The 119,763-nt window shown below is 52.7% G+C and overlaps 5 protein-coding genes across 19 annotated transcripts; 1 reads left to right on the top strand and 4 right to left on the bottom strand.

Moving 5' to 3' along the window:
- The first annotated feature begins 3,853 nt into the window (after positions 1 to 3,853).
- Positions 3,854 to 21,160, top strand: SH3D21 (SH3 domain containing 21). Of its 5 annotated transcripts, none has more exons than XM_050932112.1 (17): positions 3,854 to 3,907; positions 4,988 to 5,148; positions 6,109 to 6,169; positions 7,604 to 7,719; positions 8,676 to 8,766; positions 9,082 to 9,176; positions 9,566 to 9,639; positions 10,009 to 10,174; positions 10,989 to 11,087; positions 11,802 to 11,838; positions 14,472 to 14,540; positions 15,356 to 15,473; positions 15,851 to 15,936; positions 16,971 to 17,086; positions 18,245 to 18,417; positions 19,041 to 19,104; positions 19,607 to 21,160. In XM_050932112.1, exons 1-17 carry the CDS (start codon positions 3,904 to 3,906, stop codon positions 19,700 to 19,702), a joined length of 1,626 nt encoding a protein of 541 aa, XP_050788069.1. In that variant the 5' UTR covers positions 3,854 to 3,903; the 3' UTR covers positions 19,703 to 21,160. The 5 variants fall into 5 exon arrangements, with proteins under 5 accessions (XP_050788069.1, XP_050788070.1, XP_050788066.1 ...); XM_050932113.1 differs by having other exon boundaries at positions 9,566 to 9,641; positions 10,074 to 10,174; XM_050932109.1 differs by having other exon boundaries at positions 15,872 to 15,936; positions 19,041 to 19,697.
- A 3,906-nt stretch (positions 21,161 to 25,066) lies between these two features.
- Positions 25,067 to 37,354, bottom strand: EVA1B (eva-1 homolog B). 4 transcript variants are annotated; one of them, XM_050932157.1, is made up of 4 exons: positions 35,321 to 37,354; positions 28,864 to 29,042; positions 27,433 to 27,551; positions 25,067 to 27,196 (listed from the first exon to the last, which is right to left on the bottom strand). In XM_050932157.1, the coding sequence occupies exons 3-4, from the start codon at positions 27,497 to 27,499 to the stop codon at positions 26,787 to 26,789; spliced, it is 477 nt and encodes a 158-aa protein (XP_050788114.1). In that variant the 5' UTR covers positions 27,500 to 27,551; positions 28,864 to 29,042; positions 35,321 to 37,354; the 3' UTR covers positions 25,067 to 26,786. The 4 variants fall into 4 exon arrangements, with proteins under 4 accessions (XP_050788114.1, XP_050788112.1, XP_050788111.1 ...); XM_050932155.1 differs by lacking the exon at positions 28,864 to 29,042; XM_050932154.1 differs by lacking the exons at positions 28,864 to 29,042; positions 35,321 to 37,354 and adding an exon at positions 33,297 to 34,745.
- Positions 37,355 to 42,741: 5,387 nt separating this feature from the next.
- STK40 (serine/threonine kinase 40) lies at positions 42,742 to 84,806 on the bottom strand. Of its 6 annotated transcripts, none has more exons than XM_050932119.1 (13): positions 84,685 to 84,806; positions 83,037 to 83,159; positions 68,662 to 68,777; positions 66,311 to 66,430; positions 64,536 to 64,621; positions 63,836 to 63,979; positions 61,990 to 62,217; positions 60,757 to 60,809; positions 54,580 to 54,695; positions 50,636 to 50,780; positions 50,108 to 50,227; positions 47,000 to 47,084; positions 42,742 to 45,689 (listed from the first exon to the last, which is right to left on the bottom strand). In XM_050932119.1, the coding sequence occupies exons 3-13, from the start codon at positions 68,681 to 68,683 to the stop codon at positions 45,471 to 45,473; spliced, it is 1,338 nt and encodes a 445-aa protein (XP_050788076.1). In that variant the 5' UTR covers positions 68,684 to 68,777; positions 83,037 to 83,159; positions 84,685 to 84,806; the 3' UTR covers positions 42,742 to 45,470. The 6 variants fall into 6 exon arrangements, with proteins under 6 accessions (XP_050788076.1, XP_050788074.1, XP_050788078.1 ...); XM_050932117.1 differs by having other exon boundaries at positions 84,715 to 84,806; XM_050932121.1 differs by having other exon boundaries at positions 83,108 to 83,159; positions 84,715 to 84,806.
- Positions 84,807 to 94,885: 10,079 nt separating this feature from the next.
- On the bottom strand, positions 94,886 to 96,844 carry LSM10 (LSM10, U7 small nuclear RNA associated). The gene is made up of 2 exons (XM_050932158.1): positions 96,788 to 96,844; positions 94,886 to 95,699 (listed from the first exon to the last, which is right to left on the bottom strand). The coding sequence occupies exon 2, from the start codon at positions 95,680 to 95,682 to the stop codon at positions 95,311 to 95,313; it is 372 nt and encodes a 123-aa protein (XP_050788115.1). The 5' UTR covers positions 95,683 to 95,699; positions 96,788 to 96,844; the 3' UTR covers positions 94,886 to 95,310.
- Positions 96,845 to 99,115: 2,271 nt separating this feature from the next.
- OSCP1 (organic solute carrier partner 1) lies at positions 99,116 to 117,747 on the bottom strand. 3 transcript variants are annotated; one of them, XM_050932127.1, is made up of 11 exons: positions 117,585 to 117,747; positions 111,312 to 111,341; positions 105,957 to 106,111; positions 105,135 to 105,302; positions 104,421 to 104,501; positions 103,617 to 103,720; positions 103,046 to 103,174; positions 102,297 to 102,366; positions 101,383 to 101,522; positions 100,587 to 100,650; positions 99,116 to 99,553 (listed from the first exon to the last, which is right to left on the bottom strand). In XM_050932127.1, the coding sequence occupies exons 1-11, from the start codon at positions 117,694 to 117,696 to the stop codon at positions 99,437 to 99,439; spliced, it is 1,170 nt and encodes a 389-aa protein (XP_050788084.1). In that variant the 5' UTR covers positions 117,697 to 117,747; the 3' UTR covers positions 99,116 to 99,436. The 3 variants fall into 3 exon arrangements, with proteins under 3 accessions (XP_050788084.1, XP_050788085.1, XP_050788086.1); XM_050932128.1 differs by lacking the exon at positions 111,312 to 111,341; XM_050932129.1 differs by lacking the exons at positions 111,312 to 111,341; positions 117,585 to 117,747 and adding an exon at positions 114,173 to 114,487.
- Between the last annotated feature and the right edge of the window lie 2,016 nt (positions 117,748 to 119,763).

Below are 119,763 nucleotides of genomic sequence, written 5' to 3'. Positions count from 1 at the left end.
AAGCTATAATTGGCCCCCACAGTCACCAATCCAGTTTGCCATCAATAAAACAAACAGCTCCGTAAATTGGCAGAGAATGAATTGGTAATTCCATTTCGCTGGTGTCAAAGCTGAACTATTGTCTCACTGAGGTCACTACTCCTTGGTACTTGAATCAGAGGGGTGTGGTGATAGTTCTGCTCAACAGCAGTACTCGTGGTTAATTTAGAACTGTAACTCTGAAAATTACATATTTAAACATGAAAATGTGGTCTCCTTCCCCCCCCCCCCCCCCCCAATATGGGGTGCAGTCATGTAAAAAGCTGTTAGAAGTGCTCACAAAACCCAGATTGGAAACCTGTCACCTTGCAGAACCTGGGCATTGTAACACCTAAATAGGGAAGTATCGATTTTCATCCCAGATCAACTATTGGCCCAGTGTTCTCTTACTGCGGCTGGCCAGTACCAGCTGCTTCAGAGGAAGGTGCCAGAAACCTAATGTACAACTATCAAATTACCTTTATGTGCAAACAAATATATATAAATTTGTTTGCACAGAAAGGTAATTTGATATACATACACACACACGGTGCTTTAAAGGGCCAATTTCACAAAGCTGAAAACAATTGAGCCAACCCAGCTGGGAAAAACTGAAGAAAAATGGGTCAAAGGCTGGTTAACTGAAAGCTCTCAAGGTGCAATTGTAAATGAGGAATTGCCAAGTGAAACTGCCTCCTGGATCTTCTGTCACAGTTGAAGTCCGTTGCTGCCACTCCTGGTCCGACATCACCGTGCAATAAATCAATACACATTGCGTGCACACCTTTTACAGCTGCTCTATGCCAGGTAGATTCCAGCATGGCAGTAGTGATAGCAACCCCAAGGGGAGCCAGGGCAGTGACGTTGGGGGAGAACTGGAATGAATTGCTCTGGTTATCTGCTCACAGCCCATAGAGGGAGCTTTAGGGCTAGAGGCTAATTGCTCTTTGGTAATTCTGGACAGTTCCGCTGTTAGGACAGGCCAGTGGCCAAAGCTCTGGAGAGGAGCATAGGGACTGTGACTGCACAGACCTAGGTTGCTTACCCAGCAAGTGGGGGAGAGGGCTCAACCAGCGTAATCCAGAGTTGCTGAAGAGCAGCTTGAAGGTACAAGCTCTAGTTTCAACCTGCAGCCAATGGGCCGTGTCCCCTGAGCCAGCAGCACAGGTCAATTGCAAAGGCCAGGTCAGTCTGAATCCTCAGTCCGAGGCACCTGCCTGTGGGGAGAGGGTTCTGTCTGAGCTGACATCTTGGAACTTCCCAAAGACAGTGGGAAAGGCAATTAGGTGATCTTGGGCAGAGGAGGGGACCAACTCCTCCTCTGCCACTTGTCCCGTAGGTCACGCAAATGGGGTAAGATGCAGGTGTTAGGCAGGGCGCAGAGATGGTGGACAAGGAGCTCTCCTGTTCCTTGACCCTTTGCCAGACTGAGGTTTAATCAACCCAGGGATGTATGTCATCAGGTGCTGTTTATGTTCCTGTATTTCCTTCCAGCCTTTGCGGTTTGCTCTGCTACTCCTATCCAAAGCAAATGTCTCCTTTGCTGATAGGCGGGTGCTTACTGCTCCATCGTCTCCAGCTATACTCACCCCTGACTTGAGGAACCACCTGGTGGGGAGATAAATGCGGAGGGGAGATGGGTTCATATAGTTTCTTTAAAAAACAAACCAACAAAAATAAATTAATGTAACTAGCCCTGCCAACAGTGTGGTGACATGGTGCGTGAGTGACCTGGCCTAGCCCCAGCCCTCTGTGATTGCGAGGGGGCTGATGCCCCACGGGGGCTTTTCAGACTAAACCACAGAGCAGAGCCAAGGGCTACAGCCCCAAAGTCCCAGCTCGGCACTCTGTGAGCAGCAGCCTCTGACTGTCAGCCACATGCCCCCTCGAGGGACAGAATCCAAGGCTCGGCACCCAAGGGGCTGGGCTCGTCTGAGGGGCTGGGCACGTCTTTTGGTGCCTAAATGGGCAGCAGAGATCTAGAGGCAAGTGGAGTTCTCTCATTCCCCCCGACCCCTGACTCCATTTCCAAGGGCAATGGCAGAGGGACAGGAAACAGGAGGTCTTGGGCTGCAGATGCAGGAGCAAAGCAGACATCCCTGGCGGCTCTCGCCAGTGACCTCTGTCAGGGCCTCCTACAGTAGGCAACTCCCCCCATCTTTGAAGCTGTATTGATCCCCTCTGGGCTCTTGGCAGGACTCAGCCAAGGGGTGGGGGTGGGGAGCAGCTCTTGCTTGGGAACAAACCCCAGCCCTGCTCCATGAGGCTGCAGGTGCCTGGCCTGAAACGGTCTCACCTTAGCTGAGGTCACACTCCTGCTAACTCTGTTAGGCAGCTGAGCCCAGCCCTGCAGCTGGAGAGGGTCTTACAGCGTGCTCCTCCCCACGAGCCAAGCGCCTTCCACCAGCGCACAACCAACCTGTCTGGCGGGGCCTTTCCCTCCCCAGGAGGAGACAGGTGCAGCAGCGTCCTTTGGGATGCCCCTGTAGTCCCAATGTATTGGATCAAACTCTCTGACTGCAGCCTTGGGACTAACCCGAGTGAGCTCGGTGCACAGGTGTTCGGCAGGGCTCCCTGCCCAGCACAGCAGGGAGGAGAAAGACTAATCACTAGCTCGCCTGGTGTCAGCTGAAGTCCTCAAGTTGTTCCCAAGACAGAGCCCCTAAGTCCTGCCCTGTCAGCGCACCTCCTCCGCCCTTCCCTGGACCAGCCAGCCACAGTGCTGGAGGGTATTTCCTCACATGCCATCCCAGAGGCCTGGCCCCTCCCACCTAGCCCTGCCCGGGGACTTCTCACAAAATACACCCTGTGCTGTTGGACAAAGTGCCCCTGGGACGCTGCCACCAGAGCCACTGGGGGAATTACAGGGCCAGGCTGACACCCATGCCATGGCTGGACCCCAGTGGGAGAAGCAAGAAGGGGCTCCGGGCTTTGCTCCAGAGCCAGTCACAGGGGCTGCCCGCCACAGCTCCAGTGGCCCAGTGATGGGTGCTGTTAACCCACACACAGCAGAACACCGTGCCCTGACGCAGCAGGCGGCTGTCTGCCTGGAGCACAGCATGCTGGGATCCCCACACAGTGGCTGGGCTGCCCGTCTGCCCTAACCGTAGCCAGATCTAACAGGCTCCTCCCAGCCACGTCTCTGGGCTGCTCTAACGCTCACCCAGAGGCTGCTTTGGGTGCTGGGGCCTGCAGCCTGTCAGGCCCTGCTGGGCATCTGTTTGCACCTAGCAGATGCAGAGGCGCTGGGGCAGCAGCTGGCACAATGGAGAGGAGCTGCGGGGCCAGGGGCTCCTGGGTTCTGTTCCCTGCTCTGTGCCACCCTGGGCAAGTTCCTTTCCCCTCTAACCTGGGGCTGAGCTCAGGGGGGCATGGTGGCTCTGTTCTGTGTCTAAGCCTGGGAGGTACAGGGCAACATTGGACACTTCCCTGCTGCTCCCCCCAAGCCCCTGGATACCCACACACCTGGCCCGGCTGGGAGCCCCTGTCCCTCGCCTTCTTGCTGTGGTGTTTGGGCTTCTTTCCCAGGGCCAGGGCACAGCCCCCTTAGCCTGTCCTGCATGCTGGAGACTCCCGCCGGTCACTGCTGCAGCCTGGGCTGGGACCCTGGAGAGTGAGAGCTGCCTGGCCCACAGCTCTGGCAGAGCCAGTCCTGCCGTGCTGCTGCCTTTCTCCCAGTTCCTGCAGCTCCAGCTCCTCCAGGCTGTAAAAGGCCCTGTCACCTGCACTTATCAGAACTGGCCTCGCCTGTTTGCCTCCCGGAGCCCGGCCCCCACGCCAGGCTTGTCATAACTGGCATTCCCCTCCCAGCTCCACGAGTCGCTTCTCCCTGCACCGCGCTGGAGCTGCCAACACGCTCTCTAGCAGGAGGCTGCAGGAACCACCATGGGTACGTAGCCCAGAGCGCCTGGGCTGGTCTGCCCAGGGCGGGGTTCGCGGGGACCTTCTGGTCAGGGGTAGGGGGCAGGAGATGTGCCTGGGGACATTGGGCGCTGCCCATCTCACCCCAGAGACACTCGGCAATCCATGGATGTCACCTTCACCCTTGGTCAGGACAGACGGGAGTGAGCCATGCTGCCTGTGACCCCACGGAGCGACACTGAACTATACGGGCTCAGGGCTGGGCCTCGGCTGAGCAGCCCCTTCAGCAGAGGGGCCTCTGATCCCACGCCCACGTGTCACTGGGGCTAGCCAGCTCCCTGAGCTTTAAGGCTTTGGCGTCTGTAGGGCCCCCTTGCAGGGCTTGCTCTGAAGAGCTCACTCCCCGTCCACATGCTGAGAGGGGAGAAGCCAGGAGCCTGCCCGCAAATGCTCAGTAGCCTCCCAGCCTGGAGAGTGCACCCCCCTCCAGGGACCACATCCCCACCCCACCCCGGGGCCCAGGGACCGCATTCCCCCCTCACCTGCCCTGGGGCCTAGGGACCACGTCTCCTCCTCCCCTCTGGGGCCTGGGGACTGTGCTGCCCCCACCCCGGAGCCTGGGGAGCATGTCACCTCCTCCCCTCTGGGGCCCAGGGACCGCGCCGCCCCTCTCCCCCCGGGGCCTGCGCGAGTTGTCCCCACCTGCAGCGCCAGGCCCTTGGCGTTGCTCTGCGGCTCGAGGCCCTGCCCCACTGAGCACCTGGGCGCCAGCCCCGCTAGCGTAACTGTTGGCTGTAGAAGTGCCCAGGGCCCCTCTGGCGGGTGCGGCCCAGACACAGCCAGTCCCGGCCCCAACGGGCTCACAGTCTAACCAAGGGGGGGAAGGCACCATTCAGCCCTGACGCTCGCGCCCCCATGGGCAGCACAGAGAGATGGCTCCAGGCCCTGCGCCCTGGCACCAGGCTGGGCAAAGAGGGCAGCTCATGGGCTCAGGCTCCTGCACTCGCCCAGCCTTGTTCAGGGAGCTCCGCTCCTGCCCCCATGGGTGTGGGGTGGTGGCTCTGCCGAGCTGAACCCCACTCTCAGCCTCACTCTGTCGCGGTGCTAGGGGAGGTCCTGGTGCTGGTGGATTTTTCTGGGCAGCGGGATGATGAGCTGCCGCTGAAAGCTGGGGACATCGTGCAGAAGGTGGAGTCGTGCCCGGAGGAGGGGTGGCTGCAGGGGGAGCTGGCTGGCAAGACGGGGCTCTTTCCCCGGCAGTTTGTGCAGGTGAGTGGGGTGGGGGATCCTGTCGGGTTACGGAGGGACACGCTGCCAAGCAGAAGTGGGAGCATTTCCCCTGCCCTGCCTGGGGGACGGGACCATCTTCCACATGCTCCTGCCCACAGCACAGGCCCATCTCACGGCTGAATCTACTGCTTGCCTGACCTACCCACACAGCCTGGCGGGCCGGGCTTTGGAGGTGGCTTGGCAGCTTCCCAAAGCAAACCTGACCTGGGCAGGGGACCATGTGCATCAACCCCCACAGGTGCGCATGCCCACGCCCTGCAGCCATCTGGAAGGCGTGCACATCAATACACACCTGCAGGACTCCAGAGCCACCTACAGCCTGAAGTTCAGGGGTGCTGAGCAATCAGTGTGCAGCTACAAATCATGCCATGCAAAACAGGCCCCAGATCCTCCAGTGTCCCAGCATTCCCCTAGGCCTCTCTGGGGGCAGGGCAAAGGGGCGGGGTCCTGGGCCACACCCTCCCAAGTCTCCTATATAAGCAGGACAGGCAGCTGCTGCCCAGATGCTTGCTGTGGGTGGGGGCTGCTGTGCAAGACGGGTGAGCTAGTGGGAGCTGGCTCCTTCTGCAGCCCAGGGCTAGAGGTTGCCTCAGGCACAGCACTGAGCACCCCCCCCCCCTTCCCTTGGGCAGGGCCTTCTGTGGCATTTCCTCTCTGGACAATCCCGGTGGGGTGCACCTGGAAATGAGCAAGGGCTGATGCTGGTATTGGCCCTGCCTGGGGTGGGGCTGGGTCCCGCTGCACTGGCTGCTTTCTGCAGATTATAGCACCTCGTGAACCCTGAGCTTCCGCCATTACCTGGGAGCAGATCTCCAAGGTTGCTACGTCCCTGTGGCTGCGAAAGTTTCACTTCCAAAGGGTGACAAGCTGCAGTGGGTTTCACATCCCCCTGGCCCAGCACGTCAGCTCCTTACCTGGCCTGTGCTCTGTCTGCCCCAGGAAATCCCAGCATCTCTCATGGCTGACGGAGGTCGGAGGTGCCCCCGCTCGACCCGCATTGGTGAGTGGCTGGTGCAGTGTGCTGCGGGGCCCTTCGGGCAGGGCGTGCGAGAGACCCAGGGCCTGGGGTGCTGCTGCATCTCTGCTGCACTAGGGCTGGGGAGGGAAGGTGCCATGCCACTGACCCCTGCCCTGCCTGGGCTCCCTGCGGTGCTGCCCACCACAGATCGGCAGTGGGGCACGTTGGCTGCCTTCCCTGTAAGGGCCCGTGCCTGCGCCTACTGCCGTTGGCTCAGGACCCACTTGCTGATCTGCCTCCTGCGGCTGGGGGCAGGAGGGGGAGTCACTAGGGAGCACCATACTGGGGGGTGTTGCTGGCTCCTGACTTGGGGGGTGCTACTGCTTCCTGCCCTGCCACTGCAGTGTGCCAGGGCCTGACAGGACCCACTGCTTGGGCCAGGAACCAGCGTGGGGGAGCAGCGTGGAGCCCATGGGGGTTCGGGACAGGCTGTGAGAGGAAGAGAAGTGGGGGGGTGGCCGGGGGGGAGGGCTCTTCCAGCAGTAGGGAGGCAGCCAGGTTTCCTGCTGGGGAGAGGTGGGAAATGGGCTTCCTGCCTCTTACCCCCGAAGGCTCCATGTTTGCTGGCCGGGCCACAGTGGGTGTTGAGCTGACAGGAATCTGCCTGGGGTGTGGGGGCAGTGTGTAGGGGGAGCGAGTTGGGCCTGGCCATGCCAGACAGTGACAACTCTCTTTCTCCCAGCCCCACAGCCAGGCCTCCTGCCAGCAAGACTAGCCCAGGAGGTACCTGCCCCACACTAGCAAAGCAGCACATTGTGGACCGAGCCATCTCCTGTCGAGGGCAGAGCTCGAACTAGGGTGGGAGGTGGAAGCAGTGGGAGTCTCCTAAGCTCCACCTACAAACCAAGCTCCATCTCCACAAAGCAGCAAAATGAGGTTCCTGCTCACCACACCATCACCCTTCGTTGTCCTCTGCTTTGATCAGCAGCGAAATGGTTATCAGGGTCGAGACCAGAAATGCCCTCATTAAGTTTCAGAGTCAACCTCCCTTCTAGTTGCACAGGGCAGTTCTCCGCCTCTGAGTTCTTGTTTTTTGCTGCCTCGCTTCCCTCTTGTTTCAGGTTTTCAAGCTTTCCTTCACCCCTGTAAGGGCTGGAGCCCTGACTGTTTAGTGAGAGCTGAGATTGTGGAGCACAGGTGGCAGCCTCTGCGGGAGAAGGGCTGGTTTGACACCCTGCTGGGAGTCAGCCCCGTTCCTGGGGTTACCAGGGTTTGCAGTGGGGTAGTCAGAGGAGGGAGGGAATCCCAGTGTAGGTTAAGTCTGGGGGGGGGGCCTTATAAGCTGAGCTGTGAAGCTGGGACCCCAGCTTGCCCCTAGTGCATCAGTCTCTGAGCTCTTCCCCCAGCAGGCAGGGTGCAGCCCATCCCCCAGCCTCCCCTCCCTGAGTGATGTGTGTCGTGCTGTTCCCACGCCAGCGAAGAAGCCGCCGGTGCAAGGGCAGCGCTGGTGCAAGGTGAACTTCAGCTATACCCCAGAGAAGGCAGATGAGCTGCAGCTGAAAGCTGGGGAGCTGGTGCAGATCCTGCAGGAGGTGAGCAGGGCTGGGGGGGCAGCTGCTGGAGCCAGGAGCCTGGGACCAGAGACCAAGGCCAATGTGCCTGGGAATGACTTGGGGGGGTGGGGTGCAGGTGCATTGTTCCTTCCTGGGGGGCAGGGAGCAGTGGGAGGTGGCTGGAGGGCTCTTTCCAACTCCCTGTGCCTGGGTCGCTGTGCTGGCTGCAGGCACTGCTGGGCAGGGAGGCCAGACCCCAGCGGGAGCAGGGACCAGGCTTCACTTAGCTACAGCCCAGCAGCACAGGGCCAAGGCCAACTTGTGTGCTGCCAAAGCCTGCTCCATTCCAGCCTCCCTTTCCCTCTGTGCCATGCGGGTAGCACCGAGGCCAAGCTGGCAGGACAAGATCTGCTTCCCAACTCCACCAGAGAGGTGTGCACAGCTCCCACCCCTCCATGCAGCAGGGAGCCAGGGGCAGGCAAGTGCCCCGAAGTCTGCTCTAATGTCTGCTTTGGGAGGGGCATGGGAAGGCCAAGCAGGGTGGGGAAAGGCAGGTGGGCAGCTGGGCAGGTGACGGGAGACCTCAGGAGGGGCAGCCTGGCCCCATTCTAGCCCCTCTGGATCTCATGTTCGAGCTACAAGGGCTATGTCACCTGGCATTGAAATGAGCAGCCATGTCTGGGGTGGGGTCTGGCCGTGGCGTAACAGCACACACAACGCAGTGGGTCAGGACCAAGGGAGGAGAGGCAGTCTGTGTCCAATGGACGTTACAGGGAGTTCTTTAGGGAGGCTGGGGTTTGGCTGAGACACCCGTACTGTCTCCCAATGCCCTAGGGAAATGCTATGGGAGGGGGGGCGCGGGCCAGGGCTCAGTCCCCCCGGTGGCAGGGGTGGGTACAATGGCACCCTCCGAGCCCTGGCTGCTGGAGAGGCTCTGGGCGCACTGGGTCAGCGGCTGGTGGGGCTCAGCTCTGAGCCATTCTCTTCCCCGGCAGATTGAGGATGGCTGGTGGCTGGGCAGGAAGAACGGCCAGGTTGGTGCTTTCCCCTCCAACTTCGTCCAGGAGCTGGACCGGCTGCCCCCAGGTAGGGGGGAGCGGCAATGGGGCTGGGTAGCTGGGCCTGGCTCTCTTCTCTTCTGCTGCCCTGATCCTCCCTGCAGGAAAGACCCCAGGCTGCAGCCTGTGGCATGTGGAGGGGCTGAGTTGGGAAGACCCCAAGGTGCAAAGTGTGAGCTTCCCCAGTGCTGTGTCCCCACCAGTGGGGGGTGGGCAGGGCCCCTGTGCCCTGAGAGCTGGCAGGTTGCTGGCACTCTGGGTCAGAGCAGCGTCTGTGCCCACCCCAGAGGGGCTGTCCCATCACAGGTGCCCTGAGATAACCCGTCCCCCGTGGTGTGTGCAGGGCTGGTGGCCCCGGAGGCCGTCCCAAAGAATGGGGCTAGGAAGCAGAGGCCAAAGCTGACTGATGAGACCTTCATCATAAAGGAGGCAGCGAAGGTGAGTGTGTGTTCATTGGGGGGCAGCCCCTGGCACTGTGGGCAGAGGGACGGGGGGGGACAGTCCTGGGATTCACCTTCCACCCCCTGCTCCCTGGAGACAGGCTAGTGGGTGGCCTGACCCAACAGGTGAACCTGTCTGGCTGCTCCTGGGCCCAGGCCATAAAGCCGCACCCAGGGGTGGCTGGTTGGGCTGGTGGGTGCTTGCCCAGGCCCTTCCAGGCACTGCTGGCTACCCCAGGCTCACCTGGGCCCAGGTTCCTCCGGCTCTAGGAGGAGGGTCAGTGGGAGCGTCAGCCCCCATTCTGGGGTGGTCATGGAGGGGGGGTTGAAGCTCAGTGCTCTGAGCACCCACTCCCTGAGCGCTAATGAGCCTTGTCTCCTCCACAGCCAGAGCCCCCCAAGAAGTTGGAGAAGCCCATCCCCGCAGCCCAGAGCCCCCCGCCAAGCCAGCCCCTGCAGCCGTGTGAGTGAGACCTGCCTGCGCTTCCCCCCGCCCCATGGAGCCTGCTGCCTCTGCTGAGCAGCCGTGTCCCCTGTGGGTCCCTAGCTGGGGTGGGGGCCGTCCCTGGGGCTGTAGTGGATGGGAAGGGAGAACCATGCCCCCAATAGGCCTCAAGGAGCAATTCCCAGCCACTGCCCCAGAGCAGGATGGGTCCCCCCATCCCAGGGAAGCCGCTTGCCCCTGGGCCTCTGACCTAGGCAGTGATGGGGCCAGGATCTGGGATTGGAGTCCAGGCCCCCAGGCCTGTGCTCCCGCTGCATATGCAAGGCAGGAGCATGGACCCTCCCCTGCCCCCACTCGAGCAGGGTCTGATTCCTTTCCCTCTGAGCAGCACAGCGCCCCCCTCTGGCGACCGTGTGGGGCTTTCCTCTGACTCCCTCCCCTCCCGCCCAGACTGCGAGGCCGAGTACTGCAAGGCCATGTTCGACTACGAGCCGGAGCTCCAGGACGAGCTGCAGCTGAAGAGAGGAGATGTCGTTTTGGTTCTTTGCAAGGTGGGAGCCTGGGGACCGGGGGACGGTGGTGGGGCTGCCAGGGCAAGCTGTGAACCCCCCTGGAGGGGGTGCTGATCTGCCCATCTCACTGGTGGGGAAGCCAGCCTCCTTGCAGCTGCCTGCCCCCCAGCCAGCTCAGTAGTGTGTCATTGGCCCATCACTGTGGCCTCTGGGCGTGATACAGGGGACACAGCCGACAGCCCTGGCCCCTTTGCTCCACCAACCAGACGGGGAAACCCAAATGGTGGAGCCTGGTACTGGAGGGCGTGAGTCTCTGGGTCTCAGCCCCACATCTTCACCGCGCTCTGTTCCCTCAACACCCTGTCCTGTCTCAGAAGGGCTCCAGAGTCCCCCGCTGGCTTCCCGGCTCCAGGAGTCCAGCTGAGCTGCTCTTGCTGCTGGTCCATTGGCACTGCTGGCTGCAGCTTCTGGGGGAAGGTTCCCGTGCCAGCCGTCGTGCCCTGAAGGGGCCCCCAGCAATGCACCATGCCCGTGGGCCAGGGAGGCGTTGGGCACAGGGCTGCGATCCTCTCCTTCATGGCGGGAACTGTGGGCATCACAATGCCCCCCGCAGTGCCTTTGCTGCCAGGGACCTGCTGGAGCCAGGGCGTTCGGGACACTCTGAGCCCCTCCTGCTAAAGGGGTCTGACTCTGGATGGGCTCTGCTGGCAGTGCTGTGAGGGACCCGGCTGGAGTGGGTGCTACCCCCTTGGGCTTTGGCCTGGTGCTTCGTGATGTCTGAGCCGTGGCTGGGGTGCTTGGCCATGGGGGTAGCACCCTGGCCTGAGCTGGGCACTCCCTGCTTGCCTTGCAGGAGACAGAGGATGAGGGCTGGTGGGAAGGGGAATGTGATGGCAAGAGAGGCCTCTTCCCCGATAACTTTGTGATGCTGCTGCAGCCCCTGATGCCAAAGGTGAGTGCCTCGGGCTGGCTGGCGTGGGGGGCCCAGCGAGTGGCCCTGTGGGGGGCAAGGGGGCGCAGACCTCGGGACAGGGGCTCTGACACCGGGACAGCCAGTCACTTGGGCAAATGGCTCCTGGCCCCATTCCAGGGGGGAGGGAACTGCCACGCTCCAGGTTCTGTGTTCCCCCAGCAGGTGGCGCAGTGACCCCGAGGGAACAACCAGGGGTGGCCCATGCCCGTCCCTTCGCTCAGCTGGTGAGACGCGGGCAGGGGCCAGGGACTGGGCAGGGGCCAGGTGTCCCTCTCCTTCCTGGGCCGGCTGGGCACGCAGGCTCTGGGGCTGGGCGAGGAAATCAGCAGGGCAAGCTCGCAATTGTAGTAATAAATCCCTAGCTCAGCTCTGCCCTCCTAGCCTGGTACCCTGCTCCTGCTCAGCCGCTGGGCTCACCTCCGCCGGGCCAGCGGCTTGCCCCGGCCAGCACCCGTCCCTGGAGCTGCTGAAATGGAAGAGCCCAGGATGCATCTGGCTGGGGGTGAGCTGGGCTGGGGGGAGAGAGAGAGAGAGAATCCTTCCCAGCTGCAGGGTCGCCGACGGCCCCTCTTCCTGCCCTGTGCGGTGCTGGCCTCACCTGGCTCAGAGACGCTCTGAACATGGGGCAAAGAGTGGCCAGGAACCACCGCAGGATGTGCCCCCTCCTGCTCATCGTCCTCTGCTCTGTTGCAGATCAAGGCGGTGGTGCCCGTGCGGAGCCAAGAGTCGAGTAAGTAAGGAGCCCATGGCGGGAGGGTCGGAGCTGGCGGGGGGCCTGGCTGCAAGCCCTTCCCTAGTGAAGCAGACCCAGTGGAGGTCATGGACTGGAGCTGCCAAGGCGGGGGGCAGCCAGCCTGGCTACTTGGGGGTCCTGCCAGCCCCAGAGGCTGGCCTGGACATGGGCTTATCAACAGAGCAGCTGTGGGTCCAAGTGCAGCTCAGAGCAGTCTGTGCATGGCCCGTGCTGCAGGGTCACCAAGACTCCCCCTGCTAGGCTGGCTGGCTTCTGGGTAGCGCTGCCGGGCAGCCAGCAGGGGAGCTGGCAGGGCCCAGGTGATGGCAGAGGCTCCTGAGCTGCAAAGCCCTGGGTGCTCTGCATCTGTGACTTCCTTTCCCGCGAGGTGCTAGTTTCCTCTGCGTCACGTGCCCAGGGTACGGGGGCTGAGCAGCATCCTGGGGAAGGCTGGCTCGGAGCAGAGCTCTGGGGCGCCGCAGGCAGGTCCCTGCTGACGGCCGGTGAGCGCAGCCGACGGCTGGAGGCCGGAGCCTGGGCCCCAGACTCCTTCATCCTGCAAACAGCTTGTGAAGGCCCCATCTGTGGCTGTGGTGGCAGGTACCCACATCCCCTCTGCTTTCTGTGCTGTCCATGGCATGCGTGTGGTGCAGAGTGGTATGGAGGGGAGCGGTCCCCCCTGCGAGCGACCACTCGCTGTGCCAACCCTGTGCCCTCCCGCTCTAGCACCTGGGAGGATCCCAACGTGCTGGGTGTACGGGAGCCGTCCTGGGGTGGGAACACAGCAGCTGCACCCTGGGGCTGGCTGGTTGGGGATCGGGGCTGGATTCAGTTGGTCTGGCGGTCTGCACCATGGAGGCCCTTGCTGGGCCAGGGGCTTTGTAGGCTCCAGAAGTGTTGTCGTCTTTCAGCTTTCAGCCTCCACCCCCCTCCCCAGCCCATTTCTCAGCCCCACTCAGTGTCCCCTGACGACTGGTTATTGCTGGGGAGTGCAGGGGGCTATTAGGAAGTGGCAGACTGAACCCACTGGAATGGTTCTGGCCCCAGGACGGGCACAGCTTCCATCACCAGGGCTCTCCCCTTGGGTCTGCCTGGAGGGGTTCGTGCCCACCCCTGCCTGGGCCCCACCCTGCCTGGGCGTGGGGCCCAGGCAGGGTGGGTGCTGTGGGAAGGGGTGTGGGGGCTGTGAGGAGGGGCGTGGGTGCTGTGGGGAGGGGTGTGGAGCTCAGGTGGGGGTGCTGTGGGGTGGGGCACGGGTGCTGTGGGGAGGGGCGTGAGACCCAGGTGGGGGTGCTGTGGGGAGGGGTGCCCCAGCCTCGGGGCTTGGCAAAGGGACAAAACCAGTGAGTGGCTTTGGTTTGTGTGAACCCTCAGGGGTCAGGGCTTGGTTAGCAGAGGCAGTGCTGCTCCGGTGAGCTAGCAGGGCTGCGGTGGGGCTGAGCTGCCCTGGTGTTATGTGGTGTAACCTGTCCCCAGGGCCCAGTTGCCCCAGAGCTCGGGGCTGGGGCTGGCTTCCCAGATGGGCCCTCAGCAGGACTGCGGCGCCGGGGCGGGAGGGAGGCGGCTGGGGCAGAGGCTGTTGGCCAGAGGGCTGCGTTCCCTGCAGTGGGGGGCCGATCTCTACGCGGGCCGGCACGGGGAGTGAGCTGGTGCAGCAGCCGGCAGAGGAAGTGCAGGCTGCAGACTCCAGCTCTGGCTGGGGACCGTGGGCTGCATGTGGCAGCGAGCGGAGCGGGGTTTGTAGCTGCTGTGGGGAGGTGCTCAGCGCTGTCTGGGGGATGGGCCGGCTCTGAGCTCATCCCACCATGGGGGTCAGACTCTTGGTGTATTTTGGGGGCACCCTGTGATCTGAGATCCCAGCTGCTGTGAGCACCCCCAGGGACAGTGCCCAGCTCCCCCTCCTGGTGCCCTTGGCGCAGGGGCAGTGAGGCTGGCAGTGCAGGCAGAGTCCAAGCCAGTGTGAAGCCAACCAAAAGCCCTGCTCTGAGCTGTCCCCTGGGGCAGCTCGGCCCCCTCTGACTGTTCTCCCCCCCCTCCCGTGCGCATTCACACACATGTGCTGGGTGTTGCTGTAGCTCCCCGGATGCACCAGGCTGGGCTGCGTGGGTGTCAGCCCCATGCCGCTGACTCACTCGCCTCCTGGGAGCGTCTGATAACCCTGGGCGAGCACCTCTGCTCCCCTTGCCGGGCCTGGGCAGGGCAGGTTCTCCCCTCCCCTGGGCAACCGAGGAGGAGTCTCTGGTGTAAGCAAAACTACATCGACCTCCCTGTGGTGTCTGCTGAGGTGCACCCAAGCCAGGTGAATGGGTGGAGGTGGCCCGGTTTGACCCCAGCCCAGGCCCAGCTGCAGGTGATGGCCCCTGAGGGGCGGTGAGACTCCCGGGTGGATGGAGCCGGTCCCAGCGCAGGAGGGAGCAGGGCTGGCTGCCCTCACAGGGCCCTGGCGGCCACTTGGGCCAGGTGGTTCCAAGCCCAGCCTCCTCTTCTCCCCCCCCGCAAAAGAAGGACCTGGGGCAGATGGGGATGGGGGCTATTGGGGCTGAGGGAGCAGGGACAGTGCCAGGGGGAGCATGTTGCCCCCAACCCAAGTCAGCCAGTGCATCACTCTTCCTCTTGCTCCTCTCTGCCAGTCTTCAGGCCAGAGAAGAAAGTCTCCAGCGCCAGCAAAGCGGAGCTGCGGCCCCCCCACGAGCCCAAAGGTAAATGAGGGCAGGGGGCTGCCCACTGGGCTGGGCTGGCCATGGGCACTGGGGGAAGCGTCAAGTCTCCATCCTGGTAGCGGGGTGCATGGCATGTGCCAGTGAGTTCAGTGAGTGCGCCTGAGGGCACATGCCGTGGGCACCCAGCTGACTAAAAAGGAGCCGGCTGGTAGAGGTGGGGTGTGAGGGGCTAGTCCTGCCTCAGCCGGGTCTGCCTCCTTCCCCGTGGGCGACAGGCCGTAGTTTTCCCTCCCCTCAGCCCAGAGAGGCCGCTCAGGATCCCTGGTCAGGAGGGGAGCTGAGGGGGAGGGCATGGCTAGGACAGCAGCTCGTCGCAGTCCGCTTCCTGCGTTAGGCTATAGCCCGCCTACCCCCTCCTGCTTCGGTCCGTGCCCCCTGGGGCCAGCCAGGCTCGAGGCAGCTGGGGAAGAGACGAAAGCGCAGCAGGCAGGGCTTCCTGCCTTGTGTGACTCCCTGGTGTGCGCAGAGGTGTCCCCTTAGCGCACTGCCAATCTGCCAGCCGGGCCCAGAGGCTGAAACACTTGGTAGTTGCTGGCCCAGGCCAGGGCAAACGTTCAAACACCAGTAAAACACCAGCACTTCCATGGCCCCTGGGGCAAACTCCCCTGACTCCTGGCCAAGAATGTGCCTCTGAAGGGGACCCGGCCATGATGGGGTCTCGGCTGCGGGCCCTTGTCTGCTGGCTGGGGACTGTCCTGGGACCCAGGCCGCAGCCCGTGGCCAGTCGTGGGCTGGGAGGGTAAGTCCTGGGGAACAGCCAGTCTCCTGCTGCTCACCCCTCCCTCTGCCCCCAGAGCCCAAGGTGCAGAAGAAGATGGACCTGCCCAAGATGAACCTCCCTGCTAGCAAGAAAGCAGCTCCAGCCCCTCCCGTCCCTGCCAAGACCAAACTGGCCTCCAGCCTTGCCGGCAGGTGAGGAGCCCCTGCCCCCTTCCCTTGGGCAGAGGGCAGGCGCTAGCTGGAGGAGAGGCCTAGGCACGAGCTAGCCATTGTTGCAGGCTGCTGGGGGGTGGGGATGTTAACCCCCCTCCTTGTGGGGTGGGGGCCTCTTCTCTCAAACCTCCCAGGGGTTAATCTTGGTATTGGGGGCGGACGCCTGCCTCTGGCACCGCTAATGCCATCGCCGGCTGTTACCTCTGCAAGGGGTGGAGCAACTGAGTTAGGCTCCTTCCTCTGGCCTGGCCCCCCAGGTGGGCAGGGAAGTGGCAGGAGTGGGATGGACACAGCATGTGGTCGAAGGTGGGGGGAAGAGGCACGAGGGGGCAGAACTGCAGCCCCCTAATGTGCAGGAATGTCTCTGCCGTTGGCAGGCCCCCCTGCACTCCGACGAACTGTGCCCCAGCCAGTGCGGAGAAGAGCAAGCCCAAGGACCCGGGTAAGCCTGTTGCCATCTGGCACGTTCTGACCCCTCCCTTCACTGGGTGGGCGAGTAGCATCACTCCCTCCGGTGTCCACCAGCAGAGCCCTGGGCCAAGCAGGAGCTGCCCATCGGTAGCGGTGACTGGAGCCAGGCCTGCACGGGTGGAGTCTCTGCCCCGGGCAGGACTGAGGGCATTGGGGCAGGGCTGGCACCTCCAGACTTCGCCCTGCCCTGGGTTCTGAGCACCCCCGCGCCGCTCTGGCCTGGGCTGCTCCTGGGCTAGGAAAGTGAGGAAATTGCTGCTGTTTGCATGTGAGGAGCCCACACGATGCAACAGGCCTCCAGGTGCTGGCTCACCCAGCTAATCCACTCGGTGTGTAACCCAGGAGTCCTGCTGGCCGGTCCCCTGCTGCAGCTGCCCAAATCTCTCCCTCTCTTCGGGAGCAGAAAGGGGGCCTTGCCTTGGGAGGGCAGGAAGCAGTCAGTCCCCTTACAGCCCCGTGCTGTGCCCAGCCCAAGGCGCGGGCGTTCCAAAGAGCTCAGTGCCTCGGGTGGGTGAGCTCTGTGGATGCCTCGCTGGCCAATCTTTGGGCCACCTGGCCGGGGCCGGCTCCAGGCACCAGCCTAGCAAGCAGCTGCTTGGGGCAGCATGTCTGGGTCTTCGGCGGCTGGTCCCTCACCCCCTCTCGGAGTGAAGAACCAGCTGCCGAATTGCCGCTGAAGCGGCGGCAGTAGAGCTGCAGATCGCGATCGTGGCTTGCTGCCCTTTTTTTTTTTCTGCTTGGGGCAGCAAAAACCCTGGAGCTGGCCTTGCACCTGGCTGCCTTGTCTGGCTATAAGAGTGTGGGTCGCCCTGGCCCAAGGGTGCATGGGCAGGGTGTGGTTGGTCTGGATGCAGAGCTCTTCAGCCTGACAGCACAGCTTGGAACTGGTGGAGTCCTTGTGCCCAGGGCTCCCCCAGCCCCTGGAGCTCAGGGCCTGCCCTGGAGTCTGGCACCAGCCGCATTTGCTGATGGGGAGAGGGCTGCTGGTGCCTCTTGATTCTGCAGATGCAAATGGCTTCGATGCCGTCCTGATCTCCAATGCCAAACTGAGCCACCCGACGACGACTCGTCCCAAAATGCCAGGCAGGAAGCTGCCCAGCCAGCCACCCGCTAGCTCTCCGGTGAGTGCCTGGACAGCACCCATTGCTGGGGGTGGATGGGAAAGGGTTGGATTTGCTGGGCTGCGTGGTCAAGCTCCTTGTGCTACATTTGCTGCCCATAGCTTCTCTGCTGCAGTTGCCTTGTCCGGAGGGTGAGTGGCTCTAACCGCTCTGTGCCACTCCCCTAGCCGCAGAGTCCCTGTGGTGGGGAGGAATGTCAAGCAGGGGCTGGTGTGCGCTCAGCACCAGGGCAGGGACCCTGGCCTTGGCACCAACTGGTTTTAAAGGTGCTGGATAGTTTGGACCTGAAATAATGGGCCAGTGCCAGGCTTGGCCTACGGGAGCAGGGTCTGGTGAAGCGAGCGAGTGTAAACTGCAGGGTGTAGACCCAACTCCATGCACAGGCAGAGCAGCATAAACCCACCTAGGAGCTCCACACAGCAGCAGAGTGGCACAGTGGGCAGCAGGAGTCACTGTCTCCTGGTATCAGCCACCGTGCAGGCTACTCACCTGGCCCTGCTGTGCCCTGGGGCTGGGCTCCCAGAGGGGCGGGTCCCAGCGCTCAGCCCCAGGAGCCCTGTAGGATGGGTCAGCAGCACCAGAGCTCTCTGGAGCTCCCGTAGGAGGAACGGGGGAGGGGAGGGGAGGGGTGCCGCACCTGGGTGCAGGGGGTGAGGAGAAGCAGAAGAGCAGGGTGCCACAGCAGGGATGGGAGTGTGTGTGTGGGGCAGCCAGGGCAGGGGCCACTTCCCTGGTTCTGCACTCAGGTCAGGGGAGCTGCACCTGCACCACCTTTCTGACCCCATACCGGCCCCTCTCCTCCCATCTGGGGAGCCGGCACCCGGGCTGGGTGCTCTGAGAGCTGGGGAGAAGCTGCAGCATGGGCAGTGCCAGGGCCAGCTCCATGCACCTGGCAAGGCTTTGCACGTCTGGCCCTGCCCAGCAAGGAGCATCCAAGGGGGAGCCTGGCTGCCAGGACCCATTCTGTCCTTGGCCTGTCAGCTGATGGAGCCAGGTAGCATCAGTGGGGAGGTGGGTGCTGGAGACCTGCATTCCCTGAGGTGCTGCTCTTAGGGGAATGCCTGCCTGGTGCCCGCAGCTCTGGGACTGACAGGTGGGGGTGCTCAGCTGTGGGATTCCCCAGTTGCAAAGAGTGACTGGCTTTCCCTGCTTCTGCAGCATGTGCAGGCACCTCTGGTCCCAGCCAAGAGCAGCATCCAGGCCAGGGAGCTGCAGCCCCCAGAGAGCCTGGGGGACCCCCCCAAGGCAGAGGAGAAGCTGTCTCTTGAGGAACTGGTGGCCGAGCTCCGGTCCCTGCGGATTCTGATGGACCTGATGAGGGTGCAGCACCAGTGAGTGGGGCTGGGTGTAGGGGTGGTGGGGGCTGTTGGAGCCCTGGCAGGGGCTGACCCCAGAAGCTGACGGCCAGCCAGAGCACCCCAAGTCACCTGCTGCATGCAGCATTCCCCATCCCCAAGGGCAGCATGAGATTCTGCTTCCTAGCCGTGCTTGGAGCTGCCTCTCTCCTGGGCTGGGGGCGACTGCCTACAGCAGCCTCATGCACAGGGGCTGGCAGGCCAGGGCTGTCTGCCCTGGTGGGCAGTGTCCCATCCAGGGCTGGTGAGCCCCGGGGGGGGCAGGCCTGGTGCCAGCCTTGGCTGAGAGCCCTGTGGCCAGCGTCTTGGAGCAGCACGGGCCGGTGGTGTCAGTGGGACCGGAAGAGCGGTGAATCGGCCCAAGGCACTGTGGCTGGAGGGGGAATGAGGTCTGAGTGCCTGCCATGTTTGTAGTCAGGTGATGGCCTGGGGTGATCGAGGTTTGGCACTGAACTTCATGGGAGGCCCTGCATGAGAAGCAGTGGCCTGCAGAGCTGGGTGCTCCTAGGGCCCATGTGCCTGGGGTGACTTCTTGGAGCTGGCTGAGGTTCTGGCCCTGAGCCCCAGCCCCGGCCAGCTCTGTGCACTGCCCTTTGCAGGAAGGACATGGAGGAGCTCAAGATGGAAATGAAGGAGGAGCAGGCCAAGCGCATGGTGCTGCAGGTGAGAGCCACTGGGGATGCAGCGCTGCATGGAAAATTCAGGGGTGGGGGTTACCCCAGCCTCTCCCTCACTGGAATCTCTCAAACCCAAAGCTTGTCATCAGGGTGCTACCCCCCCCGAACCCCAGCTCGCATGCTGCTGCTGCAGGGAGTTCTGTGTCTGTCAGTGAAAGCCCCCTGGCCTCCACCCATGGGGCGGGGAGTGGGTCGGACTGAGAGCTGGCACTTGGAGTTGGATCTAGAAGGATTAACAGCTGAGCCTGTGGATGGGGGGTAACTGAGTCTTCGTTGTGTGGTGCCTGAATGCCACACGAGTGGGCACTGACCCTGTCTCCTGCGCTTTTCCCATCGGTAACCTGGGGCCTGGGTGTCTTGCTGCTCTCCACCCAGTGCTCAGGGATGCCCGTTCTGAGCGACAGGCAGGTGCCCTGCCTGGACAGCGCAGGGAGTGGGGCTGGGGTTTACCCTGGTTCCCTTCGCTCCCCCTCGTCTCTCCTTTGCAGGTGGAAATTGAGAGCATGAAGCGGATGTCTGCCCTCGAAGGAGCAGGAGCAGCTGTGCAGGGCAGTGAATCGGCAGAACTGCTGGCCATGCTGTGATGTCCACTGTGCAGAGGCCTCGCTCTGCAAACTCTGACGGGAGCTGTTAAACTTGCAAGAGAATCACTGGCCACTGATTCCCCTTGGTGTCTCTTCACCCCAAGGCCAGATCCCTGCCCCGGGGAGTGAGGAGAAGGCCCAGAGCCCCTCCAGCTCATCTGCTGCGTCTGCTCCCTGAGCCCTCGGGGGGAGCACTGTGGTGGGGCGCAGTCCTGCTGGGCTGACCCTCTGGGGGATGGGCAGCACGGGGCACCTGCCTGCTGGGAAAGAATCAGGGCTGGGGGCTGCCAGGAGAGTTAGTGATGCCCTAGCAGGACCAGAGAGCTAATGCCGGCAGTGCGTAGGCCTGGCCTGGGGTGACTGGCTGCTGCCTGGATTTAGCCAGCGCTGGGCAGTCATCACCCCCCGTCACCTGCTCAGCTCTGAATTTCCTGCATCTAGGCCAAAAGAGGCCCTCCATACCCCTGCCCCGGGAGAGGCCACCCATGTCCCAGCAGCATGTGTCCCTCTCTGGAGACTGGTCCTGAGCCCCTGGCTCTCCTCTTTCCCCTCGCCCCCGACCTGTCCCAGCCTTGGGCTGTGCTCATCTCTGTGCTGTTCCCAGCCACTCTGTTGGTGTGGGGGGGTGTTTGGGGGGGGGGAGGGGGAAATAACCATCTTTTAGCCCAGCACAACTCTCAAAGCCCAACTTTGACCCTAGCCTTAAAACCTCCTGGGGGCTGCTGATGCTGACCCCTCCCAGACAAAAATCCCTGTGCTGACTGCCCCCAGCCCTGTCTGCTGTGCATCAGCCCTGGGATCACCTGGCCCCAGGCTCTGACTAGACCAGGATAATGGTTTGGAACAGCTTCGCCCTAGTGCAGACAACCATCTGCATTGTCCTGGTCAGCTGGCCCCGTGGAGTGAGCTGCTTCCTCCCAGCTAACATGTTACATCCTGCCCTGTCCACACTAGGGCGCTCGGATGTGTTGGCTAAGCTGTCCCTGGATCAGACGTAGGTGCGGGAATCCTCATCCTAGTTAAGCTGTGATCACTCGTGCAGGCTGGACCCCCACGGCCCTAGGGTCCCCCACAAGTCAGAGCCAGTGCTGGTGTTCTGTCTGCACTAGAATCAAGTTGTGTTGGTGAGCATGTGTTCAAACATGACAGAGCATTGGTGTCTGTAGAGTGACCCGGTTCTCTGCCAGCCCCCTCCCTGTCAGGAGCCCTGTCTGACCTCTCTGGTGCTTCCACTGCCCTTTCATCCTGAGAACTGGGCGTTTCTCCCTGGCTCTGGGAGCAGCTCACTGCCGTGCCCACCGGTTCCACTCCGGCTATCCGTGTCTGACGGGGTGGGGCTGGGACAGCTGTGAGTGTCCCTCGCCCCCAGTAACTGTCCCACTGCCGAGAGCCTGAGGTTTTAAAAACTATTTTATAAATGTGTAAAATTTTTAATAAACTATTTTTATACAAATCTTAGCTGCTGCCTGGCTGCTGTAGTGTCGACAGCATCTGCGACGTGCAAGGCCCTGTACAAACTTGAGGGGCGAGCCGGTCCCTGACCTGATGAGTTGGAACAGTCCAGCCATAGGCAAAGTGCTGGGGAGAGGGGTCAGCCTGAAAGCCAGGAGCTCGCTGCTGATCAGCAGGCCAGGTTAGCTCCACACAGTGTGTTTCTCAGTCTGGGGTAGGGGGGGAGGCGAGAAAAACTGAGGCAAGGCCAGTTTGGGTTTTCTTTGCCTGGTTAAATAGCAGTCTGTGTCCTAGTGCTTTCCCAGCTCCCTCCAGCCCCTCCTGGCTGGGCAGTTACATCAGCTCAGATCAAGGAATCAGCCTATTGAGGTCCAGGGACAGATAGCAAGCCCCTCGCTGCACAGGGGGAGATGACTGGCGCATACCCACTCCCAGCGCCAGCAGGGAGATCAGAATCTGTCCCTGTGTAAGCAGGTGATTCCCCCAGTCCCTGTCTGGGCAGTAGGGCAGGGCAAAGGCTCCTGAGATGAGCCAGTGGGGCACAGCCAAGCCAAGGGGCATCATGCACAGCTGCCCCAGGCTGGCATGGGAGGGCAGCTGGCTTGCTCTGGGCTCCTGTCCCCTCCCCCCACAAAGGCTCCAGGCATCCCTTCTACACCCTGCAGTGTCCCCAGGAAGCTGCTTACTGGATCCTGGCCAGGCAAAGCCCGTCTCCTCCGTGCTGTCAGCCTGGTGCCCCTACCCCCCCGAGGCCTCAGTCCCGGAGGGTCCTACCTGGCACCCAGCCCCCTGCCATTGTTTATCAGCTTGGTGCAGGTCGACACAAACCTCTCTCTGCATTCTTGGCAGCCTGCTCACCCTGGGGCTAGGAGGGCACATCTGGAAAACATCTGGGTCCTGTTACAGCTGGCGGCAGGGGGCCCAGCCCTGGTGGGAACCAGCTATTTTTGTACATTGGGCTGGGACAGAGTGGGGCTGTGGCCTCAGGCGTGGGAAGGTCTCGTTCTTCTCCCACACAAAGGCAGGGAGGGGCTGCCCTAGGACTGGTTAGCGCAGCCACGGCCTGGCAGAGGCAGCCCTGGGCTGGACCGGGCTCAGCTCAGCTCGGGCTGTTGGGCCCTTCACTACCCAGGAGCCAGCAGGCTGAGTAGCCGGCCCCTTGGTGCCATGTGGCACTGCACCATCATAGGCAGGTGGCTCTGGGCTGCCATGGGCTCAGTGCCAACTCCTGGAGATGAGAGGCACAGGGGGGGTCCTTCATGCTAGTCGAGGGGCTAAGGGGGGCTGGCCAGGGGGGCACCTTGCCAGCTCCAGCAAGCACATCCCCATGTGCCCTGGGGCGTGTTTACACAAGGCCCTGAACAAACAGCAGAGCTGGCTGGGGTGCAGAGCGACTGGCAGCCCCTGGCTCGAGGGGCTGGGGATGGGGGGGGGGGGTGGTAGCTTGCCATGGACTCTGAAAGCAGCCCAAACCCCAGCGAGCTGGGAGCCGCCCCATAGCCCTGGTTTGCGGCTGGCTGCACTAACCGCAGGCCGCTGGGCTACCCTGCTGGCAGCCAGCCCAGAACCGGCAGTACTCTCCCTCCCTCCCCCAACATCCAGGAAGCAGGAGTGACTGATGGGGCAAGTCAGATGCTGCCGGAAAGGGACAGCAGCTAATTTTAGCAGGAATGCTGGGGCCAGGGGAGGGGAAGGAGCCTGGGAAGGTTTCTCCAGACAGCAGCTCCTGCAAGGCAGGGGGAGGCTTGGGCTCAGGACCAAGGGGATGGGGGCTGGAGGCAGGCACAGCTGCTGGGTTGGGGCTCCTAGGTGCCCTGGGGCATCTGCCTGCCAAGGGTGCAGGTTCTAATGCCTGGAACCTCACTGCTCCTTGCACCAACTGCCCTGGCAGCTGCTCAAAAGGGTTCTCACCCCCAGGCTCCAGCCAGGAAAACTGAGGTGCAGAGGGGAGGGGATGTTGACCCAACTGCACAGCAACTAGGGTGCAGGGCCAGGGCTGGAGACCGGCCAGGGCTGGCCTTACCATGAGGTGAACTGAGGCGGTTGCCCCAGGTACCAGACTCTGTATGTGTGTGGAGGGAGCGGAGGGCACTACTAGGAGTGTGTGGAGGGAGCGGGGGGCACTACTAGGACCCAGAATTGAGACCTTTCAATGTTTTGGCCCAAGCAAGGGTGGAAGGGGGCATCACTTGAGCTCCCCGCCTCACGTGACAAAATGTTATAGGCCGGCCCCTTGGCCCTGCTGTGGGCTGGCCCTGCCTGGTTCCACCTTGCCATCAGCCAGGTCTCAAGCATGCTGCATCCACTCCCCCAGGGCTCCCTCCCACAAGCTCTGGGTGCTGCCCTGCATTCACTCTGTGCTGGGTGAATCCTTGGGCAGGGGCAGGCACAGCCCTCGGGGGACTGGAGTCTGTCTCTGGAGCATGGGGCTCCTTGTGCTCGTCTGGTGTGCTCACGGGACCAGGCTGCTCCCAGCAGGCAGAGCTGAGCGCCAGGATGGGGCACTGCCCTGAGGAGAATAGCTGGGGCTGGAAGGGGGGCTAGCCCCAGATGCCATGAGAGACAACGCAGCTTCAGGGAAGGGTTCATGCTGTTTATAAAAGCACATTTCAGGGCCAGACGGCTCTGACCTGGTAGCCATGAGCTCTGCCTATGTTGTGCCACTCACGCTGTCCTGGGGGCACTCCCGAGAAGGGCCCCATGCCGGTGAGACCATCCTTTGGCCGGAGCCGGGCACTGTATGCTGCTGTGGGGCTCCCCCATGCTCCTGGGCACAAGCCCCAGTGCCCCTGGCCCAAGCAGAGATGGCCAAATGCCCTGGCCATGTTGCCACAATTAACGTCCTGTGCAAACCCCAAAGTGAGAAGTCAGGCTTGGTCTAACTCCCCATGGGCCCTGCGCTCTGGGACCATGCTCCAGGGGCAGGCTGGCCGGGCACCTACCAAGCTGGCTGCAATGGCAGCATGGGCCTTGCAGTCAGACCAGGGAGCTGTGGCGGTGCTGCCTGGGGAAGCACCAGTGACTGACCTCACCCACCCTGCTGAGTAGCCAAGGGGCTGGTTTGGGGCCAGGCTCCAACCTGGAGCAGGCGGGGGCAGCACTGCTCCGACTTCCCTTTCCGGAGCTCCCCAGGGAGTGGCTATGGGGGCGGCGGAGGGAATCATACCAACTGCTCAAGGTGCAGAAATGTCCCTGCACTGCACAGTCCCACCCCAGTGTCCAAGAGCAACACTGCACCCCGGTCCTTGCCCCTCGGGTGGAGGGGAGACCCAGCCCATGGAGAGGCTCCCTGCTGCCCCGGTCCGGGGAGCAGGAGGGTCTCTCTCTTTCTCTCTCTGCAGGCAGATGTGGGGAGGGAGACAGGGCGTCATGGAGTGTGGGGGGGTGGTGGTCCTGCACCCCTCTTCCTGGGACCCCCAGTGACTCTCAGCCAGCCCGTAAAACAGAAGGTTTATTGGACAACAGGAACGCAGGTTACAGCAGAGCTTGCAGGCACAGTCAGGACCCCTCCACCGAGTCCTTCTGGAGTTTCAGGGCGCTTGGGTCCAGCATAGGATCCCCTGAATTCCCCTCATCCAGCCCAAAACCGAAACTGAACTGCCCCTCCTCCAGCCAGCCGCTTCCTTTTTCCAGCTTCCCAGCCCAAGGTGCTAACCCCCTCTCCCCTCCCTGGCTCAGGTTACAGGCGTAAAGATCCTGTCCCTCCCCTAAAGACATCCCCGGCTCTCCCATCCCCCATGCAGACAGCCCCTACTCCATCACACAGGGGCCTTGCGTAGCCGTGATGTCCCAGCTGGAGTTGGTCTCAGAGATGCTGGGGAATGGGAAGCTCTTCCTGTGACAGAGACACCCAGCAGCTTCGTCTGCCTCTAGCAGCCCCAACCCCCTGTCACGGCCCCAAGAAAGCCCAGCAGCCCGCTGCATTCCTAGGGCCTGGCACAGACAGGGTGCCCAGAGTGCAAGATTCACGGTCCTGGGCCCAAACCCCTGCCCATTTCTCTCCCTTCCTAGAGCACCAGCAGCAGCTCATCACCATCCTCCCTGCAGCTGCTGGGCCCCGGCTCCTTTCACGCCCTCAACCACCCTCAGCCAGGAGTCCAAGCTGAGCCAGTGGCCAAGAGGAGTGGCTGGGATCCTGGGCTGCTGGGGATTGGTGAGCTCTGGGGCTTGCCTGCCGGAGGGGTTGGCAGTGGCTGGACAGCCACATGCCCATGGGGTCAGCAGGGTTCCCTTCTCCTGCAAGGGCTGGGGGTGCCCCCATGGACACGATGCAGGACCATGCTGCCCTAAGCCCCCTGCAGTGCCACCCGCTCATGCAGGAATGCAAACCCAGTCACTGCACAGACAGCGGGCAGCCCGGCCCCATGCCTGCCTCCTGAGCCATGGGCATGGCTAGGCAGCTGAACTGAGCTGGGAGGGAGCAGGGAGGATTAATATGGGAGTTTTGCTAGTTTACTCTCTGCATTAATACTAGATGGGGATGGGAAATCGGGGTGACTTCACTGAGTGATGATACCGGCTGGCCAGCATGTAAAGGCTGGTGACTGCCCTCTGTAACCTGAACCCAGGAGGGTGTTGTCAGTTCCCTGCCTGGGACTCTGGACGAAGGCTAGAGGAGGAGCCGGGTGGGGGGTAGACACTGCTGGAGGGAGTTTCAGTTTGGAGCTGGCTGGGGAGATGGGGGAGGCTTTGAACCTGGGTCTAGGCTACCCACACCCCAAGATGGACCTGACTGAGGGATCCTGTTCTCTGTACCTACAAGCTCTGTTCCTGTCAGCTAATAAACCTTCTGTTTCACTGGCTGGCTGAGAGTCACAGTGGATCACAGGATGTTGGGGGTGCAGGGCTCTGACTCCCCCACACTCTGTGACATGAGCACCCCAGGAACTACTGCTAACTGCCCAGTAACTATCGCGCTGCCGCTAGCCTCTAAGCTCTACCTTACCTAGCACTTTGCAGTACGTGGGGGCCTGGCTGGGGGGTGACCCGTTAGCCTGGCATTGTCCCTCCAACACCAGCCAGTACCAAGTGTTTCAGAGGAAGGGACAAAGCCACCTATGGTGGCCAGTTCTGGGAGTTTCCGTCCATGCATCCCAGTCCATCCATGCCCCAGCAGGACCCTTCCAGGTGCTGGGCTGGCCGGGCACTCAGTTCTCTCCTTGCTGCAGTCTTATGCACTTGGTTCACTGAGGGTGGGAAGACAGCCTGGCAGGACCTGCATGGTGTCCCTGATCTGGTGGGGGCAGGGAGCTCCTGCAGGAAGAGCAGGGGGATTCCCATCACCAGCAGTGAGAGGGGCCCTGAGCAGTCAGTTAACGAGAGCAGCTCCTCAGGGAGCTTGGTGCTCGGCAGAGCTTGGCTCCATTCGCTCCACCGGTAACAAACACCATGTGCAGCTTGTGCAGGCTAACGGGGCATTTCAGGGGGCCAAGCCCCGCCCAGCTCGCACACAGTCACAATGTCCAGGGCTGTGCAAAGGGCTAGGGAACATCTCCAGACTCATGGGCACCCTTTCTGGGAGTGCCTAAGAGCAGCGCGTGCAGTGGGCCCTCCTACCAGAGCCCCATGTGGCTGGGGGGCTGCCATCACAGTCCAGCTCAGGGAGCTGGGCAGCCAGGCCCCGTGCCCACAGTCAGTAGTAGTGCACTCTGCCCACGGTGCCCGTGCCCAGGATGTCCGGCTGGCCGTTGCGCCAGATCTCCCGGATGATGCGCTCCCGTTCCTCCAGCCGCTGCGCCCGCTCTAGCTCCTCCGCCGAGGCAAAGACGTTGACAGTCAAGGTGCCATCTGCCGGGCTGTGGTTCTCCAGGGGGATCTCGGTGATGGGCAGCGGGGACTCCGTCACCACGTTGTCAACCGTGTCCTCCTCCTCCTCCTCCTCCTCGTCTTCCTCGCTGACATCCCGCAGGCTCCTCCTGGGCTTGGCAGGGAGGCTGCGGGTGCGTGGCTGGCAGGAGATGCGGATCACCAGCAAGCAGAGGGTTAACACCAGGCCGAAGCAGACGCCCAGGACAAAATAGAGGCCAAAGCTCTCAGGATTGTCTGGCACAGAAACAAAGGGGAGGGGCTTGAGTGAAGGGACCTGTCGTGCTGGGTACCACACGCCTGGGCACCCACGCACAGCCTGAGGGCAGCCAGCCAGTGGGCTCGCCCTCGGAGGCTGGTGTCTGCCAAGCCCTTAGTTCCCAAACTGGGGGGCGGCTAAACACCTGCCCTGCTCCCCCCACCCATCTGCCCCAGGAGCAAAGTGGTCAGCACCCCCTCTACAAGACACCCACCTCGGATGTGGGCGTAGGCGGCCATGCTGTTGCTCAGTAGCTCCATCTCACGCTTGCGTGTCTCCATGGTGGCAACACTGGGGCTCTCGCCAGGCCGAAGGGCGACGTGCTCGCGGCACCTAGGAGACGGGGGCTTGAAATGGGCTGCCCAGGCACCACTGCCCCCTGACCCCTTTGCCCCTGCTCCAGCCCCTCAGCCCTCCCTGCTCTGGCTGGGGAGGGCCACGGCTGTCTCTGAGGGGCAGATCTGCCCAAGGTCTGGGCCTGGTGAGGCCGGCCAACGGCACTGGCTTAATCGCCCCCCACCCGCGAGGGACAGGCACTGTAATGCCAGCAGCCCGGTGCCCTCAGGAGGTCCTGTGATCGCTCCGGCAGGTGGCCGGCCCAGCTCAGAGGCATCTCTCGCCAGTCATGCCCCTGCCAAGCCAGAGCTATTGGCGTGTAGGTGCCAGGCCATGCCAGGAACCAGCTCACTGCTGCATTTATAGCCCAGCGAACAGCTGCAGGGAGGCTCTGGGTTTTTAACATGATTCCACACACACCACCTCCACGGCAGGAGTTTGGGTCATGTCCCAGCCTGGGGCTGAGAGCTGCCACACAGCAGCTGCCCACCTGTTAGCTGGGTGCTGGCTCCCTGACCCCAGCCCACTGCCCCCTGCAGCCAGTTGCTTTGGTTGGGGCTGGGGGGCCTTGCATTTCTCTCTTGATTTCAAGTGGAGCCTCCAGCCCCACAACCCGTAGCCTCAGGGAACAAGCAAAGGGAGCGCACTGCTGGGGCTGAGCTGGCCCCAGGGTTCGCTCACAGGAGCTGTTGAACTAATCAGCACCAGAACCAGCCAGCCCAGCTCTTCCCACCAGGCGTGAGCAGACATCCACAGGGACTCCTTTCCCCACAACACTGCCCAGGGCTCTGGGTAAAGGCCTCTCCCTATAGGTCGTGCCAGGGGGACACTGTCCACAGAGACGTGTAACCAGTGCTGTCCTGGGACATATGCCAACAGGGCCACTAAATAACCCTCACACAGCACTTCACAGCTGCCCAGGGCCCTCCCTGAACCCTGGTCCAACAATGGGAAAACCGAGGCACGGAAGGGGAAAGTGACTAGCTCGATCATAGCGCCAGGAAATGGACCCCAGCAGCTCCCTGCTTTGTGCTCAGGCCACTGGCTGGCCTAGTTTCCCAGGGCCTGCAGACGCGGGGCTGGTTGGTGTCCTTTGTGAAGCAGCGGATGGGGAGCGGGTGGGATTCTGCACAGCATGGGGGCTCAAGCAGCACCCCAAAGATTACCAGGGCGACTTAGCCAGCCCACCACTGCAGGCACCCAAAGGCCCCAATAGTTGGAGGCATCGGGTGCCCACACGGCTCCTTGGCACACACAGGAATGGGGGGGGCAGTGAGGCGCGGGCATGGGGGGGAGGGGCAGTCCTTACCGGCTCGGGATGCCAGGCCCTGCAGGAGGAGCTGCAGCAGATTTCGGAGTCTTGCCACCTTTTTATTGCCTGTGGGAGGTGGGGGGGTGGGGGGGTGGAGCTGAGCTGCCCATTATGTCCATGCAGCTGCACACCAGGCATCTGGAGCAGCACGCTGGGCAGAGGGCTTAGCCAGGATGCTGTGCCGTGAACAGGGCCCCCCGTGACCAGGCAGCACGGCCTCTCCCGGATTCTGGGCCCAGGGAGCAGGTCCCCTGCAGATTCTGCCCCTGGCACAGCCCCACCAGCAGCCGGCCCCTGGTGCGAGGGACAACCATGCCCCAGCTTTGGTCTGGAGCAGCAGTGCCGGCTGGGGAGCCGAGCAGGGGCTCCCTCGCTGGTGAGCTGGGTGGCGGCAGGACACACCGACAAGCCGGGAGCATATGGGGGACATGGGAAGCCAGGGCCCCAGTTAGCACAGGAGCTCCCTGGCTCACCCAGGTCCCTGCCCATCTCTTCCAAGCGGCTGAGCTCAGCTGTCAGCAGCAGCACGACCCCCCCCCCCCCGCCCACCATCCCGGGTGCAGGTTTGGAGCTGAAGCACCTGGCTCCATGCATGACCCTGAGGGCACCGTCGTGCCATTCCCGCCCCTGCCCCTTGGGCCATGAGGCGCAGCTCCCGGAACAAAGGCCCCAAAGGGCAGGTGGTGTCAAGGAAGAGGCAGGCGCCAAAGCCAAACCCATTGCAGCTGGAGGGGGAGCGAGCGGGCGGGACTGGAGATCCAGCGCAGACACTGGGCCCAGAGGCTGCAGGGCTTCTGACTGCAGAGGGAGGGGAACGCCCAGCAGCTGCCTTTGCCAGCCATTGGAGGCTTTCCCATGGGGTCCAGAGGCCAACCACAGCTACTGGTCAGGGCCCAGGGTCCCAGTTGAGGAACCGCTCGGTGCACCTCTTCCCCAGGGGAAATACTACAGAACCCCCAGCAATCCCCCACCCCCTCAGCACAGTGAGAGCATAAGCCAGCCCCGACCCCCGGGCCCATCGTCTCCAGGACTGCGGCCCTGCCAGAGGAGGTGGCTAATGGGCACACACCCAAGGGGAAACAGAGAGAGGTAGAGGGTGTGTGTGTGCGTGCGTGCGCGCGCCTCATGCAGAGATGGCTCCAGCCCAGTGCCCCCCCCACCCTGGGAGTGTGCCAGGCAGGAGCTGAGCTCAGCCCCAGGATGTGAAAGGACAGCACCCAGCCTGGGAAGCCCCTCTGGGGGATTGCTATGCAAGGAAAACACTCTGTGACATGCTCACCTAAGAAGGGATCAGCTCCATGCCCGTGTAAGGCGCCTGCAAATAGCCCCTTTGCCCTAGGCCGGTGAGTGCATGCTCCCAGGTCACACAGGGGACAGTGAGGCACAGAGCACAGCGGTGATATGACCAAAGTCAATGGCAGAAACAGAACAGAGTAAGCCTGGCTCCCAGCCCCATCTGCGCTCACTGCTCGACACCACTTCACCTTCAGAACCAGGGAAAGAACCCAGGCACCCTGGTTCCCAGCTCCCCGCCCCCTAACCACTCGACCCCCACTCCCCTCCCAGAACTGGAGGGTAAGACCCAGGAGTTCTGACTTCCAGCACGCCCCTGCCCACACACTCTAACCACTAGGCTCCCCTCCCCTCCCAGAACTGGGGATAGGACCCAGGAGTTCCGACTCCCAGCTCCCCCACCCCCCAACACACACACTCTAACCACTAGACTCCACTACCCTCCCAGAACTTGGGAGGGGGGTAGGACCCAGGCGTTAACTCCCAGGCCCATCCCACTCTAACCACTAGACCCCACTCCCCTCCCAGAGCTGCGGGTGGGACCCAGGAGGCCCAGCCACCACGCCCGCACTCTAGACCATCCAGCTCCATTTCTCTTCTGGCAGATGTGCTGCTCCCCTCCTCGCCCCAACTAGGGCCCAGCCTGTCGTGACCTGTCCGGTGCATGAGCCGATGCTGCTGTGCCCAACCCCTCCCTGGCTCACTGCACTCGGCTGGTGACTGTGCTGCAGGGACCGAGCACTCGCCCCACTCGGCCAGGCTGGTGTCTGGGGACGATTCCCCCCCCCCCGCCCTCCGGGGCAGAGAGGACATGCCGTTGTCATGACAACCCAGGGCCCGCTCATGGCACGAATTGTTTGCACATGGAGCTCCGAGCCTGCTACCAGGAGACGGAGCTGGGCGTGGAGGAGCTGGGGGCGCCTCTGGCCAAGAGCAGGGAGGCCCTAGCCCAGGGCAGCCTCGGCTCCTCCACAGGGTGCCAGGACATCGTAGCCCACGTCAGGCATCGCCCACTCAGTGCCAGGGCTGTGTGCTGGGCAGAGCAGCTCCTGGGGCAGGAGTGACCCGTCACTCCCCAGCTGCACAACGCTAACCTTTGACCAGGCCCGGGGTCCGGGCAGCCCTGGCCCCGGCTCTCATTGGGTGAGCCAGCTCCTTCTGCAGGCTACAACTGAGGGGTGGGGCCTTGTCCCACTGCCCCCATCATCAGCAGGGGCCAGAGGGGTACGGTGGAGCCATGTTCTGCTTCTGCCCAGCCTGCAGTGGTGCAAGGTCGCCCTACTCTGCTCCCAGCTGCCCCCGAGAATCCAGGCCCTTGGGTGCCTAGGGCACTGCCGGGCTCCAGGGGCTCCACGTCCTGCTGTCGGCTCTTTGGGGCAGGGGCCTGGTCGTGCTTTGCAGAGTCCGGTGCAGCCACCTCTCTGCTGACAGGGCCGGGGATTGCACTCTCTGTGTGCAGGCAGCGGGCGTGTTCCCCCAGGCTGGTGCACAGGGACCCCTCTCATGCTGAGCTGTGGCCTCTCTCAGTCCCAAGCCAGAGCTCTGCCAACATCCCTTCCTGCAGCTCATGTGCCATTAGTGCCCAGGGCAGGAAGTGGGCTGGGAGCATGGGGGCCCATGTCCCTGTGGGATCCCACCCTGCTGCCGCTATCAGGTACGGGAGTGAACCCAGGCTCCTCTCTTGTTCACCACCTGGCCCTAGACACCAGGCAGTGGCCAGGGCACTGGCTGGGGGCACAGGGCTGGGCTGGCTGCCCGCTGCGGGGGAGCACTGCTGTCCTCCCTTAACGATGTGTGTCACAGCTCAGAGGAGCCTGGCTCAGGAGGTCCCACTCCTGCAGGAGCCGTCATTCCCCTGCCCTCCTCATCTGATGGGCTATCTCACCGCAGCCACCAGCCCTCAGCCTGGCACTAGCAGACGGGGGGAGAACAGCAGTGGAAATCAGGCAGCTGGCCCTGACTGCAGCCCTTGCTGGCCTCTCAGTGGCGAAGCCAGGGAGCGATGGGCTGTCCGCAGGGGCTGAGCTGCCCTCGCCCGGCTGGAGGGGCTTGTGCTGAGAGCTGAGCAGAGGGAGAGCAGAGCCAAACAACCCAGTCTTCCCTTCCCAGCATCCCCAGGACAATGAAGGAGAGGGTCACTCCTGTGGCAGGAAGGCAGCGCTGGCGATGCCCCATGCTGGGACTCCTCCAGCACCAGGCGTCCCGAGGGCTCCCAGAGCAAGTTACACAGCTCGGCAGAGACCGCCATGCCTGCCAGCAGGCAACATGCAGCCACCTCAGGGGTGAGAGCACAACTGTTTCCCTGTGCTATGACCCCACTAACTAGTGAATCCCAGCAGCCCAGGTGTTCCTTCTGGGCCTCCCCAGCCAGCTGCAGGCCTGCTTAGCTTCCAAGAGCCGACATGAGCACAGCATCGGGCTGCGTTTTCCAATGCACCTAGCTCTGGGTGCCTGCTGCCCATCCCCCAGCCATGAAATAACACCACATGGCCAGTCTGCTGCATGCATCCCTGGCCTGGGCAGGCTGGCAGCCGGACAGATATTAAGAAGCCACTGTCCCAAGTGTGGCTCTGCCAGGCCCCCTGCGGCTGTCCCCGGGATACTCCAGCAGGCTGCAGCTCTCAAAGCTCAGCCCCGCCACCGCCGTTCCGCTGCCCAGATCTGCCCCAGACCGTTTCTGGCTTGCGCTGAGTAAATAGGATGATCCCAACAATGTGTGGAATGGCAGTAAATCTGCAGACGCCGGTCTCCTGACCACACGCTCTTGGCTGGGGGCTCTAGAGCTGCAGATGCAGAAACCAGCCGCAGCCGAGCACAGAAACGCCTCTATTCTTTTCCCTGAACGTTTTGGATGAATTTAGCACTTGAGCAATTAAAGGGATAGGAACATGGGCTAGAGCCAGGCACAGAGCCGGCAGGGAGGGAGCCAGCCCATGCCCCTCTGCCAGCGTGACCCCCCCTCCGAGGCCCCCCAGCTCTGCGGATGGCCCCTCAGTTCTGATCTCCAGCCCCCCGAGCTGTCGCTGCCCTGGATTCTCCCCCACCACTCTGCTCCAATCTCTACCCACAGCCCCCTGCTCCCCCAGCCCTGGGCCTGAGGGAACCCAGAGCCCGGGAGTGGGAGAACTGACACTTACTCCATGCGCTTTGGACGATCCCCCTCTCAGCACCAAGCTGCCATGAATCCGCTCTCTCCTCCAGGCCTGCCTTTAACATGCATGGCTTCCTTCAACCTGATCGTCCCGCCAGCCCTCTGACCGCCTGCCCAACACACACTTCAAACAAATGGGAGAACTAACCAGACACTGCCCCTTACTTTGCAGTTCAGGTGTGTGGCTTTCTATTGCCTTCTGTCCATCTGACTGCCCTGGTCTGGTGCCTGCCTACCTTCAACTCTTTGGGGGCAGGGACCGGGTCTTATTGCCCTTCCTAAGAGCCGGGCATGTGGTTGATGCTGTTCTGACAATCCTGTGCCTTAGCAGCTGTGAGGGGCGGGCTGCCCGCAGAAGGAGGAAGGCTCAGAGCTCTCATTCCCTGGACCATGGGAAGTTTAGTGCTTTAATAACCATTTGTTTCAAAGGAACCAAATCTGTGGGAAACTCTGATTAGTGCCTTTGGCAGGTTTCTAAGTACAACTAGAAGGGACCAGTTTACTCCCCCCGCATCTTTTAAATTAAAACCATAGCGCTTTATCTGCAGGCCATGTGTTTACTTAGCACTCTGGGGGCAGGGGGGAGCAGATAAAGGAGCGCCGGGGGTTAGGAACCTGGGTGGCAGGGGCAGAGGAGAAGAGGCAGAGGGAGGGGGGAAGTGGAACCAGGAGTCCGAGGGTGGCTGGCCAGCTGGCCCGGGGAGGGTGGGGGGATGGACTCTATTCACCTCTTCCCGAGCTGCTTGTTTTGGGGCAGCCTGGGCTTGTTTTTGAAAGGCACATTTATCTCACGAGACTTGGCAACTTTGGCTTCCTCCCCGGACAGGCCAGTGGTGGCTTTGTGGGGTGGAGTAATGGCACCGGTTTGCAGGGGCCCTTCCTGCGCCCGGGAGCAAGGATTACACCTGAGGCTCGGTGTCCCATGCTGGGCAGTGACTCTGCCAGTGCAGGCGGGGATGGGGCAGACGGGCAGCATGGCAGGACAGGACAGGGGTGCATGGACGGTACATGAGGCTGCCAGGGCCACAGCAGCTGCTCCACCAGCCGTGTGCCTGCAGAATCGACCCCCCTCCCCTGCTTTAAGGTATTGGTATTGGCCTGGCTTCAGCCCTGATGGCTCTGCTCCCTGCCCCTCGCTCCCTTCCCTTCCACCGTGGGGGGAATTCAGACACCTCGGGATCTCCCTGCTGCTGGGGTGGCTGGGCTGGGGGCGCCTCTTGGCTGTTGTGGGGCTGGATCAGCCATGGCCCCACTTCCCACCCCACCCCATCGCTCCCGGAGCGGGGGAGGCACAAGGTGGGGATGACAGCGCGAATCACCGGGACTAGCTGTGTGGTGGGAGGGTCCCACCTGCCTGGGGGCTGCAGTGAGATCCCCACCGCAGGGCAGGAGGCAGCTCCTGGCAGCACTCGCTGGCTCCTGGCTGGGGGCGCTGGCAGAATCCACATAGCTGCCTGCAGAGAGTGGCGCTGGGCCTGGCCCCTGGCTGCACATGAGAACCCCGGGGGGACATGGCTGGCGGATTTGAGGGAGACGCCCAGTTCGTGCAGGCTCCAGGAGCACGGCCCCATGTGCTGCCCAGTTCTAGGGCCCCTGGAGGAGGGGGAAGGGTGGTCCAGGTGCTCCATATTGTGAGTGATCCCAGCCACGGGGGTCACTCAGCCAGAGGCCAGATCCCTGGGGGGTACTGGGGCAGCAAGAGCAGCATGCAGCCTGATGGGCGTCCTGCACAGCACCCCGCGGAGCGACCAGCCTTGCCGCCACCGCCAGCCGCCAGAGAGCCAGACACGGAGGGCGGCCGAGGGCGCGGGCGTCCGGCTGACAGAGCCCGGCTGCCCAGCCCTGGCAAAAGCTGACCAGTGTCGCTTCACTGAAGGAGTGGGCAAGGGTTAATGCTGAAGTGCCTGGGACTGTGAGAGTCTCCCCACAACCAAAGCCCACACCAGCCCCTCACCCCCTGCTGCGCTAGGCCAGGGAAAGGAGGGGCGCACCTCGCGGGCACCAGCTTACCCCTTGTGCTGCCACCTTCACAGCAGGGGCCTTGCAGCTCTGGGGCTCCCGGCTCCCCCCATGTCCGTCCGCAGGCGCAGACTCTGGAGCAGCCCGTTCTGGAGTTCCCCGGGCCCTCTGCAGCTGGGGCGGGACAGGAGCTGGCTGCCAGTCCCCCCTGATGCAGGCGGCCAGTGGAAAGAGCCGCTCACTTCCTTCCAGATGTGAGCACAGGCAATAATTGTTAGACTCCAGGCTGCAGCGCTCACAGGAAAAGTCGCTGTTGGAGAGTGGGGGGGAGGGCAAGCCTGCCCATCCCCTGGCCGTCCCCTCCCCTCCCCTCCCCCTTGGCAGGAAGCTCCACAGGGGGAGATTTAAAGGCAATGGGAAAAGGGGGCGCTGGGCCCCTATGAACCCTCTGTCCCTCTGCTCCTCAAACTGCCCCATGGATCCCCAGGGCCTTTCGGAGGTAGGGGAGTCACAGCAGGGACGAGCTAATCCCCTGGCACCGTGTTGGGGAGCACAGGGGACCCCTGGGGCCCAGCACTGGTCAACGAGCCTAAAAACCTCAAAGAAATGCTCAGGCCAGGCTGAGGTATTTGCTCAATTTCCATCTCAAGCTCCCTTGGAACGTGGCTCGAACACATCCCAAACGCACCCAGCACGGGGCCCCAGACACGGCCCAGTCTCCCCAACATGACCCCCCCCAGGCATGGCCCAGGGTAGCATGTAACCCTCCCAACCCTCTGAAGCCTCAGGCCAGTCTACGGCCAGGACGAGGTTTTGCACCGAGAACTGGTGCGGTCTGACGCGTGGGGGAAAGAGTCGGGGTGGATTGCAAGGAGCGTGGGTAGGAGACGCCCCCAGAGCTCCCGTGACTCTCCCTGCACTCGGGCCCTGGCAGGGGTGAGCTGATTTCCCAGAATCTACACAGGGAGGAATGAGGAAAAAAAAGCAGCAAATATGTGACACATCAGCAGAATTGTCCCTGGACAGGCCATTCCTAGCACTCCCTGCAGGCAGCTGGGCCCCTCCAAATGCACAACAGCCCTGGCATGGGGCAGGGCTCTGAGAGCCCCCAGGGAACCCCGACCCGCAATGCGGAACCTGCCTCTGGCCCCACAGGAGCTCAGTGGGACAGTGAGCCCCTTGGAGTCTCTGGAGGGGTTCCAGCAGCCGAGGTGACTGAGGCGTGCACTTGGCATGCCCTTGCAGTGGGTGCTCCAAGGTGACCAAGGTGCTTTTGGAAACCCCAACCTGGGTCCCTGATGCATTCGATGCCCCTGGGGTGGGACGTGAAGTCTAGTTCAATCCCAGCAGCTGCAAGGGGTTCCCTAGATTGGGAGCCAATCCTGCTGCAGGACTCCCCAAAGCCCACACTCCTGTGCACCCAGGCCAAGCCCTGCTGGCAAACAGCTCGTCCAGCATGGGCCTGCCGCAGGGGCCCCACCAGGAGGAGCAGCGCCTGGTTAATGATTGATGCTGAGTTGGAGTGTGCAATGCAGGAAGGACAGCAGGGCAGGGGAAGCCAGGCTGATACGGGGCACAGGGGGCTAGATGTCCATGGTAAGGGAGAACCACGCTGGGTGCAGTGTCAGGGCAGAGGCAAGACCTTCCCTCCTGCCCCCTAGAGCTGGGCACGAGCCTCCCCCCTGCGCCATTTGATACCAGGCGGTGAAAAGCGAAGCAGGCAGCATTCGGGGCACCCGGACTGCCTGGGCACCAACGTCTTTGGGGAATTCTGGTTCCTGGCTCTTCTCCTTGTCACGGCCCAAGGAAGGGCCTGTTTCTTGTACCCCATTGCGCTGGGGGCTGGGGGCCATAGGAGGGAGTGCCAGGCTGGGGAATCCAGCCGGCCAGGCAGGGTGTGGGCAGCGCACAGGAGTACCCCGAAATGTGACACCTTCTCATAGTGGGAAGTTCCCCATATCATGGCCCAGAGCATGGGATGGGTCAGGGGCATGCCCAGGCCTTCCCACTGCCCTGCCCCTGCCCAGGGAGGGAGCGCGTGTGCAGACGGACGCAGACTGAAGATGGGGGCCTGTGATGCTGTAGGTGAGTGGCCTGGGGCATCCGCTCCCATCATGTCAGCGGTCGCTAGGATAGAGGAGGCCATGTCCTGAGCTGGCACGTCACCTGGCCCCAGCTCTGACCCACTGGGGGCCATGCCTCCCCCTGCGCTGGGACAGGAAGGCTCCCTCCCAAATGCCTTTTCTAGCCCCTGCAGCTTCCTTTGCAAAGGACTGAGGCCAGAGTAGGAGCGACCAAAAGGGAGACCGAGCAGGCGGCTGTTGGTGGGGCTGGTACTCACCGGGCCGAGGGGTGCTGGGGGGCACGGGGCGGCCTGGCTGATGCGGGATCTGGGGCAGCGCGGCGGCAGCAGGAGCCGGCTGCACTTTGGCTGAGAAGTGGGAGAGAAAGGTCTGGTTAGCATTAACGCTGCAGCAACAGGAAATAGTTTGGAGGAGCCTGGCGGTCAGTGCTCCCCAGAGCAGCCCGTGGCAGCCCCCTCCTGCAAGCTGGGATGGGGGAGGGGGTAGCCAGTTAAACCTGGCTCCCTGGGGGCGGTGGGAGCTGGGGGCAGGGCCCTGAGGAAAACACTTTGCAAAGGCAGCACTTGGTGCATCGCCCTGTACAGGAGACAGGCCTGCCCCAGCCCCTGACTCAACACCCTGCCATCCCCCACACCCCCCAGAGCCCAACCGGTGTCCCCACCAGCTCTGATACTTAACCCCCCAGCCCTCCACCCCCATCTTTCCTGCTGACTGCTGCAGGGGGCACCCCAGGTTATCCACAGCCCAGGCCAGATGCCCCAGGACCCAGCACCCCAGGGCCGTGCTGGGAGCTAGGAACCTTGGTCACATGTGACTGGGCCTGAGTCACACGGGCTGCTGAGACTCAAACCCAGATCCCTGGTGTTGCAATCCCCCATCCCCTCACCACGCTGGCAGAGACCCTGGCGTCAGGGAGCATTTGGAGCAGGGAGCAAACCTCGCACTCAGCCCCGAGCTCCGTGTGCTGGTTGGGCAGGGGGGACGACACTTACCATCCCCCCCTTATTGCTCTGCCTGGACTCACCCCATCACACCCTGTGAGTGGGGAGGGGTTTGCATAGAGTCAACTCACCAGCCTGTGAGCCCTGGGCTCGGTGCAGCTGGCCCTGGCAGAGGGAGCTGGACCCTCCACGTGCCACTCTGCATGGACCAGCGGGGCTCTGGCTGTGCCCAGTGCTGGGACGGGGGGCTGTGTGGGCCTCAACCCCCGTTCCCCACAGGCCCCAGCCCACGCGACTCTGTCTGAGGGAAGCAGCCCTGCCGGCCCCCTCTCCCACGCAGCGAGTGGCTGCTTGTGGCCCCATCCTCCTTGGCTCAGGAGCTCGCAGCCCAGGCCCAGCCCTGCCGCAGGAGGCGAAAGCAGAGCCGGCTGCTCCACAGCTCGGCCCACCTGCCCTGCTCCTCGCGTGAGCTTTGCCCTGACTTCTATCAGCAACAGTGCCAGGGCCACCAGTCTGGCACCGCTCCTGCGGGGGAGCACAGCCAGCACCCGCCTCTCTCCAGGGCACGTGTCTGCAGGGCTGGGAGAGGGCGAGCGAGGCAGGAGCTGGCCTGGCACTGCTGGCTGGGACAGCAGCTGCACTAGTCCACCGTCACTGGGCCTGAGCCAAGGCGTGGGGGTCACTGGCCTCCGCCCTTCTCTGCACACTGGCCACAGCTCGGCTCCGGGGCCTCGGCTCAGCTCCAGCCTCTAACCCTGGACAAGGAAGGCTGCAGCATCTGTCGCCTTCCAGGATGTGTGGGAGGGTGGGGCAGGCGAGTGCGGGGGGAGCGTGGGAAGTTTGACCATCTGGACCCTGGAGCCGGGGCCCCAGCCACTTAGACACGTCCTCCTTTCCCCCTCCAGGCCACCTGCCCGGGGTCACGCGGCATGTTCTTGCTCCCCTGAAAGGGTTAACTGGAGAACGGGTGCAGCAAAGGGATCTCCTAGCCAGACACTTTACTCTTCGATGGCACAGCGAGGCACAGAGCTTGGGCAAATGAGGGCTGAACGCCCCCTCCCGAAGCTGAGCTCACCCCTCCTTCGAGTCCCAGGGCTGGTCAGCGTCCATATACAGGGCAGCCCTTCCTGCAGCTCCCTCCTTCAGCTCGTCCTCCTGCCATGTGGCCATGGGCTGGCCCCTTGCTCAGAGAACCAGCCACCCTTTAAAACAGTCTCCGTCCCTCCTGCTGCCCACCTGGATCTGCTGGGGAACCTCTGGGCTCCAGCCCCCTTAGTTCTGTACAGAGAATCGGCTCGTCACAGGAAACCCTCATGTTCCGGGGGAGTCAGCACCAACAGCTCTGCTAGCATTTCTGAGAGCATCAGCCCCTCCACTCACTGGCATGCAGAGAAGACCAGCAAGGAACAGCACGACCAGACCTCAGGCGAGCAGGACACCAATGCAGACAAGCCTGCATCTGGCCACCCAGGGAGTCCTGTGTATCCCCGTGGCCCTCAGAGAGGGGAGTGGCATCAGAGCACATGGGGGCAGGGGTCTGGCACAGCGCACCCACCCCATCTCCCTGCTAGAGCCAAGACCTTGGAGGGGTGAGGCTGATTCTGCCCCCTTTGCCTGGTCTGTGCAGCACCCAGCAGGCCAGGGCCTTGCTCTCAGCTGAGGCCTTGTGAGGAAGTGGGAATGTTCTGGCTGTGTTATGTGAATGCTGAGTGGGGAGTATTGACCTGGGACGGTTGCAGGGGAGTTGGGACGGCCTGGGCCTGCCTTGGGGAAGGGAGGATACCTGAGCATGTAACCTGAGAACCCAGGAGAGGGGTTGGAGGCCAGTGGACACCTCAGGACGCTGAACAAAGGACTCAAAGGCTGGGGGAGTTTCAGCTGGAGCTGGCTTGGAAAAGGAGAGGGGTGCCCCGATGGGGCTTGGGCTTCCTAAAGGAGTTATGGCCTCCCTGGGGCCCCCAGATGGACCTAACTACAGAGGGTCGAGGGTCCTGTTGTCTGTACCGGCAAGACCCGTTTTGGACTGTGCTCCTGTCATCTAAATAAACCTCTGTTTTACTGGCTGGCTGAGAGTCACGTCTGACTGCAAAGTGGGGGGTGCAGGACCCTCTGGGTTCTATGGCCCCCGCCAGGGCAGGCTCGCTGTGGGAAGCACATGGAGGGGCATATGCTGAGTGCTCCAAGGGACAGGAGGCTCCCCAAAGTCCTGGCAGGCTTTGCGGGAGGACCAGTTGCAGAGCATCACCCAGGAACTCCGTGACAGGCCTCTATGCGGGACCATGACACAGAGAATAAGTAGGCGGCGGCTCCTGGGAGCAGCTTGAAATCTAGGCACCAAGGGGGCCTGGCCCGGTGTCCAGCTTGGGGGGCGGTCTGGCTCTGCTAGCCATCCAGCAATGGGGTCTTTGTATGCCACCACCGCTGTGAGGGGCAGGGCTGTGTGCACCCCCCCATCCCAGCACCACACGGCCTGACCCCAATAACTGCAGGAGTGTGTGGGGAGGGGCAGAGGGCCAGGGGAGCTTGCTTCCAGGGGAACATGGGGCCCTTAACCCTTGTGGCATCCCCAGGCCCTTTCTTCCATCCCATCATGCACCAGGCACTGGGAGTTGCCAGCTGGGACAGCTCCCCTCAGGGCAGCTGGGTGGGGTGGACCTCCTGAAACCAGCACCATGGTCCCCTCCAAGGCCCAGAGACCCAGTTTGAGGTGGATGAAGGGGCTAGGATTTGGGGTGAAGGGTACTAGGGTGGGCTCTGAGGGGAGCATTGGGGAGGAGCAGGGACAGACTTGGGGTCACATTGCTCTGTTTGTTCCATAGTCAGGGCCTCCTGCAAAGTTCAGCTTGGAGTTCTCCATGCTGGGGATTTTTGGTGTTTATTAAATGCACATGTTCAAATGCCTGGCCCAGCCCTGAACTCAGCCCACAGCTGCCTTCTAGCGCTCAGCCCCTGCTCTCGCACTTGTACTGAACCAGCCAGCCACACATTTCCACAGCAGGGCAGGTAACAGGCAGCCTGAAAAGCCCTTGAACTGGCTGGAAGAGCAGCCTCAAACTCCCTGGGACACAGCCAGCCGCCAGCCCTGGGGCCTATGTGTTCCCAGACCCCGCTTGTTCTCAGGTTGCGGGGGCTCCTCTCTGTCTCCCTCTGCTATTGCAGGGAAAAGCACATGGCCATATGAGCCTGGTGCCCTGGTGGTTTTCTCTAACAAGGGGAGGGGAAGCCCAGACCAGATGGGGTGGGGGTGCAAGGTTTGACCCAGCAGTCAGGGATGACACATCCCTTCCCTTGCTGCAGAGCGTGGTTCCAGTCAGCATGTAACCCCCAGTGTCCCCTGGAGGCCAATGCACAGGGCGAGTCCCATGGCCTCCACCCCAGGTAATGCTACCCCCAGAGCAGGGATGTAGCTCCGAACAGGAAACACCTGCAACAAGCAGTGCTGCAGCACCACGACCCCTGGCAAAGCAGCCCCCAAAGCAGGGAGCCAGTCAGGCTAGCAAGAGCTGTGCATTAGGAAATGCCCAACCCACCACAGCATCCAGGAATCACCCTCTGCAGCGACAGGAAAGAGGCAGGGCAGCCCTCCAGGCTGGGTCACATTCCATGGCCCTTGCCAGCTGGCCCCATGGGCTCCTCACATGGCAGCCATCCTGGGCTGAATTGTCCCCTTGGGAGTGGGGCCTCGGACAGAAGCGCCACCTGTCCTGAGATCTCCCCAGCACCAGGGCATTAGCAGGCCCCACATGCTGCTGCCTGGGGGGGCTGGCAGATCCCTCCTGCTGAACCTCCAGTGAAGGGGGCAGTGCCCGGGAATGGAAAGCATCTGTCCCCAACTCCCCTGCATAGGCCTGCAATGCTTCCCTCCTCTGTCCACACGTGTCTCTTCACCCCATCCCCTTTGCCTGCTTTGGGGGTTAACACTTCTTGCTGCTTTCCCAGCTCGCTAGGGGCTAGACCCAGGCCAAGCAAGGGTGTGGGCTCCCCAGCAGAGCAGCACAGCAGGAGCAAGACTTCAGACACGACTGCTGACTGGCCAGTGTTGGCAGGAGCTGTGTCTGCCCAAGGACACTCCAGGCCTGGCTGCATGCACCTGGCCCAGACTCACCCCCCAGGGGATTCGCCCTCCCCACAGCTGGGTGAACTCAGTCCAGATGTGAGTAACGCCAGGCTTTGAGTGCCCTCTAGTGCATCACCCCACGCACTGCAAGCCCGACCCTGGCTCGGGGCTGTCCCTCAGGCAGAAGCCCAAAGCAGGAACAAGAGACCCCACTAGCCCCAGCAGGAAGAGGAGGGAGGGGTTAGGGATTCTCACCTCCCCCGCTCCTTGGGAGGCTGAGCAGAGTCACCATTCTTTCCCACTCAGGCTACTCGGCGTAGGGTCAAGCTGTCACCCCCTTCCCCCCCCGGACACACAGACACAGACACACACGACGCTGGGCCACACGACGCCAGTTCTACATTATGAAATTTTATTGCTGACATGCAGGAAGAGTTTTGATGTAGTACAAAAATATGTCTTTATACAAATTTTTTTTCCATTTTTTACAATAGGATCCTTGTCTACAGCATGTCATATGTCTAATCTACTGAAACCAAACCCAGCAGCTCTCAAACCCTCCCCTGCCATCTTTTTCCAGTTTCTTTAATATAAACCTGTGACCATTCACTGGTGATCGGCCATTTGCAGGAATACTCAGTATTAGACAACTTTGCAGAGTCCCCAGAATATTGCTTCAACTTTGGGGGAAAAAACACAACATGAACAAGTAGCGAGCTAGACCAAGGGGATGGCTGGGGGCGAAGGGGGGGCTGGAGGTGCGACAATCCACACAGCGCTCCTGCCTCCGGCCTGCTGTGAGAACTGTGAAGGGGAAGAGGAACTGGCAAGAATGGGCTGTCAGGCTATTGCCCCCGAGGTCTCAAAGCCCTTCCTGCATGGCGCAGGGAGGCCTGCCTGGCCGAGCTGTTCCGTGGTGGCTGGCTGGCATTCTCGAGCAGCCAATGGCAAGGGGCTCCGCACGCCAGCTCTCACGCTGACAGCACTGAGGGGTAGTGGTGCCACACCCATTTGTAGCATCTTTGAACTAAATAAATAAGAGACTAATACGACTTCAAGCTACTGGCTCATCCCGGCAAGCTTGGCGAGGCTGTTTTAGTCCCTGTTAGTGTTCATAAGTCTAACTTCCTGCATACGGTGAACCTGCTTCAGGGAGTTTGGAGGCAGAACATAATGCCCAAAGCTTACAATTAACATTCCTGCCATGGAATTTCAGTTCAGCCCCTGAGTGCATCAACAGGCAGAATCCACTGAGAGGGCTGCAGCTTTAAATACAACTGGGAACAGGCTAAGACATCTCCAGCCTTCAGGCAAGAGACGGCGACAAGCTACAAATAAATCCCACTACTCAGTCCACGCTTGTGCTCACTAACATAACAGGGGAATGAAATAGCAGGTACTGGTGACTGCACAGGCTGCGACCCCTCAGCAGTTCTACTGGATACCCAGTGACACGGGGGCTCAGCCAGCGAGCACCTGTTCCAGGTACTTGGCTGATATTGCTACGTCTCAGCACAAACCCCTGTATCTAGTGAGAAGTATTTTTGATTTGGCAACTCTGAGCCCAGCCTGTGGCCAGCACAATTCCCATCTCCATTCCCAGGTCCAGGGATTGCCAGCTTCTCACATCTGTTATTCCAGCACTTCCTCAACCTGCCCAGCCAGCTGCCAGCTACCCACACTACTGCTTTCTCACAGCTCCACTGAAATCTGGTGGTTTCTTTGGTTACCACAACTGAGAGAGAGACCATTACATTAAAGCTCATTTGTGAGAGTGCTGTGGGGCTCCAAGTTACGGCCGGGAACAGTATGTGGTCAGGACTAGGGGAAAGACCGCATTTGAAAAGCAAAACTGGCTTCTGGGTTAATCAGACGGCTGGATTGGGCGGCGTAGGCCATGGGATCTCTCTGGTGAGAACAGTTCTCTGGCAAGACCGGCATCCAGTTCACAAAATGAGGCTCAGAAATGATCTATCCTGTTCTCAACACAGCCCAATGCTTATTTAATGGCATTTGGTGGTGGAAGCTGGGGTGTCCCTGTCCATGCTAACGCCCAGTGGCCAGCCCAGAGGAACAGCACCAGATTTGCATGTCAGGACTGGGATGGCAAGATAAACTAGAGAGCACATACAGTAGAGGCTTTAGCCAACCCCTCCCTCTAATTCTACACAGATGATTCTGGGGAACTTTTTCACATTATAACTCATTATCTGTGTGCCACAACGAACGGTGAAAATGCTAACAGAATTAATGCAAATTTACTGCACCTTGATAAGCTACTGAAAAACAGAACAAATCATATATTCTCGAGAAGCTAAAAGAATCCATGAAAGGTGAGAGGGGAGTCAGGGCCAAGATGGGCTAAATGGGGTTCTGCAAAACCTCTGAATAAGCCTGGAAAGACTTTATAGACATTTGTAATGCTGGCCTGAAAGGGTCATTGGCATCTCACCCTGGTTCCACTGCTCAGGAAACAGGCTTCGTTTCTTAGCCAGGATGTTAATATTCGTATCACTTATTAAAGGCCCAAAGTGTTGTTACTGAGATACCAGACACCAGCCAGGATTAGACAAACTATACCCAACCCAGGTGTTGTGTTAAAAATAGAACAAAGGTTTCATGCAGATGAGGGGTGAGAGGGTTCAGGAAATTGTTACTTTCATGAAACCCAGATAAAATTAAGCTTATTCAAACCATATGGAGTAAATGCTACCAGCCAACTCTCCATACTGCACACAGCCACAGCACTTGTGCCAGTCAATCAATTTCACCCTTAGTAACCTTCTCCCTTCCCAGAGGCTTTGCTCGAGCCAGAGAACAGCACAGGTAAAAAGACAGAGGTAGATTAAAAAGTCATGATTAAAAGCAGATTAGTCATCCAGTCTTGGATTTAAAAATCGGAGACTCCAAAAGATGCCAAGAGTTCGCTGCTTCCAAAACTATCTTTTTCAAAAGTCTTCTCCCTCCAACAGAGCGAGCATGAGGCGTGTCCCTTAACAGAGCTTGAAGGAGCTGCTACATTAATCTCTATCACAGGGCACGGGTATTGCTGTCGAGCTGTAGTAGCAATGTGAAAGGCAGACTGCAGGATGATGCTTGTGTGTTGGATCTGTGGGACGCTATTTCCGAAGATATCGCTGGGCCAGGATGGCAGCATCCAAAGGGTTCATGGGCTGGGCATCATGCCCCAGGCGCCGCACGGGCGGGATGTTCCCAAACTGCCGCTTCTGCAGGAAGCTCTTGGCCTCGTGCAGCGTGTTCTTCTCCTCAGCCAGGAGCAGCTGCTGTCTCATGTAGTTCTCAAACTCGTACTGTGAGCACTCTTCAGTCACCTTCGCCTGCAGACAACACAAAGTGAGTCAAAGCTGTGGGAGTGCCAGTCCCATGGCAAAGCTGCTGTTAGCCCCTGAGGCCCAACAGCCAAGAACTCATTAGCCTTGGCAAAGGCACATAAAAGCGCTGTGAGTGCCAATACCCATGTCAGATAGTCCTAAGCTACTGAAAAGCAGCGAAAGAGTTCACCTAACCAAAGCACGCAGGCCTCTGGGCATCCTGTCTACTAACACAGACGTGTAGGGTTCCCATGCACTCACCACCAGGGAAAAGTAGGAATGGGGCAATCATGAGCTGTCCCTTGGACAACAAAGACGCCCCTGCCCACTCAGAATGGGCAAAGGGTGGCATCTCACCCTAGAGCTGCCAACTACACTTCATCGACCATGAGGTGAGTGGGCCAAGTGGCAGCCAGTTTCCCCACAGCTAGGAATGCAGCCCCCGAGGCTGCTTGGCGTGGAGCACTACGCAGGCGCTAAGGGGGGCCTGGCACAGCAAGGTCACCAGCCATCACTTCCCACACAAATGCACTGGCCAAGAGAACAGGATGTTTATTCACTACCGAATACGCGAGATGTGCAGCGGTAGTGCCGCTACCACTTCCTGGTTCTCCCCGCAGCGAAGTGGCAACTCTGGGGAGCTTATTTGTATATGACAAATTCAAGCCCAATTGTTAAACAGAAAAGCTAAAGAGACCAACATAGTACGTGTGAACTGAGCTAGCTGGGGCTGCCAGCTGCTTCCTCTGCATAGCTCCGCTGCCATCGCCCTGTTGGAAGGCAGACAGCTATTCTGTAGAGCAGGGGGAGTCTATTTGTTGCCAGGATCCAAATTTCTTGGTCAAGGTATAGTCAAGGTCCCAACTCCAGAGAAAGTAATGAGAATAAGTAAATAAAAAAATTCACGGTCTGTTCAAAAGCATCTGGCCGTCCAGATTTGGCCCACACTCCACCGACTGACTATCCCGACCCAGAGTCACTGTTACCGATGGAGACCTGAGAGCTCACGCCACCTCCTGCACTGTGATTCCAGCAGCACTTCCCTCCCTGTCTAGGGACGTGCTGTGGAGGGCAAGGGTCCTCCTGACAAAGAGACACAAGGGAAGTGAAGGGACCAGAGAAAGTGGAAGTTGAGGAGAAAGGCAACTGAAGGAAGTGTGCTGAGGCCTGGGGGAAAGGAGCTGGCTGTCAGAGCAGGGACAAATTCTCATGTGCACCCACTCGGCAGGACAGCTGGTTATCTGCCCACCACAACCAAAGCCTCCCGATATCTTAGCCCCGTGTGAAATAAGCTCACCACCACCGTGCATTCTTACCTCTGGGGGGGCTTCTGGGTTAGCCACCTGGTCATCAATATCAGGCACCACTTGCAAAGGGCCACTCAGTGAGGACATGGATTGCCTGGGGTGTGGAGAGCACAGTGTATTAGCGACTTATGGCACAGAGTATCAGAGGGGTAGCCGTGTCAGCCTGGATCTGTAAAAGCAGCAAAGAATCCTGTGGCACCTTATAGACTAACAGACGTTTTGGAGCATGAGCTTTCATGGGTGAATACACACTTCGTCAGATGCATGTAGTGGAAATTTCCAGGGGCAGGTATATATATGCAAGCAAGCTAGAGATAATAAGGTTAGTTCAATCAAAGAGGATGAGGCCCTGTTCTAGCAGTTGAGGTGTGAAAACCAAGGGAAGAGAAACTGGTTTTGTAGTTGGCAAGCCATTCACAGTCTTTGTTTAATCCTGAGCTGATGGTGTCAAATTTGCAGATGAACTGAAGCTCAGCAGTTTCTCTTTGAAGTCGGGTCCTGAAGTTTTTTTTGCTGCAGGATGGCTACCTTAAGGTCTGCTATAGTGTGGCCAGGGAGGTTGAAGTGTTCTCCTACAGGTTTTTGTATATTGCCATTCCTAATATCTGATTTGTGTCCATTTATCCTTTTCTGTAGAGACTGTCCAGTTTGGCTGATGTACATAGTAGAGGGGCATTGCTGGTATATGATGGCGTATATTACATTGGTGGACGTGCAGGTGAATGAACTGGTGATGGTGTGGCTGATCTGGTTAGGTCCTGTGATGGTGTCGCTGGTGTAGATATGTGGGCAGAGTTGGCATCGAGGTTTGTTGCATGAATTGGTTCCTGAGCTAGAGTTACTATGGTGCGTTGTGCAGTTACTGGTGAGAATGTGTTTCAGGTTGGCAGGTTGTCTGTGGGCGAGGACTGGCCTGCCACCCAAGGCCTGTGAAAGTGTGGGATCATTGTCCAGGATGGGTTGTAGGTCTCTGATGATGCGTTGGAGAGGTTTTAGCTGGGGACTGTATGTGATGGCCAGTGGAGTCCTGTTGTTTTCTTTCTTGGGTTTGTCTTGCAGTAGGAGGCTTCTGGTACACGTCTGGCTCCGTTTCCTTATTTCCTCGTGTGGGTATTGTAGCTTTGAGAATGCTTGGAGGAGATTTTGTAGGTGTTGGTCTCTGTCTGAGGGGTTAGAGCAGATGTGGTTGTACCTCAGTGCTTGGCTGTAGACAATGGATCATGTGGTGTGCCCAGGATGGAAGCTGGAGGCATGAAGGTAGGCATAGCGGTCGGTAGGTTTTCGGTATAGGGTGGTGCTAATGTGACCATCACTTATTTGCACCGTGGGTGTCTAGGAAGTAGACCTCCCGTGTAGATTGGTCCAGGCTGAGGTTGATGGTGGGGTGGAAGCTGTTGAAATCGTGGTGGAATTTTTCCAGAGTCTCCTTCCCATGGGTCCAGATGATGAAGATGTCATCAATGCAGCGTAGGTAGAGAAGGGGCGTGAGTGGACGAGAGCTGAGGAAGCTTTGTTCCAGGTCAGCCAAAAAATATTGGCATAATGTGGGGCCATGTGGGTGCCCATAGCGGTGCCACTGATCTGGAGATATATATTGTCATCAAGACAAACCCAAGAAAGAAAACCAACAGGACTCCACTGGCCATCATATACAGTCCCCAGCTAAAACCCCTCCAACGCACCATCAGAGATCTACAACCCATCCTGGACAATGATCCCACACTTTCACCGGCCTTGGGTGGCAAGCCAGTCCTTGCCCACAGACAACCTGCCAACCTGAAACATTCTCACCAGTAACTGCACATCTGCACGTCCACCAATGTAATATACACCATCATATACCAGCAATGCCCCTCTGCTATGTACATCGGCCAAACTGGACAGTCTCTACGGAAAAGGATACATGGACACAAATCAGACATTAGGAATGGCAATATACAAAAACCTGTAGGAGAAAACTTCAGCCTCCCAGGCCACACTATAGCAGACCTTAAGGTGGCCATCCTGCAGCAAAAAAGCTTCAGGACCAGACTTCAAGGAGAAACTGCTGAGCTTCCATTCATCTGCAAATTTGACACCATCAGCTCAGGATTAAACAAAGACTGTGAATGGCTTGCCAACTACAAAACCAGTTTCTCCTCCCTTGGTTTTCACACCTCAACTGCTAGAACAGGGCCTCATCCTCCCTGACTGAACTACCTCATTATCTCTAGCTTGCCTGCATACATATACCTGCCCCTGAAAATTTCCACTACATGCATCCGACGAAGTGGGTAGTCACCCACGAAAGCTCATGCTCCAAAACATCTGTTAGTCTATAAGGTGCCACAGGGCTCTTTGCTGCTTATGGCACAGACACACCAGAGTCACGAAACACACGGACAGGGTCCATCCCACCTGCCACGCAGCACCTGTGTGCTCACTGGAGCTCCAGCTAACCAGGCATCTCTAGTGCACGAGTCTCTGGAGGTGCCTCGCACACCACAGCCACGGAAGACCTACTTCACACTCTTGCTTTTTGCCAGTGCTCTAAGCAGGATGTAGCAATCTTACCACTTTGTTTTGGCAGAAATGAAAATAGCCCATGCTCCAAAAATCGCTGGGTCTGCTGCTGACCCACTGGGTGCCCACTCTAGCTCCAGGCTTGGGGGCATTCTGCAACAGACTGCACTGCACAGCTGGGGAGTCACCTGGGATAATTCAGATGGACTGTGGGGGGAGGGAACAGGGAACTGTTGCTGGAATGGGCCCTTGGCCAGGGGCTGAGAGAGGAGCTTCCTCTTGCTCAGTACGTGCACAGTTCTGGAGTCAGATTTATCCATCCCTGTCCCCCCGCCCCACAATTAAACGCTCAAATTTAGAACAGAAACATCTACTCTGTGCCCCTTTCCAGGGCTCATGCCTGGTGTTACCGAGCTGGACTTCATGTTGCTGGTTACAAGCCGTGGGCTGCCAAAGTCTCAAGAGCAACATATTCCTGATGCACAAGCGAGGTGCACCCGACCCCCCAGGAGGCACCAGCGAGGTGCACCCGACCCCCCAGGAGGCACCAGCGAGGTGCACCCGACCCCCCAGGAGGCACAACCCCCCTATCCTCCTGAAGCTGGAGGCACTCACCACGATGCTATGATGGAGCTGAGGGATTCCAGTACTTCGGAGGCCGTGAGACGCTGCTGTGGATCCAACACCAGAAGTTTTCGGATCAAACACACAGTGTTTTCAGAAACCCGCCCATCTCTGCCAGAGAAACATGCCGTCAGAGCAAGACAAAGGCTGTGACAGTTATATAGCCCAGAGATTGCTGAACATGGGAGGAACAGCCGGGGCCTGGTGTGGGGCAGGGGACAGGAGAGCAGGGCAGCACATGCAGCGCAAGGGCTTTGCTCTGATTCACTAGAGCTCAAAATTAACCACTGGGCTTGATTTCCTTTGGTTTTATTTTCATGTTTGCTTGTTCAAGCTGGGGGCAGCACTGCTAGGGCCTTGCTCACACTTAGAACAAGGTGCCAGAGCACAGCTCCTGCATCCTTGTAGGCCACTGTATGCTGGGACACGTGCACCCAGCGCCTTTCGCTAACTGGAACTCCCACAGCCACCGCTACGCATGCACTAAGGGCTGGGAGCGCCGGGGGCTGGGTCACTCACTCAGGGATGGTGTACTCGGCAGCCTTGATTTTGCGGAAGAGCTCCTGAGGTATGCTGTCATAGAAGGGAAACTGGCCGTACAGCATGGTGAAGAGCACCACACCCAGCGCCCACATATCGCTGGGTTTCCCACGATACGGCCGACCTGGAGAGAGGAAGGGACAAAAGCAGGTCACGCGATGCTGCGACCTCAGTCTCTCATCAGTATGGCACAGCACGCAGCCCAGGAACTGTCTCCCAAGCAAGTTCTTCTTTCGGCATTAGATCAGCATGATTATAAGCCTTTAGATCCTAAGCTAGCCAGCCACCTTTCAAAGGAGTCTCCATTAAGACAGTGCATGCGAACTCCTCTCCGCGGGACGCACATTGATGGGTAAGAAGTCAAGCTATTCTCTAGCTGAAGCCGTCCCCTGTCTGAGGGGAAAAGTTATTTACCACAAGACCTTGAGATTCATTACATTTGCGAGTTCTCATGGCCTGACACCATGCAGCACTTCACAGGGGCTTGGGATGTGGTCTGTCCTGCTCTCTGAAGCTGCAGGTTCATATTCTGGTAGTGCTCACGCAGCCCTTCCCTTGTCCAGAAGGAGAGACAATGAGTATCTTGAACCCATCTGGGGTTCCTCTGAAGTCCTGTCTCCTCTACATCCACACTGGGGATGCCCTGGGGGCATTTCTTTTGTTCTCCAACCCCACTGCCATGCACTGATGATCACTCTCCACCACACCAGGTGTTCTAAGTATTGGGCAAAGTACTCCTGGGTGTGTATTACTCCAACTCAGGTTCACAAGGTTCAGAGGAATTTCATTGTTGGCAAGAGTGAAACGACAGAAGACTGATTGCAGATCCCTGCAATGAGAAGCATGAGGAGGACTGGAAAAACATCTACCCCAGGTCAGCCTCAATCTGAAAGCTACTACAATACAGCCCCTATCGCCTGGCTGTATAGGACACATCACCATTCATGTGGAGGTGCAGACTCCCAAGCTGCTCACACGTCTCAGATGCACCCAGCTGAGCTGACATGACTCAGCCCTTAGGTGAGATCTGAAATAGATGGTTGCTGAAGTCTGACATTAAGAGGCACAGCTCAGAGAACCTCTTGCCCATGCCTCAGCATCCTGGGAACCCTCCACGACAGCCCCCATGGCACTCTGGAATCCACTAGAGGGAATTGCTGCTTTAGAATCCCTGCAGTCAGTCACCTCATCAGTCATGCACATAAGAATTTGCAGGAGGGTTGAACATTAAGCTCCTGTTGCTGTACCACAGCACAGGATTAAGGGAACGACTTCCTCTGAGTCACCAGTGAGTCACCGCTGCAGTATTTGGTATCGGTACTAATTATTCTTTGCTTTGTGCAGCTCAAGAGGCACCTCACCCTCCTCCTTGCTTGCTGACTTCTGGAGTGACACTTTGTCAGCCATGAAATTCAGCCCATCTCTTAGCAGGAGACAGCTCCTTCGAGAGCCCTAAAACGAGGAGTAATCATCCTTGCTTCTTTAGCTCCCCCTCGCCCCGGAATATTAGACATGTAGACAGAAGGAGGCTCCACCACACCAAGAACAGTCTCGTAGAAACTAAATGAACATCTAGTTTGGAAGGAAAAATCTGATGGCCTTGGGTCTTGTCTGCTGTCAGGTTCAGAGGATACTCGGGCCACAGACTGAGTCGTTCCCAAGCGGCATTCTTACTGAGGGTCCAGCCTGAGTCTCCTGGGTGTGTAGAGCCTGGGCACGGAAGGGTTCCACACAGACTCTTCCCTTTCACGGGACTGGCTCGGAAGGTGCTCATGCCAGAGGGATGCATCCCAGAACCACAGAGCGCTTTTGCCTGGGAAGGTCTCCCATCAGTGCTGCAGCTATGGGCTGTCCCAATACACAAGGCCCTATCCTGCAAGGCCCTTGACATCCTCTCCTCCAGGAAAGTCAATGTGACTGGAGGATGCCCAGAACTTTGCAGGGCTGGGCCCACAGATGTGTCATCCCCAAATCTGGCAACAAGGGAGATTTTAGAAGAGCAAAGAAATGCTCCCAGTAGCACTACGCAGCCATGAGTGAGTGACAAGGTCAGGCAGGGCCTGGTCCCAGGCCAGATTACTGCAGAACTCCACTGAAGAGTGAGGAGAAGCCTCATCAAAGCAGGAGGGCTGGAGATAGCAGCAGGGAGTTCCAACCTGAGCAGCTGCCTCAGTTTACCTGCCCTGAAATTTACTTAACTCATCCCACCCATTTGGCCACAGGAGCTCACAATACCTCGAGAAGCAGAAGAGACCTGCGGCTCTGGCATGCTTACAGGCCTGCAGAGCTCTCAGCAGGTTCTGGCCTGAGATTCTCTCTGCATAAAGGCCATGGGTGTTTGCTGGCTTAGGACAGATACTGGGTAATATGGACCTATGGGGCTTTGCCTTCCAGAGGCTCGCTTGGTTCCTCGGTACCAGGCACTGAGGGGAGAGGATAAGATAACAAAATTAAAAATCCTGCCCACCTTCCTACCCTCTCCTCCCTTTAACCCTCCCCCGAGTCAAGAAGCAGCCAGGCATTGCTGCAGCTAGTCACTACATTCTAGTGCCAAGCTCCATGGCAAATGATGCCCCTGGATTATAGCTGACCAAACAACGAAGAGCTTGCTTCTCACATGCTGGCCTGCTACAATGCTATAGATGTTAGATGTAGCATAAGATAATGACAAGGCCTTCAAAGAGACCCTGGAAGGAAGCAGATCAAATGCCCCTGAGATTTTCAGAAGCCTGCTGTATCTCAGGGTCATGGTCTGGACACGTGCAGTGAGGCACCCATGAGAAGCACACTCCAGGGTGAACTACCTCACGGCTGTCACTGATCTGTCTCTGCCCCCACCCAGGCAGGATGGAGCCAGGGAGAAGAGACCCGAGCCTTCCGGGCAGGACTAAGAGGTGCCTGCTGATAGGCAGAACAGACCATGGTGAGAGAGAGACGAGCCTGTCTCTGCAGGTTTTGCTGCCTCCTGGAACATAAAGTCATTTTTACTGATATTTTGAGAGGGGTCCAACAGAGTCCACAGACCAAAGGTGGTCTCCTAGCAGAAAAAGTCAGAAGCCAAAACAGAGAAGTCAAGCGCTCTCAGGGTAGTTGTCAAACACCAGTGTGGGCCAGGTCCTGAACCAGCCAGGGGTGACTCCGAAGCCTTTCAGAAGCAACACTGAACATCACGGCTCACCGAGCCCCGTTCTCTCCAGAAACAAACAGCTCAGCTGTAGTAGCACAGACTTGGGATTCCAACTTGACATCCTGCTATGCGCCAGATACCCTCAACGCTTTAAAGCCACAGTGACTAGTGCAGTCACTGCCTAGTCAAAAGCAACCACCATCTACTACTTTGCTATTGCAGAGTCAGAGGCTGGGACGTTGGCAGTGCCCGTTATTCAGCACAAAGTGCCTATGAGATCTTTAATTTCCACCAGGGCAGCACCCAGAGACTAAGCAAAAAGGAGCCGTGTAACATCAGACAGTACAGCATGGGGCAAGTGCTACACTGCTGAGGTGTCAGCACTGACTGAGCCCTGGTTCTTGTCTAAAACGTGCACCCATCACCCAACTAAGCTGCACAGATCCCCCGTGGGACAGAATTAAGACAGAGCCCAAGAGCTTGTCTACACATGGAATCTGTGAGGATTCTTGACCAACTCCATGTGTGGACATGCTGATTTCAGAGTCAGAGAGCATTGTTCTGGTGTAGCTTAATCCAAGAATTACAAACACTCTTCCCTTCCCCTCCCCGCCTGGCTGGAAAACAGACTAGTTCTAATATCAGGCGGTAAGAGGATCTTAGAAGCATGTTACATCTGGGAACAAGACTAGACAGAGTTCTCGTCCAGTAACAAGAGCAGCATACAAATTAAACAAAGCTGGCCACATGCGCAGGGGCTGTGAACTCCCGCTGAGGAAGGAAGGGAATCGCCTACCACTGAGAACGTCTGGGCTGATGTAGGCGGGGCTTCCTCGCTGATCCTTCAGCAGGTCGTCTTCGCTCACTAGGTGCTTTCCAAGACAGAAGTTTGTTATGGTTATTCGGTGAGTCCTGGGGAGGATTACAAGGCATTAGTGAGCAAGGAGAGCCAGGTCAGAAGCCAGACAGTGTGAACCAAGGGAATTAACACAAAGGCAGAAACAACTGCACTTCTTTGCAGGAAGCCAATAAACCACCAGCTTTACACTGGCAGCTGTCGTTATAAACCAGCCCATTCTGAGGGAGAGGCATTCTAAATATGCTAAAATAGGACTTGGCATTGTGTCTGCAAGGGGCAAAAGTGCCCAGCTGGACCTCTGTGTTAGGCTTTCAAATCTCTACCACCTCTTGGGAGCAGTAAGAAATGGCAGTTTTTTCATTTGAGAAGTTGACCCTCTTTCCCCCCCCCAATCTTTACACAGACCCATCTCCAAACAAGTACTCCACTGCAGCAGTGTTTCACAGCACACAACCAGGCTTTCACAGATACTTTTTACATGAAAGTACCCAGTGTGCAGACAATGGTTAATCAATAACTAGGGGTTTCTTTACAGATAACTGTTTCTAGGTAAAGAGGATAAGAACTTTAGATATACACAGTTTTCACACCAAAATACTCTTGTTTCTACAGGATTTCCTGATCTGATTTAAGAAATTCTTTCAGAGTTGAGCTCATTATGAAATTAATTACCTCCCTGTTACTTTCAACAGTCACTTGAACAATCTAAAAATCTCAACATAAAACCCATAGGATGGAGGCCAAAGCCACTGTCTAGAAGATGACATTATGATGCCCTGGGAAGATATTTCTAATGTACTGCTGGCAGGTGTGGATTAAGTCAGTCAAAATTATCCATGAAATATTAGAAGAATCAAACAAAATCAAGTGTGAGCTGGCAATGGAGTTTCCCCATTATTTTTATTTAAGAAACAAGACTGATGTTCAAGAGACTTCCATTAGACTGTTGTCAAGAGATTAAGAGTGGAATGCCAAGAGACGCGCTGTGGAAGGATGGCAGATCCAAGCTTTGCTAGCGACGTAAAAGGCTCAGTGTTTAGATTAACAGACACGAAGATGTTCAGAGTTGCTTGGCTTTCTTTAGGCACTGAAATCTGATCTGATTTGCAAATGTAGACTCAAGCTGCTGCACTGGTTACTCTGAAGGTGGCCTGAGCTAGCCAGAGGTTTTCATGCTGGGATCGGTTTCCCTGGTGACAACGGCTGCAGTATTTTCATTAGCCTAGGAACATGATGTCTGTGGTTTGGATTTTATAAAGCGACCGTCAGGCAACTCCACCACTGCAGCCAACAGAGAAAACGTGAGTTTTTCCAACAGGCTTGTCTGGCACTGAAATAACATTTCTGATCAGCCCAAATCACTGACCCTCTGCACAGCAAGCTACTCGAAAGCTGACCTCCTTGCCCCTTTTCAACGACTCGCTGTAGAAGATCCAGTGAGTTTCTCTCTCCAGTTAATGGCATTCTAGCCATAAAACTCGTTATTTCAGACAAGAGTAAACCTAGCATATATTTGCTAAAACAGTTCTTTATACCCAGGCATCTTGGTGTCACTTCAGATGCCTTTCCCTTCTCGCTAGTAAGGGATGCATGCGCGCAGTTTGGTGCCTCCCGCTGGCATGTGATGTTTGGAGCAAGGAGCGCTAGGGAAGTCTCAGTTTGCCTCTTTCAGCAACCAAAGGAGTTAAACAGAAAGCTTATCCTGCAGCTGTGATCGTTAAACACAATACAAGGAAAGCTGCTCCTTGCACTGAAAGCCACCAACTCTTGCAGGGGAACCACAGCCTTCAGCTGGGGTAGGTAAAGACTTCTCTGTTTGTCTTCAAATAGGAATTGGGGGCTAAGTAGGATTGTACACACAGCCAGCATGTGTCTAGAGATTCTGCGTGGGAGCAGAAGGCTGGTATAGGGGGAGTTGAGCATAAGACTTTAGATCCCCACAGCTTCTCTCTGATCACATCAACCAACAAGAAAACCAGACAGCCCCAAATCACCATCCAATGAATCAGATCAGCTGCAGGGAGAGATGGTTAAGAAATGTGCACTCTTGGCCTTGAGCTCAAGGTACAACAGTAGAAGAAATGTGCAAGTGCAGCATGTGTCATTCCTGAAACTGCTTGATATAGAGCTTCCCTCTAATAATCAGCAGTGCAGCAACACACTGACTGCCCAGGCCCCCACAGCCCCAACACCAACTACTGAGAATACGACCACTATTTCCACCCCAAACCAAAGCTTTAGAAATCTGAAGCTGGATAAGACATTAATTCTCTACACTTCTGGAAAGTAACTCCAAGGTGTGATGCAGGAGCCATGGCTGGCCACACACATATGAAGCTCTAAGAACATTCCACACGTGGACATTGGAGGCAAGACAGGGACAACACAGTAGCAAGGCAACACAAGATTACTCTACCACAGTACTTCACAAAGCTAATGGAAGCACGTGCAGAAGTGATAATCAATAAGTGCCCATTTCCCTGACAAGTCTGGATACAAGTGAGCATCTGAGATGCGCCACAGCTCGTAGGCTGACCATGATATAGACTATGCAGATGAACTACTGCATGACGGTGCTGCAACGAGGTAACAATAGAAACAGTCGTGTAATCTGAATCAAGTGGAAACACGTTCCCCTGGCATCTTGCCAATTCTGGTGAAAGCTGTGACTGGGATTAAGCTATTTTAAAACATTGTCACTAAAATCTTGAACTCTAAAAATTACTATGAAATTCACGCCAGCTTAGTAAAATGGGAACTTAGATGGTCATTTTACTTTAAACGTGAATTTTAAACACTGATTAGTTCAACATTCAACGAGGTATTTTAAGTAACGGAGCTCATGTTCTGGGAGGACATGCATGGCTAAAAATGATGAGAGACTAAGAGTGGAAAGAACATGAATGTTTCTCCAAGTCAATTTCTGTTTTGATAGGAATAGCCTACACTGATGCACAAAGGGAAATCCTAGGGTTTGCTACACAGAATGAGATATACAACTTCTCTGAGCCTAATGAGCAAGACACACACTTCTCAAAGTGCAAACTTGATTTTCACTATGTTTAAAAGGCTTGAGAAGTTACCAGTATTCACCCACGAAAGCTCATGCTCCAAAACATCTGTTAGTCTATAAGGTGCCACAGGATTCTTTGCTGCTTTTACAGATCCAGACTAACACGGCTACCCCTCTGATACTTACCAGCTAAGTTTGTCTCGTTAAGACAAGACAAGATTTTTGGCACAAAAAGAAAGACCAACAAGGCCGACTGTACGTCGGGATAAAGCAGCAAGCTGTGTTAGATAATACTGTAGGACTGCAGCATTCAGAACTGAGCCACTGGTTACTCAATTAAAGTCCAGCTTTGAAGGAGTGTCAGAAAACAAGATTAACTCAAAAGATTCTCCACTTTTTTTGGGCAGACTTTAAGCTTTACTTGGGTTACAGAGTCACTGGTGACCAGCTCTTACAATTTATCTGCAGAGAAATGATGGCTTTATTCCCTCAAGGCAGTGAATCCCATTTCAACAGGACTGGGAGAGAGAAATAAACGGAGATTTGCATCAGTGCCATTTGGTTTGAATGAGTCACACTTCAGTTACGAGCCTTCTGGCTGATGCTCTGTTTCTTTTCTAGGAACTTGGGTTGCACCTCTCACCCATAAAAAAGAAGAGAAGCTGTGCCAACCTCCCTGGAACAGGAGAGTTCACTTTCCCCAGAGAAGGGGAATGTACCTGGATGCTCGGATATTTCAGGCACAATGGCTCTAAGATAGAAAATTCTGCTGTTTGGCCAGTGGAAGAGAAATTGAAAGCCTAACTGAAATAAGTTATCAGAAGTAATTAACTTCTGGCTCATTTCCGCAAAAACAAGGGTCCCTTTCTGCCTTCTCTACACCCACCCAATCCCACCTGTCTTCAGTGGGGCATCTCAGGTGCAACTGAGGGCAGAATCAGGTCCCAGAGTTTAAGCAACTTCAAACCAGTTGTGAAAGAAGCAGCAGGAAAGTACAATTGAAGCTGAAAAGGGAGTCAGCAAGACAACAGAATGAAAGCAGGTTCTGTCACAAGGTAACAGGCTAGGAGCACCCATCCTGCAGGAAAAATGAGAAAGCGCAAACAGGTATTTGACACCAGACAACTTGGGGAGAGACAGAAGGGTCAGCATAGCCGGTGCAGAACTGGCTGAACACAGATTTTAAAAAGGACCACTCAGAAGGCTCCTGTCCCGAATATAGAGAGTGGTGCTAGTGAGAAGTGTGACCATGTAAATATGGGACCAATTTACAGCTTAACAACATGTCTAGCTCTCTACACATCTTGGGATCTGATTGCACTGTACTGACCACTCTTTTACTCCCATTAGCCCTGCAGAACCAATAAGGTTCTATTCTGCCTTGTGTACCCGAACAGTCAGATAAATCCCACCTATAGAATCTTTGTTACTAGTGATGAGGTAAGAGGCAATAAAGTTGGATTTTCAGACCGAGGCAGAATTTGGTATCAGCGGTTACCAAAACATCATCTGATCTGTAAACAGCAAATTTTTTCCCCTGTAAGTCACACAATGAAAACCTGCAAAGTAAATGTAAAACTGACTACAGATTATAACTGCTCTTTAAGGGAGATCTTGCACTAATGCAGTGCTTTTTATAGCCTACTGTAGCCTAGACCCGCACTAAACTATAATTACGAGTGGGTATTATAAAGCTAGTTTGATCCCAGGAGAGGTACACTTTAGCATCCACACATCCCAACCCCACAAAAACCCAGGCACTTTAGACTTGCCAAACCATCATATCTTTTCAATGCTTACTTGCATTTTGTCTTTACTTGTAAAACCCCAGAGACAGACAACTAGCTTACAGGTAAAGCCAGCATCTGTTCCCTTCTCTCTTCAACGTCCTACCAAGATAAGATCCATTTCCCAATCCAGACCCTACCCACTCTCCAGCCTGCAGAAAGGAAGCTGTTTAGAGTCAGAGCTTAAGGCCAGAAGACTGATGTGATAGTCTGGCCTCCTGTCTAGCACGGGCCACGGCCACCACCCGCACACTTATGTTCTCCTTGCTATATACTTTTTCCTTCATAGATTTGTAGAGTTTAAGGCCAGAAGAGACATTATGATCATCTAGTCTGACTTGGTCTTATCACTGGCCATAGATTATTCAAAGGTTTTATCCTGCCTTCTATAAAGCTTGAAAATAACCCTTAATTGTTTGGCAGTAAGAATGAGATTTTCATAGACTTTGCTCCAGAAGCCTCAGAATTGGTGCTAGAGGCTGATTACCCATTTGAATTTAGCAGTCAGTTAAGCTTTGCTCAAATTGTGCAGTGTAGAAGGGATTAACATTAGAAACTGATAAACTAATCTGCAATAACTTTGCCATGTGTATTAGCAGCCTCTTATGTAACAGCTAAGAATGGAAATTTCAGGCTCAAATCCATCTAGAATTAGGATATGAAATTCAATCTGGTCTGAGAGAAGGAGAATAGTGTGATTCCATCTGGCGATGGAACAGCTCAAGACCTGAGAGGAAATGTACTTGAACAGACCAGGAAGGGTAAAAACTGCAGTTTGCCTATCATCATTACAATTCCCAGGCTCTGAGCACCTGCCACAAGCAGGATCCAGGCACAGGATTAATGCTCAGTTCTTACACAGGGACTTTCATCTGCCAATCTCAAAGCATGTGACAAATATTAAATCTCAACATTGCCAATTGGTGTCATCCACATTATATAGGTGAGCACACCGAGGAACTGCTTAGTAGCAGAGCTGAGACCAGAACCCAAGAGTCTGCATGCCTGACGTCTAGACCACAGGGTAACAAGCTTGGTGTGGGCAGTAGACGTACATTGTGGGGGGAGAACTGAGATTGGTTGGGCTCTGCTCACTTTTAGGGGACCGCTACGAACAGAATTTTGGCAGGGGAGGGGACAACAGACAAAAGATTAAACTGCTCCTTTCCCCTCACCATCTCTGGAATAGCAGCCATGTGTGAACTTAAAGATCTGCACCCTCTGTAACCCATGAAGGAGATGTCTGCTAGAAAGGAAATCCCTTAAGGAAGCACCATAAAATAGACGCAAAAAGAAGCCCTCGGAAGGACTTACCTTTTGTTTAGCACCATGTTTCCTAGTTTCAAGTCTCTGTGCACAATATTTTTCTGTAAGACAGATTCCATATTAGATCAGATGATATCATATGAACACAAGCATCCTTAGAATTTCAGTTCTGGTCCCAACACTCAGAGGATACAAAGCACTAATTCTATTTTAGAGACTAATATTCTTCTAGTCGGAGGATGATGCAGAGGCAAATGCTCACAGTCTTAGCCTGTTGAATTTGTTAGTGTGATATACAATCCCATCACATGAGCAGCTCTGGGAAGGTAAAGCCTACAATGTAGAGATATAGCCGGATCAGCCTACATTCAAAATAGCAACATAAGTGTCTGCAAACATTGCTGAGGCCGAGTCTGGTATTTTTCAGTTGATTCTGGGGGTAAACAGCTGTAAAGGCGGCTGGCTATACCCAAATAATATAACCCTAACACAGATATCGAGGGCCCTTTATCTAATGAGCTTGGTGATATCCCCATGAAATTCAAAGTGTTAATTTGTCACTGAGGGTGAATCCAGTGCACTTGCACTACTCTGTCTGCTTCATTCTTGTTGTCCGGGTTCAAAACCACAGTGTAAGAATCCTGCTAACTCAGGTCTGCTGCATGGCACATCCGACTGAAGCTGCTGGGTCTGAGCCGCAGGCTGCCCCATCCCAGCAATGCCCCTTTTGACGGAGAAATTCTTCTGAATGTGCGTCTGCTAAGGGAGGCCGGATGTCACTTTTAACAGCCTAACAAGTCAGAAACCTCAGTGGAATCTATTTTTATAGCACAGTAATTTCCAGTTCATTGATCTCAAACTAGCAGCATAGGGTTTTTATCTCAGAATAAATTTTTAATCTTACTTATGATTTATATTGCTTCCATGGGAAATGCTTTGGAGTGGTTCCTGGATTTGATTAGCCTCAGACCCAGAAAGTTTCTTTTTGTTGAGGTTAATAGTTTTGCTGTTCACTTGATTTACATCTAATGCAACTGCCTTCTCTCCTCAGCCAGCAACTGTTGTGCCATCAATAAACAGCGGGGGAGAGAGGTGATGCTCTAGTATGGCTCAGAATACCAAGGCTTGCATAGAGCTTAATGTTTGAAAAGGACTGTGTTATTGGAAAAGAGCTGAGACATCCATCCTTTGTAATCCCTCAGTTGCTTTTATGAAGTCCAGGATGTTAATTTGGGATGAAACTCCCCCAAGACACGTGCACAGGCTACATGGAGACTGTACCTTGTGTAATGCTTCCACCACTCGTACCACATCGTAGAATATAACAACAGTCTCCCGTTCGCTGAGTCTCTTCTCTTTAATGACGTAATGCTGCAGGTTGATTAAATCTGCTGTCTTGTCACTGAAATCGTGAGCACAGAGACAGTCTAAAACAAGGCAAATGCGCTTCCTCATCTTCCTGACCATTCTGTTGGTTTCCAGATCTTCTATGATTTCACAAGTTCGATCCTGTAGTGGCAGACGGAGGCAAGGAATGGAGTTTAAATAAATGGTCTAGTTTGCACATATGTATTACTTAGGAACAGAGCATTACAGAATAAGATGGCCTTTTAGATAGTTACAATAACGCAATAAGCAAAGCACAGATAAGAGATCACCCGGGACACACTTGTTTGATTTAAGATTAGCAACTATAGGGCTTAGTCCGCATTTTCTGGCCTGAGCAGTGCAATTAGCATGGGTACTCGACACAACCAAAACCTACATCAAACACCAGCATGCTCAGAAACCAGACACGGGACTGTAGCTGAGCCCTCTGGTTTGTTACAGCATAGACAGAGCCTCAGTTGAAACAGGCTGTTGACAAACATTTAGGCAGCAAGTGAACAATCACCTGCATCACTGCTAACACCTCTTATCAGCCAACCTGTCACAGACTCAATAAATGACTTATTTCAGAGGTGTTAACAGCCCTGCAATTGGTTCACTTACAGATATTTAATTGCTAATTAGCACATTTACAAATTTATTTTAACATGTTGAAGCAGCATCTTGGAAACTTGTCTGCTTCTCCCAATTCAACAACAGACCAACTACTGAAACTGCAAAGCATAGATTACATTCGAAAAAGGCGCTTTGCTAATTAGCACAAATATGAAGCCAGGAACATGGAGCAATTCCATTTTCCTGGAGTGGGATCCAAATTCCAGGTACTATTACTATAGCTGTATCAGAAGAGCCTCTTCAGACTGTTTCATGTACTTGCTTTAGGCTACTTCTCAGTGGTAAGCAGAACAGGAAGGCTCACAAGTGGACATATCAAGACCCATGTCCTGTTCTATAATCTATTATATCTCACATCACAAGTCTTATTTCATCAGTATTTAACATGAGCTGCCTCTGCAATACATTTGCTTGCTTTAAGAGGCACTGATTAATCATGGCTAAGGCTGCGATTGTGTCATGGAGTCCCAGAATCTGTGATTTCCAAAGACTTCCGCCAGTGCCATGTGGGAGCTGCAGGCTCCCCTGCCTCCCCACCGCTGCTCCTGGCCACCATGGCAGACAGGGGACCCGCTGCTTCCAGCCAGCAAGAGGGACCCCTGCTGCTCCCCGCTGGCGGCAGGGGGACCAGGTAGCAGAGGGAATCCCCACTGCTCCTGGCCACAGCTGAGGGACCCCCATAGCTTCTGGCTGCTGCGGGTGGCAGGTGGGAATGTGGCAGCTCACAGCTGCGGCAGGCAGCAGGGAGGATCCCCAGAGCTCCTGGCTGCTGTGGGAGGCAGGGGGAGCCCTCTGCAGCCTTAAGCCTCCAGCAGAAGTTGACTCTGGAGCTCCCAGTCTTCACCTCCCACAGCTGCCCAGGCTACCCATTCTGTCATGGGTAATTTTAGTATAAGTCAAGGACAGATCAGATGCTGCCGTGAATTTTTCATTATTGCCCATGACCTGTCCGTGACTTTTACTAAAAATATCCATGACAAAGTTAGCCCTAATCACGACTTGCAGGCTGATAATTCTCTATGCATGAGACGGTCCGTGTGAGTGGCGCATTGCACAGAGTAGTAGTTCAGGCCCAATGCAGTTGCTAGTGTCCTCAGAGAGCCTATGAGGTGGCTGGCGGTACCTGAAAGAGCCCATGATGGTGAACCACTCCATCCTGATTGTGCAGAAGGGAAAGGAGAGAGTACTCTGTGTGCAGCAGCATCTTGCCCTGTCGCTCCTCCTGGGTTTCTATTCCTGTGTCACCCCTTTCCTCCAAAGTAAGGATCTTTGGGAAATGAGAAAAAAAAGCCTTATTCTTTTAGGAAAAACCAAAGTCTCCCCAAATATTTAGCTACAGCTGTACAGTTTACACATTCACACGTGCATTTAACAGCTGAATGGAATTACACCAGAGCTTGATTTATGTACTTGCCACACAGTGTCTGAACTAACATATGTGCAGAATGAGAGCGCATGAATGTGATGAGCTCACAGGAAACACACATTGCCCTTTGCAAGCACCCCTGAGCCTTTCCCCCTTTGTTGCCAGTACAACAGCTCAGTTCCCTTAGAGGCAGCAGTGCACAGAGCTCCTGAAAGCCACTGGTGTGTTAAGCACAGCTGTTTAACCCTGCTCAGAGCAGCAGCAGCTGAGGCTTTGCTTGAGAGCTAACACTGGCACCAGTGCTGCTGCAAGTGGAGGTGAACGGCTAGCAGGAAGTTTTACAAGGCTTGTATACAAGGCTTTAGACTGCTGCACTCTCCCTGGATTCAGGCAGTTTCTCTGATGGAGCAAGGGTTAAAAAGTCTCAGAGAATCCACACCCCAGGCGTTTTGCTTACCTTTAGTTGATAGAAGTCATCTGTCCCATCCTTTCTTGCCAAACACTGAACAATACTTGGCACTGGGGAGTTACCTAAACGTGGACCTACCAACACAAAGCAGAACAGATTTGTTTTCCTTTAAGAAGCTATGACTAATTCAATGTTATGTCAATATTCAGCTGTCATACAGTTTGCATAAGTCTAAATCAAGTTCCTTTTTCAGCAGGGCATGAAACTGTCAGTTTCTTCTCACAGATTGTACTCTTAAGAAAACAATAAAGGATGCTGGATTCTGAACCTCCTTGGACAATGGTCCATTTGTTCACAGAAGAGACCTTTGGCAAACACTACACAGTGTCCAGCTGTCCCTTACAGAAATATAGATTTCTGCATGCCTAAACCATATAGCTTTTACATTTGCTACCAGCAGCTGTGGTAAGGAACTCTTGAACCTCTGAATCTAGCTGCCACTCCTAAGGGAAGGCACCAGAATAACCCCCAGTGTTGATTCCCCATCTTAACTAGTCCATTTTTAATAACAGATGATCTGATACATTTTATATACAATGGACTTCACAGGGATCTTGGGGTTATGCAAAATAACTCTAAAAACTATGTTATGCAAGTGACAGCCAAGAGCGAGAGAGAGAGAGAGCGAGCGCGAGCAAGTACCAACAGGACACACACCAAGGAGAGAACAACCATTGTGTTACTTCAATAAACTGTGTGTGCTCATTTAACAGCATATTCAAAGTGAAGTGGGGTTGAACATACACCCCAGGACTCCTTACACACCACCCTCAAGAAGAGAGTTTGCCTTTGGATACAATTTAATATAAATCAATAAAAGCAGGGGTCACAGTTGTGCCCCTAATGGCTATGCCTGTAATACATGTTTAGCAGGACAAACAGCCTTAAATTTTCCAGTTACAGGAGCTCCAAGGATTGCTGCTTTGTTAATGTAGCAGGGTGGTTACCTGCTCCTGCCCTTCGTGACTTAAAACAGCCCAGGAGAGAGCTGTGGCTGGGGCAAGAAGCCTGGGCTGATTGGGAGAAAGCAGGCTCAGCTGTGGCCAGGTCCCAATCAGGCCTAGCTGGCCCCGATAAGAAGCAGTGAGCCAGGAGCCCAGACAGTTTCTGTTTGTAGAGGGAGATGGGCTTGGCTGCAGGGAGCTAGAGACAGGGCACTTGAGTGGAGCAGGGCTGGGAAAAGGCAGAGGAGCTGGAGAGTTCCTGCCTGGAAAGCCCCAGGCTGTGGCCTAGCATAAGGCCAAGAGCTACTGGGGGCTGCAGGGGGCAGGCAAAGGCAGCAGGTCCAAACCCCTTTGCCTGTGATAAGTGGCCGATACTGCAGTCTGCCCCAGTGAATGGGGGCTAGATGGAGACTGGGCAGTAGCCAAAACTGAAGCAAAGTGGGGATAGTGAGTTGGGGGTTCCCCCAGGGAGGGGAGACCCAGATTGGTGGGGTACTGCCAGGGGACAGCACCCCACTCAGAAGGGCACTAGGGTCCAGGGAGGGACACAAGGGCCAACAGCAAGCAGATCACCTGCCTGCAGAGGGCGCTCCTGGGTCAAAGAGCTCATTCCCAAGGACAACCAACAGGAGGCGCCGCAGGGGCGAGTCTGTGCTGTGCTAAAGTCAACATCAGATGAAGCGAATTTTGCTAGGCACAAAAACCTAGATTACAATTCTGCTTTGACTCACTTTATTGAATCTGTTCTCCTTAAGCTTTGCAACCATTAACATTCTACCTCATACAGCAGAGGGGATGAAGAAAACCTCTTCTGCTTACCTAGGATGAAAGGGCCTGCTCTCTTGACATTACTTCCAGAAATCCCTGTACAAAGAGCCTTTGCCTTAGCGGATGTTTCCCCAGTTCCTCTGTCTGATGCTCGCCGCTTCATCCTCAGCTCTTGAAAGACAAGGAAGATCACACTTCAGTGAGTAACAAAGCTCTTCTCCTTATACTAAATCCTATCTTGTGCTGGAAACTTTTACTTGATGATGCACAGCACCTCTGCCTATTTGTATAGTAGAAGGCAGTTCCTACTGACAAAAAGCTATAGCTCATTTACTAGTGGATTAATTGGGAGCTACAGAGAAGTTTCAGGAAGTTACAAGGAACAAAGCAGCTTCATTAGAGTGTAATGTTCCTAGATCATTTATTTGACACATGTAATGGGGGTGGTGGTGGTGTCTAAATAATTAAGACCTGTTTTACGGGAGAATAAAGCACATGAACGAACACATTCTGAAAAGCTTAAGAAGAAACTGCCTCTGCTCCTCCAAAAACCTCCAAAGTCAACCCATGAGACCCTAGGGGTTTATTCACAGAAACACTTATGCTTTAAAGACTGTGGCCAACTCACCATCTATTGAGAAGCATAAGAGTCTTTACAGTTCTCTGCACTTGGAGGAACAAAACTGATTATTTGGCTGAATCACTACATTTCAGCTTTCCCTGGGACAGAGCATTGGGGAGCGAGGGCACATGAAAGATGCATACATCTCTGTTAGTTACTTCAGGATGATTAGCTAATTCATCCTTAATTAACAACTTATTTGTAACAGAGAAAAATTACATATTTTCTAGTTAGTGTAAACTAAAATCCCCCTCTTTGTCCCTGTTTACCCTATAGCCTAATAATCTATACTCTTTTCTCTTCACTATGTTCTTCCAGCTGGACTGAGTTGATTCAGGCACTTTCAGTCTGCTGTATAAAATCACTGTCTTGTATTTCTGTGCTTTGCATTGTCTAAGGAAAAGCACACTGCCACCAGTTCTCAATAGATATTTTGCAGTGGACAAATCTTTAATGAAAAAACTGGATGTGAGCTCCCTTGCTCTACCACCATGCAGGAAAAATACTTCTGTCCATCACAGGAATGTCTTGCGTGCATCCAAATGTGCAGATAACAGCATTATATATAGACAGACTGAAGGAATGGATAATCACTCTGGACTAGGCTCTGAAGTATATTACCTTCTCCTTATTCAGGTACTGCAGAGACGTTCTGGACTCTTCTCAAATGAACCAGCCTTCTGTTCCTCAGAGCCCTACAGAAAGTGTACTGACGTAGCCCTGCAGCTCCAACATCTAAAGGTCCAGGTTAATCCAAGTCTCTGGTTGGTCACAACACATTTCCCTCTACAGGATACAGTCTTGCTTCAGTTCAGTGGCAAGAGAATTTGTCCTCAGGTTGGCTATGAAACTATTGCAGTTGCTACCTTCTGCGCTCAGTGGGTTCACTGCTAGTGCAAAGCTCTTACTCCCGCAGCAGCAGGCACTGGAGTGAAGACCAGCCTGCAGAGAGTTTCCCTTACACCGCACTCCCTTCCCTAGCTTAGGAGTCATTTTAAAGAGAATGCTCCAATTCCACATTGATTAAACTGTATTCATTCTAATACATCTTAAAAGCAGTTCAAAAAGGAATGACTAAGACTTTCGATAGGAACTGTCCCTGGGCCAGGGTTTTCCTACCTCCCTATCTTACCCTAAACAAATGCCTTGCAAAGTTTCAATGACTGTTCAGCGGGGGAAGGGTGCTTTGAGTACTTTTTAACAGCACAGATGTTTAAAAGGTGAGATGTACTGATACATTCTTCCGCCTCTCCAGCCATGACTAGGTAGAGTGGGAAGTTCACACCTGCGGTGGCATGAACTTTTCACTGACTGCTGACTCAGCATGACACCACTATCAATTTGTACAAAAGCACTTACCACTGTGCCCAGCAGAGCAAGAAATTTTACAGTAGGAAGTGGGATGTTTCCACGAAATCAATCAGCAGGTTTAGATTCCCCCATTACTGACCCATATACCTTTGGTTTTGCCTTTAAATTAAGTATTAACTGAATTCAGTTATGGCACCCATAAGGCTTAGGGGTTAGAACCAAGGCCTGGGTGCCACAATGGTCTTTGTTCTGTTCATGCTGCATCACTGACTTACTACTTGACCTTGCTGAAATCACTCAATCCCCTGCAATTTAATCATTCCAGATGGAAATAGGTACGAACAAAATTTCACTGAGGAAACCCCCAGCTAATACATATGCTGCAACAACTGGTGCTGTGCAATCTGCGTTCATTAGGACTCACTGGTGCACATGGCGTTGTTGTAAACAAAATAATCTGAGGACTCACGTTGTAGTTCAGCATCAACCATATCTTTATTCTTCTTCCAAACTAGGTTTTCCAAAGCCTCAGGAGACAGCAGGCATCACTCTGGGGAAGGCTGGATGGTCGAAAGGTCGGGGACTCTGCAAATGTAGAAGGAGATGCACTTGATGCTATGGTTCTCGGATTATTTTTGACTACGATAACATAGGAAGCACCAAAACTTCTGTAATTTGCAACGTCTATGTTTTGGTTTGTCTCGGAACAACCTCCAGATCCCTCTCTAAGTTCCTGCTTGTGGACAAGCGAGTAGGGCTACCGAAGCTCTGTTACTGGAAAGTTAAATGTATGGATGGTACTGTACAAACAGAAGACAAATACTAGCCTCAAGCATCTTTCTAATGATATTTTGTGGTGCAAGCTGGATCATTTAGAACTCAGTAAAATCTACCTAAATGGTTTTCAAAGGACACTTGACTGAGTTTTGACCTACGTAAAAATTAAGGCGGCTACCTACCACTTTCATGGAAGGAGAGAAGGAAATGAATTCTTCAGCAACAACAACTATTTTTGTATTGCTATGAAAGGGTTAAAGTTTGCACTTCAGACAGACAATGTATCAAACTTTGTCCTTCTTAGAAACTAAGTTCTTACTGAACCCTGGTTGCACAAGGACCTCTCTTTAAAAGGGCCAAGAAAACCTGTGACAAAAATAATTCCACTAAAATTCAGTATCATTTCCAGTTAATCTAGTCACAACTCAAACTCATGCTCAAATAAGGATTGCAATTAGGATTTAATCAGGCAGTTAGTGTATTAAAAAAACAGATTATTACAAACATTTGAGGTTTAAATATTGTATAACAATTTGTACAGCTTTACTAAACCCCAACAATGTTTTAATCCCCTTGTATTTGTTTAAATAATAAACTGCAGTTGAACCTTAATAAACGCATGTGTGACCATATTTGGGACACAACAAAAATTAATCTCCTTTGAGGCCAGATGAGCTGTAAAGATGCAATACATCTGGTTACTGGGACTTGTTTAAAAGGCTACATAGCACTGTACTTTGGGTGTCATCTTTCATTTTTAATATTTTGTCTTACAGTGCTAAAGGACTTAGCACTAGGAGCTAAGACCGCAATGAACATTTTTCGAAGGGTTGGTCTACACCTAAAAATGTAGGTTGACCTATGTCGCTCAGCAGTATGAAAAATGTATACTCCCGAGAGCCATTATTAAACTGATCTAAGCTCGAGTGTAAACACCACTAGGTCAACGAAAGAATTCTTCCAACAATTTAGCAGCTGCTTCTTGAGGGGGCGGATTTACTATAGCAGTGGAAACCCCCTTTTGTCGCTGAAGTAAGCGTCTACACTACAGCAGCGTGGCTGTAGGCATTGCCTCAGTCACGCAGACTTGTGCCGGATGGGCTGTAGCAGTGCAAAGGAGGCAAGCTCACAAACCTCTAGCGTGGTCCATGCAGCATTTTCACTATGAGTTTATCACAAACAGAGTGGGAGGAGTTCTCATTCCTGTCCTGTTAAAGTGACATTGACTTAACGATCACACTCCTGTCAGAAAACTTATCTGCTGTTGTTACAAGCAACCTCCAAAACGGCTGGGACTGAACAATTAAAGAAAATCCTGTCTTCAGTCTGTGCATCTGACAGCACTTTGTCTAGCTTGTTTCTCCCTCTGTAGGGCATCTCACACTAGCAACAGGAAAAAGAATAACTTAGTAAAAAGGAAAATGCAATTGTAAAGCCACACAAATTGACAGGGGGATTCAGGATAGCACCGGAAATTACTTTTAACTCATGTTTTGAAATTGAGAGGATTTCATGTTGAAGCTCCTTTAAGCAATGGAACATGAATTAAACACAAGATAGAAAGAGAAAGTCCCAGAAGCAAGGGGAAGAAAGTCAAAGGCAGCTGCTCTCAGAAATACCAGGAAGATGGTTCCCTTTTCTGCATTTACTGACATTGCATAACCCTGATTAAACCAAGGAAAGTAGTCAAAAGGCCACACGTTTCACCGTGCAGCTTCTTCCTCAGTAACCGGGGAATGCCCACAGAGACACAGGTTTGTTTCGCCTACAACAATGCATTGCTTTGAGAAACAGGATTCAAGGGGATGAATCTATTGAGGCCTTTCAACATGAATGCCACTGTGCTGCCTTTACTTGAAAGTGTCCTGTACAGAATGCATCATCGTCATAGCCCTGATAAACTGCAATGCAGGAGGTTCCCCACCCCCTACCAAGTCCACAGGTGTACAGAATATGCAGACCTGCTAGTGCTTCTGTTTTGTCTTAGCGCTGAGCACTGCCATTACAACGCTCACTTCAAGAGGGCTCTCCATGGGGAGCACTTGTATCAAATATTTGATACTGGACTCTTCCATCTAGCAGAGAAAGGGATAGCACAATCTCATGGCTGGAAGCTGAAGCTAGACACATTCAGGCTGGAAGTAAGGACACATTTTTAAGCGAGTGAGGGTCATTAACCACTGGAACAATTTACCAAGGGTCATGGTGGATTTTAAAATAAAGATTGGATGTTTTCCCAACTGATCTGCTCTGGGAATTAATTTGGTTAGTTTCTGGCCTGTGTCATACAGGAGGTCAGAGTACATCACAAAGTTCCTTCTGGCCTTGGAATCTTTGAATCCCACGGAAACCTGGTCTACAGGCTGCCAGCTCAGACACCAACTATTTAATGATATTCTGAAAAGATCTAAATGTTCAGCCATATTTAAAAAGGGACACAATGTAAACCAGTAGACCTAAATTTAGATCCAGCAGCTGTGTTTGGAAGCACTGATGCTAATCCTGCACTTTGACTGTATGCTCAGTTCTTGCAAGCACAGAGGGCAATGAAAGAGATGGGAATCTGGTTCTGCAAGCACTGCAGAAAGCTAGATAATCTGCAGGCCCTTTCATCCCCAAAGGGCTTCACAGGATCCCTACCCTCCCTTAAAACAATCACAGCTTCCTTCCAGACAAGGTAGGTTGGTGGTACATGTCAATGGACCCCATCAACACTACCCCTACATGAGCTGGAAGGGGTGCCACAGAGAAACAGGAAGTGTCACAGTTACTGCAAAGACCAAATTTATGTTCCAAACTCCAACTTCCTTTTGGTAGTACGTTTTACCACCACTGATCTGCCAAAGCAGCAAGAGGCTTTCCCCTGTCCTGTTTGCTCACAAGAAGAAAGCAGACAAATCTGAGAATTACTGCATCATGCAAGGATTTCTTGCTCTGCAAAGGCATAATGAATAGGGAACAAAGAGCTAATAAATAGTAATAATCACCACCTTATGTACAATGCAATTATGCAACCATGCAAATTGCAGCATAATTGTTAATTTTAAGATTGCTACACAATCATGCTCTAAAATCTACACTTGCTTTAACAGAAAATTGAAGTCTTTAGCATTATGATGGTGAAGAAAGAACCACAGATGAACTTCTGCAATGTCCTCTGCAGATAGCCTCAGGTCAGTGCTTTATAATTGGGTCTCATTCTCACCTCAGGAGCCTGAAGAGATCCATTTTAATAGTACAGGATTCAACCCTAGTTTACTAAACTGAGTGCCAAAATGAGAGAAATTCTGCAAAAGCCGCCTGGAAATATTTTGCTCTAGGGACAGCACACTTATGGGAGGCATTGTGATGGCCCAGCAGTGCTCTCCCTCCATAAAAGAATGGCGACCTAGCAAGTCACCTTCCTAAGAAACTCTGCATTGTTGTAACTTCTGAATGCCTAAAGTCAGCTGACAAAAGCAGAAAAGATTGATTGATCCAGGACAAAGATCAAAGGCAAAGGAGACCTGCATATGCTGGAATTTAAGGATTACAAAACCAGTAGCAAAAATGGCAATTGTACCCAGAGTTTGGATACATCAGCTACCACAGGGCTGTTTCTCACTACAACAGCTCATGCTGGGTTTAGAATTGAGGATTCCAAATAAAGTTGCTTCATTGGTCTTGCATTTAGTATCCCCAAACCATCTTATATGCTACCTAACACCTCCCAAGAGCAGAACAGGCAGTTTTTGAAAGAGTCTGAGCTTTACTTGCAGCAAGTAGAAGCCTTCAGAAACCAGGATACCTCCAGAAACAATTTTAAGCTGACCTGGTGAATATTCTCACACTCATATGTTTTTGCTTTGCTGAAGTGATCACTGAAGTGTCTGAAACTTCTGTATCATTTCTAAGATGGAAACACTGCAGGCAAAACAAGATAGGCAAACAGAGTTACAAGCGCAGTTCCCAGACAGCTAATTTAAACATGCGCAAAGGACAAATGAATCATTTTTCCCTGGAGACTCCTGGCAGCTCCAATTTGTCATCAAACCTGAAATGTCAGCTAAAGACATAGAAAGGAAGAGACGCCAGTGGAAACAGCCAAAATAAATAATAATAATAAAAAATCTGCTCATTGCCACTCTGGCTGCTATGCAGCTAGGAGTGGCTCAAAGCTCCCCCCACATATCCCTGGATTATTGATCTCTTCCTCATGCTGCAAGGGACCCTTCGTCTAGGTACAGAACACTGGACACACATCCTTCTTCCACTACTGCCAGGAGAGGCCAAAATACTGCTTGTGTGCAAGGCTCTCCCAACACCTACTGCATCAGGAAGACAAGGAACCCACATTCTGGTTCTCAGTGGAGTTACTTGGCCCTTATGATTGATATTTCAGTGTCCATATAACTGTGCTTCTCCCTGCAGGATTCAGTCCATTTTCCAAAACAGAAGTTAGAATGGCATTACCAGTTTGCACTGAGGGACAGAACAAAGGCCCTCAGACCTGTTTATTCATAGGAAGGGGAAGCCACATTAGCATCTCCTTGCAGAGCTCAGCAGCTTCAGAGATGAACTGCACAAGACCCAACCATTTGCAATGCATCTTTCATCTTAACTTGCTGGCTTTTCCAGCCAGCATTTTGGGCACTTGTTAACGTGCAGCAATGTATACTTAGGCTCTCTCGAGAATAAGACCAAAAACGATTGGATACTTCCAACACAAGTTACAAGAGTTGGCACAAAGGTAATTGTTCTGTTTGCTTCCTCAAATCCACTGACTACCAGGCACCTGATCAGACAGGCTTCAATGTCAGTTTTAGATTTTACTGAAATGTAAACAGCAAAAGATGACATTTGGGTCAACAGAACAGGTCAAAACTGTATGTTTGCCTCTAAACGTTTACCAGCTAAAATTCATTCCCATCTAATCAAGGTTATCCGAGGTCTTTTAAACTCGGTGTGCAGAAGAGAGGTTACAGTGGACATGATTTTCAATCCAAATGAATGATTTAAGCATTTACTGAAGTTTAAACACAGTAAAACCTCAAATATGACTTGACTTATCAGTTGAGAGGAGGTATAATTGGTTAAGATTATGGTGAAAAACAGTGTTCCAAGAAAAGCATTTGCATGTGTCTCCATGAGCCACTTCCCACTTGGAAAGAACTGTAGAACTTCTGAGACAAAGCCACCCAGATCATCTTAATACAGGACTCAGACACCTATTTAAAACAACCTCCCTAGAAGCCTAGTTGTTCAAAATTGACTGGACCTGAGATGAGCAAGAGGCCCTGGCTCCTGGGCTAAGGGAAGCTTTGTAGATCAGATTCAAAATATGAAGGAAGCATGATAAAATAAGGAGGTTGCAACTTGGCCTGGTGATACCAGAGGTCAGTGCAGCAACTTACTCTACAAGCCAGGACATTTCCTTTCTCCCCCGACCATGCTACCTCCAAAGAATGAATGCAAATATCAGCTCCACTATCCTTTGGGTGCAAAGCAAGGGCTCTTCAGTGGAGACAATCCCCTTCACTACAAGAAGGGTAAGTGCAGAGGGTAGCCAGTGAAGTAGAGACCTTTCTAAAAAAAGGAAGTACAAACCAAGTTAGTTCCTCTGCCTTATGGAGATGGCAGTAGTTTGGTGTTGATTCAGTTTATATGAACACTCAGTTTTAAACAACAGAAATAGTAATAAACCTTCAGAAATGTAACAATTCTATACAGAAAACTAAATTACATGAAATGAAAACCTATCAGTACAGATTCAGAGTTGAAAGTCTAAGACTGAGTCCAGTTATTCAAAAGCACCACTGAGACACACAAAGAACTTGTGTATTGATTTGAAAGCCCTTTTGTAAGAACAAAGCCTTCTACAGAAACACGGCTGGAGTGGGCAGGGAGAGGGAGTCTAGACTCAGGAAGCTTTGGCTTATGCCCTTGGAAGTCTGCAAACTGACTCTGGCTCCTCCTCTACTGAATGATTAAAAGAAAACTTTAGAATTGAAAAGCAAAACAGTTTTTCTGATTAAAAGCCTACAGAAGAGCGTGGCGCAGAAGAGAACAGTTAAGGACTGTCAGCAGGAGTGATAGGGAAACATTTTCTTATTGGCTGTAAGGTTAGAGGACAGGGCTGTCTTTACACAATCCCTTTCTAACTAGTAAGCTTAACTGTTTAGTGCAGGGATCTCAAACTCAAATCACCATGAGGGCCACATGACGACTAGTACATTGACCCAAGGGCCGCATCACTGACACCTTTTCATACAAAGATACAAACCCTCCCCCACCCCCTCGCTCCTGGTCCCACCCCTACTCTACCCCTTTCATTAGGCCCTGCCCCAGCCCCACCTCTTCTCATCCCTTCCCCAAAGTCCCCGCCCCCTCCCTGCCCCTATTCCAATCCCTTCCCTGGCCCTGCCTCTTCACTGCCTCCTCCCCTGAGTGCACCGTGTCCCCGCTCCTCCTCCCTCCCTCCTGGAAAGTCCAAAGCGAAAGCATTGGCAAGTAGGCTGAGGAGCGGGGATCTGGCGCGCTCGGGGGGCAAAAGCGGGGAGCTATGGCAGGCTGCAGGAAATAACTCCGTGGGCTGACGCATATTTGAGACCCCTGGTTTAGTGCTGGAGACAGATCCAACATTTCATTTAGTAATCCAGTTTTCCAATCCATTCAATAAATACACGTTTGCAGCCATGGTCTATAAGCTTGATGCAAAACTTATTAGGACATGGTACAATGCGGCGGGAGCGCGTACAAATGAAGTGCTGCTGCATCCTGCAGATGCCTGGAAAGGACAGCCATTGCTGTTTGTATAGGAACTCCATGCCCAGCGCATCCTTAACTCAGAGGGTTGCAATTCACACAGAACTTGCATAAAGCCATTCAGGTATTTGTTTAAAAAAAAAATGTACCCATCACATAAGATGTTTATTACACTGGATTTTATTTTACTTAAGTTACTGTGTGTCTTTAGCTGCAGTAAGGCCTCCTTTGCATGCACAGAATATTATTGTATGACCCATGGACATGCTGACATTTTCATTCTCTGCAGTGAAGTGCTGTTGCTGTAATGTAATTACAAGGAGAAGTAATATACCCTATAACCCTGACTGGGCAGAAAGAAAACACTTGAAAAGCTGCATTTCAGATTGTCTACATGGTCCTTATGTGATACAACCTGACTAATGCAGAGTCATTTACATGACAGCATGCTTGACTCCTGTGTTCCCACTAAGGTGCGTGCCGGCACAGGAGCCCATCAAGGGCTGCGCACCTGATGAGGAGAGCTGTGCAGGCGCGCAGCCACAGGGGCATGGAAGGAGAGAGGTGTAGAGGTGGGATATAGGGAGTGGAGGGGAGGGCATGCAGGGCTACGGTGGAGAGAGACGCCTCTCCCCTGGCCCTGGGGCTGCTGCAGTGGGGAGAGGGCTGGGGGGTGGAGTCTGACATAACCTTAGTCCCAGATTTGGACCTTAGCGTCCAAAATATGGGGGTTAGCATGAAAACCTCCAAGCTTAGTTACCAGCTTGGACCTGGTACCTGCTGCCACCACCCAAAAAATTAGAGTGTTTTGGGGCACTCTGGTCCCTCTGAAAAACCTTCCCTGGGGACCCCAAGACCCAAATCCCTTGAGTCTCACAACCAAGGGAAATAATCCTTTTTCCCTTCCCCCCTCCAGGTGCTCCTGGAGAGATACACAGACACAAGCTCTGTGAAACTACACAGAGGGACTCCCCCTCTCCGTTCCCAATCCTGGAAACAAAAAGTACTTTCCTATTCCCCCAGAGGGAATGTAAAATCAGGCTAGCGATCCAACACACAAATCTCCCCTTGATTTCTTCCTCCCACCAATTCCCTGGTGAGTACAGACTCAATTTCCCTGAAGTAAAGAAAAACTCCAACAGGTCTTAAAAGAAAGCTTTATATAAAAAGAAAGAAAAATAAGTACAAATGTTCTCTCTGTATTAGATGATACAACACAGGGTCAATTGCTTAAAAGAATATTGAATAAACAGCCTTATTCAAAAAGAATACAAATCAAAGCACTCCAGCACTTATATTCATGCAAATACCAAAGAAAAGAAACCATATAACTTACTATCTGATCTCTTTGTCCTTACACTTGGAAACAGAAGACTAGAAAATAGAAACTACTTCTCCAAAGCTCAGAGAAAGCAGGCAGCCAGAAAACAAAGACCTCAGACACACAATTCCCTCCACCCAGAGTTGAAAAAATCCGGTTTCCTGATTGGTCCTCTGGTCAGGTGCTTCAGGTGAAAGAGACATTAACCCTTAGCTATCTGTTTATGACAGAGTCCTCGCTCCCCACCACAGCAGCCTGCACCCAATGCCCCTCATCCTCAGCACCACCCCAGAGCCAGCACCCCAACCCTCTGCCCCAACCCTGAGCCCCCTCCCACATCCTGAACCCCTCATCGACAGCCCCACCCCAGACCCCACACCTCCCCGGCATCCCAACGCTGAGCCTCCTCCCACACTCCGAACCCCTCAGCCCCACATCACCTACGTATTGGTGCAACAACAAAATTCATTCCACACAAGGATGGAAAAATTAGAGGGAACATTGCTTGATACCAGCCCCATAACCCCACAAAACCTGCATCCTGATTACAGCTCCCAGGAGAAAGACATTCCTGATGATGAACTAAAATATGGATAGAACTTCAGCAATCCCGACACCAGCTTCCCAATAGAGAATACACCAAATGGGAGCGTGGTACCATCTTTAGAAAACCCACAGCATCTCCTCTGCAAACAGATAACACAGGGCTTATTTAGACTAAAAGCCAAGTGCAGTGCAGCTGAAATCGATAGGGTCATCCTTAATCAAACAGCAGCTAACAACCTACAAGGCTTCCCTTTGTGTGGTCTTTAAATGGAGATGATGCCATAACATCCTAAGGATAAAAAGCAGCTGAAGATGACGGTGCTTCTAAGCAATATGATTATGCGACCAAATCATTAGTGCGGATGCCACAGAGAAACAATGAAAGGATGTAGCGTTAACACTACAAAATGAAGGAAATACTTCCTGCATCCTAATGACTGCTATTGCTCAGGGACTGTTCACTAAACGGGCACTAATACAGGCTCTTCTTCAAAAGGAGAATGTGTCAGAAGCTGCCCCTAGGGCTATTTAGACAGAGACACAAGTCTGAGCTCCTGTTGTTTTCTTGACCCCACCTAGAGACCACTGACTTCTCCGACCAAATGGCTATTGGTCCAGTTTTGTAATTAGCCATAGGAAAAAGAATCCTTCTGCAGAGGAACACCTCTGCTCCTGTTACATTTGAATTTGCTCACTGATGCTTTCGATGGGCGGATGACACCTTCCCATTGGTTAGGATCAGTGGCAAAACAGTCTCAGATGCACTGTAGCAGGGCAGGCTCAAATTTTACTATTAACCAGCTGCCTCTCCATTAGATTTCCGGGAAAGAATTCTCCAGTTAGTTAATGGGAAAGTGAAGACATGCTCAAGGACTATTCAGTTAAACTCAGTAAAAATTACAGGTTTTGCACAGCATCCATGAGAGCAAATCCCACCGCAGAATCTAAGGCCTTGGCTACACTCACACTTTACAGCGCTGCAACTGGGGTGTGGAAAAACACCCCCCTGAGCGCTGCAAGATACAGCGCTGTAAAGCGTCAGTGTAATCAGGGCAGCTGCACGCTACACCCGTAAGGGATGTGGTTTACATGCAGCGCTGGGAGAGCTCTCTCCCAGCGCTGCCGCTCTGACTACACTCACACTTCAAAGCGCTGCCGCGGCAGCGCTCCCGCAGCGCTGCCGGGGCAGCGCTTTGAAATTCCAAATGTAGCCATACCCTCAGCAGAGGTATGGCTCCTACTCCTGAGCACAGCTTATACTGAGCCAGGGATTTACCTGTCTGTTACTAGTTGGAAGAGAAAGGGCTCAGGCATGGAGAGCCAGAAGACCAATATTCCATGTAACATGGCCTGTGAAGAATTAGAGAGGAAAAGGTGTTCAATCTGAACTGCAGTAATTTTAAATATTTATTTGTAAAGTGATTAGGCTGACAAATGCCTCCACAATTAGAGTACCACTTAGAATGGTTTGATCCAGCCCAGTTTCACCACACTATCTTGAAAAACACAACAACAATGCAGGACCTAACACTTCAGATACCTGCCAGAACATGGATTGTTTTCTGAAAAATAGCCCGCCAGATGCCGGTAGCGAGAGATTATGCTATAGTGAGAAGCCAAACAGAATTGGGCATGTTGCATACCTGGATCAGGCTGACGATGCAGGGCTTTACCTAGCTACAATGGCAAAATTCAGACTTGTAATTCTCCACCAGACATTGCAATGTGGAAGCTGTAGTGCAGCCAGAACTCAGATACAGAGTGAGTTGATTTAGTGGGTAGAGAGACCTGCGCCCTTTCTTCACAACAGCTACCACTGGTAAAATTGCACCAGTAGATTTCTCCTAGTGTAGATCTGATTTCTCCTAGTGTAGACAAGGACTAGACACCACACAGTTCTGGCTAGTCATCTAGCATTTAACTCCACTTCTCCTGAAGCCTCTCTGGGCTTACCCTCTGCTCCCCTACTCACAGGAACATTCTTACTGAGCTGGTACATCCAGCCACCACCCTCTACTCATTTAAATCCCTCTGCAAGACCTACTCTCACTGTGACACCGCCAGGAAAGGAGTCAAAGCCACTGAATTTGTTTATACAGTAAAAAGAGTGTTGGCTCTGCTATGCATTACCTGTTGCTGAGTTCTTTTGTCCTCCTCCCCACTGATCTGATGCCCACCACATCTGGTATTAGAATGGAGTCTCTCCAGGGTAGGAGCTGTGTTTTATTTGTCCTGTGAGGTGCCTACAATACTGTTAGGCACTAATATAAATAGTATTGTACATTGAGTCTAATTCTTAAATCTCAGCCATGCTAGCACCATGTTAGAGAGATTCTGAAAACAGTTTAATGCAACATGCCGAATAAATGCTTTTAAAAAGTAAATGGAAAATTTATGCTGCCAAGTCCTGAGTTCAGGATTCTGTACTTCTCTTGCAAAGGAGGATCAATCACAGCACCAAGACATGCAGCTTCCTCGTTTTCTTTCAGAACTTAAGGAATCATCTACTACACAGAAGAGTCTCATTCACATTCAAGATCAGAACCACTGAGCTAACAACAAACAAGATGGTGTTAGAGGGAAGGGGCGGTTAGGCAGCCAAAATAAAAGCAAGAATTACAGACGCTCGTCATGTCTGAAGTGAGCAGGAAGGGGCACCTGTGGGTTCTCCCCATGACAATTGTAAGACAAGACTGATATTTTATATACGGCAACAATGAAGCATCTTACCGTTAAGAGCCACAAGTGAATTACAGAGCAAAACGACGCGGCTCCAGCAGATCAAAGTAAAATGGGTTCTCTGTTATCTTATCCAGGTGAATGAAGGGAACAATAGCATGGCCACAGAAACTCATCCTCTACTAGCCTCGATCCCCATCTTTAAAGCTTTATTATTGTCTAAGCAGTTCTTATCTGGCACTGTTCACTTCAACTAAGACAAGTGCTCAGAATATGTAAGATTTTCTCCTTCATTGCTGGGGCCTGAAAAGGACAGACAAGAAACTGCTAAACACTGATTGAAAACAGAAATAGTGCTACACATGAACTGTTTGTTTCCTCAGTATGTTCACAATTTGCTACCCTGGTGCATGAATGAGTAGGTTGTATCTATCAATGTAAGGCAAAATTAGTGATACATCCACAAAGAAATGCTTGAAAAGACCCCAAATAAGGAATTTCATTACTTTCATTTCATGCAGACGTATCCTGTGGAAACCCCCATCAGAGTAAGCAATTGAATGGTGCATATAGATAAGTGCACACTACACTTGCCTGGAACCTGTACTGTACATCAGTATAGCACAGCTGTAGACAAGAACCTGTTAGCTATGATTGAACGGTGCTGGACTGTCTTGTTCTGGGAAGACTCTCAGGAACCACCAAGATCAGTTAGCAGAGGGTAGCTCAGACTTGCACAAACAAGGTGTAGGTTGTTCCAACTAATGTCTCGTGACAATCTGGATCCTGGAAAAGAGTAGATATTGTGTGTATGTGTACACACACATAGAATTATTGAAGTGCGTGTGTGTACATATAAATGTACACTATGCACATCCGGAATTAATGAAGTAAACTGTTCTTCAGTCCCACAAATGTATTTCAGATGTTACTCAAGACAAAAAAGTTGCTTTTCAAAGTGCCTCACAAGCAGACAGGCCTGTTACTGAACAAGCCTATTTTAGAGCTGTTAGTTGTGGAAGGTATGCAAGCTATGCAGGCTTGGTAAGTTTCTCTCAGTGAAAGTCAGGAAGCTTACCTCTGACCAAATGTAGGCAAGGGAATGTGGCAATTGTTTGAAGGCCAATGTGCATGTAGTTGCACTTCTGTAGTTTCATGAACTAGTCCAATAACAATCTAACTGCTGCTGCCTTTGAACACATCCTTAAGAGATGAGTCAATAGGACACTGGCTTCCACACCACAAAAAACTGCGCAAGACCAGGAAAATCTCAGAGATTCAGCGGCCTGATCAGAAAGAAATTTTGAATGAGAGCATGAAGCCACTTTTCCTTACTAGCAAGTCAGTAGGGGATCTTAAGAGAACCAGGAGGTTACATCTCCATTGTTGGTTTTGATGGAAACCTTTACTCAGAAGGTTGTCAGTGTTCTCAGAAAGTCATTTCTGTTAAAAGCAAAACTTCCTTTTAAGGTTTTAGCACCCAGTTAAAGAGTCACTCATGTTTTCCCTAAAATTCCTCACTGTAAATTCCTACCTACTTTACTTGAAAAGGAAAAAAAGTCAGACTAAGTTTCCATGCTTCTAAAGTTAAAGCATTTTCTACAGGAAAGTATCAAAGCTGTTACACAAGTGAGTAGAACTATCATCTAATTCTTTTCTAACAGTACAGATGTAAAGTCATCTCCACCGGAGTCCATGAGGTTTTCTGTGCACCAACACCAGAAAGGACCACATAGCACTGGGCTAGTACTTTACGTGCAAGAAGTGCTGAACAAACATTAATACCAAACTTAAAGAACTTTTAGACAAAGACATAGCTCTAAAATCATTTTTGTGCATACATATTTTTAAAGAGTCAATGGATTAATTGGGTGTTTATGAAAGTAAGATTAACACTGGCTAGCAGGGAAGCCAGTGTGCAAGCTTCTTTGATCAGCTGGGTAAGCACCACTCAACCTAGTTCCAGGTGCCTTCCTGAACAGCCTGGATCTTCACAGATCAGAATAAATCACTATTAAGGACCAGAGCAGCAGAAAATCAACTACCAGTATCAGGGCTTAAATCCGAAGCCTAGATGCGAATGGCTAGAGTAACTTTCAAGCCCCTCCTCCCCCCACTTATCCTTTTAAGAGTTCACATGCAAGCTTATGTTTCCAACTCTCACACAGCAGGACAGAAGTACAGACAAGTTCAGCACCTGAACAATGGAGTATCAGTCCCTGAATAATTTCATGATTAAGACCACTTCACTCTCTCTAGGCTATTCAATACTTAAACATCCCAAGTACAATATTTGCATACCAGACAGCTTCAATATGTGCATAAATTAACTATTTTCTCCTCCAGCTTTCCATCAAGATTTCAGTGCGGCTTCTTCCTAAGCTTGTGTGAAAGCCACAGCGAATCCTAGAAAATATTCAGGCTCTCAGCCACCGTAATCAGTTACTACAGGTTTTAGAGACAACCAGTTATTTACTCAGTTTCTAAAGTTAAAAAAACAAGATCGTGAGGCAGTTTCCTTGACCCTGCTGTAGAACAATATGACACTGAAAGGGCTAAATCAGAGACCCAGACATCATGCTTCTTTTCTTTCAAATCGGAGAATTCGAATCTTCCACCAAGCATCCCACCTACAGTGACCACGCCCAATGCATTTGCACTTCTATAGCACCTGTCATCCAGAGCTCAAAGGAGATTGAAATATTCATTACGATTTACAAGCCCCCTGCCAGATAGGAAGGCACTATACCCAACATTGTACAGATTAGGAAACTCACCTTTCCATGCATCTCTACCTTAATGACGCAGTGAGTCAGCAGCAGAACTAAGAACAGAGCCTAGGGCTTACCTACAGGAGGAGAATTAGGACCTACACTTTCCCAGCAGTGCAGTTCCACCAGCTGTAGGAAAAGTATAAGATGTGGTGTAAGTTAAATGAGATGGTGGTAAAAATATCTGACCCATCTACACTACAGCAGCCAGTGGGGATTATAGGAGCCAATTTTCCTGCAGTAGATGCTGCCAAAAAGTCTCGAGTCCCAGTGACCTGCTGAAACTACTAGATAATACTCTCCCTGGCAATACTGTTTGCACTGCATGGAACCTACTCATCCATTCAGATGTAGCCTTTTCCAGGCCAGGATTCCATTCTCAGCATGTTTATACTCATCATAAAACAGTTTGCACATCTGCAATACTATATGACTAATAACAGGTCTTTGCTGACTCTTGTTTCTGTCATCTATGTAGTTAAAGATTGCAGGACACAGCAAGATAAATAAACCAATGCTGCCAGTCACAGGGCGGGCGCTATCTGAAATGGGTTATGATGTGGTGAGAACACCCCAAACCATATTACGTTAAACCTGAAACTGACAGGACGAATCATCAGAAACTGGGAAATGCTGCATTTAGCCCAACAGCCTATAAATAATGATAAACCACCATGCATCAGTCACCTCGGAAACAAAGCAGCAAGGCTGGGGGTGCAGAAGAGGAATGCCTGGATCTCCCTCTGCAAAGTGTCCTGAGAGACTCCTGGTGAAGGAGCCTGCCTGACACAGCTATGAAGCGGGGGAGGTAATATATTTTACAGGACCAACTTCGATGGGTGAGACACACATAGAACTCTTTTCAGGTGTAAGCCTAGAAACTTTTCTCTCTCACCAAGAGATGTTGGTCCAATAAGAGGTACTACCTCCCCCACTTGTCTCTCCAATATCCTGGGACCAAGGCGGCTACACCACCATGGCATACAACCCAATACCTAGCCTTTGCCATCACTATCTGTGCTGCCTTCATTACTCAATTTGCTGGGTGGCAAACCCCAGCACTATAGCAGTGGGAGCACTTTGCGGAGACAGTCACTCTTGTTGCTGTGTCTATTAGCCACATGCAGCAAAGCCCATGCCAAGAAGCTTCAGAGAAACTTACAGGGCTCTTGGGAGAGCTCTGCCAAGCCCATGCACCCCCTCCTTCCCCCCATAATCTGCCCCACAACACAAGTGAAAGCTTTCAAAGGGGGACATTATCTAAACACCAGGAGCTCCTGGAGACGGGGCTCTAAGCCCCCATCCCTGCTGGACGAGGGGCATTTCCACGGTTCCTGGTGGTGTGGCCCTGCTCCATTGCTAGGTAACAGGAGAACAGCAGGGGAGGGGAGGGGAGTGGTTCCAACCAAGGCAACTGTGCCAAGAAAGGGAGCCCCTGTTCAGCAGGCATGCCCCCAGCCCCCAAGGGAGAGGCACACAACCACCCTTTGGCCGCCCAGGGAGAGGGGCACCTGCCCCGGGAGGGGGGGTTAAACCCCCGGCCCCCAAGGGAGAGGGGCACCTGCCCCGGGAGGGGGGTTAACCCCCCACCCCGGTGGCATCACACCCCCGCCCAGGAGGCAGCTCCCCGCCGGGTGACCCGCGCCCCCCTCACCGGTCCCGGCGGCCGCTCAGCGCTCCTCACCCATGACCCCCGGCCCGGCCGGAGGGATCTCCTGCCGCAGCCCAGGCCCGCTTCGGCCCCGCTCCCCGGCTCGCTCCGCTCCCGGCGGCGGCCACCTGACAACGGAAGTGACGCACCCCGCCGAGCCCCTCCTCCTCCCGGCCCCGCCTCCATGACGACCGGCCATCTTTTTTCCTGGCACCTCTGCCCAGAGCAAAGATGGCGACTCCTGCCTGGGGAAGTCACTTTGCTCTTCCCACCGTCGCTCCTGATTGGAAGACTGGGCCAGCGCCATCAATGTTGATTGGCTGAAACCTCAGCGGCCAGGAAGGGGATTGAGGAGTTTGGAGGGTGTTAGTTGCTGATTGGTTGATCACCGCAGGGGCGGGATAGGTGACTAGGCGGGGCTGGTCAACTTCACGTGCTGATTGGCTGTGCCCCAGGTGAGCTGGCATGCGGCTCGGGGATTGGTGGGTAAGTGGGGGATTAAAAAGCTGCTGGGCTGTGATTGGAGGAGAGCTGAGTAGCTACTTGCCAGGTCACCCTTGGGCTCTGTGCAGAGTGGGTAGGGATGGGGCCCCCCAGCACCTGAGAGGCAAATACCCAGGGGGGCCCCCTAGAGCTCCCCTCGAATCCCCAGGGAGCGTGCACAGAGACCAGGGCCTGTCTGCATGGCACATCACAGCACTATCGCCACAGTGATCACCGCCCCCCCCCCACCTGTCGTGGTCCCTGGGGTCCCTCATGCAGCACCGAACGTCTCGACAGCAGCTCGCCAAGCGCTGCGCTCACGAATGAACTCGCACAGGAAGACAAAATGCCCCATTGCCTGTGGGTTAGGGTGACCAGACAGCAAGTGTGAAAAATCGGGACAGGGTGGGGGGTAATAGGAGCCTGTATAAAAAAAAGACCCCAAAACCAAGACTGTCCCTGTAAAATTGAGACATCTGGTCACCCTACTGTGGGTGGACATGTCTCGCACAGCGACCGTTCTGTAGCTGTCCCCTCAGGCCTCATCCTCAAAGGAAACTACAACACTTGTCAAAGACACACCTGGGAGCTTAAATGCATAACTTTGCCTGATGCTAAGAACCATGGACTGAACAGAGACACTGGATTTATGGCTTATTACAACAATCTGTAACCCACTAACTGCCCTTTTTGTCCTGTGGTTACAGGGATATTAATAGGCCGCTTCACCTTAAATGGTCCCTTAAAATATGTGCTAACTATTTATGCTAAACTAGCTTATATTTAGCTGTGATACTCACTGGCTCTTTCCCAGACCTGAAGAAGAGTTGTGTAGCTGAAAAGCACGTCTCTCACACCGACAGAAGTTGGTCCAATAAAAGATATTACCTCCCCCACCTTGTCTTTCTAATAGCCTGAGACCGAGGTGGCTACAACAACACCATATACACAAACAACACACGATTAACATGGGAACTCCCTTCACAGGACCCCGGAGAGGCCAAGAGCGCAGCAGGGGTCAAAAGGATGGGATGTTTCTATGGATACGGAGAGCATCCACAGCCCAAAAGCCAGGATTACACACAAACCCCTTCTAGCAGCCTTGGAAAAATCTAGATACTCCTGCTTCAGGGCCTAGGCAAACCTCTCCCTAACAGGGTTAACTCTCCTTGGGGGCAAGTCCCCTGCAGGGCTCCTTCCTGTGAACCACCTGCTCCTGGCTGCTGTGACAGATGGGATTCTGGGCTAGGTGGGGTAGTGATCTGATCCAGTCTGACAGTCCCTATGTTCCTGAGCTGCTCTCCCAGATTCTTGGGCTGGGACCATGGCTAGCAATTTCAGGAAAGCAAGTGCAAGAGGGGCACACACATGACCCCACCCCGTGGGTTTCTGAGCCCCCACCCCCAGAGTGGGATGTGATGGGGACATCTCAGAGATGGCAGGCAGCCCTTCATGATCTCATCAGACCCCCAGATGTTTGGCCATGGGTGATTCATGTCAGGTGTGGTGCTGGAGCAGCCTTTCCTGTGAAGCAGCCCAATAAGCAGGCCCGTGCAGCTTGTGCAATCTCTTCCCAGCCTTCGCTCCCTGCCACTCCTCTGTTGAATCAGCTGCACACAGAGGGCAGCAGCACATGGGTACTGTAAAGCAATTGCATCATGCAGGGTGAATCATGCAACAGGCAGGGCACCCTCCTCCCTCTCTGGATTCTCTCTGCCTCTCAGCAACCGAAAGTGCCTGAAAGGCAACCTCAAAACTCCCAGGAGCATCAGTCAATTACTCCCCTCCTCCTGATTGCACCATCCAGCCACAGGAAAGCTGTGGGTGGAACAGAATGGGGAGGGAGGCAGGGAAGACTCTACTGTATCTGCATTATGCTGGGATAGTCGAATTCCCGATTACTCCACAGCATCATGCCTGCAGGGGAGCAGAGTGAACCAACAGCCCACATGGTCCTTCCTAGACTGTGCCATGTGAGATGCCAGCACTCGCATTATTGAGCACCAGGAAAAGGTGGCAGGGGACAGGGAGGGAAGCTCCTGTCTGTGGTCTAACATGTCAAGTTCTGCTGCAGTCCAGACCCACCATGGCTAAGGAGACCAGCAGCTCCCTCCCTGAACACTCCCTGGAGCTCTGCAGGATTGACACTTGGGCTGGCCCCAGGGCTCCTGACATAGAGATGCAGCTGAGGATCTCACAGCACTATCCAAATGCTGAATAGTGAAGGCCGCTGCGCTGTGATTACTGTGCCTGTCTCCCTACTGTGAAGGCTTGGGAAACCCCCAAGGCCTAGTTCCTGTACACTCCCATTCCTGAGCCCGGGAAGCAGGTGGGACTGGGGTTTGTTCGAAGGTCCCCCACCCACATGCAGCTGCCTCTCCAGCGGCTCCAGACTGGCCCCGAGTCTGCAAACAGCACTTCCAGTCACCTCCCTGGCTTGAACGGTACCTAGCCAGCCAATGCTGCTGAGAGAAGGGGCTGTTGTTTGTCCTGAGGTCTGTGGGTCCATCCCTCTTCCTGGGAGCTACCTAGACACATCGCAAACTGCCCGTGTGTGTGCAGGGTCGTTTTGTCTTTATGAGTAAGGTGTAGACGTGACACACACTCCAAGGGGCCCCAGGGGACTTGAGAGATGCCTGCAGGTAGGCTGCAGCATCCCTGGCCTTCACTGACACCCCACGCTGCAGCCTGAGGTTTCCCGTGCTTTTCTGGGCAGCCCTGACCCCAGGAAGGGCAGTCTTCTGCTCGTGGGAAGGGCTCTGTCTCGGCTGAGGCACAGAGAGGGGTTTAATGCCCAACTGATCTTGCTCATGTTATTTATTCACTGCTGAGACCTGTTTCCAGACACCGCTGGCCCCAGAGCGAAAAGGGACAGTGTCACTACCAGAGTCTCTCCTCCATTCAACAGCAGCATTGCATGAACGGGAGATGGTGCTGATGGACCAAATACATCACTGGGAGGGAGCACAGAATCCAGCAGCAGGGGATGCTGGCTCATCAGGGGACAGATACAAAACTGCAACCTGTCCCAAAAATCAGTCTGCATCCATATGCACCCCCCATCCATCCAGACCCAGCCAGCCCCCATCTATCACAGCTTGGGCTGTAGTTAGGATACAGGGAAATTTGTTTTCTTCCCATGCTGTCCAAAGCCGCTGGGATGTTACATCCCTGATGTTATGGAGCCAGGTTGCCTTGGTGATTGGATGACGCACACTGATGGATATGCTGGGGGTGGGTGGGAAGGGTAGGTCTGCAGGGCCAGTGTGCTGGCACCTTCCCCAGACCCAGGTGCAATGCCCCATCCTCACACATTCAGTCACTCACAAGCGTTCTGAGAGACACACGCTCTCCTGTTCACATGCTGCTGACTCCCTCTCACACACACACACACCTGCAGTCTCTCACCACACACCATCTCTTGCTGTCTGTCTCTCACACACTCACACCTCCCAGCTCCCCAAATTGGCAGGCTCTGGTCAGGAGACAACTAGAACTGGATTAGCAGGGGGGGCTGCAGGTTGGGATCGAGAGGCATCTGCAGAGCTGGAGTGGGAGGATTTGCCCAGCTCCTGCCAGCACTGCACTGAACACCAGTGATACCCGCTTGTTGCTTCACAAGCGCCAGATTCACGTCCAAATTCTTTATAAAGTGCATGAAAAAGGAAAGCTCTTGTCTGGGCCCTAGTGGGACAAGTGAGTGAATCAGGGGCCGATTAACATGGAACTAATTCTGTTGCATAGTCACGTCATTATAAATCAATGCCCAAAGTCTGGCTCATCCCTGCTCTGACTGTATGCCAGCTGGTCCCCTCTTCCCACAGCACACAAAGCTGCTCAGCATCTTGCACAGATGCAGTGAGCTAAATAGAGCTCTGCCTCCCTGGGCTATAGTGCACAGACAGAGCAACTATCAAAGCATGCGTGCCAAGAAAGAGATACCAGAGGATGGCGGCACAAAGCTCCTTCTCCCCACCCCAGCTCCCAGGGGCCCTTTAACTCAGAGAAGGTCCTGGTGGCAGCACCAGCCAGCTTGTGAAATCAGGTGTCTTGGTTTTCCAAAAGGTCTGTGATTCTTGCTGAGTCAGGGCATTTTCCACTAAACGCCCACTAGCCGGAAAAAAATGTAACGGGGGGCAGAGTTCATGTGTGAGTAGCTGCAGGCGGTACAGGGTGATGGAGAATTAGGCCCTGAACATATTCCAGGAGATGTAAGGTAGCCTCCACCCCGAAGGCCCAGGGAAAAGCCACCTGCTGCCCAAGCTCTGGCTCCCTGCTGTCATGAGACTACCAAGCAGCAGTGTGGACATGGCAGTGTCAAGCCCAGCCCTCCCTAACACTGGGAGCAGGCTGCTCTGTGCCATCACATGGCACCCACCAGAGGGGCCTGAATGGCAGCCCAGCGTCACATCCCAAACATACCCCATATGGGCCACACAAGGAGCCTAAGGGCAGGGGATACAGCAGAGGCCGAGGGCATCACAGGCCCAGAGAACTGCTGCGCTAACTGGGCAGCCACTCCCTGCTCTCTGTTAGTGCAAGGTGCCTGCTCTGCCCCAGAGTGCCAGCCCCCCAGGAGAAACAACTTCCCCCAGCCCCAAAGCTTGGGAAGCCATCAAGCCAGTGTCTTAACATCATGCAGACCCTCAAGCCACCCAGCGTGGGGGAAATGGGGTGGTGTCCAAGCTGTCACTTTCATTGCTTGTGTCTGGGGCTGGCCCTGAACCAGCGTGGCTGCACTTGACCCTGCAGTAGCTGCTGCCCGAGAGAACCTGGAAAGAGTAAGTAAATCAGACTGCTTCCTTGCTAGTGCCTCGCCTCAGGGCTTCCAAGTTCCACCCCCTCCACAATACAAGGATTCAGCCTCACCCGACCCAGCCACTGATGAAGAAATCAAGCCCCAGAGCATCACTGGCAAAGCCAGGACTAGAACCCAGAAGTTCAGACTCCCACTCCCCTGCTCTAACCATTACAGCCCAATCCCCTCCCCAAGCTAGAGCCAGAACCCAGGAGTTCCAATGCCCAGTCCTGCGGCTCCGATCCCCAGACCACAACCCTCTCTCAGAGCTGGGATCGGCAGCTGGAAGTCAAGTCTCTGCTCACCAGTCCACTCTCCCCTCCAAACCCACACCCCATTCCCGCTCCCACCAGCTCACAGTCCAGCGCTGACTGTCCCCATGTGTTAGTTACCAGCTGAACTGCTGCGGGTCACTCAGCCAACCCCACACCTGCCCACTCGGCTGATAAACAGGAGACAAGGGGTGCGCTGTCATCCTGGGATACAAGCCAGGACTGGGCTGCGGGTGAGTGAAGGGAAGAGACCAGAGTGCCATCTCAGAGGAGGAGCCAGATAGTGCTGATTGGCACAAAGAGTCCTGTCAAAATACGATGAAATTAGCTATTGCCCTTGGCTGCGGCCCAGGCTAACTCCTCCCTGGCTCGAGGGAGCAGCAGAGAGCTGGAGTGCTGGCAGGGACATCCTTTGCTGCGGCCAGAGGGACATTTAGACGGGTGGTGAATCATCTAAAAGCAATTGCAGTCCAATTACTTTCCCTGGTGAAAATCGCCCCTTTACTTAGATTAGGTGAACCCTCCCTGCCCTCTGGATGGCTGGGATGAACAGAGTGATCCGTGGCTGGCGTGTCTTTGTTGAGTTAGACGGCCTGTCTCTCATGGAACCAAACATCAGCCCCACGTAGCACTCATCACTCGCTGTGCTCCGCAGAGGAAGGCTAGGCCGGGATAGCGACTTCTGTGATCACGCCATGCTGTGCTGGTAGACTGTGCCAGGATGAAGGCAGTAGGGGTCCAAGTCCTCTCCCACAGCAGGAGGAAGGCTGGCAAAAGTGACAGACCATGTACACAGAAGGATCCTTCTATTGTTTCCCCCGTTAAGATCCAGCTTCACAGTGTCCCACCCACCTGCTAGCAGGAAATGGTCAAGCTCAGCTAGACGCCATTGACACTGGAGACCCAACACAGGCACTGGGGGTCCCAGCCCGACTGGCCAACGGGTAACTGTCAATCTCACCTGCCTAGAGCATCAGTGACAGGCTTGGAGAGCACCGGGCTGTCAGCTGTTGAACAGGGCGTAACTATTTCATGAGCAACTCCTGCTTGTGCATCAGCAAAGGGGATTCATGCCATTGAGCTATCAGCAGTCTGTGGGCTTTCCTGCCTACGGCACAGCCTGTGCTGCCCAGGCTAACAGGGAGTTCCCAGGGCACCACAGGGGGAAATCTGAGATGAGTGAGTTTCCAGCTGCCTAGGATGAAAGTGTGAGCTGGGAAAGGGCTGTCCAGAAATGTGGGGTGGATTCAGGCAGAGGCTGGACAGCTGCTTGCTTGAGTCACCACATTCCAGGAAGGAATTCCAGCAGAAGCAGCATGCCATCCAGCTGCCAGCCTCCATGCTCCAAGAACTCAGCCCTAGGAGCAGACTGGAAAAGGCTGAAGCCCGGAAGAGAAGTTCCCCTCTCCATGAGGCAGGGAAAATTAATAAGAATTAAAGAAGCGTAGTGATGTTAAATTAAATGGATTAAAAACTCGCTGCTAAGTCTCAAAATGTAATGGTAAATACGGAATCATCTAGCAGGTGTGTTTCCAGTGGGGTCCCCGAGGTATCGGTTCTTGGCTCTATGCTATTCAATATTTTTATCATTCATCTAGAAGAAAACATAAAATGATCCCTGATAAAGTTTATGGATGAGAAAAATTGGGACAGTGATAACAGAGGACAAGGTCATTGATTCAGACTGATCTGGATCACTTGATAAACTGCAGGATGGGGGACTTTGTCCTGGGAAGCAGCAAGTCTAAAAAAATGAAATAAAATGTGAGGCTTAGTGGGTAATCAGCTGAATGTGAACTTCCCATGTGATGCTGTGGCCAAGAATGAATGCAGTCCTGGGATGCACGAACAGGGGACTCTTGAGTCGGAGTTGAGAGGTTATTTTACCTCTGTATTTGGCAGTAGTACAGCCACTGCTGCAATAGCACATCCAGTTCTGGTTCCCACAAAATTCTAGAAGGAAGCTGATAAACTAGAGAGGCTTTTCTCTGAACTCATGACAACAATTAAAGGATTAGCAAAACACGCCTTATAGTGAGAGACTCAAGTAGCTCAACATATTAACAAGAAAAGTTAAGGTAAGTCTGTAAGAATCTGATGGACTGCAGGAGAGAGATCACAGGGAATTTTAAATCAAGATTGGATGTTCTTCTAGAATTATTCTAGGAATTATTTTGGGGACGTTCTGTGGCCCATGTAATATAGGAAATCAGACTAGATGATCACAATGGCCTTCAAATCTATCAATCTGTGAAAGAGAAAGGAGACTAGGGAGGGGAAGGGAAGGTGGGGATTTCCAGAGAATCTTAAGGGCTTGTCGACACTTAATTTAAATTCACACCCTACCTTAATCCAAAGTGCAACAGCTGTTCAGTGTGGAGTCTCTTATTCTAGAATGAGCGTATCTTCTTCCAGTTTAACTTAATCTACTTTCAAAGTAGGTTAGGTTAAACTGGAATAAGGCAGTTTTATCCTGAAATAAGAGTGTCTGCACTGGGACTTGTCAAGAATAGGAGTTATTCCAGAATAACTCCATGTGTAGACAAGCTCTTACGCTGGTAAACTGCAGGCTGGATGCACACACCCTGTGCTGATTGCCACAGACACAGGTTTTCCTGTTTAACTCCTTTCTCGGATTCATGCTACGGCTGCTGTCAGTTACGTTTCAGTTTGTATGAAATCGTAATCTGCCAGGCCTCTGTCAAAGGGACTGTGTGTCCAGTCCTGTTCAACATCCCAACTTCCCCTCTCCTGGCACCAATTCCCCTCCCCCTGCACCTCCCAAGATAAGCCATGCAGAGATATGTCACCAGATGACCCAAAAATAGTGGGCTCCAGAAACCATGGCTATTTGGTGCTTTCATTTAACCAAGAAACAAGTCACTTCTGACAGCCTATTCCTTCCTCCTGCCCTTTGGTCACAACACAGTTATCCCCTGAGGGCTCACACGCTTCATGCTCTGAACAGTAAAACAGCAAACATGATACAGAAAGGTTCTGAGCTCATTTGCTTGCTCACCCGTGCTCCCAAGGGTGCAGGCAGTGGCAGGCTCCACAAGAAAGCGGCGCTCCATGTGCATCATGTCAGGCTTTACTTCTTTCCAGGGCCGCGCAGCAGATCACCTGCCATCTGCAAGCTAACTGTAGGCAACCCGATGCTTTATCAATCAAAAATACACTTCCCAGTTGCACAGCTCCATACACAGCCCCCCCCACCGCCCGTCTCCCACTGATTTTAGCCTTGTCACTATAGACTGACTTCTGTTTCAAGCTGTTTCTATTATGGATGTTGTTAGATTACAGCTGCACTGGCAGGAGTCAGAATGAACGAACTATGAAGTCCCACAAGAGCGAAGGCCTTCAAATCATTGAGAAAATTAACAGATAGGGTTTTATAGATGGAACAGTCCTTCCGAAAGAAGATCTCAGTTAACAAAAGGCCAGCTGTTCTCGAGCAGGTTCACACAAAGCGTGATGGAAACAAGCACAGGATCAGCCCTGGGTCCAGAATCTAACTAAATACTGAAGGGCTGGAGCAGAGTCAATGAGACGCCTTTCCATTCTTCTCTCAACTAGAACAGCACCTAAAGGGCCTGAGCAGATGCGGTATAGAAGGGGGAGAAATGGGGTGACTTAGACTAACCTGCAGCTGGGATGTGAGCTCCCAACAGGGCCCTTGGAACACTCACGGAGGGCCAAGCAGGGCTGCCGAAGCAGCCTCTCTTGGAGATTTGGCAGCTGTTGGGAATACAGTTAGCAAGGGGTTCACATCAGCATTCTGCATTTTCCTAACTCCAGTTGATCCTTATGTGCCGCAGCAGCACGCAACCAGTGTAGCTGTGGATACGCTGAGCTGTTGCTGAAGCACTGCTATCAAGAGGCCAGCACACATGGCTGGAGGTGGAGAGACACCTAGCAACAAATCAAGGAGCCCTTTTTTCTCCTGTGTGGCAAGACTCCTAGACCAAATGGGCACTACTTAGAGAGGGGCTGTAACTGACAGAAATGGAGCTCGCATTGCTTCCCATAGCCATAGTCACCCCCATGCTGAGGCACAGCCAGCACAGCTCATCCTTCGAGGGACTCTGTAGCCACCACTGTCACTCCATGTCTCCGCTGCTGTCAGGAGCTGCTGCCACCTGCACCCAGACACAGGATTGAATACATACAGCGGAGCAAGAATGCATCCAATGCTCAGATTATCCCTGTGACCTTCATTTTAAATCAGGACACCAGAGATTGAGGGTTTAATCAGCCAGGGAAAGATGGCATGGCTAGACTTTTTCTGGGCCATGACTTAGGCCTTTCTGATCTCTCTTCCACTGCAAAAGCAAAACCACTTGTAGCATTTGGATAACACAAGGTGAGCAATCAGTGGTCAGTTTATAATCCAGTTATCCCTGCTAGCTGGCCCTCTGGCCTATCTTGCTTTCCCATTCAGAAGGATCTTTCTGGTTCTAACTTCCTAATGGAGAGAAGGAAGTGAATTCTCAGGTCTGAGCCGGTGAGCAAAGATAAATGAGATGATAGAAATAATTCACCAGCCATTGATCAAAGAATAAAAATACAGTGATGGCCCAAGCTAGCAGGAGAGTGGAGTTTTCAAAAGGCACTGGAAAGACCTAATGATAACACACAAGAAGCTTGTTGGTTTCTGGAAAAAGGGTTTATTTGAAATAAGTTTTCTGAACCTAAGAATGAGACAGGATATAAAACCTGCCAGAGCAACAAGAAACATACCAGGTCTCACAGAGGCCTTAAAAAAAATTTTAAATAAACCCCTATGGATGATCCCTTGTCTGCATTCCACCTCCCTCCCCCCACCTCCCCAAACACCAATGTCAGGAAGCTGCCCTAAGAAACCAAAACCAAATCCCCATAACAAACAGAGGAGGGATTTGAAAGAGAAGCCCAGGGGATCTTTCAGGATGAGACATGTTTGTTCTTGTCTCTAAAACAGTAACAGAGACAGGAAGATTTCCAGTCCAGAAGTTGGGGGGTGGTGTTATAAGGGAGCTGAGAGCTATTGTTTCATGTGAGAGCTCCCTGGGGATTCTGGGCAATGCCCAGAACAGTTTATTTGTGTCTTGCTGTAGGGAATTCCTTTCTCCCTTTGTCTCGGCCTCCAAAGTAGCGCACCTTGTGGATCAGCTGCAGCTGCTTCTCCACTGTGGCCTTGATATCCACTTCGTCAGGGATATGGACATAGCGGACATTCCTGCCCGTCACAAACAGGTCATCCAGCTGGGAGACTCTGCCCTGTCTGTCTGTGAAGGTCACCTCAGCCAGGCGAATGTTCATGAAAGCATCCACATTGGTGATGCGGCCCAGTGCCGTGCTCTCGTCGCGGAGATCGACTGTGGTGACATAGCCATGGATACCTTGGAGTAGGATGACCAGGCTGTTCTCAGCAATGGTGCGCTCTTTGACAGAGTGGCTGATTTCCATTGCACAGCGCTACCCAACTACAAGGAAAAAAGCAAGAGAAGCCTGTGTAACACTTGTGAATTTACCCCACGTTAACTCTCTCTAACAGGTCCTGCTGCTACCTCCGATTGCCCTCTGCCTCCGCTAATACTGAGTTCTGCAAAGTTTGGGACTGTTTGTAGGGAACACATTATATAACAAATACTCATATTGCTAAAGCTTTCAAGATGAACTTAGCGCTGGTACATGGGGCTGGCCAGACAAGAAGGATCAGTCTCCAAAGTTATCTCTGTAACAGGCACATGATGGACATCAGCAGAAGCTGCAGACATACACAACCCTCTGTTAACGTGCCTCACTTCTGCCCTGTAAAGCCAAAGGGGAGTTGTGTCTGTCCCATTCACTCCTTAGCCACTCTGCTGAGACAGTCAATCAGGGGAACTCGGGGCCTACGGTGGGATTATTTGGGGGGATATGTAGGCTGCAGAAGGCCGGGCAGCCTGAGCAGGGGCCCAGGAGCTGCAGAGTCAGAGACTCCAAAGTCTGTGCTCCTGTAACGGACAAGCCACAGAGCACCCCCAAAATGGCTCCAGAGCAGAGCTTCATCCTGACTGGGGGACATTCCCCCACAACCCCGGTACAAGGGTGACAATCGCGAGCCTCATGTCCAGCCGGAGGCTGCCCCGCTTCAGCCTGCAGCCCCTGGGCCGTCAGCCCCGCCCCCGAGCCCAGGGCCAGGCCGGACACCCCCCGCGGACCGTTACCCGCCGGCCCGGCCTGCGCCCATGGCTGCCCCGTGCGGGCAGAGCGCAGCAGCCCGTCCGCGGCCGGGGGCAACCGCGCAGCGCGTGCCAGGCGCGGGCCTGAGCAGCCAGGCACCGCCCGCCCGCTCGCTCGCTGGCCACCAGGCGGGGCCAGGCCCGGGCAGGGGAGAGCCCCGCCCCCTCAGGCAGGGACCCCCGCGCGTTTCCAGGGACACTCCCAGCCTGGGGGCTCCCGCCATTACCCCGCCCCGCTCCACCGCTTCCACACGGCCAGGCCGGCGCGGAGCCGGAGCGGGAGCGGGCGCGCGCACGCAGGCTGGCGGGAGCGCGCCGGAGCTGCCCTCCGGCCTGGCTTTGCTCACCGGGCTGCAGCTCCTGCGGGGGGGGGCGCCCCGGGCTGGCCCCGCCCGCGCGGCCCCCGAAACGACAGCACGCCCAGCCGCGCCTGCGCAGAGCAACCGGCGCGGCCCGCCCCTTCCGACGCGTGTGGGGGCGGCGGGCGGGGGCCACTGCCCATTGGCTAATATCCGGGGCGGGGCGGGGCGGGGCGCCCTGGGCTGAGGGGAGGGGACACTCCATCGGAGCGCCGGACGGTGAGCCCCGCCCCCCTAGGTCCCAAATCCGTCCGTGATCCGCCCCCCGGCCATGGACCCACCCCCTCTTCTCCCCCTCCCTGGGCCACATCTCCCCTACCCCCCCCCCGGCCACAGAACCTCCCCCTCCTCTCCCCTACCCCCCCCCGGCCATGGACCCACCCCATCTCCCCCTCCCTGGGCCACATCTCCCCTACCCCCCCCGCCATAGACCCAACCCCTCATCTCCCCTGCCCCCCCCCCAGCCATGGACCCACCCCCTCATCTCCCTCTCCCTGGGCCACATCTCCGCTACCCCCCCCGACCACAGAACCTCCCCCTCCTCTCCCCTCCCCCCCGGCCATGGACCCACCCCATCTCCCCCTCCCTGGGCCACAGAACCTCTCCCACATCTCTTACCCCCTCCCCCCGGCCATAGAACCTCCCCCTCATCTCTCTTACCACCACCCCTGGCCATGGACCCACCCCCTCATCTCCCCTACCCCCGCCCTGGTCATGGAACCTCCCCATCTCCTCTAATCTCCATGGCCATGGAACCTCCCCCTCATCCCTCTTACCCCCCCTGGCCATGGAACCTCCCCTATCTCCCCATCCCCCCAGCCATGGACCCACCCCCTTATCTCCCCCTTCCTGGGCCACAGAACCTCCCCCACATCTCTCTTCCCCCACCCCCGGGCAGGGAACCTCCCCATCTCCTCTAATCTCCCGGGCCATGGACACCCTCCATCTCCCCTCCAGCCATGGAACCTCTCCTATCTCCCTCTCCCCCCCCACAGGCCATGGAACCACCCCCACAGCTCCTCTACCCCCCCCCCCCCGCACAGGCCATGGAACCACCCCCACAGCTCCTCTACCCCCCCCCGCACAGGCCATGGAACCACCCCCACAGCTCCTCTACCCCACCCCCCCCGCACAGGCCATGGAACCACTCCCACATCTCCCCTCCCTTGTCATGGGCCATGGAACTGCCTTCACATCTCCCCTCCTCTTCCCCCCCCATTGGGCCATGGAACCATCCCCACATCTCCCCCCACCCACCACCTCCAAACAGGCCATGATAGCCCCTGCCATCCCTTCATGCTGCTCAAGACCTGGACTGGTAAAGCACCAGCCCTGGAGACCTCGCCAGCCTCCCTGCAGGGAACCTGAACTCCCTCTTTTACTCATCCCATATTAGGCTTGTTTTACTTTAATGATAAAAAGAAAATGCCCCTGCTCTCACTAGCATGTATGGTTTTGCATCAGCTCCTGATTTATTACCCTAAATCTACTATCAGCAGTTTACTGGAACTAAATCCACTTATTCGTTTTGGCAAGTTAATTTGTAGCTGAGAGAAGTTTCCTTATTTCTTGCAAACAACAGACCATAAAAGTAATCATAGAATCATAGACTATTAGGGTTGGAAGGGACCTCAGGAGGTCATCTAGTCCAACCCCCTGCTCCAAGCAGGACCAATCCCCAGATTTTTACCCCAGTTCCCTTAATGGCCCCCTCAGGGATTGAACTCACAACCCTGGGTTTAGTAGGCCAATGCTCAAACCCCTGAGCTATCCCTCCCCCCAATCCAGCTGAAAGTTACTTTCACATTGCTACATTTATAAAGAAGAATATCACTAAAGGGAAGTAAGAAAAGCGGTAGATAGCACAGCATTTAGGGGCTGAAGTTTACATTGCTCTGGCCAACAGATTTATTCTAAGACAGAAAATATGGACTACGCACTCAGGAAAATATTTCTGAAGAACTGGAGTTCCCTGTTTTGTGATGGAGCAGAAATGAACAGTGAAGTATGAACATAGAAACACAAATAAGACACTTTTTTGATAGTAGGTCATTTCTAGACCTCTCATTTTTATGAGTGCTGCAAAAAAGAGGTTGCTACTGTTTAATGGTGGACAGACAGCTAGCTACATGAATTGAAGTAAACAAAATCTTCTCTGGCCTCAACTGGCAAAGAGAAGGGACTGTTCCTTCCAGGAGTGCTAAAGAATCACACACAAGCTAGCATATATTACACCAAGCTTCACATTTCCCATTATAAATGGTATCTAAAGTATCCAGACTTCCCACAGCAAAGGTTAAGGGCAGAACATGAATACTCACTTCCCCTTTCCTTTAATTACTCAAGATTCTAAGTCTGAGGCCTGGAACAATCTAGAGCTTTCACAGAAAATGAAGGAGGCAAATATTGAAAGGTCACATTTAAAATCAGAGTAGTTTTGGTAGAATGTGTATAAATGCCACCCAGACTGATTCTGGGGTCTGAGGCTGGCCTGTGTAATCAGTCATGACACAAACAGACAGGATTTGTAACAGCTCCATGTGATAGGAGACTAGCAGCAGGTTTCTGTCTGTGTCAAATTGTAAGTGACTAAATAAACAGCTTCTTGTTCTGCCTGTGCCTCTGAGAAGCAGAGTATCATAATTCATCCATCATGGCCAGTAAATCATCTCCCTTGCTTGTGCTCTGTCTGGGCTGATCTGTCACCTCAAACTCTCCCATGATTCGAGCCAGCTCCTCATTCTGCTGTTGGTCCTGTTGAAAACGAAAACAAAACCCCAACATCTAAATTCTTAATTTCACAATTATTGTCGGTATAACTGTTCAGAGAGTTCATCTGAAGATTTAAGGTCCAAAATTTGACCAAATTTAAAGCCGTCATCATAACCTTAGAAAAGCCCTCAGCATTCTGAATTTTATGTATTTTAACATAAAAAGTATGTTTAAGAAAAGATACTTGTCAGTTACTGAGAAATTAACTAAACCCCTGATGAACCACCAGTTTTTTAAACACTACAAATAAAAACAAGTGTGTACCTCCTCCCCTTCCCCCATTCGTTAATTATAACACTGGCCATTGCTTTTCCCTTAAAATAGCTAATGATGGAGCCTGCCCCTGCAGTTCTGCCCTGTGCAGACCACAGGACTGGAATCAGAATACAAAACTCAGGTGACATACTTAACCACCTGCTTAAAGTTAAGCATGTGAGGATCTGCAGCTGTAGGGCAATAGAAGCAGGCAAATGGTCCACAGGGTCTGCCATCTCTAGCCTATATATTTTTAAAACTTTGTGCGTTGGCAGGTGAGTAAAGGAGATACAGTTGCAAATATCTGCTATCTTTCTAATTCTATTACTTTGCAATTGCTAAGTCTGCACATAATTTCTATTACTTATTTGTGATCTTAACTGGGTTTTGTCAAAATACATTAATATTTTCAAAATTTATCGAATTCATCCTTAGCGTAAAATTATTTTCTCAGAAACAAAGAGATGATAAAGATCAAAGATCTGAAATACACTATACATACCTGTAAAAAGCGATAGAGTCCTGTGGCACCTTATAGACTAGCAGATGTTTTGGAGCATAAGCTTTCGTGGGTAAATACCCACTTTGTCAGATGTGAGTGAATACTCACTTATCAGATGCATCTGACGAAGTGAGTATTCATCCATGAAAGTTTATGCTCCAAAACGTCTGTTAGTCTATAAGGTGCCCCAGAATTCTTTGTCGCTTTTTACAGCTCCAGACTAACATGGCTACCCCTCTGATACTTGACTATACATACCTGGGTTGCTTGTATGTTGATAACTTTGTAAGATAACTCTTCAGGTCTGGTCAATGCTGCATATCTGATTGAAAGCATAAAAAAGTTTATTTAATCTCATGTATGATAGATAGCGGAGTGAAGGGGAAAACATCTGGTTGGTTATTAATTTACTGAGCAGCCTTCTTCATATAGCACCCCGTGTATTTCTCTAATACAAAACAAATCCAGCTAGCTTTAACTTTAACTAATCAGACAATGGAATGGCAGCCTTCTGCTCCCCCTAGCCAGAAAATAAATCCTTTATCAAAGAGACTAGGATGATTAGAGCTGAAAGACCAGATTAGCTGAATTGTCATTAAGGCTGTAATAAAGCACTTATCTTGTGAAATGTTTATTTGCTTAAAAGGAGCTGGAGGGAGATTGCTAATGGGAGAGTATTTCGTTTCAGGCACAGGTTCAAATCTATCAGGTCACTAGTAGCCAAAAGTCATTACTATTCAATGGAGAATTAAGAAACCTCAGTCACTTTATAGTGGAGAAGACTCCACGTTACAACCCTCCCCCCGGCACCTGTGCTAACTAGATTTCTGGTTGGTAATTTCAGAGGCCAAGGTGTGAACACACCAGAGAGACTGAACTCCTCTCTTGTCCCTGGAGAGGATCCATCCAGGTCAGGATTGAGCCATAATAGAAAGCTTGCCCTGTGCTGTACCTTCGCTTTAGAAAAAGGGCTTCAGTCTCCAGGACTGTCAATGCTGTGCCTCTCCCCAGTACCAAAACCACACACACAAAATTGCACTGGAATTAAGCATACTCTTCGTCCTCATCCGTTGTGAATAGGTTTAATCGGAATCCTGGCTCACTGCCATTGGGTTTCTTGATCTCCAGGCCTCCCATTAGTCTAGCCAAAAAGTTCAGTTCTTCTTTAGCAAGAGGGTTAGGGGCTGCATTCTCCTGCAGAAAACAACAATGGATTTATTGGATGGACAAAAAGAAAAAGAAGGACTATACTCATTTTGCTGGTTCCTGGTATTGTAAAGGACAACAACATTTTTCAGTGTGATATTATTTTATATTATCGAAGCAATATGGTGGCTGACTGATGTTTAGCGCATATGGACTCAAACTGAGGTTACACATACAGAATAAAATAATTTCCTGGCTAAATCGAACAGCTGAAAAATCTGTAAAATGAACTTCCAACTGTTTCAGTAGGTCAAACAACTGGTTTGGAAAAACAACAAAGATTTTAGCATGCATAAAGATCAGGACAGAGAATAATACAGAAAAAATTATTAAACCATGATATAAACCACTGGTAGCCTCCTCTAATATGCTCTGGTCACCTCATGGCAACAAGGAGGTTACAAAATTGGAGGGGGTTCAGAGAAGGCTAACAATACAGAGGCCTGGAAAAACTATCTGATATACAAAGCCTGAAGAGACTGGGATTGTTTACCTGAGAAAGGAAGATGAACAGGAGAGGTCATGATAAAAGTATATAAAATAATGAATGGTCTAGAAAAGGAAGGTTGGGAGCTTCTGTTCTTCATGTCTCATCAAAGAACAAGGGGAGATTGAATGAAACTAAAAAAGGTGGCAAATCCAAAACTGATAAAAGGACATCTTCACATAATGCGTAATTAGACCAAAATACTTTTTTTGCCACAGAATGTCACTGACGTCAATAACTTAGTAAAGCATGAAGGGGATAGAAGGACATCCAACCTTTGTGTGGGATGCCAAACTCTTGGATGCTCCTGACATATGTGTCTCTACTGGCCGACTAACACTGTACCTAGAGGGAAAAATAAAAGAGTTACTGCATGCAGGGAAAAAACAGTCAGTTCCTATGCACAGGGGAGGAGCCAAAGAGACATCTCTGTCTGCATAGGATCAAAATATGTTTTCTGGATGATAAAGTTATATCGATACATTCTTTTCTGGAGACAGTGAATAATTGGAATGAGCAGTTTTAATTCAGTTTTCTAACATATTGACTGTGTTAGAGTGCTTGAGTGAAGAAAAGTACAAATGGACAGAGTACTCCTAACTCTTCTTTCCTGAATGGCAGAATTACTCAGAAGAAATCTATTCATCAAAAGTATTCCCTGAATGCAAACTAAGTGATAATTACATGCAGCTCACAGAACATGTAATAGTAAACCAGATCCAGTCATTCCTCAACTCTGCCCTAGACAGGAGTTGAGAATCTGCTGTTTCTTTTCGGGGCTATTTATATATATCCATACATAGCTACTGCTAGTTGTGGTGCTCTCCTCCCAGGACGACATCACTAAACTAAAGGTGTCAAGCTGATAAAGAGCTGCAGAAGTGGCATAAACAAGCCAACGAGATACAAAGACTCAAGACATATTTTCCTCAACAAACCAAGAGCCATTTATCTTCAAGGCTGACCTTCAGCAGGTTTTATTAAGAATTTTATACGTAGTTTCTACGTAGGACAGTTTACTTACATGTTTGTCCCCAGCTTAAGCACTCTGTCTCCATAAAGATCAAATGAACCTTCCCTTTGTGGACTGATATAATTTCCACCATTGGTGAATTCAACCCTTTTAACTTCATCTCCATTGCAATTAAACATCCTTAAAGGAATAAAAATAAATCATTGTTATCTCAAGATATTCAGTGAGGCTCTTTAGTGCTGACTTGCTTTGCTCTTCATACTGGAGGAGGGGGAATCAAGCTCTCTCTTGTCAAATGTTTGATACTACTATAAAAAACAACTAAATTGATAAAGGGCAGTGGTGTAATTTTAAAAGAATAAATAAGGGGGACTTTGTGGAACAGCGGATTAATGAGGAAATACTCAGCCTTTCAATGTCAGATCACTTGTTCCAAGTCCTGAGCTATATAAGTAATTAATACCCAACAGATATTCAGTGATCTATGCAAAATTAATGATAATTTTGGTGCAGTTCCCACTGGACAAGTATTCTCATTACAGTTGGTACCAACTGCTCCTTTGTGGGCAGCCATGCACACTGGGGGAGCTGCATACATAATAAATAATGGTTTAGAAATCACCTGATGAGTCCTGGAACTTCTGTTCCCCATGGAACAGGACCTGATATAGGCAGCACAAAGCGACCATTCGAGTTTTGTACTTTATCCTTTAGAAAGATGGAGACCTGCAAAGAAACACCCCACCCATAAAAATATCAGTCAAACAATTCCTAATGTAAATCACTTGGAGCCTGATCCTGCAGACTTCCTGCATGGTAATTCCTGCCAAAATCAAAGGAAGGCTGATATTTGAAAGGACTGTGAGATTGGGCCCACAGTAGTCATATTCTAGTCATCACCCACAGACTGGAAGGATTAATCTAACTTTAACTGATCATACTCAAATGAGTAAAACAGAACCCTTCATTTTATTTAGGAATGTCGAATCCTTCTGTCAATCCTCAGTTTTTCATGGTTTCTTAGTCAAGCCTTTAATTAAAAAGAAAAATGTTTGTCAGTTGAGTTTGTACATAAACAGGTATCTCTGGGTTTGTGAAACCTCTCAGTAATGAAAAACCCAAGTCCAGAAAACAGTCTGTATATTAGTATTTAAAGAACTGCAGCTGAGTATGGGCAGTTGCTTTTCATATCATTCTAGTGAATGGGATGTTCATTTAGTAAAAACTATTAGGCACACTTGTTATTTATGTTGTGCTCAGTTTTTAGAGTTACGGAGAGATCAAGCACATAGATGTAAGTTACAAGCCCAAGCAGCAAAAACACACCTGTTTCAAACTAATGTAATTATAACAAAATACCTACATTTTATTGCCACAAAATCAAACACACTATTTTTCTTATAGGCTAATGAAATGGGACACTTACCCTGATGTGCATGTCCTGAAAGAAAATTAGGAGTGTTTGCCTGATCAGCTGAAATTCACCAGCAGAGAGACAACTGTACATCTAGAGAACAGAAAAGAAATTATAACTGTAATGTTTCTAAGCTGTTCTGTGAATGACCTGTCCCATCCAGTCAAATGTGGCCACGAAAATGTCAAAATTGTGTTGCAAATAAAAATAAATAAAGGGCAGTGTGGTAAGCAGCCATTGTTAACAAACCAATTCCAAATTCAATTCCTACTGAAGTCAATGGAAAGACTTACACTTTAATGGGAACTGGATTGGACCCTAAATAAATAAATAGCTTCAAGTGAGCCAGTATGAAAACAACACTGGGATTCTAAACTGCTCAGTCTCAAGAAGTGTTTTTATAACACTTCAGAGCCTTCCTTCCTTCACCATTATTTATTGTTGGAATATATCAGTCACTAAATTCCCTTCCAAAGAAATACAATTTAGAGAAAAAAAAAAGTCTTTTACTGGGATAGTTATATTTGTGGTTCCAAAAAGATTAGGAAAAGTCAGTAACTGAAAACCAAATCTATTTCCCTCAGGTTCCAGAGGGGAGCAGAATGATTTGAGTTGTTTCCTAAGGGTGAAAGCAAAGTTCCCCACTCACTGAGCTACTCATCAACGGGGTATTTAGCATCTTTAAAATTAGCTGAAAAAAACAAGCATCCAATAATTGGCTCTTACATCGATTAGCTGCCGAAATGTTTCATCCACTTGGTTAAGAATATTAGGGGAGTCTCGTACAAAATCCTTGATAGCATCCAGATGATTGAAAGTGACTAGCAGTATGTCTTTGGGTCGAGGACAGAGCAGAACTTGGTATTTGAAAGCCATAGTCATAAGATCATAGAGCTGTAAAATAATGCAGGGAAATCTAGTTAGATCAAAAAGCCGAGGTCCGTCATCATCTCGTGAAAATCTCACTTCAAGTCAAGTTTAACCTGGAAAGTGATTTTGAAAACTCAACCCAATACCTGTATGGTAAGAGCTATGATCTTTTATTCCTTTGGTAGGTTTTATACATACCTGTAACATGCAGAATTTAATTGTCAGTATCTAAACACATAGGGTAAAGTGTTCACAGGGGCTTTCCTCAACCTCCTTAGTTATAGCCACAATTATTTGCATGTAGAATACTCTTTGCAGGCACACATTCAGGTATTTGCACATACAAAATTGAGGGTATGAATTTGAAGATGCCCAAAGAGTAATAAGCATATACACAGTTATAATTAAGATATAGCTAATGAACACCCCAAATCAAACACTTTCACATTATCAAAGCAGAAACACAGAGTTTTGAATTTGTTGTTGTTACAAGTTATCTTAATGTGTCTGATACTAAGTGTATTTTCTAACACCTTTCCTGGGAGGAAACTAGGAGGAACTTTTGCAAGGAGGATTTCTGTCACAAAATGCTTCATCAATTAGAATGATATAAAAAAAATCTACTGCAATGGCTTCTAATATCTAGAATAATTTATGAAGGGAAGACATTCTTTTTACCTTATCCATGCTTGCCTGGTTCAGCCTCATGATTGAAGCATGAGCCAGCCGGTCATACACTGTTCTCAGGGCCTTCTTGGAATAGAGTTCCTGTGGTTTAAACAGCTCCTCCATAAACTTTTTATTGAACATGGTTGTGATGATATCATTCATAACTGTAAAGACAAAAGAACCCATTTTGTTGATTTTCTATACTGACAGACTTCAAAAATAGCTCATGCTCTATTTTGTTCCACATGGAGGACACAGACAATCAGGTGTGTGAGGATTCATATGAATTGTTACTTATGCAAACCACATACAGGGCCACAAGAGAAAAAAATACTGGTATACTATACCAGCAAAGCACTTCTAGTGTGGACGCAGCTAAACCAGCAAAGCTGTCCTTTGCTATAGTATAGTAAAACCATCTCCCACGAGAGAAACAAACTATACTGGTAAAAGTGAAGTTCTGCCAGTATAAATGCATCTACACTAGGAGCTTCTGTTGACACAGCTCTGTAGGTCAGGGATCACACCTCTTCACCCCTGCGAATGACTGAGCTGAGCTGGCAAAAGTCTGCAGTGTAGACCTAGCCATAGGCAACAAACACTTTCTTTCTGATGGGAATAAGATTCTTTTTGGTGCATTGTTTTTTAAATCATGTCTATTACTTCTATTATTTTTTTATTTAAATCAGAAATGTCTGTTCTGTGAACAGGCTGATACTACATCTAATGCCTATTTAGCTATAATTCTGCTCCACAGGGAAAGCTTTGTGGTTCTAAATTATATTAGACTTTCACATTACCATCTTAAAATAAATTATGGTCAACTGAATCTTTTTCTCCCTTTAGAAATGTAAGAAATCAATTTCTTTTCCTCTTTTTAACAGAAGTCTATCAAATGATTCAAGGTTCCTTGTCTGAAGTTTTTGTGTTGCACAGATTTGGATTTTTAGTGGTAAGGAAAGCATTTCAAACAGTGGCACCACTGGAAGATAATACTGAGCTCTTCCACTGTGGTTTTCATATGAGAATCTCAAAGCACTTCAAAACATTTATTAAGCTTCACAATAACCTTATGAATAGTACCTTTTTATATATGTTTATTGAGGCACAGAGCTGTTAAGGGACTAACTCAAGAGATGCAGTGACAGAGCAAAGAACAGAACCATGGTGTCCTGCCTCGCAGTGCTCTGCTCTAGTCATCAGAGTACACTGCTTTTCTGAAAAGGTAGACACTAGAGACAAATTTAGCAGTGATACAAGGAGGTGCAACTCCACCGTCTTCAGTACTGAATTTGGCCCTAAACTCTGTACCCCACGCACTCCCTTCCCACTATGGAAATGCTGAATGAAAGCTAATGTTGCAGTCCATACCAAGACTACAGAGCAAGGATTAAGCCTCTTCGAAGCAGATGACCACTACCAAAGATAGTGAGGCTAGCAAATTCAAACAGGATTACAGAAACCTCCGGGCAGAAGTCAGAGAACAAAGGGATACTTGGTGGTAGTGATTAGTTATATAAATACTGACATGATTTCTTATTGGTAGAGTTAGAGTGCACGCTCACCATTGCAGGGGCAGGGGGTGATGAGTGGGTCTGCTGCGCTGCAGAAGAAGCTATACAGCAGCTATTTTCACCTTCTCTGGCGCTAAATAATACTGGAAATTTAGTTAGATATCCAGGGCAGTTGCTAGGTACCATTCAGGTGCCGAGAAGCTGGAAACAGATCATTCAGGGTGCTGGAGCGCAAGTCATTACTGATGCAATTCCCTCTATGCTTGCTTGAAGGTAATATTTACAAAGATGCAAAACAGTATTTCCCCTTGCGGGCATCTTAAGACATTTCATAGGATCCCAATATATTCTCAGCTTCTAAGAAGCAGTGACCCAAATAGAAGTAACTATGATTAAAAGGTTTTTCTTCCCCCACTGCCTACCTTTGGCACGTACTATCCATAAAACATTTTATTTGTCAATCCTAGCCAGAAAAATTTGCTTCACAGCAGTACAATGAATCTTAATCCAACATCCCTTTAGGAATGAAGAAAATCCAATCCAATGTCAATAAGTATCAGTCATTACATATTTTATTTTGCAGCTGGTCAGACATGAAAAAATCAGACCTTCTGCCCCATGGCAACACTAACATGAATATTTTATAGCTGTTTGCACACATTGCACACATTAAGGTCTTCTCCTTCACTTGTTACCAAGGCCATCCAAACAGGTAGCAGAACAATCCTATTTAGAGTTGCAACAATACTCAAAGTCTCTCTATAAGTGTTTTACAATGGAATGAAATTGAATGAAATGGGATGACTTGTATTAACCACACATCAATCCTTACGTAAATTAATTCCTGCAATTAAAACCATTCACATTTCTTAAAGTAGGGCTGTGAAAGAAACAAATATTCAATGTAAAAAGGGGACAGCCAACCCTGTATCATTAAAAAAAAAACACTTCTGATAGTGAAATGTGGTATTAATTTCTTTATAGGAACTAAAGACAAAAGCCTTGGATCAAGCAAAGGGATCCCAGAATGCAGGTTCTCCCAAGGAGAACGTTAGCCATTCGAGTTTAGGAAAATAAAAAAAAACAGAGGTGCGTTGGCACAAGGATAAGGACACTCTAAGCAGTGCAGCATAAAGGCAACTAGGCACAGAGGGAGCTCAGCAAGCAGGACCAGGAAAGGGATCCAACTGCAGACAGGAGACATTCCCACAAAGAGAGAATGCAATGGACGAGAGAGAAGAGGGAGGATTCACAGAGGTTCTTTCATAATCATATCACATCATTTTGTGACCCATACATCTCAGTTTCTAATGCAGTTTAATGAGAGATGGCTCACATGCATGACAGGAAGCAGATAACTTTCTGTCCTGATAAAGCTCATGCTTTAGATTACATTCAAGTCAGCCAAATGAATAATCCAAGACCAAAACAGTTACACATTTTTACTTGCAACAAGTTTCCATTTAAAACAAAATCCAGGTACACAACTGCTGACAACCAAGGTTATAACTGACTCCAGCTGTGAACAACAGACACATACACGTTCACATTACAGTCTGCCAACTACTAATTACTGCTTCAGACACCAGTCACTGGTTACATTTTACACAGCTGCAGCAGCTCCTTTAGCTACTCATTGTGTAAACATGAACAATTGTGTATTAATGACAAACAACGGAAGTCAATTAAGTAGATGAGGATGGGTGAAGCCTAAATCATCATGATATCATCAGCCTTGTGATTTTGGACTGTTCACTGCTCGGGGATCATTCCTTTTAATAGTAGCATCCAGCAATGGATACAGTATGTTCTTACTGTATAATCCTTGCACAATGAAAGTATTAAAGCTTTACTGATTGATCTATGTGGAATCCACAGTTGTGCCTTGACTATATAAATATGAAAAGCAGGTGCTTTTATCCTCCACATCCCACTTTTGCATGTGTTACGATAGAGCCCAACATGATATGTTAGTGCATTTTAAATGCTGCAAGAATATGTAACTGCACAAAACACATTGTGGAGCCACAGAGAAAAAACGGAAGCAAACTCCAGCATAGTCACACGTGAATATGACTTGAACACTTAGGTATAGGGCTGTCAATTAATCGAAGTTAACTCACGTGATTAACTAAAAACAAAATTGTGATTAAAAAAATTAATTTGCAATCAATCATACTTATAACATGAAATTTACTCAATATTTTCAATACTGATTTCAATTACAACACAGAATACAAAGCGCACGGTGCTCAATTTATATTATTTATTACAAATATATGCTCTGTAAAAATGATAAAATAAATAGTATTTTTCAGTTCACTTCATACAAGTACTGAAGTGCAATCTCTTTATTAGGAAAGCGTAACTTACAAGTGCAGATTTTTTTTGTTACATAACTACACTCAAAAACAATACACTGTAAAACTTTAGAGCCTACAAGTCCACTCAGTCCTACTTCTTATTCTGCCAATTGCTAAGACAAACAAGTTTGTTTACACTGATGAGAGATACTGCTGCCTGCTTCTTATTTACATCACCTGAAAGTGAGAACAGGCTTTCGCATGGCACTTTTGTAGCTGCTGTTGCAACGTACTTCCATGCCAGATATGCTAAACATTTGTATGCCCCTTCATGCTTCGGCCACCACTCCAGAGGACATGCTTCCATGCTGATGATGGGTTCTGCTTGATAACAATCCAAAGCAGTGCGAACTGACGCATGTTCATTTTCATCATCTGAGTCAGATGTCACCAGCAGGCGGCTGATTTTCCTTTTTGGTGGTTTGGATTCTGTAGTTTTGTAAACAAGAAGCAGGCAGCATTATCCCTGCAAATTGTAACCAGTCTTGTTTGTCTGAATGATTGACTGACCAAGAAGTAGGACTGAGTGGATTTGTAGGCTCTAAAGTTTTACATTGTTTTATTTTTGAATGCAGTATTTTTTTACATAATTCTACATTTGTAAGTTCAATCTTTTTGATAAAGAGATTGCACTACTGTACTTGTATGAGGTGAATTGAAAAATAATGTTTTTTTGTTTTTTACAGTGCAAATACTTGTAATAAAAAATAAATATAGTGAGTATTGTACACTTTGTGTTCCGTGTTGTAACTGAAATTAATATATTTGAAAATGTAGAAAACATCCAAAAATATTTAAAATAAATGGTATTCTATTGTTGTTTAACAGCATGATTAATTGCGATTTTTTAAATCACGATTAATCACGATTTTTTTTTTTAATCACTTGACAGCCCTACATAGTGAAGCACCTTAGCTAAATGTACAGAGAATGCTGAAGCCTTTATTCTGAAAACTGTGAATCATAACTATTAAAAGGAAGCTGCTTAAAGAGGTGCTGGTCTCTGGAAACTGGAGACTAATTAAGATCAGGAAAGGTAGGGGATTAGGGAATATCCCTTACAGAAATACAGCTATGCAGCATACATGATTACTGCCTGCATTATACACATGAACAATGCTCACAGAACTCATGCAGTCATATGCTTGTATTTCTGTAAGGTTAATCAACAAAGACATTCAGATTTGGCTAGAAAGTTCTCTCATCCATTGAAATGCATTGCCCTGATTATAATTAATTTTCAGAGGGCTGCATGATTATAAGATATTTATTGTTAAAGGGTCTTTGATTTATTTGTGTTTAGATCTAAAATTAGTAATGTATTTTTTAAATAGAAAGTCTTGGTTGAAGAATCACCTGTTTGTGTTCTTGACAATTGCTATAACTACAACACTGCAGTAATAGGGTTCGGAGTGTGTATGTGCATATGGGTTTAGAGTGCATATGGTTGTGCTGATCTACTGCATGTAGCTAAAAGGTTACTGTACCTCGTTTCCTGTCCACATCTGTCCATTCATCTACACGAAGCATACAAAACAAAAACATTGGTTCAAGTAGTAAGAACAATACTTGCAAGGAGATTAAAAGAAAGAAATTGGAAAAATCTAGCTAATGGACTTTATTTTCATGTCAGCATTCAATGCTTAACAAGAAAAGGCTGCCTGCCATTTTCACCTTTAATTCACATTAAAAACCAAACACCAATGGTGAAATTCTGGCCCTTTTGAGGTCATTGGCAAAAATCCCACTGACTTCACTGAGGCCAGAATTTTATCCCAAGCAAATGTTCAGCACTTTTGACACCAAGCTGGGAAAGGGAAGAGCTAATGTATCTGGTTGTTTTCAGTACAACTATATTTATTACTCACAAGTGAACAATATAGAGTCAACAGTTCTAACCAATGATACTACAACATAGCTGTAACCACATCTCAACCGAAATAAAGCCTGACTCTTCTGGAGTGCAAAATGCCGCTACAGTGTGCAGGTCCTATGTTCTCATCGAGATGTGTCAGAACTTGTTTTTTTGGGTCACTAATTCACGCCTCATGTGTCATTATGTTTCCCGGCTTGTTTACATTTACAGTGCTGCAGCTGCACCGGTGGAGCTACACTGCTGTAGCTCCAGTGAAAATGCTACTTACGCCAACAGGAGCACTTCTCCTGATAGCACAGGTACTCCACCTCGAGAGGTGGTAGCTTTGTCAATGGGAAAAGCCCTCCTGTTGACATAGTGCCGTCTACACTGGGGGTTAGCTTGGTATATCTATGTCTCTCAGGGCTGTGGAAAATTCACACCCCTCAGTCACGTAATTATACTGACATAAGTTGGTAGTGTAGGCCAAGCCTAAGTTTTGTACCTCTAGCCACTTGAACAATACACAGCGATAGTGCAATAAGATAGCCCTATCATTACTTTAGCCATTACAATATGAATTGTTAAAAATAGCTTCCTGTAATATAGCCTCTGCAACTGTCAAGCAGTTTTTTTCAGGTTGGGAGGACAGATGAAAAAGCATAATGAACCTTTTCCCTGATTTCTTATTGTTATGAAATTTTAAAGTTCCTGGGAACGCCTTCCCTGCCCCTGCTCCATATACAGTCATGGTTTGGAGAAGAAAGTGGCTTATTTTTAACCTTTATTTGTTTAATTCTGAAAATGTTACAATGAGAGCTGCACAATACCATTGATTTAAGGTTGGAGCTTTTGTGCAGTTAGTACGAAATCAAAGGGGGAGGTACATTTAATAATGACTTTACAACTTTATAAATACAGGGTCCAAAAACGTGTTACTAGGGTGGGCACAAAGTCCAATAGTCATATATTTATGTTTCAGGAAGCCATCTCTGGGTCCAAAAATAACACCTCATCTGCGGTTGTTGTGTTATTTCAGAACCAGGATGATGAAAATATTGTTGAGAAGACCAAATCTTGAGTTAGTTTGGTTCCATAAACGGATCCCTGAGGCATTAAGCTCCGAAATAAAAATAGAGATATTCAAGTTTATGCAAGTTTAAGTCACGCATCCGACGAAGTGGGAATTCACCCACGAAAGCTCATGCTCCAATATGTCTGTTAGTTTATATGGTGCCACAGGACTCTTCGCTGCTTTTACAGATCCAGACTAACATGACTACACCTCTGATACTTGAAGTTTATTTGGGTTTCCATGATAACCAAATGCACAATCTTAGTTTTTACTTTCTTCTATTGTAGGCCTCCACCCATACCAGCTCTTTACTGTAATAAGTGTAGCAATCTCTAGTATGTAAAGAAGTGATGATTTTTCTGGAGATGTTGATAAGTATGATGACTAAGGTTACGATTTAGTCACGAGTACTTTTAGTAAAAGTCATGGACAGGTCAAGGGCAATAAAAAAATTCACGGCCCATGACCTGTCCATAACAATACTATAAATACCCCCGATTAAATCTTGGGGGTAAGGGAGGTGCTGCTGAGAGGGAGCTGGGTCTGCTGCTAGGGGAGGTGTCTGGGAGTCCTGCTGCTAGGGGTTGGGGCAGGACCAGCACCACCAGCTGCCAGGGACCGCCAAGCAGCAGCTGCTCCAGCTGCCTGAGGAACCACTGCTCAGGCGGTCCCCAGGGCAGCCGCACTGACTCCATTGCTTGGGCGGTCGCCGGGGCCAGCTGCACTGACTGCTGCTCCGATGGTCCTTGGGGCCAGCTGCCTGAGGCTGCCCGAGCAGCTTCCAGTGCTGTTGGCCCCAGGGCCACTCCAGCAGTGGCTGGTGCAGCTGGATACAATGCTGCCTGAGCGGGTGGCTGCGCAGCAGCTTCAGCAGTGGCCAGTGGGGCTGTCTCTGGGGCCACCTGAGCAGCTGGCACTGGAGCCAACTGCTTGGGCAGTTCTGGGGTCAGAACCACTGGCTGCCACAGAAGTTACGGAGCTCATGGAAAGTCACAGAATGATAACAGCTTCATGCAGTCATTACCAGAGAGGTACCTAGTTTCAGATAGCATCAATTTATAATGGTGAGAGTAATTAACAATCAGAACAATTTACCAAGTGTCATGGTAGATTTTCCATCACTGACAATTTTTAAATCAAGATTGGATGATTTTCTAAAAGATCTGCTCTAGGGATTATTGTCAGGAAGTTCTATGGCCTGTGTTATACAGTCAAACTAAATGATCACAGTGGTCTCTTCCGGCCTTGGAATCTATTAATTTATGACCATAATGCCCTGATTAGGAAATGGTTGTTATGTCTATGTTGTCTTTGCAGTATCCTTCTGATACCATAGTAAGTATATGAATAACTCTCTTATATAAATTTAATACAGGGAAATCTCACCCAACAAAAATGACTGCATGAGACTAGCTTACTAGTAAACAGTAGATCACTTTGGAGCTAGAGCGTGACTGATCATATTTCAGAGTGAAATTGCTAAAAACAGAGGACACTGCCATGAATGAGCAGCTCTGAGTCCATTTTTGTGCTGCAGCAAAGTCGCTTCTTGACCAATGGAATCAGTAGGAGAAGGATAATATTTCACGTTATTTTGTACATCCATGACTGGAGTTTTCTCTATTTGCTTCTTGGTCTTCTGGGATTTCCTCAGTTTTTCTTTTTAATTCCCACCCTTTACAGAGACCAAGGGCAGAGATGTAGATGGTACCCTCCACAGCCTGTTTGGGATGTCCCTGGATCAGTAGGAAGGAGTCATTCCCTTCACCAAAGCAACAAAGAATGTGTCCTCTGCACGCCCAGTCAAGTCTTCCACCCAGGCACATTTTCTCCTTCCTATGCTGTCATATCATTTTACTTTATAATATTCTAGTGCAACTCATATTCTATTGGAACATACATTTCCAATACACAGGCTTCTCCCCAGGCAGCTACAGTGAGGTGTTCACATCTGCCCCTCAATGAAGGGGATCTAGTCAGAACCCTGGTTTCAAACGGCAACCGTTGGTTTCAAGGTTTCCATAAAAGATGTAACAGTTGGAAGAAACCTATATATTGGGTAGGGGGATAGAGTATGACTGTACTGTACAGTATGGAAACTGAGTACAGAGAGCTGGAGCATAGCTTTCATCCACATTCAACAATACCCCCCCATCCCCCCCACACACTTACATTAGCCAGAATTTTTCTGTTCAAAATGTAACATCACCATTTACATCCATGAGCATAAGTATCCAACAGTGCTGTGTCCAAAACTCCATTAAAAACAAATTTTAAACATGGTTCTAGAAAAAAAAACAGGTTGGCTCAGTATGTACTTACAAGAAGCCATTTTAAAATCAGTTTAGCACAAAATTTGCTCATGGAGCCTCAGCTGTTTAGAGGGCAGTGTACCAAGCCTCTTGAACAGAAAGCCAAAGATACAGGATCCAAAAGAGTGAATTATTTGTTGACTCTCTTTAGAGATGAAGCTAAATTGTGTAGCTGTTTAAATATGAACATAACTCTAGAAATGTCAGACATGTAAAGGAAACAGAGTCTTTAGCCAGATATCTACCACCTACACCGTGAGATGTGATGCCTCCCCATTAGGGCTCTGGAACTTAGCCCTAGCATATGATCTACTAGCCAGATGCCAACAAAAAGGTAAGGAGGGAGAGAGCCATGGTCACCCAGCAGGAGGATGGGTAATACAGGTGAGAAAGGCACTCCTCTATTCCTCTTATCAACATCTGAGCACCCAGGTGCTGTCTTCAAACTCTGTTCTATTTTTCTATTCTGTGGATAGTAGATATTTGATACATTTGAAGCCCCAGCTCCCCTGGCTTCTGGAAGGGAAAGTGTCCTTTCACTGCCTTGCAGGAGCACTTGATTTGTGGGCTTGCTGCTCCACCCTTCCCACAGCCTCTGGTGTTCTATCCCCTTCACGGGTGAACAGTGCCAGCCCTGCCGCTGTGGCTGGAAGATTCTGAAGCAATAGTGTGAAATTGACATGATTGTTTGCTGTCTACAGGACTTCAAACAGAAGCTGTACATTTGGGTCACAGGCAGAAGACTCCCCTTTCAAACCACAGGGGCAAGAAGTGGGACTCAAAAAAAAAAAAAAGCTTCTTACTGGCTCCATGGAGAGAGTATTTTGAAGCCTGCCACAGGAATGGAACTCAAGTCGCTCCATTTCAGAGGCATGGGGAAAAGGGGGGAGAGTTAAAGTTGCCTCCTCTAAAGAGCCCTGGCCTTCCCACATGCTCCATTCCCCTACAGCCCACTCCCAGTTTCAGCCTACGCTGTGATACACAGACTGCGGTGGCGATGGCGGTGGCTTGTGTGTGTGTCTCTCTCTCTCTCAGCCAATTCATGGGAGACGGTGGGTAGAGTAGCACCAGGGCAGTCTTGCATAGGCCTCACTTTTGTGGCCCTTGTCAGGGGAGGTGCAGGGAGGCTGTCCCCTGGGACAGGGCTGTCACCTTTGCAGGCCTGCCTCCTAAGGATGCTCTGGGAAGGGGCAGGAGCAGCCCCCTGGGGATGCTCTGGGTAAGGGCAGCGGGAGGCCCCCCAGCGATGCTGTAGTGGGGGGCAGCAGGTGGCCCCCTGGGGGTGCTGTGGAGGAGGGCAGCCCCGCGGGATGCTCTGGGTAAGGGCAGGGGGAGGCCCCCTAGGGATGCTGTAGTGGGGGATGGCAGGTGGCCCCCTGGGGGTGCTGTAGGAGGGGTGGGGAGCTGTCCTAAGGTATGCTCTGGGAAGGGGCAGCCCCCCTGGGATGCTCGGGGATGCTGTAATGGAGGGAGGCCCCCGGGGATGCTGTAGAGGGGGGTGGCCCCCCAGGGATGCTCTGAGAAGGGGAGGGTGTAGCCCCCCCAGGGATGCTGTGGGGGGGGCAGATGGTGGTCCCCCGGTGCTGTGTGGTGATAGGTGGGGGCAGCCCCCCAGGGATGCTCTGGGAAGGTGCACACGGAGGCTCCCCGGGCAGTGGTGAGCTGGAGCCGGTTCCCACAGGTTCCCAAGAACCGGTTGCTAAAATTAGACCTCCATGGAGAACCGGTTGTTAAAGGGCCAGGGAGTGGGCAAAGAACTCTGGTCCAAGGGCCGGACCATCCTGTTGCTCCCAGGATTCCCAGATGGGGCGGCTGAGGCTCCCCCGGCCCTTCCCCAGCTGCAGCGTGGCCAGTTCAGCTGAGCTAGGGAGTTGTCCTGCTGCCGCTTTTTGAGAGGCCCGGCAAGGTGTGTGTGGGGGGTCCTGCTGCAAGCTCCAGGGCTGGCCAGAGGGGAGGGGGCAAGTGAGGCAATTGGCCCGGGCCCTGCAGGGGCCCCTGGCCCCACGAGGATGTCTCCCCCAGGCCCTCCCCTGCTTCCCCCACCCCCAAGAGCCGCAGCATGGCCAGCAGCTGGGCAGCTCAGCTGGACTCCTGAGTCGTCCTGCTGCTTTGAGCTGCCAGCAAGGTAACGGGGGAGGGGGATGCAAGTTCTAGAGTTGCCGGGGGGCAAGTAGAGCAATTTGCCCCAGGCCCTACAGGGGCCCCTGGTCCCACGGGTATGTGTCTCCCCCCACCCCGACCCCTCCCACCCCTTAAATCAGACCTTTTTATAGGGAACCGGTTGTTAACATTTTGGCAGCTCATCACTGCCCCCGGGGACGCTGTGGGAAGGGGCGGGGGCGACCCTCCGGGGATTCTGGGGGGGGGGACGGCGGCCCCCCCGGCGCTGTGTGGTGATGGGCTGGGCTAGGCGGCGATGGGGGGGTCACCCCCCCCGGGCATGCTCTGGGAAGGGGCGGGGGCGCCCCCCGGGGATGCTGTGGGGGGGCAGGCGGCGCCCCCCCGGCCGGGCTCTCACCTTTGCGCGCCTTCTCCCCGGGGATGCTCTGGGCCCGCAGCCGCTGGTCCAGGATGTAGAGCATCTCGCCGCCCAGGTTGAGGAAGAGCAGCGGCAGCGTGCGGGCCGACATGGCCCGGGGCCGGGCGGGGCCTGAGGGGCCGCTCCGAGTCCGGCCGGGGCCGCGGGGCCCGTCCCTCGCCGCCGCCGGCTCCAGGCTCCTGGTTAGGCGGACGCCGTTGCCAGGGCACCGAGGCGGGGCCAGGAGCCAATCAGGGGCCGGTTTGTTGCAGAGTCGGGCTCTTAAAGGGGAAGGGGGAATTTGGCCGACAGGAATCCCCTCCCCCGCCCCCCGACACACGGCGCAGGAGACGGCTCGGTCGGTAACAGCTTTATTGGGCACCAGGCCCCCCGCCCCGCCGGGGTCCGCCGCTCGGGCCGGGCCTGCAACGACAACAAAGCCCCGCGTTAGAGCGTGGGGGGGAGCAGCGCCTCTGCCCCCCTCCAACCCCCCCACTCCATTTCCCTCTGCCCCCCCACACCCTAAGCCCCTCCCCCTCCCCCATCCCCTCGGCCCCCCACACCCTAACCCCCTCCCCTGCTCTGCCCCTCCCCATCCCCTCTGCCCCCCCACACCCTAACCCCCTCCCCTGCTCTGCCCCTCTCCATCCCCTCTGCCCCCCACACCCTAACCCCCCTCCCCCATCCCCTCTGCCCCCCACACCCTAACCCCCTCCCCTGCTCTGCCCCTCCCCATCCCCTCTGCCCCCCCACACCCTAACCCCCCTCCCCATCCCCTCTGCCCCCCCCACACACCCTAACCCCCTTACCCTTCTCTGCCCCCTCCCCCATCCCCTCTGCCCCCCCACACACCCTAACCCCCTTACCCTTCTCTGCCCCCTCCCCCATCCCCTCTGCCCCCCCACACACCCTAACCCCCTTACCCTTCTCTGCCCCCTCCCCCATCCCCTCTGCCCCCACACCCTAACCCCCACCCCTTCTCTGCCCCCTCCCCCATCCCCTCTGCTCCCTCCCACACCCTAACCCCCTCCCCCATCCCCTCTGCCCCCACACCCTAAACCCTTCACCTTCTCTGCCCCCTCCCCATCCCCTCTGCCCCCCACACCCTAACCCCCTCCCCTGCTCTGCCCCCTCCCCCATCCCCTCTGCTCCCTCCCACACCCTAACCCCCTCCCCTTCTCTGCCCCTCCCCATCCCCTCTGCCCCCCCACACCCTAACCCCCTCCGCTGCTCTGCCCCCTCCCCATCCCCTCTGCCCCGCCACACCCTAACCCCCCTCCCCCATCCCCTCTGCCCCCACACCCTAACCCCCTCCCCTTCTCTGCCCCCTCCCCCATCCCCTCTGCCCCCCACACCCTAACCCCCTCCCCTTCTCTGCCCCCTCCCCATCCCCTCTGCCCCCCACACCCTAACCCCCTCCCCTTCTCTGCCCCCTCCCCATCCCCTCTGCCCCCACACCCTAACCCCCTCCCCCATCCCCTCTGCCCCCTCCCCATCCCCTCTGCCCCCCACACCCTAACCCCCTTACACTTCTCTGCCCCCTCCCCCATCCCCTCTGCCCCCCACACACACCCTAACCCCCTTACCCTTCTCTGCCCCCTCCCCCATCCCCTCTTTCCACCCACACACCCTAACCCCCTTACCCTTCTCTGCCCCCACACCCTAACCCCCACCCCTTCTCTGCCCCCTCCCATCCCCTCTGCTCCCTCCCACACCCTAACCCCCTCCCCTCTGCCCCCACACCCTAACCCCTTCACCTTCTCTGCCCCCTCCCCATCCCCTCTGCCCCCCACACCCTAACCCCCTCCCCTTCTCTGCCCCCTCCCCATCCCCTCTGCCCCCCACACCCTAACCCCCCTCCCCTTCTCTGCCCCCTCCCCCATCCCCTCTGCCCCTCCCACACCCTAACCCCCTTACCCTTCTCTGCCCCCTTCCCATCCCCTCTGCCCCCCCACCCTTCTCTGCCCCCTTCCCATCCCCTCTGCCCCCCCACCCTTCTCTGCACCCCACATACCCCTCTGCCCCCCTGTGACGAACTGGGAATGTTCTTGATGTTTCCTCTGAATACTGTGTTGGTGCCTCAGTGTCCCCTATGCAGTTCTTAAGTATCTAGGTGGTGGGATAAGGGCATGTGATTGCTGCAGAGCAAAGGGACAGTGCACCTAAATGCCTGGCCCTC

The sequence above is a fragment of the Gopherus flavomarginatus genome, chromosome 22, assembly GCF_025201925.1.
Source record: "Gopherus flavomarginatus isolate rGopFla2 chromosome 22, rGopFla2.mat.asm, whole genome shotgun sequence".
NCBI lineage: Eukaryota > Metazoa > Chordata > Testudines > Testudinidae > Gopherus > Gopherus flavomarginatus.
The sequence above is the reverse complement of the archived record's forward strand: the minus strand, read 5'-3'. Positions and strand labels throughout refer to the sequence as shown.

Bases quoted from the DNA above. Each gene is read 5' to 3' on its own strand.
- SH3D21 (XM_050932108.1), top strand. The intron at 10,175-10,988 runs GTGGGAGCCTGG...CTTGCCTTGCAG, and splicing joins TCGTTTTGGTTCTTTGCAAG to GAGACAGAGGATGAGGGCTG. The intron at 17,087-18,244 runs GTGAGTGCCTGG...CTGCTTCTGCAG, and splicing joins AGCCACCCGCTAGCTCTCCG to CATGTGCAGGCACCTCTGGT.
- EVA1B (XM_050932154.1), bottom strand. The intron at 27,197-27,432 runs GTGGGTGTCTTG...TTTCTGTGCCAG, and splicing joins CGCCTACGCCCACATCCGAG to ACAATCCTGAGAGCTTTGGC.
- STK40 (XM_050932119.1), bottom strand. From the start codon at position 68,683: ATGGTTGATGCTGAACTACAAC. The intron at 50,781-54,579 runs GTAGGCGATTCC...TCCTCTCTCCAG, and splicing joins CAGCCCAGACGTTCTCAGTG to GTCGGCCGTATCGTGGGAAA. The intron at 45,690-46,999 runs GTAAGAATGCAC...TGTTGTCTGCAG, and splicing joins ACCCAGAAGCCCCCCCAGAG to GCGAAGGTGACTGAAGAGTG.
- LSM10 (XM_050932158.1), bottom strand. From the start codon at position 95,682: ATGGAAATCAGCCACTCTGTCAAAGAGCGCACCATTGCTGAGAACAGC.
- OSCP1 (XM_050932127.1), bottom strand. From the start codon at position 117,696: ATGTCGGCCCGCACGCTGCCGCTGCTCTTCCTCAACCTGGGCGGCGAG. The intron at 106,112-111,311 runs GTACAGTAACCT...TTGTCTTTACAG, and splicing joins AGATGTGGACAGGAAACGAG to TTATGAATGATATCATCACA. The intron at 103,721-104,420 runs GTAAGTGTCCCA...GTTTCTTTGCAG, and splicing joins TTCAGGACATGCACATCAGG to GTCTCCATCTTTCTAAAGGA.